Source organism: Heptranchias perlo, chromosome 26, assembly GCF_035084215.1.
Source record: "Heptranchias perlo isolate sHepPer1 chromosome 26, sHepPer1.hap1, whole genome shotgun sequence".
NCBI classification, from domain to species: Eukaryota; Metazoa; Chordata; class Chondrichthyes; order Hexanchiformes; family Hexanchidae; genus Heptranchias; species Heptranchias perlo.
The window spans coordinates 11,334,998-11,469,755 of NC_090350.1; the positions used below are offsets into that span (position 1 = coordinate 11,334,998).

At 45.9% G+C, this 134,758-nt stretch overlaps 1 protein-coding gene across 1 annotated transcript; it reads left to right on the top strand.

The window, feature by feature from the left end:
• The first annotated feature begins 382 nt into the window (after nt 1-382).
• On the top strand, nt 383-99,511 carry sh3d21 (SH3 domain containing 21). The gene is made up of 17 exons (XM_068006976.1): nt 383-426; nt 2,061-2,221; nt 8,022-8,082; nt 34,562-34,677; nt 36,723-36,840; nt 39,660-39,703; nt 43,558-43,627; nt 50,174-50,262; nt 52,277-52,372; nt 54,849-54,894; nt 76,888-76,956; nt 81,425-81,545; nt 84,547-84,617; nt 88,478-88,593; nt 90,183-90,433; nt 91,445-91,508; nt 98,226-99,511. The coding sequence occupies exons 1-17, from the start codon at nt 423-425 to the stop codon at nt 98,265-98,267; spliced, it is 1,539 nt and encodes a 512-aa protein (XP_067863077.1). The 5' UTR covers nt 383-422; the 3' UTR covers nt 98,268-99,511.
• Nucleotides 99,512-134,758: the final 35,247 nt, after the last annotated feature.

A 134,758-nucleotide genomic window follows, 5' to 3' on the forward strand; every position in this document is an offset into this window, starting at 1 on the left:
TGCACAAATTAGCTGCCTCGTTACCTATATTACAACAGTGACTATACTTCAAATTGGCTGTAAAGTGCTTTATGACATGCTGAGGCAGTGAAAGGTACTTTATAAATGTAAGTCTTTCTATTCAGTAATATTTTCTCTCTCTCAGCTCTCAGGTATTTGAAAGCAGTGTCCCACCAGGAAATGTTTTTTTTCTTTAGTTTAGGATTGTTTCCCCAAACCTGTCCCACTGGTTCGTGTAGCTGCCTGTCCTCCTCTAGGCACATCCTGCGTCACAGTCACTTTGTTTATCTTTAATCTACAGATCCCTCCGGAGCCCGTTTTGTAATCAGTGCATCTCATTTTTGAGTTGCCTATTTTTAAGCGTGGCCTTTTGAAATCGTGTCTCGGCTGGTGCGGTGGGAGTATTTCGCAGAGCAACGAGCATGGGTAAGAGGTGTTCAGTTTAACGGGCACTGCGAATGGGAATTAGATAGCGGTCAACGGGAAAACGCAGAGCACAGTGTGCAATTAACACCGAGGAAGGAATGAGAAACATTCAGACTATCAGAACGGTATGTTCAGCCTGCCCTGGGTGAGCTGTACGAGACAATGAGTAATCAGACTGCTCCAGAGGAAGGGGGCATTCAGACTGACTTGGGAGGGTAACCTGACTGACCTGGGGAGGTCAAGACATTTTTCAGGGGAACATTCAGACTGCCTTTAAATCAGGTATCAATCTAGTGACCAAATTGCACCAAACTGCATGAAGCTGCAACACACCAAAAATTGCTAGAAGAATTTTCAATTTTCCAACACAAGAGAAGTATATTTGTATAAATAACCCGTCGGCAACTGCAGAGGAGATCGACTAGTATATATTAATAACATGCCAGCAACGCACTGGATAAACTTGGTTGATAAGCAAGATACTATCAACTGCACCAGGGGAGACTCAGACTGTCGCAGAGAAGTATTTAGACTATCGAGGGGATGGGGGGGCGTATTTGTAGTAAAGAAATTCCTGGTCAATAGTATCTTGCTTGTTTTACCCAGTGCATTGCTGGCTCGTTAGCGAGCTACGACTTTTTACTCAAGAAAAGCGGAGATTTGTGAATGTGGTCTTTAAAAATAATGAAAGGATTAGACCCAATCCGTGTGGATAGACTATATGAGGTAGATAGGTTGGGGAGGACCAGGGGATATGAGTATGAGATACGTAAGAGTAAATTAGTTGATAGACGGTACTTACTTTCGCAGAGAGTCGTTGACCTCTTGGATAAGTTGTGGGCTTGTGCAGTGAGTGTGGATTCACTGCAAACATTCAAAAACGAGCTATACAGGTGACTGAGACTGGCCAACATACGTATGTAAGAAGGTAGGTTGGTACTGGGGGACGTGTCTGTTAATCACTGTGATCTCCTGGAACTTGTTTGGTCGCCATCGCAGGTTGGAGAGGAATTTCTCAGGATGTGATAGCAGTGTTCAAAATGATATAAATGGGTTTTGATAGAGTAAATAAGGAGAAACTGTTTCCACTGGCAGGAGGGTCGGTAACCAGAGGACACGGATTTAAGATAATTGGCAAAAGAACCAGGGGTGATAAGGAGAATTTTTTTTACGCAGCGAGTTGTTATAATCTGGAATGCACGGCCTGAGAGGGAGGTGGAAGCAGATTTAATAGCAACTTTCAAAAGGGAATTGGATTAATAAATCCCACCCCCAAGCAGATTGCAGGAAAGGGATGGGAAGGAGAACGAAAAGAAGGTCAGGGAGAGCAGCCCTGTGGACGGAGATCCGCCAGTGACTGGTTGGTGGGAGGTGCCACCGTGGGAAACAGTCTTTAATCACCTGGATATCGAGAACCAATATTACAATCAGGGAAAACTAACTAGGCAACTGGAGGGGTTGCTGTCTAAGATGAACAAGTGTGCCAGGGGCATTATTGGGAGTCATGGTGTGCAAACGTTACACCATGACTGTACTCAGCTGATCTTTCACTGTCCGTTTTTGTATGCTCCTTCACCAGATTTCTGTACTTGATTCTCTCTTGACAATCCTTGTTTCTCTTTTGTCCCCCTTAGTGGAATTTGTCGCTGTGAGCTGCTTTGAAACCCAGGTGGAAGATAAGCTCACTCTCCAGGTTGGGGATATCATAAAGAATGCAAGGTGCACAGGAGAGAAAGGCTGGTGGGAAGGAGAGATAAACGGGAAAAGGGGCTATTTCCCGAGAACGTTTGTCGAGGTAAGTGAAGCCCGAATGTAGTGGGCAAATGGAATAACGTCAGGTTGTGGGTAGAATCTGATGCAGCGTAACCAAACCAACCTAGAAACCATAATCTACCTCTCTGGTTGGATGATCAAGCTTTGAATTGGCCAATGAAATAGCCATAAAATGTAAAATGCAATAACCTGATTGGCTACAGACTGCCCAAGTTGCGGAAACTGGGAGAAAATTCCTTGTTAAACAAGCTCATTCCATCTCTGAAAGGAGCATTCTAATTAAAGATACGATTAATTAGACCTGAGGTCTTTTAATTGGAACTTCCATTGGAATTTCCTTCTGATTTCCTCCTTCCTCCATGATTGAAGGTGCTGACTCTTTCTGACTATTCCACAGTCCGTGGCCAATCAGCACTTCACCCAAGTGGTCATCCTTCATGTGTGACCCTGGATAGCCAGTGCTAGCCAGTTATTTGACTGTGGTTGTCACAGGCAATGTCCTTTCCTGAATTCCGCACAGACACATTCTTCCTGCAGGAGTCACTGGATAGCAATCCAGAGTGGGAACCAGGACCGATTATCTATTCCCAAACACATCAAGGCCCATTATATTGCCTCATCCACCACTCCGACTGATGTCAGGGGTCAGACCTGAGATATCTCTGGTCATGTAAGGCTCAGTGCCACATCCCATGGTACTTCCGCCTTATGACCCATGGAGTAAGGCGTCATTATTGGTGGCGCTCCAATAGAATGGGTTTGTAGGATCCAGATTCCCAAAATGGTGCCCTGATAATGTTGGAGGGACATCAGTTCAATAAAATCAACTCAGACAGGGACAAGCAATTAGATAACAGAAGATTTAATTATGGTATACAATGCCTGTAAGAACAGGGGAGTGTACTATTCAACCATTAAACATTATTCTTTGCCAGCTCTTGCGATGGCTCAGTGAGTTTATCCATGGAGTAACTCGACCATTGAACCTGTCCGTGTGCAGATGGGCTAATGTTAACCGCTCAGAGCTGAGCGGCAAAGGGAAGCAACTGAATCTTTGGTATAAGTAAGAGTCATCGAGTCCTGGAGAGGGCCAGCAGAAAATAATGTTTCATGGTTTAGACTGGAGACCTCATAACCCTACAGGAGGCTCTTTGACATAATCGAAACATTCTTGCAATGGGAAAGAAAGTAGGGACTTGTTTTTATTTAGTTCCTTATCCCGTTTCTCAGGAGCGTCTTGGTGTGTTTCACAGTGAATTCCTTTGAAGTGCATGTCATTGCTATTCTGTAAACATTTGGCAACAAGGTGCCACACACAGCAATGAGATGAATAAACTGTTAATTTGTTTTGGTGGTGGTGTTCGCCGTGGGATCTTTAACTTCCACCAGAGCGGGTAACGGGAACTTGGTTTAACACCTCATCAGAAGGGTGGAGTGAATTCAAACCCGCTTCACAGCCATCAAAGGACAATGCTCGGACTGACTGCATCAGATAGTTCTCTGTCCCTCCATAATGACTATCTTTCAGATCCCACAGGACAGTCCTTCTATAAGGATAGAGGTGAAACCTATCAAAGGGGACTTACTTCAGTAGAGCAGAGGGTGATATCAATGACAAGTCTGTTAAACTGTACGGGGCGAGGGAGAAACAAAAAGAGGATTGTTGCATCCTGGTCTTTGATGATGGTCTTTAGGGATATTTACAACTGCTGTTTGGATGAGAAAATAACAATTTTTGGAATATAGTATATGAGTAATTGGAGTCATGACATGTGGTAAGTATCACATGCTTGGGAGGAAAAGGGGGACTTTGAACCGATGGTTCCCAAAACTCTCCACCATTGGGGGTTTTCCTCATCTCATGTCTGGGTCTGTTGTAGACTAATTGATAGAGATTGATTGCCATGATTAGTCAACAACTCCATTATCATTGTATCATGCAACTACCGGGATGGTAGAAGGCGAACTAGATGGACCGTAGTCTTGTATCGTCTAGAAATTCCTATGTTCCTACGAGTGGCCTTTTCTGGTTCTCACATTGCCTGACTCGTGTGTCAGAGTCCTGGACAGAGATGTACAACATACTTTAGCTGCTGTGTGAGCCGCCCACGGCTTTATGCTGGGAGGGTGTCAGCCTGGAGTTCCCCTTTTACTTCTAAGGTCAAGAAACTTAAATATGGGAGGAGAGGGGGTGAAGGTTAACCAACCATTGAAACCTGCTGTACTTCTCTACAGTGAGTAGGAATTAACTTTCAGGAGTGCAGCAAGGAGGCCCAGCTGTGCACAGGGGCCGGTGATGTTGACTCTCCCTCTAATGTGGTTCAACCTCTAACCAACAGATTAAAGAGATTATCCAGTTCCCCAATGGCTTTGTGGGCAAATGCTGTATTCAGTGTTGTACTGAGCCCTCCACACCAGGAGGTCCTGGGTCCAATCCCTGGTCTGTGCTCAGTTAACTGATCAAAGCCAGGGAGCAGTTGGAGCACCACAATTGGTCGTTCTTGGCCAGTGCTCCTGCTGTAAAGTGGACCTCAGCTGAGGATAACATTGAGCTTGCCTGTGATACCACCCCCATTGATCAGTATTCTGTTGACATTCACTGTCCAGGCTGACAATGGCCACTTGGGCAAGGTGCTGAAGGATTTCTAGTGCTCACTGCACGCCAGCAGTTTCTGGAGTCGAGGGGTACGGCAGTGTAGTGATTCCGGTCCTAGACTAGCAACTTGAAAGTTGTGTGTTCAAATCCCACCCTGGAAAGTCGGTAACGTTGAATCAATATATCTGGTGATTTATAGGTATTAGAAAGGTTGACCATGAAAGATGGACTGGCAGGGAAGGAAGCCTGGCCTATACATCTGGATTATGTAGTTGGCTCTTAGTGCCCTCTGAAGTGGCCCAGCAAGCCATTCAGTTGTGAAGACAGTTAGGGATAATTGTGGCCTTGCCAGAGTCACCCACATCCTGAGAACAAATACCAAAAATCAATAGAATTACATAACTACAAAAACCTTCTTAGTTGGAAAGTATTTTCTGAATAAGGAGCTTCTATTCTTCTTAGGATATGGAGAGCTGCTAGAGAGATGACTCTGTGAGCTGGATCAGTCCTTGTGCTGTTAGCAACATGCACAACATTCCTGTTGAAACCCAGTCCCTGAAGACAGGGCTACTGTCAGGTTTGTATATGAATAGCTCTCTGCAATGGTTTGGCTTTGTTAAGGGGTTGACTGAATCTATGGCAGGCATGGGACTGCTTCTATAGCCTTATTACCTCTCAGAAGGCAAGAGAAAAGGAAGAAGCAATAAAGGACAGAATAGTCATAAGATACCTTTGGATGAAAAAGGCCCTTCAGCCCATTTGACCCCATCCTTCTACAATAACAACCCTACCATCTTCCCATTATATCATTTAGCTGTTTCTTTAATTAGTCATGTGCCTTTGACTCAACCATCCTTCCTGGCAGTCCATTCTAGTCCTTGATTACTCCCTGTGTAAATACTTCTTGATATCTGTTCTAGTTTTGTGCATCACAACCCTGATTGTTATAAATTGGATAGCCAGGTGGTGAAGGATAGAATACTAGAGCCTGGTCTTCAGTTGCTTCCAAGCCTTTATTCACAGAGCTCAACATTACCACCCCACACCCTAGATAAGCTCTCCTATAAATGGATACAAGAGAGTCCCCAATTAACATGCACCACCTGAATACAATTAACACTAATTGATATAAATCACATGGATACAATTAACACTGATCCCACACCCTCTTGTTCGGCTGCTCTGGCATACCTGAAAGTATTGTTTTGATTTTAGTTTATCCTGTTAAGTATCTTTTATCCCTCTACAAGGTTCCCTCTGAGACACCTCTTTGAAGCTGAAGAGTCCTAGCTTATACTGTTCGCTCCACAGCTCCTCCCGAGTGCCGCCGACAGCTGCGATCGGCCCCTCCCTCCCGCTCTCCTCTCCCCCTGGTGAGGCGGGCGGTCTGAAATTCGACCTGGCCGAAGGGAGCGCTGCCTGTGGGGGCGTGACAGGTGATGGCAGATCACCCACATTATTTAGATAAGGCCCGAGGCCCAACTTCAGGCCAGTCTTGGGCCTTCCGGTTCGGGTATGCGATGCCACCACATCACCGCCTTCCCACCCGAAACTGGGCACCGGCTAATTCCTACCCCGGTGTGAGTAGGCTATTCATTATTGCGGGCCATCACAGCTGGGCGTGACCCTGTCCTTACCCAACAACCACCCGTGTACATTGACCAAGAGTGCGAGCTCAGGCCGATTTTCTCTCTTTCACCCAGGGGCACTTAGGCCAATTGTAGAGTCCAACCACTGCCCCGACTCAGATCACCACAGACCGGGGACTTAATCTGGGTCTGTAGGCCTCAGTTTCACAGCAGGCGGTGCATGTACAGAGTAGGGGTCGCCAACCCTCCAGGATTGTCCTGGAGTCTCCAGGAATTAAAGATTAATCTCCTGGACATTGCTGCGAGCAAAACCCGGGAGAAAAATCACATTGAAAAATTGTGTGTTTTTATTTCATTTTCTTTAAATACTTTCATTTGTTCGTTATAATAATATTGGAGATGGGGGATAAAGGGTTGTTTGACTGGGCGGGGCGGTTGGAGGTGAGAGGTCATTAGATGAAACCTCCAGGAATACATCCAACAAGAGTTGGCAACCCGAGTACAGACTGGGTCATCAGGGCAGCTCATTGTGTTGGTCTTTGCTTTAACATCCTTCAGATGAGAGTGTGGTACCTACTGCAGGCACCGATTGTGTGCTGGCTGTCGCATGGGACACCGTGTTTCATGTAGAGTGAAATCAGTCGGCCTCGTAAATATCAAGGTGGGGGGGGTCGAGATTCTGCTTGTTTCTGCTCTAATATCTTCTCTGTCCGGGGGGGAATCGGCCGCACCAGCGCAAAACACCCGGGAATTTTAAACATAAGCAGAGTTACGCCCGAAACCACTTACGTTTGTGTTTTCCGCGATCTTTTACACTGGTTTAAGATTCAATTCGTCCAAATCAGGGCCCGCCCACAAAACTGACCACGCCCCCAGGTTGACATTGCGAGATTCCGCTGATTGGGCTGGCCTGGGAAGGCTCTTCAAACTGAGCTCATTTCCTTGGGAGCACTGGCACCAGTAGGCATGTTTTAAAAGTTTTTACATATTAAAAAATATTTCATTTACCGAGAAACTGACTAGCGTACATCATTTTCAGTGATTTAAAATCGGGTTACTCACAGGTGGAGGACTGGACGCCCTCATTAAAAATGCTTATCTTTGGTGATAAACCCAATTTTCAGCTGTACGAATAAAACTGCACCAGGTTACCACTCTTAAATACCTCAACAAATACTTTTTAATGGAAAGGAACTAAAATAAACGATTACGTTCCATTACGCTGCCCGATTGTGCTGGTTCTTGGAAGATTTTACGTTTGTGATTATGCAAATTAATTATATCGGAAAATTGAACTGTAACCAAACCAGCGCAATTTCGGGCACAATTTCCCGATTGCGCCTAAAGCAGAAACTGTAACCCCCCCCCCATTTACCCTCATAATATAAATATTCTGAAACTGAATTAGTTGTAATGATAACAGGAAGAAGAAGGTAGCAATATTTAAAATTAAGAAGACTCTTGTGTATGAAGCTGAAAGGGTTTCACACAGTGCCTCCTGGTTTGACATTCAACTACTGACTAATTACTGAGGGGAGTTTCACTAGAAACAGTTGCATTCACAAACACCCAACTGAACTATTCAGAGTGTCTGAGGTGAAGAGAGTTCAGTACAAACCAATGTGTGTGTTTTACAGGAAGTGCCATCTCACGCCGTTGCCGATGGAAACCGTATACAGCCTCGTTCTATTCGGAGAAGTAAGTGAAGGCTTCTATTCAGTATTTAGTGGAGAGAGCAAAAGCGCCAGCATTTATTAGCCAGGTGGAATGCTTTCCTGATCCTTCATGACCTAGCCTGTCCAGCTGAGGCCTGATGTTCTGAGCCAAGCAGCTGTGCCACATTTACCAGGAGCCACCACATGGCCCAGCCTCCATCGTGATACATGTGCAAAGAGCATCACCATACTGTGAGGCTGATGTGGCAGAACCAAGCAACCAGGCTATAACTCCCAGAATCTACTGCAGGCGTTCCATTTCCCCAAGATCACAAGATAACTATGGATGAGGAAGGCCGTTTGGATATATCTTCGTTCACCCATCCAGAAAGACGTGGAAGGGCACTCCTGCCCTTCCTGGCCCCACAAAGGAAAGAACAACACTTACCCCTTTTTTCAGCCTCATCTGGGGCTGCAGCGAGCTTCCCCGCTCAGGCCTGAGTTAAAATTGCAGTCATGTCCTGATGACATCATCGGGACCTGACACGCTTTTGTAAAGAAGGACCCCACTGGCAATGAAAGGGAGGGGGCAGGGGATGTCCTTGCTGCCTGCGAATGGTGGGATCTTGGCAGTTCCAGGGTGAGTAAGCAATTTGGGGCATTTTTATTTGCCACCCTACCCGGATTCCGCTGTGCAGGTTAGGTTACAATCGACCCCTCAGTCTTTGATGTAAAACAATCCTACATATATATATAAAAAGAAAGAGAAAGAAAGCCAGTCATTTTATGTTATTTTTTTTCTGAACTTAATAACCAGGCACAAGGAGAGGAGGCTAGGATTTACAAGCATCTGCCAATCTATAGCACCGTCTATCAGCCATTAGCCTGTAAATGAACTAATGTAAGGAATCTTACAACACCAGGTTATAGTCCAACAAATTTATTTTAAAATCACAAGCTTTCGGAGATTATCTCCTTCGTCAGATGAATGAATGAAAAGGTTCTCAAATCGCATATCTTATACTATGTTGGGACAGCATCACACCAATCAAAAGGTGTCGTTGTTATTCAAACAGGCCAATCACGGAGAACAGCACGTCCCAGTACACTCGATATACATTGTGTCTATTACACAGGCAGGCAGAAAGAAACTCAAAATGGCAGAGAGAGAGAGAGAGAGAATTTTAAAAAACATATAAATTTTTTCCCCCTTTTTTGCTGGTGGGGTTACGTGTAGCGTGACATGAACCCAAGATCCCGGTTGAGGCCGTCCTCATGGGTGCGGAACTTGGCTATCAACTTCTGCTCGACGATTTTGCGTTGTCGTGTGTCTCGAAGGCCGCCTTGGAGAACGCTTACCCGAAGATCGGTGGCTGAATGTCCTTGACTGCTAAAGTGTTCCCCGACTGGGAGGGAACCCTCCTGTTTGGCGATTGTTGCGCGGTGTCCGTTCATCCGTTGTCGCAGCGTCTGCATGGTCTCGCCAATGTACCATGCTCCGGGGCATCCTTTCCTGCAACGTATGAGGTAAACAACGTTGGCCGAGTCACAGGAGTATGAACCATGTACCTGGTGGGTGGTGTCCTCTCGTGTGATGGTGGTATCCGTGTCGATGATCTGGCATGTCTTGCAGAGGTTGCCGTGGCAGGGTTGTGTGGTGTCGTGGACGCTGTTCTCCTGAAAACTGGGTAATTTGCTGCGAACGATGGTCTGTTTGAGGTTGGGTGGCTGTTTAAAGGCGAGCAGTGGAGGCGTGGGGATGGCCTTAGCGAGGTGTTCGTCGTCATCGATGACAAGTTGAAGGCTGCGTAGAATGAACTGAATGTAAATGAACTGAGGATGTTTAAATTATGGGGGTAATTTTCTGAGTGTCTGTCTGGAGGGACAACCTCTTGTCCGTTGCCTGTGTGTACCCATAAATTTACTCGCTATGTCTTTCTAGGAATGCCCCAGTTGGGGCCTTAACAGGACAGGCCAGAATAAACACAGCTAAACATCACCATCATGCTCCAGATCCTAGACTTATTGTGAGCAATGGCAGGGGTTTGTGAACTAGTGCACATCTGCATTGCTTGGTCCAAAGATTTCCATCAGGGTTGCCAGCTGTTGCTAAGTATAACACTGGACAAAAGGGGATGGGTTGGGGCAGGGGAGAGGGGCAAGATCTGGGCTTGTTCTGATGTTCGTCTCGCTGCTGATGATAAAAATCCATAGACAATCTTAATAAGTAAAATCTCCACATCATGAGACACAGGGCTCACTGGAAATAATACATTTTTATTTCAAAAGCCAGATCTTTTGTGCCCACTTTACATTTTAGAAAATTTCAGTCAGCTTGCTGAAAAACTGGCCCTTCTCCTTCAAAACGAGACCTTTAAGTCTAGAGAAAGATGTGAATCAAAAGTCATTACAGACTGTTAAACTGTTATCCACATACCCCGCCCTGTGCTGTCTATACATTGAGTCAGGCTAAATTACAAGTTCTCTTCTAATTACTATTTACTTTTTGTATTTTGCTGATCAAGATCAGGGATATTAGCACTGGGAATTGGATAATTTACCCTTTATGACGATTAGATTTGGTACAGGGAAGTTTATAAGATATTAAGGGGAATGGATAGGGTGGATAGAGAGAAACTATTTCCGCTGGTTGGGGATTCTAGGAGTAGGGGGCACAGTCTAAAAATTAGAGCCAGACCTTTCAGGAATGAGATTAGAAAACATTTCTACACACAAAGGGTGGTAGAAGTTTGGAACTCTCTTCCGCAAACGGCAATTGATACTAGCTCAATTGCTAAATTTAAATGTGAGATAGATAGCTTTTTGGCAACCAAAGGTATTAAGGGATATGGGCCAAAGGCAGGTATATGGAGTTAGATCACAGATCGGCCATGATCTTATCAAATGGCGGAGCAGGCACGAGGGGCTGAATGGCCTACTCCTGTTCCTATGTTCCTATGTTTCCTATTTGCCCCTTTTTGGCGATTAGATTTGGCATCAAATAGACTCAAGTAAAGTATCGCACAGATAAAGCTCCCTCTATTACGTCCGGAAATAAAACTTAATGCCAACCTCAGAAGACCATCCCATATTGCATCAGTGTGAGTTGTGCCTCTGGTAATGGAATGCTGGGATCTATGATGACAGGATGTGGTGGTGTAGTGGTTATGTTACTGGACTAGTAATTCAGAGAGCAGGAGTGCAAATCCCACCAGGGCAATTTGAGAATTTGAATTCAGTTTAAAGAAATCTGGAATCAAAAGCCGGTATCAGTAAAAGTGACCATGAAGCTGTCGGGTTGTCATAAAAACCCAACTGGTTCACTAATACCCTTTAGGGAACAAAACCTTCCCCTCCTTACCCGGTCTGGCCTCCAGTTCCCACACCAACGTGGTTGACTCTTAACTGCCTAGCAAGCCACTCAGTTCAAGAAGAAGGCCCACCACCACCTTCTCAGGGCAACTAGGGATGGGCAAGAAATGCCAGCCTTGCCAACGATGCCCACATCCCAAGAATGAATATTAACAAAAGAGAGAGAGAGAGAGAGCACATTAACGTTTCAGAAACATCTTAAAGTATTTCACATAGAATGAACTACTTTGAAGTGAAGTGATTGTTGATACATGAGCAAATGCCACAGCCATTTGGTGCACAACAATATCCCACGAACAGCAATGAAGAACCAGTTTATCTGTTTCTGGTTAGTATTGGTTGAGGGAGGTATGTTGGGCAGGGCAACAGAAAACTCCCTGCTCTTCTTGAAACAACACTTTGGGATTTTTAATGTCAACCTGAACAGGCAGACTGGATCTTGGTCTAAAGTTTCATCGGTAAGATGAATACCCATTGCCAGTTCCTAGCACGCCAACAGATTTTGTGCATGATGTTTGGGCGTGGTGAACTTGACAGCAATGGTTGCTGCGTTGGCAATTTTCCGGATCAGAAGACAACTGAAGCATGAAAGGAGGGACCTGAATCTACACGTACATATCTGTCTGGTTTCCCTCAGGCTGGTTCACTGAGAATTCCTGTGAGGTAAGTGTTAGGATGCATAATAAGGGTTTAAAGGCACAGTATCCCAATCAGTCTGAAACTGTTAAGGTGCTTTTATATTGCCACTTGTTTACAACAACAGCAACTTGCATTTTTATCGCGCCTTAAATGTCCCAAGTCACTTCACAGAGGAGTAATCAAAAAAATCATGTTTCATTTGGATTGCAGGAGATTGGTGCCCACTCATCACCTCCTGTACTTATGCCGCTAAATCCAGCTTCCTTACCCTGGCAGCAGAATTATGGACCGCAAATAAACTGAGTGTATGATTCTGCAGGCAAGATTAGACTGCTCAATTAATGGTGTAAACACAAGGAGCTGGAGCACGCACCACAGGCTCCCATAACTTGAAGAACTCCTGCAGCAATGTCCTAAGGCTGAGATGATTGGCCTCCAACAACCACTACCATCTTCCTTTGTGCTAGGTATGACTCCAGCCACTGGAGAGTTTTCCCCCTGATTCCCATTGACTTCAATTTTACTAGGGCTCCTTGGTGCCACACTCGGTCAAATGCTGCCTTGATGTCAAGGGCAGTCACTCTCACCTCACCTCTGGAATTCAGCTCTTTTGTCCATGTTTGGACCAAGGCTGTAATGAGGTCTGGAGCCGAGTGGTCCTGGCAGAGCCCAAACTAGCATCGATGAGCAGATTATTGGTGAGTAAGTGCAGCTTGATAGCACTGTCGACGACACCTTCCATCACTGTGCTGATGATTGAGAGTAGACTGTTGGGGCGGTAATTGGCCGGATTGGATTTGTCCTGCTTTTTGTGGACAGGAAATATCTGGGCAATTTTCCACATTGTCGGGTAGATTGTCGGAGGTGTCGTCTTTTAGATGAGACCTTAAACTGAAGCCTTATTTACCCTCTCAAGTGGCTGTAGGAGATCCTGTGGCACTATTTGAAGAAGAGCAGGGGGAGTTCTCCCTGTGTCCTGGCAAACATTTATCTCTGGTCATTTATCTCATTGTTGTTTGTGGGACCTAGCTGTGTGCAATTTACTTCCACATTTCCTTGTATTCCAATAGTGACTACACTTCAAAACTACTTCATTAGCTGTAAAATGCTTTGAAGTGTCCTGAGGACATAAAAGGTGCAATATAAATACAAGTTCTTTCTCTCCCTGACGAGGCCTCATTGAGCTTTCTGCTTTCAATAAGAAGCAGCCTCACTGGACGGAATAATGGAGACAAAAACCTTGGGCCCTGTGGGATCTTCCTTCTGAACGAATGAGTTAAGTTAGAGAGAATGGCCTTTCCTCATCCGTGTTTATCTTGAGATCTCTATTAGTGTGTTGTGTATCTGATTGAGCCTTTCCTTTGAAACACTCTCACATACTTTAAATAGCATCTTTTTAAGTCCCAATTTTGGAGCTTTGTGTAGGACCTGAAATTCAGGTCCTGCCGCATTCCACAGTGTCATGCTGGCCAAACCGGCCGGGCAAATGTTAGGGCTGAGAGTTGAGGGTGGAACATCTGATCAGTGAAGCTCATATGTGAATGCTTCACACACTCGTTTTTTTTTTTTTATTCGTTCACGGGATGTGGGCGTCGCTGGCAAGGCCAGCATATATTGCCCATCCCTAATTGCCCTCGAGAAGGTGGTGGTGAGCCGCCTTCTTGAACCGCTGCAGTCCGTGTGGTGACGGTTCTCCCACAGTGCTGTTAGGAAGGGAGTTCCAGGATTTTGACCCAGCGACAATGAAGGAACGGCGATATATTTCCAAGTCGGGATGGTGTGTGACTTGGAGGGGAACGTGCAGGTGGTGTTGTTCCCATGCGCCTGCTGCCCTTGTCCTTCTAGGTGGTAGAGGTCGCGGGTTTGGGAGGTGCTGTCGAAGATGCCTTGGCGAGTTGCTGCAGTGCATCCTGTGGATGGTGCACACTGCAGCCACAGTGCGCCGGTGGTGAAGGGAGTGAATGTTTAGGGTGGTGGATGGGGTGCCAATCAAGCGGGCTGCTTTATCTTGGATGGTGTCGAGCTTCTTGAGTGTTGTTGGAGCTGCACTCATCCAGGCAAGTGGAGAGTATTCCATCACACTCCTGACTTGTGCCTTGTAGATGGTGGAAAGGCTTTGGGGAGTCAGGAGGTGAGTCACTCGCCGCAGAATACCCAGCCTCTGACCTGCTCTCGTAGCCACAGTATTTATATGGCTGGTCCAGTTAAGTTTCTGGTCAATGGTGACCCCCGGGATGTTGATGGTGGGGGATTCGGCGATGGTAATGCCGTTGAATGTCAAGGGGAGGTGGTTAGACTCTCTCTTGTTGGAGATGGTCATTGCCTGGCACTTATCTGGCGTGAATGTTACTTGCCACTTATCAGCCCAAGCCTGGATGTTGTCCAGGTCTTGTTGCATGCGGGCTCGGACTGCTTCATTATCTGAGGGGTTGCGAATGGAACTGAACACTGGCAGTAATCAGCGAACATCCCCATTTCTGACCTTATGATGGAGGGAAGGTCATTGATGAAGCAGCTGAAGATGGTTGGGCCTAGGACACTGCCCTGAGGAACTCCTGCAGCAATGCCCTGGGGCTGAGATGATTGGCCTCCAACAACCACTACCATCTTCCTTTGTGCTAGGTATGACTCCAGCCACTGGAGAGTTTTCCCCCTGATTCCCATTGACTTCAATTTTACTAAGGCTCCTTGGTGCCACACTCGGTCAAATGCTGCCTTGATGTCAAGGGCAGTCACTCTCACCTCACCTCGAATTCAGCTCTTTTGTCCATGTTTGGACCAAGGCTGTAATGAGGTCTGGAGCCGAGTGGTCCTGGCGGAACCCAAACGGAGCATCGGTGAGCAGGTTATTGGTGAGTAAGTGCCGCTTGATAGCACTGTCGACGACACCTTCCATCACTTTGCTGATGATTGAGAGTAGACTGATGGGGCGGTAATTGGCCGGATTTGATTTGTCCTGCTTTTTGTGGATAGGACATACCTGGGCAATTTTCCACATTGTCGGGTGGATGCCAGTGTTGTAGCTGTACTGGAACAGCTTGGCTAGAGGCGCAGCTAGTTCTGGAGCACAAGTCTTCAGCACTACAGCTGGGATGTTGTCAGGGCCCATAGACTTTGCTGTATCCAGTGCACTCAGCCGTTTCTTGATATCCCGTGGAGTGAATCGAATTGGCCGAAGACTGGCTTCCGTGATGGTGGGGATATCGGGAGGAGGCTGAGATGGATTATCCACTCGGCACTTCTGGCTGAAGATGGTTGCAAACGCTTCAGCCTTGTCTTTTGCACTCACGTGCTGGACTCCGCCATCATTGAGAATGGGGATGTTTGCAGAGCCTCCTCCTCCCGTTAGTTGTTTAATTGTCCACCACCATTCACGACTGGATGTGGCAGGACTGCAGAGCTTTGATCTGATCCGTTGGTTGTGGAATCGCTTAGCTCTGTCTATAGCATGTTGCTTCCGCTGTTTAGCATGCATGTAGTCCTGAGTTGTAGCTTCACCAGGTTGGCACCTCATTTTTAGGTACGCCTGGTGCTGCTCCTGGCATGCTCTTCTACACTCCTCATTGAACCAGGGTTGATCCCCTGGCTTGTTGGTAATGGTAGAGTGAGGAATATGCCGGGCCATGAGGTTACAGATTGTGCTGGAATACAATTCTGCTGCTGCTGATGGCCCACAGCGCCTCTTGGATGCCCAGTTTTGAGCTGCTAGATCTGTTCTGAATCTATCCCATTTCGCACGGTGGTAGTGCCACATTCCTGTGTAAAAATAACACATACAGACCAGGAATATGGCATGAGTAGCAGGTGTGGATTAACGTACACGCCTGTGGGGCTCAACCACAAATATAGGAACATTAGGAGCAGGAGGAGGCCAATCAGCCCCACTGCTCTGCCATTCAATTAGGTTAACCTCAACTCCATTTTCCTGCTTTTGTTCCATCCCCCTCAACACCCTTACCCAATAAAAATTTATCGATCTCAGCCTTGAACGCTCCAATTGACCCCCAGCATCCACAACCTTTTGGGGGATAGAGTTCCAGATTTCCACTAAACTTTGTGTGAAGAAACGCTTCCTGATTTTACTCCTGAATGGCCTGGCTCTAATTGTAAGGTCATGAACTCTTGTTCTGCGTTCTCCCACCAGAGGAAATAGTTTCTCCGTATCTACCCTATCGAATCCTTTTACCATATTAAACATCTCGATCAGATCACCCCTCAATCTTCTAAGCTCAAGGGAATACAAGCCAAGCTTACGTAATTTGTCCTTATAATTTAACCCTCTAAACCCCGGGGCCCCTGCCAGAGGCCCAGTGCAAATATGGGGCCCCTGTTAAAACACATTTGTGTTTTAATGGATCGGGACGGGGGCTGAGAGGGGGGTGGTGATATTGTGCAGAGGCTACTTTGGGGGAGGTGCGGAGGGGCCCTGAATGTGCTTGATGCCCAGGGCCCCAAAGGTTCTTAATCCATCTCTGACAGGTGGTGAGCTTCACTCTGCAAACAAACAGAATGAGACAGATCACAAACCCGTTTATTTTTAGGATCAAGATGTATCAAAATAGCATCACGTTTTAAAACCGAAAAGAGTGAGTCTCATTCCAAATTGCGTGAGAGTTGGCAAGCCAGGTCATACCGCCCAGTGCTGCAAACAGTGTCAGCCATGGCTCGGGGGGCAGCACTCTCAGCTCTGAGTCAGAAGGTCGTGGATCCCGTTCCAGAGAATTAAACATGAACTCCAGGCTGACACTCCAGTGCAGCACTGAAGGAGTGCAGCACTGTCAGTGGTGCCGTCTTTTGGATGAGACGTTAAACCGAGGCCCGATCTGCCCTTTCAGGTGGACGTAAAAGATCCCATGGCACTTTTTTAAAGAAGAGCAGGGGAGTTCTCCCCTGTGCCCTGACCAATATTTATCCCTCAACCAACATCACTAAAACAGATTATCAGATCATTACCACATTGCTGTTTGTGGGACCTTGTTATGCCCAAATTGACTGCTGCGTTTCCTACATTACTTTCTTTCTTTCTTTCCTTCTTTCTTTCTTTCTTCAATTTATTTCACGACTTTCACCCTGGTGATGATTGTCTCTTGTGCCCCTCAATCTGCTGCTTATTTATTGGATGACCATTAGATCTCTAAAAGGCATTTCTTTTGCCCCTCATATAGTGAACTCTAATCTGCAGAGCCTCCTCAGTAAATCCGCCCTTCCTGTGCCTTCCTCTCTCTATTGTGTTTCACATTTGTTCACTCCCCAGCTGTACATGCTCACTGTGCACTATTATAATCCTTTCACACCAGTTGTACTAGTTAAAGTGTGGTTAAACAACTTTACAGGAGGTGTGATCAGATGGGGTTGTGTTAGTACTAAGTTACCCTCAGTGCGCTGAGTAAATGAAACTCTGCAGTGTTCAAATAGCACAGAGATAATAGATGCATTGGTATTAATTTTCCAAAATTCCATAGATTCTGGAAGGGTCCCCTCAGATTGGAAAATAGCAAAAGTAACTACTCTATTCAAGAAAGGAGGGAGACAGAAAGCAGGAAACTACAGGCCATAGCATCTGTCATAGGGAAAATGCTAGAATCTATTATCAAGGAGGTTATAGCAGGGCACTTAGAAAATCTCAATGCAATCAGGCAGAGTCAACACGGCTTTGTGAAAGGGAAATCGTGTTTGACTAATTTATTAGAGTTCTTTGACAAAGTAACAAGCAACCTGGATAAAGGGGATCCTGGTGGATGTTGGATTTCCAGAAGGCTTTTGACAAGGTCACATCAAAGGCTACTGCATAAAATAAGAGCTCATGGTGTAGTGGGTAACATATTAGCATGGATAAAGGATTGGTTAGCTAACAGGAAACAAAGAGTAGGCAAAAATGGGTCATTTTCAGGTTGGCAGGATGTAACGAGTGGAGTGCCACAGGGATCAGTGCTGGGCTCTCAACTATTTACAATCTATATCAATGACTTGGATGAAGGGACCGAATGAATGGTTGCTAAATTTGCTGATATCACAAAGGTAGGTAGGAAAGTAAGTTGTGAAGAGGACATAAGGAGTCTGCAAAGGGATATAGATAGGTTAAGTGAGTGGGCAAAAATTTGGCAGATGGAGTATAATGTGGGAAAATGTGAACTTGTCCACTTTGGCAGGAGGAATAGAAAAGCAGTATATTGTTTAAATAGAGAGAGATCGCAGAACTCTGAGGTACAGAGGGATCTGGGTGTCCTAGTACATGAAACACAAAAAGTTAGTATGCAGGTACAGCAAGTGATTAGGAAGGCAAATGGAATATTGTCATTTATTGCAAGGGGAATGGAATATAAAAGTAGAGATGTTTTGCTACAGTTGTACAGGGCATTGGTGAGACCACATCTAGAATACTGTGTGCAGGTTTGGTCTCCTTATTTAAGAAAGGACATAATTGCTTTGGAGGCGGTTCAGAGAAGGTTCACTCGACTGATTCCTGGGATGAGGGGGTTATCTTATGAGGAAAGGTTGGACAAGTTGGGCCTGTATACACTGGAGTTTAGAAGAATGAGGGGTGATCTTATTGAAACATGTAAGATCCTGAGGGGACTAGAAGGGGTAGAAGCTGAGAGGATGTTTTCACTTGTGGGAGAGACTAGAACTAGGGGCCACAGTTTAAAAATAAGGGGTCTCCCATTTAAGACGGAGATGAGGAGAAATTTTATTTCTCAGAGGGTCGTGGGTCTGTCCCTTCCCCGGTGGAGGCAGGGTCATTGAATATTTTTAAGGCTGAGTTAGATAGATTCCTGATTAACAAGGGAGTCAAAGGTTATAGTAGACAGACGGGAAAGTAGGGTTGAGGTCACAATAAGATCAGCCATGATCTTATAAAATGGCAGAGCAGGCTTGAGGGGCCGAATGGTCTACTCCTGCTTTTAATTCGTATGTTCGTATGTAGCACATGGATCTTGTTATTCATCGGTCTGTGAGAGTGGACCTCGAGTAAATTGCTGGTCAGGGCTGAACAGAATTGTTACCCTTCAATAAAAACAAGTTCCCTTCATTTAAACATCTCAGTCGATCATCCCATGGTCTTGCATCTGCAATATTTTCTGTTTGTCTCAATCTTCTACATCACAGGCGGGCAGGAAGTGGTGTGAATTTCCCCTGCAAATGATTGAAAGGAAACATTGAGCCTAACAGATTCACAAACACATCCTGTGATGTTTCCATTTGCACTGACTGTGTTACTGCACCTCATATTTCATGGGGTAGTTTTCACAGCGCACTCCCCACCTGTATTCATTCACTCCGTGCTATTTATAATCCTTACACATCAATTGTGCTGGTTGAGGAGTGAGTAAACAGTGTTAGAACAGCTGTGATCAGATTGGCCGTGCTAGGTTACTATTACATTTCCCGCACCTGGCCCCACCTTATCTCCAATATCCTCCAGCCTTATAGCCCATTATATCCTCCCCACATCCTTTGTTCCTCTGACTCTGGTCGTTTGTGCATCCACCACCCCCACCCCCTCTCTTCGCCCCATCGTTGGTGACAGAGTCTTCAACCACCGTGGTCTCACTCCCTGCAACTCCCTTTCTAAATCCCACCACCTCTCGCCTTCTCTCTCCTGCTTTTAGAGCCTTCTCAAAACCCATCTTTCCAACCAGGGTTTTGGTCATCTCTCCTAACCTTTCCCTCTACGGTTTGGAATCTGCTTCCTTTTTTTAACATTGAAGGCCCTATATAAATGCAAGTTGTTGTTGTAGTAGTAATAATAATAGTAGTACTATTAATAGTAGTAATAGTAGTGGTATCAGATCCTCAAACATATTTAAATCAAACAGATTTAAGGTAATTGGCTAAAGAACCAGAGGCGAGATGAGAATTTCTTATATGCAGCAAGTTATTATGATCTGGAGTGCACTGCCTGATAGGGTGGTGGAAGCAGATTCAATAATAACTTTCAAAAGGGAATTGGATAAATACTTGAAGGGGAAAAAATTGCAGTGCCACAGGGAATGGGCTGGGGAGTGGGACTAATTGGATAGCTCTTTCGAAGAGGCACGAAGGGCCGTACGTCCTCCTTCTGTGCTGTATCACTCTCTGATTCTATGATTCAATAGGGTATTGAAAAGTTCAAGCTCACACTTCAATCCTTCCAGCAGCGCAATTTTCTGCCGCAGGGTTAAAATCGCCCCCTAAGTGTGTTTGGGCCTTCAGCACAGAACTGCAACCAAATGGCAATGTCACTCAGAGAGGCCTTGGGATGGCTGGTGTTGAAAAATGAATGAAGGGGGTGCAGTAGGAAATATAGAATCATAGAATCATTACAGCACAGAAGGAGGCCATTCAACCCATCGAGCCTGTGCCAGTTCTTTGTAAGAGCAATCCAGTTAGTCCCATTCCCCTGCTCTTTCCCCGTAGCCCTGCAAATTATTTCTCTTCATATATTTATCCAATTCCTTTTTGAAGGCCACGATTGAATTTGCATCCACCATCGTTTCAGGCAGCACATTCTAGATCATAACAACTCGCTGTGTAAAAAAGTTTTTCCTCATGTCACCTTTGGTTCTTTTGCCAATCACCTTAAACTTATATCCTCTGGTTCTCGACCATTCCGCCAATGGAAACAGTTTCTCTTTATTTACTTTATCTAAACCCATCATGATTTTGAACACTTCTATCAAATCTCCTCTCAACTTCTCTGCTCTAAGGAGAACAACCTCAGCTTCTCCAGCCTATCCACGTAATTGAAGTCCATCATCTCTGGAACCCTGGAACCATTCTAGTAAATCTTTTCTGAACCCTCTCTAAGACCTTCACATCCTTCCTAAAGTGCGGTGCCCAGAATTGGACACAATACTCCAACTGTGGCCGAAACAGTGTTTTATAAAGGTTCAACATAACTTCCTTGCTTTTGTACTCTATGCCTCTATTTATAAAGGCCAGGATCCCATATGCTATTTTAACCGCTTTCTCAACCTGTCCTGCCACCTTCAAAGATTTGTGCACAGATACCCCCAGGTCTCTCTGTTCCTGCACCCCCTTTTAGAATTATACCATTTAGTTTATATTGCTTCTCCTCATTCTTCCTGCCAAAATGTATCACTTCGCACTTCTCTGCATTAAGTTTCATCTGCCATGTGTCCGCCCATTTCACCAGCCTCTCTATGTCCTCTTGAAGTCTATCACTATCTTCCTCACTGTTTACTACATTTCCAAGTTTTGTGTCATCTGAAAATTTTGAAATTGTGCCCTGTACACATGTCCAAGTCATTAATATATATCAAAAAAAGCTGCGGTCCCAGCACTGACCCCTGGGGAACACCACGGTATACCTCCCTCCAGTCTGACAAGATAACTGTTCACCACTATTCTCTTAGCCAATTTCGTATCCATGCTGCCATTGCCCTTTTTATTCCATGGGCTTCCATTTTGCTGACAAGCCTATTATGTGGCAATTTATCAAACACGTTTTGAAAGTCCATATACACCACATCAACTGCATTGCCCTCATCAACCCTCTCTGTTACCTCATCAAAAAACTCAATCAAGTTAGTTAAACACGATTTGCTTTTAACAAATCTGTGCTGGCTTTCCTTTATTAATTCATATTTGTCCAAGTGACTATTCATTTTGTCCCAGATTATTGTTCCTAAAAGCTTCCACACCACTGAGATTAAACTGATTGGCCTGTAGTTGCTGGGTTTATCCTTACACACTTTTTTCAACAAGGGTGTAACTTTTGCAATTCTCCGGTCCTCAGGCACCACCCCTGTATCTAAGGAGGATTGGAAGATTATGGCCAGCACATCTGCAATTTCCACCCTTACTTCCCTCAGCAACCTAGGATGGATCCCATCCAACCGGGTGAATTATCTACTTTAAGTACAGCCAGCCTTTCTAGTACCTCCTCTTTATCAATTTTCACCCCATCCAGTAACTTAACTACCTCTTCTTCTACTGTGACTTTGGCAGCATCTTCTTACTTGGTAAAGACAGATGCAAAGTATTCATTTAGTACCTCAGCCATCCCCTCTGCCTCCATGCGAAGATCTCCTTTTTGGTCCCTGATCACCCCACCCCTCCTCTTACTACCTGTTTACTATTTATTTGCCTATAGACGACTTTTGGATCCCTTTTATGTTGGCCGCCAGTCTATTCCCATTCTCTTTCTCTGCCCCTCTTATTTCCTTTTTCACCTCTCCTCTGTACTTTCTATATTCAGCCTGGTTCTCACTAGTATTAAGAACCTGACATTTGTCCCCTTTTTCTGCTTCACCTTACTCTCCATCTCTTTTGTCATCCTGAGAGCTCTGGTTTTGGTTGCCCTACCTTTCCCCCTCATGGGAATGTACCTAGACTGTACCCGAAACATTTGCTCTTTAAAGGCCGCCCATTGATTGATTACAGTTTTGCCTGCCAATCTTTGATTCCAATTTACCCGGGTCAGATCCATTCTCAACCCATTGAAATTGGCCCTGCTCCAATTAAATATTTTCACTCTAGATTGCTCCTTGTCCTTTTCCACAACTAATCTAAACCTTATGATACTATGATCACTGTTCCCTAAATGTTCCCCCACTGACACTTGCTCCACTTGACCCACCTCATTCCCCAGAACCAGATCCACCAATGCCTCCTTCCTCGTTGGGCCGGAAACATACTGATCAAGAGAGTTCTCCTGAACTCACTTTAGAAATTCCTCCCCCTCTTTGCCCTTTACACTATTACTGTCCCAGTCTATATTAGGATAATTGAAGTCCCCCATTATCACTACTCTATAGTTCTTGCACCTCTCTGTAATTTCCTTGCAAATTTGCTCCTCTATATTCTTCCCACTAGGTGGTGGTCTGTAGAATACACCCAGTAGTGTAATGGCACCTCTATTGTTTCTTAACTCTAACCAAATAGATTCTGTCCTTGACCCCTCAAGGACATCCTCTCCCTACAGCACTGCCATATTCTCCTTAATAAATACTGCCACTCCCCTCTTTTTTTTTCCTTCCCTATCTTTCCTGAAGACCTTGTATCCAGGAATATTTAGAACCCAATCCTGCCCTTTTTTTGTGCCAGGACTCCATTTTCATCACTGCATCATATTCCCATGTGGCTATTTGCACCTGCAGCTCAATAACCATAATTACCATGCTTCGTGCGTTTACACACATGCACTCTAAACGTATCTTAGACCTTCTCATATTCTCTCTTAATCTGATCCCACCTAATACTGTACTATTTCTTACTCTAGTGCTATCTGTCTCTCCCAATCCTTTGTGTCCCTTGAGTCTCCTTTCTAATGCTACATCCTGGTGCCCATCCCCCTGCAAAATTAGTTTAAACCGTTCTCCACAGCACTAGTGAACCTCCCCGCGAGGACGTTGTCCCAGCTCTGTTGAGGTGCAACCCATCTGTCTTGAACAGGTCCCTCCTGCCTCAGAACTAGTCCCAATGCCCCAAGAATCTGAAGCCCTCCCTCTTGCACCATGTCTCTAGCAATACATCAACCTCCCTTATCTTCCGATTTCTGTACCCACTAGCGCGTGGCACTGGGAGTAATCCAGAGATTAATACCTTTGAGGTCCTGCTATTTAACTTCTTCCCTCACTCCTGAAACTCTAGCCGCAGGACCATATCCCTTTTCTTTCCTATGTCGTTGGTACCCACATGGACCACGATTTCTGGCTGTTCCCTTTCCCTCTGCAGAATGTTCTGCGCCCTCTCCGTGATGTCCTTTACCCTGGCACCAGGGAGGAAACACACAATGCGGGACTCAAGTCGACAGTTACAAAAACGTCTGTCTGTCCCCCTGACTATCGAGTCCCCTATGACTACTGCATTTCTAGACTTAACTGTGCTCCCCTGTGCAGTCCTTTGCCCCAGGAGGTCCTGTTTTAGGGTGAGGGATATTGTTGAACGGGCATAGATGGAGCTTTATTCCTAGTTACGTGCACCTAACCACACTGCACCTGATCTGTGAGTACCGAGTATCTGAAAAGAGAAGGAGTTCCATTCCACGACACAAGATTCACAATGACAAATATGAAAGCCACAGTGAAGACCTTTTGACTGCGGCCGATCCTGAATTTACCACAGAGTCAAACATGTTGTGCTAAGTAAGCACGATTTAACCTTGGGCAGGGCATGTGCATCACTAAAGTTGGCCTCAGCGCCTGTAGGTTCAGGAAGGGAACTCTCCCAGATTGTCCGGGAATCTTCAGGAGTTAAAGATTGATCTCTCGGATACTGCTGCGAGGAACGCCGGGCTGTTTCCTGCTAAGCCTCCGGTCGGGCTCCAGGCACCACGAGGCGACCCTATCGTCCTGAGGAATTACTTAGAACCTTATAAATAAGAACATCCATTCCCTAACAGGACGCGGAGTGACAATTCCTGATCCACGAGGGATAAAATCTCTGCCGACGGGGCTGAACACATCCCCCAGTTCCCCAAGTCCCAGATCCCCGTGTCCCTGATCCCTGTGTCCCAGATTCCCATGTCCCGGCTCCCTGTGTCCCAGATTCCCGTGTCCCAGATTCCCATGTCCCGGCTCCCTGTGTCCCAGATTCCCGTATCCCAGATTCCCGTGTCCCGCCTCCCTGTGTCCCAGATCCCCGTGTCCTAGATCCCCGTGTCCCAGATCCCTGTGTCCCAGATCCCCGTGTCCAGACTCCCTGTGTCCCAGATCCCCATGTCCCGGCTCCCTGTGTCCCGACTCCCCATGTCTCAGATCCCTGTGTCCCAACTCCCCGTGTCCTAGATCCCCATGTCCTAGATCCCCGTGTCCCGGCTCCCTGTGTCCCAGATCCCCGTGTCCCAGATCCCCCTGTCCCAGATCCCCGTGTCCCGACTCCCCGTGTCTCAGATCCATGTGGCCCAGATCCCCCTGTCCCAGATCCCCGTGTCCCGACTCCCCATGTCCCAACTTTCTGTGTCCCAGATCCCCGTGTCCTGGATCCCCATGTCCCAGATTCCCATGTCCCAGATCCCTGTGTTCCAGATCCCCATGTCCTGGATCCCCGTGTCCCAGATCCCTGTGTCCCAGATCCCCGTGTCCTGGATCCCCGTGTCCCAGATCCCTGTGTCCCAGATTCCCATGTCCCGGCTCCCTGTGTCCCAGATTCCCGTGTCCCAGATTCCCATGTCCCGGCTCCCTGTGTCCCAGATTCCCGTATCCCAGATTCCCGTGTCCCGCCTCCCTGTGTCCCAGATCCCCGTGTCCTAGATCCCCGTGTCCCAGATCCCTGTGTCCCAGATCCCCGTGTCCAGACTCCCTGTGTCCCAGATCCCCATGTCCCGGCTCCCTGTGTCCCGACTCCCCATGTCTCAGATCCCTGTGTCCCAACTCCCCGTGTCCTAGATCCCCATGTCCTAGATCCCCGTGTCCCGGCTCCCTGTGTCCCAGATCCCCGTGTCCCAGATCCCCCTGTCCCAGATCCCCGTGTCCCGACTCCCCGTGTCTCAGATCCATGTGGCCCAGATCCCCCTGTCCCAGATCCCCGTGTCCCGACTCCCCATGTCCCAACTTTCTGTGTCCCAGATCCCCGTGTCCTGGATCCCCATGTCCCAGATTCCCATGTCCCAGATCCCTGTGTTCCAGATCCCCGTGTCCTGGATCCCCGTGTCCCAGATCCCTGTGTCCCAGATCCCCGTGTCCTGGATCCCCGTGTCCCAGATCCCTGTGTCCCAGATCCCCGTGTCCTGGATCCCCGTGTCCCAGATCCTGGGGATTTTCTCCGGACTCGCTCGCTCCTGCTGGCTGGGGGAAGTCACGTGATGCAACCTCCGGGTTTTGCATCCAACCACAGTTGGCAACCCTAGAGGGAGAAATAATCACCCGGGGGTTTCTGCTGCTGATCACCAGCCAGTGACCCCTGCTGCAAGAGGGTGGATATTGAATGAGAACAGAATGGGGTTGAGCTGGGACGTCTCCCCAAATTCAAACAGTCACTGTCTAGACTCACACCTGAGGAATGACCATTTGATCAATGTACCAAGGGGAGGTGGGGTGGGCTACAAACACCAATGGAATTGTATCCCAGCCATGAGGCAGCACCTTGTGTTGGGGGGGGGGGAGCAGAGTGGGGGGGGGCGGTGGAGAGGGGTGGAAATTGAGAGAAAAGGAGAGAATCTCAAGGATATAACAGGGATGAAATTGATCTTTCCCAATAGTGGAAACGTGCGATAGCAATTCCATCGGAAAAGACAATTGGACGCGGTGTAAAACGAGCAGCTGATTCGCTATTGCCTCTTTCGCGCTGCCATCAAAAACAAATTTGAGCCCCCATCATTTTGTGGGGATTGCATGAAGCAATAGTACAAAGAGCAGAATAACAACGAGCCCTGAGATTAGAGTGGGCAGTGGCTTTGAGGAAGTGGCTTAATATCACTGTACTATAGTGAAACGAGTCTTATTGTGGTGTGAGAATGGAAACACCAGGCCACTGGGCCAGGCCAGCGGAGAAACAAACAACAGATAGGATCTGACCACCTCAGGAAGTGACACTTTCAAAGCTGCCTCATTCATTCTCAAATTATTTCAATTATTCTATTGCCCTGGCCACGGACACTGGCCCAGCTATATGTTGTACGTCTGATCAGAGGAACAGCTGGAATGTGTTGCTGTTTCAGGAGGAGGTCAGAAACCAGACTGTCACCCACCAATGGTACAGTGTCGAGCTTGTGTAGGGAATGTGCTTTGAATTCGCATGGGGGGTGGGGAGGTGGGGGAATAGAGCCACAGGGAATCAAAACGTCAATTGACCAGCCAAGATATGTAGAGCTGGCAACAATCGCTCAATACCCAGGAAGGCAAGGACAGCTTAGTTTCTTTCTTTTTTTTCTGGGGGTGGAGGGTGAGTTACGTATCTCTCACTGTCAACGATTGCAACAAATCCGCAGAATGATCTGCTCAGTTTCTGTTACATGTCAGGCATTTTCTAATTTGATTTTTTTTAGTATATACGGCTCTAGGTGTTGCTGAGCAGTCATTTCAGGTTCTTGTCCAATCAGTATTTGATAATCACTTTATTCTAGAAACTTCTTGGCAGTTTCTGTTGCAGTACGGCTGAAGTGTCGGGTAATGGGGGAAATTCAGGCTTAAAGGGAGCATTACAGTGATAGAATCCTCAGTAATGGGACCATGGGCGAGGGTCTGGGAATGATATTAACATACTGAGGTGTCTGACTGTAGATGGGATTAACCCAGTGAGGTGTCTCACTGTAAATCTGACTGTCTAATGAGGTGTCTCACTGTAGATGGGATTGTCCCAGTAAAGTGTCTCACTGTAAATCCGACTGTCCTAATGAGGTGTCTCACTGTAGATGGGATTGTCCCAGTAAAGTGTCTCACTGTAGACGGGAGTGTTCTAGTGAGGTGTGTTGCTGTAGACGGGATTGTCCCAGAGAGATGTCTCACTGTAGGTGGGATTGTTCCAGTAAAGTTTCTCACAGTGGATGGGAGTGTCCCAGTGAGGTGTCTCACAGTAATTGGGAATGTCCCAGTGAGGTGTCTCACTGTAGATGGGATTATCCCAGTGAGGTGTCTCACTATGGATGGGATTATCCCAGTGAGGTGTCTCACTGTAGATGGAATTATCCCAGTGAGGTGTCTCACTGTAGATGGGATTATCCCAGTGAGGTGTCTCACTGTAGATGGGATTATCCCAGTGAGGTGTCTCACTGTAGATGGAATTATCCCAGTGAGGTGTCTCACTGTAGATGGGATTATCCCAGTGAGGTGTCTCACTGTAGACAGGAGTGTTCCAGTGAGGTGTCTCACTGTAGATGGGATTATCCCAGTGAGGTATCTCACTGTAGACGGGAGTGTTCCAGTGAGGTGTCTCACTGTAGACGGGAGTGTTCCAGTGAGGTGTCTCACTGTAGATGGGATTATCCCAGTGAGGTGTCTCACTGTAGACGGGAGTGTTCCAGTGAGGTGTCTCACTGTAGACGGGAGTGTTCCAGTGAGGTGTCTCACTGTAGACGGGAGTGTTCCAGTAAGGTGTCTGACTGTAGATGGCAGTGTTCCAGTGAGGTGTCACACTGTAGACGGGAGTGTTCCAGTGAGGTGTCACACTGTAGATGGGAGTGTTCCAGTGAGTGTCTCACTGTAAACAGGGGTGTTCCAGTGAGGTGTCTCTCATTGTCAAATGTTGTTACAAATTAGCAGAATGTCCTGCTCAGTATCTGTTACGTGTCAGGCATTTTCTAATTTGATTTTTTTTTCAGCTTACATGATTCTAGGTTTCCGGCTGTTGCTGAGCAGTAATTTCAGGTTCTGATTCCAATCAGTATTTGATAGTCGCTTTATTCCAGAAATAGTGCCGGGTAATGGGGGAAATTCAGGCTTAAAGGGAGCATTACAGTGATAGAAACCTCAGTAATGGGACCATGGGCGAGAATCTGGGAATGATGTTAATCCAGTGAGGTGTCTCACTGTAGATGGGATTGTCCTAGTGAGGTGTCTCACTGTAGATGGGATTGTCCTAGTGAGGTGTCTCACTTTAGATGGGATTGTCCTAGTGAGGTGTCTCACTATGGATGGGATTATCTCAGTGAGGTGTCTCACTGTGGATGGGATTATCTCAGTGAGGTGTCTCACTGTGGATTGTCCCAGGAGGTGTCTTACTGTAGATGGGATTGTCCCAGGAGGTGTCTCACTCTAGAGTGGATTGTTCAAGTAAAGTGTCTCACTGTTACGTGATTTTTCCAGTAATGTGTCTCACTGTAGATGGGATTATCTCAGTGAGGTGTCTCACTGTGGATGGGATTGTACCACTGAGGTGTCTCACTCTAGATGAGATTGTTCCTTTGAGGTGTCTCATTGTAGACAGGATTTTCCCAGTGAGGTGTCCCACTGTAAATGGGATTGTCCCCAGAGATGTCTCATTGTAGATGGTGGGACATCTCCTGGGACAATATAAATTTACTGTAAATGTAAATATGGGAGGCAGATGTTAGTCTGTGTGTCTGGGTTCAGCTGATGTGGATGAACAGAATAACTTGCTCTAATTTTCAGTGCATTCTGTATTGGTTGGCTACATTTCTTGCTTTCTGCTTGTGGTTCAGGCTGATGTACCTTCACAGGTCAGTCCTGGGATTTGTTTGTAACAGTGACTAGGTGAAGCCCTGGTGAGTGCAAGAAGTTTCAAATTATAGTTTAACCTAATGCTTCTCTGTACCGGCACAGCCTGTCTATTTTCATATCATTTTAGCTTCTTGCCGTCTCTCTGCTTGTCGTATTTGACCTTAAGGAAGTGTGGGATCTTTTTATTCCCCCACACTTTAAGTTCTCTTCTCAGGCACTGGTTCCTTGCTTTGGTTTGATTTCCCAGACCCAAGTCACCGTGGGGTCATAGAGTCATAGAGTCATAGAGTTATACAGCACGGATAGAGGCCCTTCGGCCCATCGTGTCCGCGCCGGCCATCAAGCCCTGTCTACTCTAATCCCATATTCCAGCATTTGGTCCGTAGCCTTGTATGCTATGGCATTTCAAGTGCTCATCCAAATGCTTCTTGAATGTTGTGAGGGTTCCTGCCTCCACAACCCTTTCAGGCAGTGAGTTCCAGACTCCAACCACCCTCTGGGTGAAAAAGTTCTTTCTCAAATCCCCTCTAAACCTCCCGCCTTTTACCTTGAATCTATGTCCCCTTGTTATAGAACCCTCAACGAAGGGAAAGAGCTCCTTAGTATCCATCCTATCTGTGCCCCTCATAATTTTGTACACCTCAATCATGTCCCCCCTCAGCCTCCTCTGCTCCAAGGAAAACAAACCCAATCTTCCCAGTCTCTCTTCATAGCTGAAGCGCTCCAGCCCTGGTAACATCCTGGTGAATCTCCTCTGCACCCTCTCCAAAGCGATCACATCCTTCCTGTAGTGTGGCGACCAGAACTGCACACAGTACTCCAGCTGTGGCCTAACCAGTGTTTTATACAGCTCCATCATAACCTCCTTGTTCTTATATTCTATGCCTCGGCTAATAAAGGCAAGTATCCCATATGCCTTCTTTACCACCTTATCCACCTGTTCCGCCACCTTCAGGGATCTGTGAACTTGCACACCAAGATCCCTCTGACCCTCTGTCTTGCCTAGGGTCCTCCCATTCATTGTGTATTCCCTTGCCTTGTTAGTCCCTCCAAAGTGCATCAACTCGCACTTTTCCGGGTTAAATTCCATTTGCCACTGTTCCGCCCATCTGACCAACCCATCTATATCGTCCTGCAGACTGAGGCTATCCTCCTCGCTATTTACCACCCTACCAATTTTTGTATCATCAGCGAACTTACTGATCATACCTTTTACATTCATATCCAAGTCATTAATGTAGACCACAAACAGCAAGGGACCCAGCACCGATCCCTGTGGTACCCCACTGGCCACAGGCTTCCAGTCACAAAAACAACCTTCGACCATCACCCTCTGCCTTCTGCCACTAAGCCAGTTTTGTATCCAAAGTGCCAAGGCACCCTGGATTCCATGGGCTCGTACCTTCTTGACCAGTCTCCTGTGGGGGACTTTATCGAAGGCCTTACTGAAATCCATGTATACCACATCCACTGCGTTACCCTCATCCACACGCCTAGTCACCCCCTCAAAAAATTCAATCAAATTAGTCAGACATGATCTTCCCTTGACAAAGCCATGTTGACTATCCCTGATTAATCCTTGCTTCTCCAAGTGGAGACTAATTTTGTCCTTCAGAATTTTTTCCAATAATTTTCCTACCACTGATGTTAGGCTCACTGGCCTGTAGTTCCCCGGTTTTTCCCTATTCCCCTTCTTGAATAATGGTATTACATTAGCGGTTCTCCAGTCCTCTGGCACATCCCCTGTGGCCAGAGAGGTTCTGAATATATGTGTCAGAGCCCCCGCAATCTCCTCCTTTGCCTCACACAGTAGCCTGGGATACATTCCGTCCGGGCCTGGGGATTTATCCATTTTTAGGCCTGCTAAAACCGCCAATACCTCCTCCCGCTCGATGTTAATATGTTCGAGTATATCACAGTCCCCCTGCCGTATTTCTATGTCTACATCGTCCTTCTCCATAGTGAAAACAGATGCAAAAAATTCATTTAGAACCCCTCCTACATCTGCCGGCTCCACACACACATTGCCATTTTTGTCCCTAATGGGCCCTATTTTTTCCCTAGTCATCCTCTTACCCTTAATATACTTATAAAACATCTTAGGATTTTCCTTTATTTTGCTCACCAGTGTTATTTCATGGCCCCTCCTTGATCTCCTAATTTCTTTTTTAAGTATCCCCCTGCACTTTTTGTACTCCTCTAGGGCTTCCTCCGTCTTTAGCCTTTTGTATCTTCCAAAAGCCCTCCTTTTTTTCCTAATCCATTCTCGTATATCCCCTGACATCCAAGGTTCCCTGGAGTTCTTGGAACCACCCTTGACCTTTACGGGAACATGTTGCCATTGTATGGTCTCAATCTCCCTTCTGAAAGACTCCCATTGCTCCGATGCGGATTTTCCTACAAGCAGCTGATCCCAGTCCATTTTGGCCAGATCCTGCCTTATCCTATTAAAATCGGCCTTCCCCCAATTTAGAACCTTTATTTCCGGCCCCTCCCTGTCCTTTTCCATGACCACCTTAAATCTCACTGAATTATGGTCACTGTCACCAAAGTGCTCACCTACTAGCACTTCTTCCACTTGGCCGGCCACATTCCCTAGAATTAGGTCCAGTACCGCCCCCTCTCTTGTAGGACTTTCTACATGCTGGCTCAAAAAGCTCTCCTGGATGCACGTTAAGAATTTTGTACCCTCTAAGCCTTTTACACTCTGAGTATCCCAGTTAATATTGGGGAAGTTGAAATCCCCCACTATTATTACCCTATTATTTGCACAATTTTCTGAGATTTGCCTACATATCTGTTCCTCTATCTCCCCCTGACTGTTTGGGGGCCTATAGTACACTCCCATCAAAGTGCTTGCCCCCTTTTTGTTTTTAAGCTCCACCCATATGGCCTCATTAGAGGAACCTGCTAATATATCATCCCTCCTTATGGCAGTAATTGATTCTTTAATTAATATTGCGACCCCCCCCCTCCTCTTATACCTCCCCCTCTGTCTCGCCTGAAGATTCTGTACCCCGGAATATTGAGCTGCCAGTCTTGCCCCTCCCTCAACCATGTCTCTGTGACAGCAACAATATCATACTCCCATGTGTTTATCAACACCTTCAGTTCATCCACCTTATTCGCAAGACTCCTTGCATTAAAATAGATGCCATCCAGCCTTGCCCTCACATATTTGCCCTGTCTTCCAAGCTGACTTGTTTTTTTCTCTATATTTGGCTGCACATCACCCCCTATTGTAGCTCCACTCTGTATCCCATCCCCCTGCCAAGTTAGTTTAAACCCCCCCCAACAGTGCTAGCAAACCTCCCCTCCCCAAGGGGCCATTCTTCAAGGGTGGGGCAGGACGCCATGCCTTGTGGACCACAGTGCAGGGGGGATTATGCGGCCAGTGACTCTGGCCTGAATCCTATAGAATGGATGGTTAAAGGGTGGCTACCCGTGTTATGGATGGGCCCCTAATACCATTAATATTTAGCAGTGTGATGTATCTGAAAGGACTGCCCTTTCTGTGGACCTTGTGACCTCAACAATTTGATAATTGAATTATGTCAGTGTGCCCATTCCATTCGCTCTCTGTTGACATTTATAGAGGACAACCTCGCCAGATACCTTCTGGCCTTTAGCTTTCAACCAGAAATTTCACCAGACGCTTCTTAAAATGTCAAGGATCTCCATTCTGACCTATATTAGCAGAGCATTAGACCTGAAACAGACACGGATAAGCATGGTGATCACTATCGACCTATACAGACAGACACCAACTGATACAGACAGACACCAACTGATACAGACTGACAGACACCAACTGATACAGACTGACAGACACCAACTGATGCAGACAGACAGGCACCAACTGATACAGACAGACACCAACTGATATGGACAGACAGACACCAACTGATACAGACTGACAGACACCAACTGATAGCGACTGACAGACACCAACCGATACAGACAGACACCAACTGATACAGACAGACAGATACCAACTAATACAGACTGACAGACACCAACTGATACAAACTGACAGACACCAACTGATACAGACTGACAGACACCAACTGATACAAACTGACAGACACCAACTGATACAGACAGACACCAACTGATACAAACTGACAGACACCAACTGATACAGACAGATACTAACTAATACAGACTGACAGACACCAACTGATACAAACTGACAGACACCAACTGATACAGACAGATACCAACTAATACAGACTGACAGATACCAACTGATACAGACAGATACCAACTAATACAGACAGACAGACACCAACTGATGCAGACAGACAGACACCAACTGAAACAGACTGACAGACACCAACTGATACAGACAGATACCAACTAATACAGACTGACAGATACCAACTGATATAGACGGACACCAACTGATACAGACAGACAGACACCAACTGATGCAGACAGACAGACACCAACTGAAACAGACTGACAGACACCAACTGATACAGACAGACACCAATTGAAACAGACTGACAGATACCAACTGATATAGACGGACACCAACTGATACAGACAGACAGACACCAACTGAAACAGACAGACACCAACTGATGCAGACAGACAGACACCAACTGAAACAGACAGACAGACACCAACTGATGCAGACATACAGACACCAACTGAAACAGACTGACAAATACCAACTGATACAGACGGACACCAACTGATACAGACAGACACCAACTGAAACAGACTGACAGATACCAACTGATGTAGACTGACAGACACCAACTGATGCAGACAGACGGACACCAACTGATACAGACAAACAGACACCAACTGATGCAGACAGACAGACACCAACTGATAAATACTGACAGATATCAACTGATACAGACAGGCAGATACCAACTGATACAGACAGACAGACACCACCTGATACAGACAGACACCAATTGATAAATACTTGCAGATACCAACTGATACAGACAGACAGACATTAATTGATACAGACAGGCTGGGAGACAGACATCAACACCAAATTACCATTATTCACAATGGAGGTTTGGCTTTGAGTCAAACTTTGAATGAACCATGTGAACTATCCATTACTACAGCCAGTTTTTATAGTGAGGCACTTGGAGTGTCATTCAATTCTAAAATACTTTGCCCAATGTGGTACTGAACCAAGTGGAGCAGGAAAGTGCCAGGTTCAGTCCCTGGCTTGTGTTGGATTAGTTGATCTCCGGGATAGATATTACGGATCTAGGTTCACACATTAGAATGACCTGTTCGGCAGTAGACTGGAGGGTGGGTAGTATTGTTGGGGCTGTGTCCCAGCAAGGACAAAATTAGGGGGAAACCCACAGAGCTCCAAGTGTAGGAGGGATGTATAACAATGTGACTACTGACTGAAGCATGGGTATTAATCCCTGTAAACTGAGGGAGCACTGACTGTTGGATCTGTAATTACAGAGCATGCGGTGAGGAAGAAGAAGCAGAGATGGTGTGAGGTGGTAATTTCTTACAGCCCTGTGAAACCAGACAAGCTGGACCTCAACTTAGGGGACATCATTGAGGTCCTCGATGAGGTGAGATATCATTCCAAGTAAAATATTAAAAATGGATGAGTTCATCTTCATCACAGTCTATGGAGCTTCTATCTGTATTGTTGTTTCCATTAAGAGACCATAAAAATGGCCCACAGCCCATAATACAGGGTACCACCAGGGTGGAAAAGGAGAGAAGATGAGATAAGTCATGTAGTGGCTAAGTAAAGGACGAAGAAGGAACTTGCATTTCTATAGCGCCTTTCACGACCTCAGGACATCCCAATGCGATTTACAGCCAATTAAGTACTTTTTGAAATGCAGCCACTGTTGTGATGTAGGAAATGCAGCGACCAATTTGAGTACAGCAAGGTCCCACAAACAGCAATGAAATAAATGACCACTTCATCTGTTTTAGGTGTTGGTTGAGGAATAGATATTGGCCAGGACACTGGGAGAAACTCCCCTGCTCTTCTTCGAATAGTGCCATGGGATCTTTCATCTCCATCTGAAAGGGCAGACGGTTTAACGTCTCATGCGAAAGATGGCACCTTCAACAGTGCAGCACTCCCTCAGTACTGCACTGGAGTGTCAGCCTAGGCTTTGTGCTCACGTCTGGAGTGGGACTTGAACCCACAACTTTCTGACTCAGAGGTGAGAGTGGTACCCACTGAGGCAGAGCTGACACTGTAGCACCTAGCTTGGGTGTTAAAAAAACCTGTAGAATGTAGGAAGAAGAGAAAACTGAGGGAGATGTGGAGTTCCATAATTTTGAGATCCTGGGAAAGATTTAGTCAAGAATGGGAGACAGAGTAACAATCCTGATTTCAGCACAGCAAGATCCAGGGAGAGGAGGATTGGCTAGGACAGTCTATTTGCAGGTTAGCAATAACAAGAGAAGAAAATCCACGAGAAAACTGACCATAGACCTGCAGAAAAAATAGAGAGACAAGAAAGGCCGTGAAGGAGAGACTTGATTCATATTAAAAATGTAAATCTCTGACGTGAAATGTGTACATAGGGTTGGGCCTCTGCTCTGTAGGACTCACTAATTATCCCTGTGTGGGCTCTCTTTGCTGCATATTAGCATTGATAGAATTTGAAATTTTTAAAATCTATTTAACTGTATATTATATTCGTAAATTTACATTAAAGTTGTACGCTGGCTCACCCACAATTGCCCACAAGGGGTTTTGTGCCTTCAGAGGAGGTGTGACCAGATGGTAAACTGTTCCCCTTGTGAGAAAGAGACCGCAGAGAGTTGGGTCTCCACATCTGCCCCCTCTGCCATCCTTTTACCAGCTACTTCTTGGCAGCTGTCGGCAGAGGGGCTGGAGGAGTTCTTTAACTGGACCAGCCCATATTAACACCATAGCTACAAGAGTAGGGCAGAGGCTGTGATGAGTGGCTCATCGTCTGACCCCTCAAAGCTGCTCCACCTCCTCAAGGTTCAAGTTGGGAGTGTGATGGAATACTCTCCACTAGCCTGGAATGGGTGCAGCCACAACAACTCTTGAGAAACTCGACACCATCCAGGACAAAGCAGTTCACTTGATCAGTGTCCCTGCCACTGGACTCAGTATCCACTCCCTCCACCACCGGCGTACTGTGGCTGCGGTATGTACGATGGACAGGATGCATTGCATCAACTCACCAAGGTTATTTCAACAGCACCTCCCTCCTCTGCGATCTCTATCAACCAATAAGATCAAAAGCAGCAATATTGAGGGAACACCATCATTTCCAGGTTCCCCTCCAAGTCACACATCATCCTGAGATATATCGCCGTCCCTTCATTGTCACTGGGCCAATATCCTGGAATTCCCAACCTAATTTCCCCATGGGACCAGCATCACCACCAGGATTGCAGTGGTTCAAGGTGAAGGCCCACCACTACCTTCTCAGAGCAACTAGGGAAAGGCAATAAATGCAGCCTCACCTGTGCCACCCAGACCCCAAGAACAAATAAATAAAACATTGAATATTCCACTGGATGGTACAGATGATATGATGTCCATGTCTGAGACCCAATCATTACACTGTGCCAAACCTACTCTCATTTATTTTTAATTTTATTTGTCCTTTAGATTGAAGATGGTTGGTGGTTGGGAAGAAAGAATGGAAAAATTGGGGGTTTCCCATCTAATTTTGTCATAGAAATGGACAAAACTGAAGGAAAGGTCTCGGGCATAGATATCGACTCAAGTATGATTTTTGTTTTATTATGTTGGATCAACACATGTTAGAAATTTCAGTTGTGTAGTCGATATTCTCTCAGATGCAACATCACCGGTCACCGGTCACTCCTGTAAGTGGACCTTGCACTCCTTACAATGTGGAGAGCACCCTTACTGCATGACATCTAGTTAAACAATAGAGTGACCCGGGGGCCAAAACAATAAGACCCTTTGTTCAGTGTACTGGATACTGTGATCTTGTTTGGGTTGCCACATACATTGCCCCTAACCTTTGCAAGGCAGATTAATAAACACCTCAGTGAGGCAAGGCAAATTTTGAAACAAACTGGTTTATTTTATTTGAAGTATATGAATGAACAGAATGCAATCCTCCAGTGAAATATATCTATTTCTTATTGCTCCTTGTACCATGGAAAATAACCAAGTGCACTACTCTACCAGTGTTAATGGGCTAAACTAATTTTACAAATTACCAATCCCTAAACTAACCAGCACTAATCTTTCCTATTATGGGCCATATACGTTCCAGTCTCAATTTAGAGTCTTGGGCTGGAGAGAAGGTGTGACTACTCTGTCTCTCTCACTTTACATACACAAAACCTCTTGCAGACTATCTTTTCCAGCAAGAGAGAAAAGCAGAAGCTTAATGTCTGACCCTCCCTCGGCTCTCTGTGTTGACCATTTGTTTACCAAGCTGCTTACCACCTCAAATGAGAAACCTCCCTGCTTGGTGTGGAAGCTATGACAACCACTATGAACACAATCCATAGTCTGTTTAGCTAAGCCCCCTGCTGGGCACCCCGAATTAAAACTATTCCAACAATAAAGGTGCATACATGTTTAGGAAGACGCTGGACAACCCCCATCATCTCAAACTGATATGGAATGCAAGAATACTTATTTCTGAGATGGCTGGTGTTCCAATGAATTTCTCATAAACAATATCTCGGATAGTTTGTGCCTTGCTGGGAGTTAATACTTTGTGAACTGTGTCTAACTTCACAGTGACATCACAAAATAAATTAAACTACAACTGCTTCCAGACCAAATAGATTAAAAATCTCAAAATGTAATATGGCTTCTCCCACTGGGTCAAAGTCCTGGAACTCCCTCCTAACAGCACCATGGAAGTACCTTCACCATATGGACTGCAGTGGTTCAAGAAGAAGGCCCAACACCACCTCCTCAAGGGGCAACTAGGGAGGGGCAATAAATGCCGACCTTGCCAGCGACGCTCATAATAAAAAAAATAATACAGCATCGACAGAAAAGTTGTGGTGTGTGTAACCAGAAGAATCCTCCACATGAACCCAACTAGGGTTGAACAAGAGAGAACTGTATATCCACTAGGTGATGTGATTTGGGGGCAGTTCCCAAATCGAATCAGGCTCAACCAGAATAACTGTTATTCTCAACTAGAAGCAAAGAAAATATATTTTTTTAACGTTCATATAAAAGCTCGCCTGTTTCTGTGGTTACACTCTTGTCCGGAAGTTATGACTGTACCTGATTATCCTTGTGCTGAGGGTAATGAGGACTGAGTGGGGGTAATTTTAACTGGGGGTAATGGATCAGCCTCCCCTGATTTTAATTTCCATTGACTTCAATGGGATCGAGTATCATGAGAGATGTATAACGGGCGACCAATCTGATATCACTCGTTTTACACTATGGCTAAAATTCAAATTACTCCCAGTGAGTGAGTGGGCTGCAGAGATGGGTGGTGTCTGTAATCACAGGAAGTTAAAAAGGGCTGGGGAGTGGTGGTTCGTTGCTGGGTTGTGCATTGGAGTTGATATATTGGGTTCTTTTGTTACAATTTTCCGTTGTTTATACAATTGCACAAAATGCAGATGAAGATTCCAATTCGCTAACATTTACAGGTTTAAATTCTGAGCAAAATAGAGAGACGGAATGCTTCTACCCCTATCCTCAGGGAAGAGGAGCACACACCGCATGTGTAATTTAAACATGGGAGAAAGCTCCCCGACGGCTGATTTGGTAAATGCAGGATGTAACAGCCATAGATTTGCATCTTAGTCTATGCGGAGTTAATGATCTCAGCCAAGGGGGCAGTAGAGGAGCTACAAATGTGTTCAGTGCTCCTGTCCCAAAACATTTAAACGATCCCGAACCTGGGAATTCAGACAGGATCAGGGACGTTAGCAGTGAGCTGATGGGAGTTCAACTCTTCCTCAGATCTGTCTGGAGCTCTTCCTGATATCAGCTTTAAACTTACATTTCACTAATTTAAATCCACTAGACTTATTTTATTGGCTTAGTTTGATGTAATATCCAAGATTGACGTTAATTATAACATTTAACATGTATAAGGAGCATCAGGTACCCACAGAATCACGATTTAACATGATATTCAAAGGGCTGTAGCTCCAATGGTACAATATCGCACTAGGTGATCGGCCTAGATTACGTGCTGGAGGTGCAGACAACCTGCTGACATTGAGGCGAGAGTGCGACCAACTGAGCCAAGCTGACACAATTGTGCAATGAAGCTTGATTTCAAGAGAGTTCGGACGGCAGGGAGGAGGCAGAGGATGTGGAATGGTGTGTTTGGAGTTTAGAAGGAAGAAAGTTCAGAGGACCACTGACCAGATGAAAGGAGGGGTGTAAAGTAACATAAGCATGGTATGGATTCAGGATTCTGAATGTTGGGTTTCAATGAGGACATTTTACTACTAAGTCTTAGGGTGAAGGGGTTTCTGTAACATTTGACGGGATTCATTCGAATTCTGCTGGGAGCAGCGAATGGAAGAGGATCATCTTCCAGTGATGTGTCCATTCTCACTTTCATCTTTCCCTCATTAGGTCTAGGTGCCATGAATGAAGATGGACCAAGCTCAGTCCTCCAGGTAAAACATCCAACAAACCCAGAAATGGTCTCTGTGACAATGAGAGGCAACAAGTTTCTAGGTGCTAAGTTTCAGCGGGATTGTGGAGCTGTGCGCAGTCTGCTCTCGTCCCGAGTACTTGATAGATAGTATTTACGCAGGCATTATGTACTTACCACAAGACAACCAATCAGTCATTGGTTTATAGGAAAATGATGACTGGACCTGGCGATGTGCTTGGGCTGCCTCATGTCACACCGAAGCAGACCTAAGTGTGAGCCTGCAAAATATCCCATTGAGTTGAAGGAGCCTTTGGAGAGAGTGCTAGAGTGAGCCCATAGTCTGGGTGGCAATTAGAATGCAAATTATGAAGCAAGCCAGGCTGAAAATCTCATTGATCCAAGGATTTCGCCTGAGTAATTGAGAAGTCTCAATATCCACTCCCAACACAAAGCCCAGAGAAGTCAAGATTTTCCCTGTACTCGATGGCAAAGGCAACACACTGCATCCAGCCCCTGCTATACCTCAACCAGGAACGCTCGAGACTGACAGTGTGGCAAAAAGTCTGAAGCAGTAGTCCACTGACCAGCATTGATATCTGCCATTTTGCAACAGGACATGCACAGTAATATCATATAGAAACAAATTCACCAATCCCATGCTCCCATGTCTCACATAGAACGGAGCAGCTTCGGAGAATCGTCACCATAGTGTTGTAACTTTATTTTTGACCGATGCTCCCTTCAGGCAAGAATCCCCTAGGAGCACTGAATTTAAAGAACTTACATTTATATCATGCCTTTCACCACCTCAGGATGTCCCAAAGTGCTTTACAGTCAATGAAGTGTTTTTGATGTGTAGTCACTGTTGTAATGTAAGAAACGTGACAGCCAATATGCGCACAGCAAGATCCCACAAACAGCATTGTGACAATGACCGGATAATCTGTTTTTAGTGATGTTGGTTGAGGGATAAATATTATAGAATCATAGAATCATAGAAAGGTTACAGCACGGAAGGAGCCATTTGGCCCATCGAGTCCGTGCCAGCTCTATGCAAGAGCAATCCAGCTAGTCCCATTCCCCCGCCCTTTCCCGGTAGCCCTTCAATTTTTTTCCTTTCAAGTGCTTATCCAGTTCCCTTTTCAATCTGATTGACTCTGCCTCCACCACCCCCTCAGGCAGCACATTCCAGATCCTAACCACTCACTGTGTAAAAAAGCTTTTCCTCATGTCGCCTTTGGTTCTTTTGCCAATCACCTTAAATCTATGCCCTCATCTACCCTCTCTGATACTTCATCAAAAAAGTCTATCAGGTTAGTTAAACACGATTTGCCTTTAACAAATCCATGCTGGCTTTCTCTAATCAATCCACACTCATCCAAGTGACTGTTAATTCTGTCCTGGATTATCGTTTCTAAAAGTTTCCCCACCACTGAGGTTAAACTGACTGGCCTATAGTTGCTGGGTTTATCCTTACACCCTTTTTTGAACAAGGATGTAACATTTGCAATTCTCCAGTCTTCTGGCACCACTTCCCTATCTAAGGATGTTTGGAAGATTATGGCCAGTACCTCTGCAATTTCCACCCTTACTTCCCTCAGCAACCTAGGATGCATCCCATCCGGACCGGGTGACTTATCTACTTTAAGTACAGCTAGCCTTTCAAGTACCTCTTCTTTATCATTTTTTAGCCCATCCAGTATCTCAACTATATCTTCCTTTACTGAGATTCTGGCAGCATCTTCTTCCTTGGTAAAGACAGATGCAAAGTACTCATTTAGTATCTTGGCCGTGCCCTCTGCTTCCATGAGTAGATCTCCTTTATGGACCCTAATCGGTCCCACCCCTCCTCTTACTACCCGTTTACTGTTTACATGTTTGTAGAAGACTTTTGGATTGCCTTTTATGTTGGCCGCCAGTCTATTCTTATACTCTCTCTTTGCCCCTCTTATTTCCTTTTTCGCTTCCCCTCTGAACTTTCTATATCCTGCCTGGTTCTCACTTGTGTTATCAACCTGACATCTGTCATACGCCCCTTTTTTCTGTTTCATCTTACTCTCTATCTCTTTTGTCATCTGGGGAGCTCTGGCTTTAGTTGCCCTACCTTTCTGCCTCGTGGGAATGTGCCTAGACTGTACCTGAACCATCTTTTCCTTAAAGGCTGCCCACTGTTCAATTACAGTTTTGTTTGCCAATCTTTGATTCCAATTTACCCGGGCCAGATCTGTTCTCATCCCATTGAAATTGGCCCTCCTTCAATTGAGTATTTTTACTTTAGAGTGGGCCGTGTCCTTTTCCATAGCTATTCTAAACCATATGATACTATGATTACTGCTCCCTAAATGTTCTCCCACTGACACTTGCTCCACTTGGCCCACCTCATTCCCTAGAACCAAGTCCAGCAATGCCTCCTTCCTCATTGGGCCAGAAACATTCTGGTTAAGAAAGTTATCCTGAACACATTTCAAAAATTCCTCTCCCTCTTTGCCCCTTATATTATTATTGTTATCCTAGACTATATTAGGATAGTTGAAGTCCCCGGTTATCATTACTCTATAGCTTTTGCACCTCTCTGTAATTTCCCTGCAAATTTGCTCCTCTATCTCCTGCCCACAAGCCAGTGGCCAATAGAATACACCCAGTAGTGTAATGGCGCCTCTTTTATTTCTTAACTCTAACCAAATAGATTCTGTCCTTGACCCCTCCAAGATATCCTCTCTCTCCAGTACTGCAATATTCTTCTTAATCAATACTGCCACCCCGCCTCCTTTCTTTCCGTCCCTATCTTTGCTGATCACCTTGTATCCAGGAATATTTACTACCCAATCCTGCCCTTTTTTGAGTCAGGTCTCAGTTATCGCCACAACATTGTGTTCCCATGTGGCTATTTGCGCCTGCAGCTCATCAACCTTGTTTACCATGCTTCCTGCTTTTACACACATGCACTGCAAACCAGTCTTAGGCTTTCTTGTATTCTCTTAGTCTGACCCCACCTAATACTGTACTATTTCTTGCTCTAGTGCTATCTTTCTCCCCCGATCCTTTGTGCCCCTTGTTTCTCCTTTCCAATGCTACATCCTGGTGCCCATCTCCCTGCCAAATTAGTTTAAACCCCCCCTCCCCCCACAGCACGAGCGAACCTCCCCGCGAGGACATTGGTCCCAGCTCCGTTGAGGTGCAACCCGTTCGGCCTGTACAGGTCCCACCTTCCCCAGAACTGATCCCAATGCCCCAGGAATCTAAAGCCCTCTCTCCTGCACCAACTCTCCAGCCAGACATTCATCTGCTCTACCCTCCTATTTCTATACTCACTAGCCTGTGACACCGGGAGTAATCCGGAGATTACTACCTTTGAGGTCCTGCTTCTTAATCCCTTTCCTAACTCCTTAAAATCTGCCTGCAGGTCCTCATCCCTCTTTCTACCTCTATTGTTGGTACTGATATGGACCACGACCTCTGGCTGTTCACCCTCCCCCTCCACCCCCCCAAGAATGTTCTGCAGCTGCTCAGTGACTTTGAGATGTTTGGTATCTTTGATCTCTGATATTGTCCAGGACACCGGAGAGAACTCCTCTGCTCTTCTTCGAAATGGTGCCGTGGAATCTTTTCCATCCACCTTAGAGGGCAGACAGAGCCTCTGTTTAATGTCTCATCCGAAAGACAGCACCTCCGACAGTGCAGCACTGGAGTGCTCAAGTTTTTGAGCTCAAGTCTCTGGAGTGGAGCTTGAACCCACAACCTCTGACTCAGAGGCGAGAGTGCTGCCACCGAGCCAAGGCTGACACTGGACCATAAAAAATAATAATAGTGCTTTTCTAAGAAAGTGTCAGAATGCTTGATGTCTAAGCCAAAATGTCTCTGTTTTTTTTGTAGGACCCAATTTTTAGATCAGCACATCTCAAAGCAGACATCGGAAACCCTGGAGTTGGTAGACAACAGATGGGTTTGTATCCAGTGCATCCGATCTTGTGTGCAGATAATACTAACACACTGATAGCTGCTTTACGTGCTACTCTGGACGTTGGCAGGTGGCGGTGTAGCATGTTGGAAGCTTCAATGCACTGCAACGTAAAGTGGTGGGACACTGGTTTTTGTGTGTACCGTATCCCAGACACAGAATTCTGGACCTTGTGGGAAGAGTGAGTGGAGCCCAGGCACCTCCCTCAAGAGTGAGAGAGTCAGCCAGGGGCCACTCTGGAGTTGGTTTCAGAGTTGCATTAGGGGAGGTCCAGGGGCAGGTCACCTGAATTAGGGGAGGCCCAGGGACTGGTTACTTGGCACCAAGGGGAGGTCTGGGGACTGGTTACTTGGCACCAGGGGAGGCCCAGGGACTGGTTACTTGGCACCAGGGACTGGTTATTTGGTACCAGGGGAGGCCCAGGGACTGGTTACTTGGCACCAGGAGAGGCCCAGGGACTGGTTACTTGGCACCAGGGGAGGTCCAGGGACTGGTTACTTGGTACCAGGGGAAGCCCAGTGACTGGTTACTTGGCACCAGGGGAAGCCCAGGGACTGGTTACTTGGTGTCAGGGGAGGTCTAGGGACTGGTTACTTGGCACCAGGGGAGGCCCAAGTGAGCATCTAGCTCTTAATGCTGAGGGGAAACTGGAGGCTTCTCAGTGCTAGGGCAAGCTGACAGAGGCTCACCACGTCAAGCCAGACGAGAACCTTTGCTCTGAGGATTGCTGTATTAAGTCAGTATTAAGTGAATCAAGGTCTTGCTTTGGATCCTTGCTAACCAGAGGTATGAGAGGGATAGAGCAAGGTCGTCCAAAGCAGTGGAAAGGGGAGGTGAGGGGGAAGATTTGTTGTCTGCATTTAAACCGGACTCACAGGTTTAAAGAGGTATATGTCTGTTCCTCGGTGACTTGCAAGGAAACCACTAGAGTTGTGTGAACAGTGGGGAAAAAAATTCACATAGAATCATAGAATCGTACAGCATAGAAGGAGGCCATTCTGCCTGTCGTGCCTGTGCAGGCTCTTTGAAAGAGCTATCCAATTAGTCCCACTCCCCCGCTCTTTTCCCTTTAACCCTGCATTTCAGAAAAATCTAGCCAATCAATGTAATTTTGCTTCCGTCACCTCTGTTGAGGGCAGATAAGGAGATTGAAGGTAAGTTGGGGAGAGGGAGGATACACGGTGTGGATCAGAGGCTGGAGAGAGATTATAATAAGTCAATGCTACTGAGTGTATTTTCATAGAATTATAAAATCATGGAATGAAACAGCACAGTAGGAGGCCATTTGGCCCATCGTGTCTGTGCCAGCTCTTTGAAAGAGATATCCAATTAGTCCCACTCACCTGCTGTTTTCCCCATTGCCCTGCAAATTTCTCCTTTTCACGTATATATCCAATTCCTTTTGAAAGTTATTATTGAATGTGCTTCCACCGCCCTTTCAGGTAGTGCATTCCAGATCATAACAACTCGCTGCGTTAAAATAATTCTCCTAAATTCCCCACGTGATTTTTTGCCAATTATCTTCAATCTGTGTCCTTTGGTTATCGACCCTCCTGCCAGTTCTCCCTTTCTACCCTATCAAAACCCCTCATAATTTTGAACACCTCTCTCAAATCTCCCCTTCTCTGCTCTAAGGAGAACAATCCCAGTCTTTCCACATAACTGAAGCCCCTCATCCCTGTTATCATTCTAGTAAATCTCCTCTGTACCCTTTCTAAGGCTTTGACATCCTTCCTAAAGAATTTGATGCAATACTCTAGCTGAGGCCTAACCAGTGATTTATAAAGGTTTCCCATAACTTCCTTGCTTTTGTACTCTATGCCTCTATTAATAAACCCAAAGGTCCTGTCTGCTTTATTAACACCCTTCTCAACTTGTCCGGACACCTTCAAAGATTTGTGTATGTGCACCCCCAGGTCTCTCTGTTCCTGCACCCCCTTTAAAATTGTACTATTTAATTTATATTATCTCTCCTCATTCTTCCTTCCAAAATTCATCACTTCACACTTGTCTGCATTAAATTTAATCTGCCATGTTTCTGCCCATTCCACCAGTCTGTCTATGTCCTCCTGAAGTCTGCTTCTATCCTCCTCACTGCTTACTATATTTCCGAGTTTTGTGTCATCTGCAAACTTTGAAACTATGCCCTGTATACCCAAATCCAGGTCATTAATATATATTAAAAAGAGCAGTGGTCCTACGACCGACCCCTGGGGGACACCACTGTATACTTCCCTCCAGTCTCAAAAGCTTCTGATGGCGAATTCGGGATATGGGGACCACCAGACCCTGCAGGAATTTCCGCTGGGAGCACAAATTCATAAAATCCAACTTTATCTGTCGATTATTTCTGATTGACTTTCTGGAAAATAATTTTAAAAGTGATTTAAACATCAAGCCACAGCTGCTTGACTGGATCAATTATGAGGTCATCGTCGGCAGTGAGGTCATCATTTGGCAGGTCATGTGACAGCTTTAGCCACAAGGCGTCACAACTAGATTTGTGATGGCATTAAGACAGGAAATACGGTCACAACGGCCTTTTCACATAAAGTTGTTGGCTGCTTGAAAACACAGCAGTTAAACTTTGTGTTTGAGCACGAGGAGAGCTAGGGAGAGATTTTCAAAACTAAATCAACTAAATGCTTCAACGAAATAGTTCAAAAATCCGGTGAGGAAAAGTCAAGCGATTATTGAGAACTCTGCTGCGCTGGAGAGCAGAGAAATCGGGTGAAGAAGACTAGCAAATCGACACTAGAGGACAAGTTAACATCATGACTTTATCAACTCTTGTGAAGGTCAATGAGTAAAAGCTGAGAGCTCTGTGCTCTAGTAGAACGTGAGATTATCAATATCATAGAATCATAGGATGATGCAGCACAGAAGGAGGCCATTCGGCCCACCATGCCCGTGCCGGCTCTTTGAAAGAGCTATCCAATTAGTCCCTCTCCCCTGCCCTTTCCCAATAATCCTGCAAAATTTTCCCCTTCAAGTATTTATCCAATTCCCTTTGAAAGTTATTATTGAATCTGCCTCCACCACCCTTTCAGGCAGTGCATTCCAGATCATTATAACTTGCTGCGTAATTTTTTTTTTCCTCATGATGCCTCTAGTTCTTTTACCAATTACCTTAAATCTGTATCCTCTGGTTACCGACCCTTCTGCCACTGGAAACAGTTTGTCCTTATATACTCAATCAAAACCCTTCATGATTTTGAACACCTCTATCAAAACTCCCCTTTACCTTCTTTGCTCTAAGGAGAACAATCCCAGCTTCTCTAGTCTCTCCACATAACTGAAGTCCCTCATCCCTGGTACCATTCTAGTAAATCTCTTCTGCACCCTCTCTAAGGCCTTGACATCCTTCCTAAAGTGTGGTGCCCAGAATTGGACACAATACTCTAGGATATTGCCTGGAAAAAACAATTTGTTTAGAACAGATTTTATTGCACTGAGCTGAATAGGCAAGTCATTAAAGAACAAGTAAGTCAACTTTGTAATTTAAAAAAATTAAGTTTGTTGAGGTATTGAGTTGAAAAAAAGTAGAATTACAGTGAAAACGAATTGATGATTAAAGAACAAACTTCTGCTTTTGGAGAAATAAACATCACTGGCTTCTTAGGAAGCCAAAGAAGTGGAACAATTAAATTACTAACGAGAACTAGAGTGGAACGAGAGTGAAACTAGAGGGCTCGAGCACAGAGAGATTGAACTGCTAAACAGAATGAAGTGCAATCAGAGTGAAGTCTTTAAAATGGTAATTTGATGAGAGTAGGAATTCATTGGGAAGTAGTGGGTAAGCAGTACTGAAGTGTGTTTTTGTCAAACTGTAATTTAAGTTAGTTTTCTAACTTTAAAAGAAAACTGCAAGTCATTTGGCAGTTAAATATCAATCATTTATAAGTGGGTCACTGATTAGGTCTTAATTGTTAGGTATATATTAGAGGGTATATCTGCAAGATCACAGAGGGCTCAAGCACAGAGAGAATGAACTGTTAAATGGAGTGAAGAGCTAAACGGAGTGAAGACTTTAAAACGGGAATTTCGTGAGAGGGGGAAGGAGGTGCTACGTAATTTAAACCGGGAGCAGAAGCGGAAGAGGAAGATCAGATAACGCTAAGTAAATGGAACTTTAAGTAAATAGACAGTTAAGTTCAGTAAAATGACGGGACAGCTGAGACCCGTTGCCTGCAAATCCTGTGCCATGTGGGAACTCCAGGATGTTTTGTGTGCCCTGGATAGCCACATGTGCAGGAAGCGCCTCCAGCTGTTCGAGCTCAGAGTTTCTGCAGGGCAGATTGGAGGCTGAGAATTTCTTGGAGCGCACGTTCCAGGAGGTGCTCATCCCACAGCCACAGAGAGTTCAGGAGGATAGTGAGTGGGTGGCCATCCGGCAGGGTAGGAAGAGGCAGGCAGTGCAGGAATCCTCCGGGAATGTGGCACTGTCAAACTTCGTGGTTTTCAGTGCTGAGGGTGACAGCACCTCGGGAGAGTGCAGTGCAGAGCATGGCACCGTGGGGCAAAGGACTGCACAGGAGGGCACAGCAAAATGTGGGAATGCAGTTGTCATAGGGAAATAGACAGGAGTTTCTGTAACTGCATGGTGTGTTACCTCCCTGGTGCCAGGATAAAGGACATCATGGAGGGGGTGCAGGACATTTTGCAGGGGGAAGGAGAACAGCCAGAAGTTGTGGTCCATGTTGGAACCAATGATATAGGAAGGAAAAGGGTAGGATAAAGAGGAGGTACTTAAAAGGTTGGCAGTGCTCTAAGTAGTAAAGTCACCCGCTCCGGATAGGTTGCTGAGGGAAGTAAAGGTGAAAACTTTGGAGGCTCTGGCCACAATCTTCCAATCCTTAGATATGGGGGCAGTGCCAGAGGACCGGAGGATTGCAAATATTACACCCCTGTTCAAAAAACGAAAGCGAGATAAACCCAGTAACTATAGGCTAGTCAGCCCACCATCAGTGGTGGGGAAACTTTTAGAGACAATAAACCGGGATAAAATTAATTGCCACTTGGAAAATAATGGTTTAATAAATCAAAGCCAGCACAGATTTGTTAAAGGCAAATCATGTCTGACAAACTTGATTGAGTTCTTTGATGAAGTAACGAAGAGGAGTAATGTGGAGAGGGTCGATGGGGTGGTGCGGAGGGGGTCGATGGGGTGGTGCGGAGGGGGTCGATGGGGTGGTGCGGAGGGGGTCGATGGGGTGGTGCGGAGGGGGTCGATGGGGTGGTGCGGAGGGGGTCGATGGGGTGGTGCGGAGGGGGTCGATGGGGTGGTGCGGAGAGGGTCGATGGGGTGGTGCGGAGAGGGTCGATGGGGTAGTGTGGATGATGTTGTGTATCTGGACTTTCAAAAGGCTTTTGATAGAATACCACATAATAGAAAATGTAATGTTTAGAAGATAACAACTCTGAGTCCATAAACCTCTCTGATACCTCCTGAACGCCCCTTACCCTCTTTGATTCTCTGAGTTCCTTAACTTCTCTGATATGGTCTTTCCCTTACCTTCTTCGATAGCCTGAGAGTCCCTTACCCTATTTAATACCTCCTCAGGGCCCTTTACATTCTCACATACCCTCGGAGTGCCTTCCCCTCTCTGATACCTTCTGAGAGACCCAGGCACTCTTTGATACCCCCGTAGAGCCCTCATACCCCCTTGGTAGCCCCTCGGAAGCCCTTTGTTTCCGTGACAGCCTCTGGGATCCCCTTGCCCCACCAAGTGGCAGGAGGGGTCGAGGGTTTCAAAGTGGAGCCTGCATTGACGGGGCCTTAGCTGGAACTGAGTGATACTTTTTGGCAGCCCGAAAATGGAACCCATAGACTCACTGATACCTTCTCAGAAGCCAACAAACTAACATTCCAGTTCTCACATTCTACCTCCTAACATTGTGCCAACCACCACCTGTATACTCTGGGTGACGCTGTGATCAGAGTTTACACATGATTAGTTGTAAAAAAATTTAAAGTAGTCAATTGGTTGCCACTCATTAACAAAGGCAGGTGAGACAAGCATCACGGTTTGTATAATGTCTGCATTGATAAGTCCCATTATTTACACCATTGCTGGATATTAATCCACAAGCTACATTATATATTGTTTTTCCTTTATTTCCCTCTCCTTCCCCCAGTATGCTGACTTGCAGCTCTTTGGTACCTCACCCCATTTGACCACTCTTCAGCTGCGAATCCAGACAACGGAGTGTTGCAGCAACACACCCGAGCCCAGTCCTCCCCTCACCCGACACCCGCACCTTCCAGTAAGTTCAGTGGATAGTGATCAGGTGGAAAGCTTGGCCGATTTCCCCCTCCCCATCCTGGACACTGGGGTAAATTGTAACACCCCTTCTACCATCCTGGCCGAGATCATGTAGTTCAGCACAGTCCAGAACCTGTGACCCTCCTGGCCCCACGGCTCAGTGTCACACTGGGTGGTCATTACCTACCCAACCGACAGGGACCTCAGACACATTATTTTATGGGTTACTATGCTTTAATGGGGTAATCTTTCTTTTCAGGCAAAGAATACTATAAGGCGGTGTTTGACTATGTTGCAAGCACAGATGATGAACTCAGTCTGCTCAAAGGAGATGTCATCTTAGTGTTAGATAAGGTAAACATTCTTCTTTGTGTATGAGTCTGTATATCTATACATAAACTTCAATAAAAAGAAATCATATACAATCCTGAAATAAAAGACAGGCTCTGCATATCGGTGATCAGAAATAGTTGGATTTAACAGCTCCTCACTGCCCTTTTCTGGTTTATCCGATGCCAGGTTTTGGCAGGATGGGGTCTCCTTGGTCAGCTAGTAAGATGTTTCAAGTTAGGGATGGAGGGAGGTATCCCACATTAAATGAAGATTGTAAGGGGTCTCCCCATGTCAGATAGAAAGTCCAAGGTATTCCCCTTGTCAGCTGAAGGTTTTGAAGGAACTTTCCTGTGTCGTTTGCAAGAAAAAAGAAAATAAAGACTTGCATTTATATAGCGCCTTTCACGACCACAGAATGTCCCAAAGTGCTCTACAACCAATGAAATACTTTTGAAGTATAGTCACTGTTATAATGTAAGAAACACGGCTGTCAGCCTCTGCACAGCAAGGTCGCACAAACAGCAATGTGATAATGACCAGATAATCTGGTTTAGTGATGTTGGTTGAGGGATAAATATTGGCCAGGACACCAGGGAGCACTCCCCTGCTCTTCTTCGAAATAGTGATGGGGTCTCGATTTAATGTCTCATCCAAAAGACTGCATCTCCGACAGTGTAGCACTCATTCAGTACTGCACTGGGAGTGTTAGCCTGGATTATGTACTCAAGTCACTGGAGTGGGACTTGAGCCTACAAGCTTCTAACTCAGAGGCGAGAGCGCTAGCTTTCAGTCTCGGCTGACACCTTTAACAACAACAACTTGCACTTGGATGTGTTGAATATGTTAAGGGCAGAACTCAGAAGGCCAGCAAGATTTAAACAACAACTTACACTTATATAAGGTCTTTAATGTAATTAAATATCCCGAAGCACTTCACGGAGGTGAGATTGTAACTGGGCACCGAGCAATGGTTGGGGGTGTTGACCAAAAGCATGATCAAAGATGCGGGTTTTGAGGAGGGTTTTGAAGGAGGGTGGAAAGGGAGAAAAAAGAGAGGGAGTTCCAGAGAGTGGGAGCAAATTGGCTGATGGCTTTGTGATGAAAAGTGGGGGAAAGGAAAGGTGGGGCAGATATTGAAACAGTCCAGAAGACCAAAGGTTGCATACAAAAACATCGAGCTGGAGGAGGTTGCAGATGTAGGGAGGGATGAGGCCATGGAGGGATTTATAAATGAGGACAAGGGTTTTGATGCGTAGGGGAATAGGCAGCCAAAGAAGGTCGGCAAGCACAGGGATAATAGGAGGATGGGATTGAGAGTGGGATAAGATGTGAGCGGCAGAATTTTGGATGAGTTGAATATGTTAAGGACAGAACGGAGAAGGAGGGCAAAGAGTAATCGATTCTGGAGGTGATGAAGACCTGGCTAAACATCATCAAGGTTTTGAACAGCCTCTCCTATATCGTCAGGATATTTGGGGTGGAGGGCACCCTATGTTGAAAAGCAGGAGAACTGAAAGCTGCATTGCTGCTGTTGTGAGCCCAGTCTGCCTGTCCAACTCTTTCAATCAGTGTTTGTTTACGTCACACACCCATCCAGGAGAGGTGATGTGACGATACACTTCGATCTCACATTTCAACCTGATTCAAACAATAGCATCAACAACAACTTGCATTTCTAAGGTACCTTTAACATAGTAAAACGTCCCAAAGAGCTCCAAAGAGATATAATCAGACAAAAATTGAGACCGAGCCAAAGAAGGAGATATTAGTATGGGCGACTAAAAGCTTGGTCAAAGAGGTAGATTTTAATTTTAAAATTAGCTGTAAACAGAAGTATATCCTTGTAGTATAAATTAAATGGCTTACACTTTGAACTCAGGCTACAAGTATAATGCTGGGAATCAGTTCACAATATCTAGTAGAAACTTGCTTACTATGGGAGCCAACTGCAGCGATTGGTTTGGTGACAGTTGAATTGTCCATCATCATCCCATTACCATCAAAGCAGCAACTTTGGATTCTTGTCTGTTAACAGGAGACAGAAGACTATGGCTGGTGGGAAGGATATGTGAATGGAAACCAAGGGCTATTCCCAGACAACTATGTGGTCCCTTACCTCGAAGCTACAGAGGTGAGTGCCTTTCTTTGTGGGATACTCAGGGATCAAACATAGTGCAGGCTGAGCTCACCAAATGCCTGTTGGATAAAATCATTGCCGGATATAATACTGAGGTACACAGACCTAGAAATTCGGGTGCGATTTAAAAACTAAACACCGATCCAGCGAATAGAACAGTGATATAATACAATGATATAGTTACAGTAGAAAGATAGCTGTCTAACTTCTCGAGTGAAAGAAAGAAAGAACTTTTTTTTTTCATTCATGGGATGTGGGCATCGCTGGCGAGGCCAGCATTTATTGCCCACCCCTAATTGCCGTTGAGAAGGTGGTGATGAGCCGCCTTCTTGAACCGCTGCAGTCCGTGTGGTGAAGGTTCTCCCACAGTGCTGTTAGGAAGGGAGTTCCAGGATTTTGACCCAGCGATGATGAATGAACGGTGATATTTTTCCAAGTCGGGATGGTGTGTGACTTGGAGGGGAACGTGCAGGTGGTGTTGTTCCCATGTGCCTGCTGCCCTTGTCCTTTTAGGTGGTAGAGGTCGCGGGTTTGGGATGTGCTGTAGAAGAAGCCTTGGCGAGTTGCTGCAGTGCATCCTGTGGATGGTTAACACTGCAGTCACTGTGCGCCGGTGGTGAAGGGAGTGAATTTTTAGGGTGCCAATCAAACGGGTTGCTTTGTCCTGGATGGTGTCAAGCTTCTTGAATGTTGTTGGAGCTGCCCTCATCCAGGCAAGTGGAGAGTATTCCATCACACTCCTGGCTTGTGCCTTGTAGATGGTGGAAAGGCTTTGGGGAGTCAGGAGGTGAGTCACTCGCCACAGAATACCCAGCCTCTGACCTGCTCTTGCAGCCACAGTATTTATGTGGCTGGTCCAGTTAAGTTTCTGGTCAATGGTGACCCCCAGGATGTTGATTGTGGGGGATTCGGCGATGGTAATGCCGTTGAATGTTAAGGGGAGGTGGTTAGACTCTCTCTTGTTGGAGATGGTCATTGCCTGGCACTTGTCTGGCGCGAATGTTACTTGCCACTTATCAGCCCAAGCCTGGATGTTGTCCAGGTCTTGCTGCATGCTGCTTCATTATCTGAGGGGTTGCAAATGGAACTGAACACTGTGCAATCATCAGCAAACATCCCCATTTCTGTCATTATGATGGAGGGAAGGTCATTGATGAAGCAGCTGAAGATAGTTGGGACTAGGACACTGCATTTATATGGCACCTTTCACAAGATCGGGACATCCCAAAGCGCTTTACAGCCAATGAAGCATTTTTGAAGTGTAGTCACTGTTATAATGTTGAAAACTCGGCAGCCATTTTGCGCAAAGCAAGGTCCCACAAACAGCAATGTAATAATTACCAGATAATCTGTTTTTTTAGTAATGTTGATTGAAGGATAAATATTGCTCAGGACACTGGGGGGAATTCCCCTGCTTCTCTTCAAAACAATGCCATGGGATCTTTTATGTTCACCTGAAAGGGGCCTTAGTTTAACATTTTATCCAAAAGACGGCACCTCCGACTATGCAGCACTCCCTCAGTACAGCACTGGTGTGCCAGGCTAGATTATGTGCTCAACTCTCTGGAGTGAGAAAAACAATAAAAATCGCAATCTAATTCTAAACTATTCTTTTATTGTTACTTTTAAATACGTTGTCCTTTTCTTTCTTGTAATCTTTTCTGACTACAGGAGCTAGCTAGTCTGCCTCATCTTTCCTGTTAATTGGTTTGATAATCTTCTACAAACTCATCTTAATTTTTTTTTTATTTGTTCATGGGATTTGGGCATCGCTGGCAAGGCCAGCAGTGATTGCCCATCCCTAATTGCCCTTGAGAAGGTGGTGGTGAGCCGCCTTCTTGAACCGCTGCAGTCCGTGTGGTGAAGATTCTCCCACAGTGCAGTTAGGTAGAGAGTTCCAGGATTTTGGAACAGATTAATGGACAGATCCAGTCACTCAATACACCCTCGCATAGACTGCCTTGGCTAGTTTGGATTTTCATAACTGGATTCAAAAATAATTGACTGTCATATATTTAACTGAACAAGTTACACAGTCTGCATTTGTTCAGAGTAGCTTGGCTCCTCCCTCAAGCCTACAGTTTGATAAACGAGTTCGAACCAACCTCGCAACACATGTGGAATTAAAGGGACAGCCACCAAGCCTAAACTAGAACAAGCAAAAATACTACATTCTTGACACAGTTGACATGTGTGTGCGTGTTTAAGGAGGAGCAGGTGTCATCTCTGGAGGGCAGCAAGCCAGAGATGATTGGTGCAGATGTGAGGCTGGATGACTCTTCTAGAGTTTTGCTTCTGTGCTGGGGAGTATTTATACAGAACTTTCCCCCAGGGATTAAATGTGAGAGTGGAGTCCCTGAGAGCGTAGATTGTACCTGTTCTTTGGGGGGTGGGGGGAGTGGGCTTGATAGCTCTAATGCCATGTTCTTGTCCCACAGTTTATCTTATCTGTCTCTATTTCAAATTGCAGTTGAGAAAGGAGCTTCCTCCGAAAGTCAGAACAGATGTGGATATCTGTAAGTAAAGCCATCTTATTACCAATCATCCTTTTAATCCCAGGCAAAACACTGTCAATTAAACCACAGTGCACAAGGGTTTAACCAGCCTGACTTGTCCACTCAGTATCATCCTTGTGAATCTGTGCTGAGAAATGAAGGAATTCCACAGGACCGACTAGGAAAACCATGACTTATTCTACATGCACTGCATTGGAGCAAAAAAACAAGAGAAGCCCAAGTTTAATGGTTTGGAGGAATTTTGTGCTCATTAATGTGAGGGGTGTCAGAGATGGGGATTGCAATATTTTCCACCCGTTTGTATTCAAAATCAACAGTAACATTGTCTGATCAGATGCAACACGGCTAAGATGCAGAGTGAAGCTCCCTCTACACTGTCCCATCGAGCACTCCCAGCTCTGATGCAGCATGGGTTAGATACAGAGTGAAGCTCCAACTACACCATCCCATCAAACGCTCCCAGTATAAGCCAACCTAGAAAACTGGTGAAACGTCAGTAAATTTAACACATCCCCTGAAAAGCTGGTGACTGAAGAATGGCCCTGATTATAAGCCTATGACATGTCAAATCCAGTAGTTACCGGGAGTTTTGTAACTTAAGCTGTAGATCGACCCAACTCTCCATTGCTGGTATGAGAGAGAAGAACCAAAAAGTAGATGAAAGGCTGAAAGGGGAATATAAACATTGAAGGTACAAAATTGTTGGTGTATTTCTGGGGTGGGGGAGGTCTAAGGGATATGCTACCACTGGAAAATGTTGAATTTTTTCATTACAAGCTATACATTCTGGTTAATGTTAAAAAGGTTATTCTCTGCAATTAATAGATTTTTAATCTAAAAAACAGAAAAGCAAAGTGATATTTGGATTTTCAACAGTCCAGCCAAGCCATCACTTTCTCAAAAGTTACCTTCACAGTCACTCTCCCACGACCAACCCCCCCACAACTCCCCAGTTCACAGAGGTACTCTGCCCCTCTGCACCCACTGTATCTCAGCCAACTCCCCACCCTTCCACAGAGACATTCTCCGCCTCTTACCCTCCCAATTTATACGGCACTCTTCTTTTTCCCCCCCCCCCACCCCACCAAAGTTCAGGGGGCTGATGAGCCCACCATGTCTGAGCGTGTAGGATGAGTGGCCTGGGAAACCAGTTCAGATAATGTCCAGGGGCGCTCAGCCACATTTGGGAACTTTAGGATGGTATTCCCATCAGCGATCTCGAAACAGCTGCACCGATTGAAATGCCTTACGTTTTAGATTAAAATTGCAGTGTGATGGGCATGAAATCAAGCCTCTGGAATGTAGCAACATTAGGAACAGGAAAAGGCCATTCAGCCCCTAGAGCCTGTTCCGTCATTCAATTAGATCATGGCTGAACTACACCTCAACTCCATTCTCCGGCCTTTGCTCCATATCCCTTGATACCCTTACCTAACAAAAATCTATCAATCTCAGTCTTGAAAGCTCCAATTGTCCTAAACATCCACAGCCTTTTGGGGGAGAGAATTCCAGATTTCTACTACCCTTTGCGTGAACAAGTGCTTCATTAATTCACTCCTGAAATGGCCTAGCTCTAATTTTAAGATTATATACCCTCGTTCTTGATCCCTGCACTAGAGGAAATAGTTTCTCCATATCTACCTTATCAAACCCTTGTAAACATTTTAAACACCTCAATCAGATCACCCCTCAATCTCCTAAACTCAAGGGAATACAAGCAAAGTTTATGCAACAACTGCTATGTTAGTATTTGAACTCACATTCTCTGGATTATTAGTCCTTTAGGCCTTTGGATTACTAGTTCAGTAACATAACCAATACATAACCATACCCTGCATCTAGACAACCGTATCGTGCATCTACACGACCGTAGCCTGCGTCTACATGACCGTAGCTTGCGTCTAGACGACCCCACCCTGCGTCTAGACGACCCCACCCTGCGTCAACACAACCGCGCCCTGTGTCTACATGATCCTATCCTGCGTCTAGATGACCGTACCATCCATCTACACAACCTTGCATCTACACGACCATATCCTGCGTCTAGACAACTGTACCCTGCATCTGCATCTACACGGCCGTACCGTGCGTCCAGACAACTGTTGCCTGCATCTAGATGACAGTACCCCGCGTCTAGACGACCGTACCCTGCGTCTACACAACCATACCCTGCATTCTCTGATTCTCTGCGTGAAGTATCCACAGGCACTTTTCTGTATTTCAGAAGCATTTACGTGAGCCAACTCCCAGGTGCACAGTTTGCTTCCTCTTACAATTTTCCCCTCTCCCACTCCCAATCACCTCACCAGCTGCCAGCTGGCATCCTCTACCTCTAGCCAGTGTGCCTACAGCTAACATGACCCATCGTGCAAGGGACCATGCAGATGCTTCAAGACACTGTGCCTGTGGAACAGAATCTCTCACCGAGACTTTTGCAGACCTATTTTCTGTTCAGCTGATTCTGCCCACAGGCCGCTGCTTGTCTGTGTTGTGCCGGGAAAGATTTGCACTCGCACTCAGCCACTTCCTCTCTGACTCCAGCTGCACGATACCTCCGAGATCAGCACCCCACAGTAGTAGCAGTGGGCACCCTGATATCCTGTGCAGCAATCTCTCTGAAACTGCTCAAAGGGTGGTGACATACAGTGAAACACACAAAGCACAAACCACACGCAGGATCCAAAGAGAAACACGCTCCAACAAGGGCCTGACTGATGCAAGTTCTTGAAATAAGAACAGAAAATGCTAGAAGCTTGAGCGCAGAGGTTGGCAAAGGCAGAAAATGAGCCTCTAACAGAGTCAGGACTTTCAACTGGGAATTTGGTGAGTGTGGGAATTAGGTGCAGAGGGAGAAGGAGGTGTTTGATTTAAACCAAGGGACTGTAAACCAAGGAACTATAAACTAATCTATCAACTTTTAAACCTTAAATAAAAAAATACATAAAATTTTTTAAAAGTCTAAGACTAAGACTGAGTGACGCATAAAGGGAGTCGGGCGAGAAATCAAAAATCAAGAAAACACCAAAGGGTGACATCACAAGACGAGGAGGAGTGCTGAGGGTAAGTATTTAGTTCATTGCTTAGTGTTTTTAATGGTTATCGTTCCTAGTAGTGTTAGTGTCTTTAGTAGTTGGTTAGAGTTTATTAATGGTTAGTGTTTTAGTGTTAGATAAATAGTAAATTACCTTAAAGCTAAACAAACAGTTTAAATAGCTAGTTAACGTGGCAGGACAGCTGGGGCCCTTCGAATGTACATCCTGTGCCATGTGGGAACACCAAAGCCTGTGTCCTGGAAAACCACATGTGCAGGAAGTGCCGCCAACTGCTCGAGCTCGAGCTCAGAGTTTCTGAGGTTGAGGGGCGGCTGGCGTCACTACAGTGCATATGGGAAGCTGAGAGTTTTGTGTAAAGCACGTTGCAGGAGGTGGTCACCCCGCAGCTACGGAGAATTCAGACGGAGAGGGAGTGGGTGACCACCAGGCAGACTAGGAGGAACAAGCAGGCAGTGCCAGAATCCCCTGGGTGTGTGACACTCACAAACCAGTGTTCAGTGTTGAACACCAGTGAGGGTGTTGACTTCTCGGGGGAGTGCAAATCTACGGCAGCGTGGAAGACTTGGCTGCATAGGGGTGCAAAAGAAATGCAGTTGTTATAGGGGATTTAATAGTCAGGGGGATAGACTGGCGTTTCTGTAACCGTATGAGTCCCAAATGGTGTGTTTCCTCCCTGGTGCCAGGATAAAGGACATCACTGAGAGGGTGCAGAACATTTTGAGGGGGGAAGGGGACCAGCCAGAAGTCGTGGTCCGTGTGGAAACCAATGACATAGAAAGAAAAAGGGTCCAGGTCCTGCAGTCAGTTTAGGAGCTAGGAAGAAGTTAAAAAGCAGGACCTCAAAGGTAGTAATCTCTGGATTACTCCCAGTGCAACGCTCTAGTGAGTATAAGAATAGTAGGATAAGACAGGTTAATGCGTGGCTGGAGAAGTGGTGCAGGAGGGTTGGCTTCAGATTCCTGGGGCATTGGGACCAGTTCTGTGGCAGGAGGGACCTGTACAAGATGGACGGGTTGCACTTCAACAGAGCTGAGACCAATGTTCTCGCAGGGCGGTTAATCAGTGCTGTGGGAGAGGGTTTAAATTAATTTGGCTGGGGGGGTGGGCACCAGGATGAAACATTACAGAGGAGAAACAAGGTGCACAGAGGACTGGGAGGGACAAATAGTGCTAGAATGAAGAATAGTTCAGAAATAGGAGGGATCAGACAGGGGGCAAATGCTAAGATGACTTTAGAGTGCATGTGTGTAAATGCACATAGTGTGATAAGTAAGGTTGGTGAGCTGCAGACTCAAGTAGCCACATGGGACTATGATACATTGGCAATAACAAAGACCTGGCTCAAACAAGAGGAGGATTGAATACTTGGATACTTAATATTCTTGGCTACAAGGTATTCAGGAAAGATAGGGAAGGGAAGAAAGGAGGTGGGGAGGGGGGTTGGCAGTATTGATTTTTTTTTTTTTTTTAATTCGTTCACGGGATGTGGGCGTCGCTGGCAAGGCCGGCATTTATTGCCCATCCCTAATTGCCCTCGAGAAGGTGGTGGTGAGCCGTCTTCTTGAACCGCTGCAGTCCGTGTGGTGACGGTTCTCCCACAGTGCTGTTAGGAAGGGAGTTCCAGGATTTTGACCCAGCAACAATGAAGGAACGGCGATATATTTCCAAGTCGGGATGGTGTGTGACTTGGAGGGGAACGTGCAGGTGGTGTTGTTCCCATGTGCCTGCTGCCCTTGTCCTTCTAGGTGGTAGAGGTCGTGGGTTTGGGAGGTGCTGTCGAAGAAGCCTTGGCGAGTTGCTGCAGTGCATCCTGTGGATGGTGCACACTGCAGCCATAGTGCGCCGGTGGTGAAGGGAGTGAATCTTTAGGGTGGTGGATGGGGTGCCAATCAAGTGGGCTGCTTTATCTTGGATGGTGTCGAGCTTCTTGAGTGTTGTTGGAGCTGCACTCATCCAGGCAAGTGGAGAGTATTCCATCACACTCCTGACTTGTGCCTTGTAGATGGTGGAAAGGCTTTGGGGAGTCAGGAGGTGAGTCACTCGCCGCAGAATACCCAGCCTCTGACCTGCTCTCGTAGCCACAGTATTTATATGGCTGGTCCAGTTAAGTTTCTGGTCAATGGTGACCCCCAGGATGTTGATGGTGGGGGATTCGGCGATGGTAATGCCGTTGAATGTCAAGGGGAGGTGGTTAGACTCTCTCTTGTTGGAGATGGTCATTGCCTGGCACTTATCTGGTGCGAATGTTACTTCCCACTTATCAGCCCAAGCCTGGATGTTGTCCAGGTCTTGCTGCATGCAGGCTCGGACTGCTTCATTATCTGAGGGGTTGCGAATGGAACTGAACACTGTGCAGTCATCAGCGAACATCCCCATTTCTGACCTTATGATGGAGGGAAGGTCATTGATGAAGCAGCTGAAGATGGTTGGGCCTAGGACACTGCCCTGAGGAACTCCTGCAGCAATGCCCTGGGGCTGAGATGATTGGCCTCCAACAACCACTACCATCTTCCTTTGTGCTAGGTATGATTCCAGCCACTGGAGAGTTTTCCCCCTGATTCCCATTGACTTCAATTTTACGAGGGCTCCTTGGTGCCACACTCGGTCAAATGCTGCCTTGATGTCAAGGGCAGTCACTCTCACCTCACCTCTGGAATTCAGCTCTTTTGTCCATGTTTGGACCAAGGCTGTAATGAGGTCTGGAGCCGAGTGGTCCTGGCGGAACCCAAACTGAGCATCGGTGAGCAGGTTATTGGTGAGTAAGTGCCGCTTGATAGCACTGTCGACGACACCTTCCATCACTTTGCTGATGATTGAGAGTAGACTGATGGGGCGGTAATTGGCCGGATTGGATTTGTCCTGCTTTTTGTGGACAGGACATACCTGGGCAATTTTCCACATTGTCGGGTGGATGCCAGTGTTGTAGCTGTACTGGAACAGCTTGGCTAGAGGCGCAGCTAGTTCTGGAGCACAAGTCTTCAGCACTACAGCTGGGATGTTGTCAGGGCCCATAGCCTTTGCTGTATCCAGTGCACTCAGCCGTTTCTTGATATCACGTGGAGTGAATCGAATTGGCCGAAGACTGGCTTCCGTGATGGTGGGGATATCGGGAGGAGGTTGAGATGGATTATCCACTCGGCACTTCTGGCTGAAGATGGTTGCAAACGCTTCAGCCTTGTCTTTTGCACTCACGTGCTGGACTCCGCCATCATTGAGAATGGGGATATTTGCAGAGCCTCCTCCTCCCGTTAGTTGTTTAATTGTCCACCACCATTCACGACTGGATGTGGCAGGACTGCAGAGCTTTGATCTGATCCGTTGGTTGTGGAATCGCTTAGCTCTGTCCATAGCATGTTGCTTCCACTGTTTAGCATGCATGTAGTCCTGAGTTGTAGCTTCACCAGGTTGGCACCTCATTTTTAGGTACGCCTGGTGCTGCTCCTGGCATGCTCTTCTGCACTCCTCATTGAACCAGGGTTGATCCCCTGGCTTGTTGGTAATGGTAGAGTGAGGAATATGCCGGGCCATGAGGTTACAGATTGTGCTGGAATACAATTCTGCTGCTGCTGATGGCCCACAGCGCCTCATGGATGCCCAGTTTTGAGCTGCTAGATCTGTCCTGAATCTATCCCATTTAGCACGGTGGTAGTGCCACACAACACGTTGGATGGTGTCCTCAGTGCGAAGACGGGATTTCATCTCCACGAGGACTGTGCGGTGGTCACTCCTACCAATACTGTCATGGACAGATGCATTTGCGACAGGTAGATTGGTGAGGACGAGGTCAAGTAAGTTTTTCCCTCGTGTTGGTTCGCTCACCACCTGCCGCAGGCCCAGTCTAGCAGCTATGTCCTTCAGGACTCGGCCAGCTCGGTCAGTAGTGGTGCTACCGAGCCACTCTTGGTGATGGACATTGAAGTCCCCCACCCAGAGTACATTTTGTGCCCTTGCTACCCTCAGTGCTTCCTCCAAGTGGTGCTCAACATCAGCTGAGGGAGGACGGTCGGTGGTAATCAGCAGGAGGTTTCCTTGCCCATGTTTGACCTGATGCCATGAGATTTCATGGGGTCCAGAGTCAATGTTGAGGACTCCCAGGGCCACTCCCTCCTGACTGTATATCACTGTACCGCCAACCTCTGGTGGGTCTGTCCTGCCGGTGGGACAGGACATACCCAGGGATGGTGATGGAAGAGTCTGGGACGTTGGCTGAAAGATATGATTCTGTGAGTATGGCTATGTCAGGCTGTTGCTTGACTAGTCTGTGGGACAGCTCTCCCAATTTTGGCACAAGTCCCCAGATGTTGGTAAGGAGGACCTTGCAAGGTCGACTGGGCTTGGTGTTTTGCCGTTGTCGTGTCCGGTGCCTCGTGGTCCGATGCCGGGTGGTCCGTCCGGTTTTATTCTTATTATGACTTTTCGTAGTGAGATTTTACAACTGAGTGGCTTGCTAGGCCATTTCAGAGGGCAATTAAGAATCAACCACATTGCTGTGGGTCTGGAGTCACATATAGGCCAGACCGGGTAAGGGCGGCAGGCTTCCTTCCCTAAAGGACATTCGTGAACCAGATGGGTTTTTACGACAATCCGGTAGTTTCATGGCCATCATTACTGATACTAGTATTTTAATTCCAGACTTTTTAATTTAATTAATTTAATTCAATTAATTAATTGAATTTAAATTCGCCAGCTGCCGTGGCGGGATTTGAACTCATGACTCTGGATTTTAGTCCAGGCCTCTGGATTACTAGCCCAGTAACATAACCACTATGCTACCGTACCGATTAAAGAAACTATTACAGCACTGGAAAGGGATGATGTAGTTGAGGGGTCAAAGACAGAATCTATTTGGTTAGAATTAAGGAACAATAGAGGAACTATTACGCTACTGAGTGTATACTATAGGCCACCAAATAGTGGGAAGGAGATAGAGGAGAAAATTTGGAGGCAAGTTACAGAAAGATGCAAGAAGTATAGACTAGTGATAATGGGGGACTTCAATTATCCCAATATGGACCGGGACAGTAACAGTGTGAAAGGCAAAGAGAGGGAGGAATTCCTGAAATGTGTTCAAGAAAGCTTTCTGGAATAGTGTTTCTCCAACATAACCAGGAAGGAAACAGTGCTGGATCTAGTTCTGGGGAATTTAGTGGGGCAGCTGGAGCATGTTTCAGTGGGGGAGCATTTGGGGACCAGTGATCATAATATCATTAGGTCTAGAATAGTTATGGAAAAGGACAAGGGAACAATCAAATGTGAAAATGCTTAACTGGAAGAGAGCAAATTTCACGAGGTAGTAAGGGAACTTGCCCAGGTGGATTGGAATCAAAAATTGGTAGACAAAACAGTAATAGGAGGCCTTCAAAGAGGAGTTGGTTCAGGTAAGGAGTAGACACATTCCTATGAGATGGAAAGGAATGGCATCCAAGGTTGGAACTCCCTGCATGACTAAAGATATAGGGCAGGATTTTAAAAGGGAAAAACAGGTGGATGGGGGAATCAAAATCGCTGTTTTTGGGAGCGGGCAGACATCTCGGCTGGAACCCGCCCATTTTTGAATGAGACTCAGGCAAATCTGTGAGTCTCCAGGAAGTCCTGTCCCCCACTTAAATCCAGCGGGCCAATAATTAAAGGGACAATGTACCTCACTGAGGTACTTAAGGTACTTTATATTTTGTGTATTGGACACTTAAAATTATTTTAACGTTATCTGGGAGGCGTTCCCATGGCTTCCAATTCACACCTGATGAAAGCAGGCGGGAAGGGCCAGATCAAGGAAAAATACACAAAATAAAATTACATTTTCCATTGTAAAAAAAGTTAATAAACATACCTTAAAAACGATGTCGCCTGGAACCTCCCCAACCAATCTCCCCTCTGATCTCGATGTCCGATGTCTCCCCTCTGATCTCGATGTCTCCCCTCTAATCTCGATGTCCGATGTCTCCCCTCTGATCTCGATGTCCGATGTCTCCCCTCTGATCTCGATGTCCGATGTCTCCCCTCTGATCTCGATGTCCGATGTCTCCCCTCTGATCTCGATGTCCGATGTCTCCCCTCTGATCTCGATGTCCGATGCCTCCCCTCTGATCTCGATGTCCGATGTCTCCCCTCTGATCTCGATGTCCGATGTCTCCCCTCTGATCTCGATGTCCGATGTCTCCCCTCTGATCTCGATGTCCGATGTCTCCCCTCTGATCTCGATGTCCGATGTCTCCCCTCTGATCTCGATGTCCGATGTCTCCCCTCTGATCTCGATGTCCGATGTCTCCCCTCTGATCTCGATGTCCGATGTCTCCCCTCTGATCTCGATGTCCGATGTCTCCCCTCTGATCTCGATGTCCGATGTCTCCCCTCTGATCTCGATGTCCGATGCCTCCCCTCTGATCTCGATGTCCGATGCCTCCCCTCTGATCTCGATGTCCGATGTCTCCCCTCTGATCTCGATGTCCGATGTCTCCCCTCTGATCTCGATGTCCGATGTCTCCCCTCTGATCTCGATGTCCGATGTCTCCCCTCTGATCTCGATGTCCGATGTCTCCCCTCTGATCTCGATGTCCGATGTCTCCCCTCTGATCTCGATGTCCGATGTCTCCCCTCTGATCTCGATGTCCGATGTCTCCCCCCTGATCTCGATGTCCGATGCCTCCCCCCTGATCTCGATGTCCGATGTCTCCCCTCTGATCTCGATGTCCGATGTCTCCCCTCTGATCTCGATGTCCGATGTCTCCCCTCTGATCTCGATGTCCGATGTCTCCCCTCTGATCTCGATGTCTGATGCCTCCCCCCTGATCTCGATGTCCGATGCCTCCCCCCTGATCTCGATGTCTGATGCCTCCCCCCTGATCTCGATGTCCGATGTCTCCCCTCTGATCTCGATGTCCGATGTCTCCCCTCTGATCTCGATGTCCGATGTCTCCCCTCTGATCTCGATGTCCGATGTCTCCCCTCTGATCTCGATGTCCGATGTCTCCCCTCTGATCTCGATGTCCGATGTCTCCCCTCTGATCTCGATGTCCGAAGTCTCCCCCCTGATCTCGATGTCCGATGCCTCCCCCCTGATCTCGATGTCCGATGCCTCCCCCCTGATCTCGATGTCCGATGTCTCCCCTCTGATCTCGATGTCCGATGCCTCCCCTCTGATCTCGATGTCCGATGCCTCCCCTCTGATCTCGATGTCCGATGCCTCCCCCCTGATCTCGATGTCCGATGCCTCCCCCCTGATCTCGATGTCCGATGTCTCCCCTCTGATCTCGATGTCCGATGCCTCCCCCCTGATCTCGATGTCCGATGTCTCCCCTCTGATCTCGATGTCCGATGTCTCCCCTCTGATCTCGATGTCCGATGCCTCCCCCCTGATCTCGATGTCTGATGCCTCCCCCCTGATCTCGATGTCTGATGCCTCCCCCCTGATCTCGATGTCCGATGTCAATCAGGCTGGTTCCAGGCACAAAACCCAGAAGAGGCATTGATTGGCCTCATTAAGGTCGTGATCTGCCTACTTCCCTTCCGGATTTTGCACCTGCAAACTCCGCCCCCCCCCCCCCCGCACTCTTCCCGCCGGCAAATTATGCCCATAGAGATTAAAATGAAACAGGAAAAGGAGGCTTATGACAAATGTAAGGTTCATAATACAGTAGAGAACCAAGCTGAATACAGACAGTACTGAGGAGATCTAAAAAAGTGAAGAAAAGGGGCAAAGAGAGAATATGAGAATGGATTAGCAGCTAACATAAAAGGGAAGCCAAAAGTCTTTAATAAACATATAAATAGTAAAAGGGTAGTCAAAGAAAGAGTGGGATCAATTAGGGACAAAAAAGATCTTCTTGTGAAGGCAGAGGGCTTGGCTGAGGTACGAAATGAATAGTTCACATCCATCTTCACTGGAGAAGAGGAGGTAGTAGCGATATTGGATAGGATAAAAATAGATAAAGAGGAGGTACTTAAAAGATTACCAGTATTCAAAGTAGAAAAGTCACCCGGTCCAGATTACTGAGGGAAGTAAGAGTGGAAATTGTGGAGGTTCTGGCCACAATCTACCAATCCTCCATAGATATGGGGACTTTGCCAGTGGACTGGTGGATTGCAAATGTTACACCCCTGTTCAAAAAATGGGAGAGGGATAAATCCAGCAATTACAGGCCAGTCAGCCTAACGTCGGTGATGGGAATACTTTTAGAGACAATAATCCGGGACAAAATTAATTGGCACTGGAAAAGTGTGGCCAATAGAATCACAGAATCATAGAATAGTTACAGCATAAAAGGAGGTAATTTGGCCCATCGAGCCCATGCCGGCTCTTTGTAAGAGCAATCCAGTTAGTCCCATTCCCCGGCTCATTCCCCATAGCCCTGCAAATTTTTTCCCTTCAAGTATTTGTCCAATTCCTTTTTGAAAGCCACAATTGAATCTGCTTCCATCGCCCTTTCAAACAGCACATTCCAGATCATAACTACTCGCTATGTAAAAAAGTTTTTCCTCATGTTGCCTTTGGTTCTTTTGCCAATCACCTTAAATCTGTGTCCTCTGGTTCTCGACCCTTCTGCCAATGGGAACAGTTTCTCTTTATTTACTTTATCTAAACCCATCATGATTTTGAACACTTCTATCAAATCTCCTCGTAACCTTCTCTGTTCTAAGGAGAACAACTCCAGCTTCTGCAGTCTGTCCATGTAACTGAAGTCCCCAATCGCTGGAATCATTCTATTAAATCTTTTCTGAACCCTCTCTAAGGCCTTCACATCCTTCCTAAAGTGCGGTGCTCAGAATTGGACACAATACTCCAAATGTGACCGTAACAGTGTTTTATAAAGATGACTTCCTTGCTTTTGTCCTCTATGCCTCTATTTATAACTCCCAGGATCCTGTATGCTTTTTTAACCACTTTCTCAACTTGTCCTGCCACCTTCAAAGATTTGTGTACATATATCCCCAGGCCTCTGTGTTCCTGCACCCCCTTCAGAATTATACCATTTAGTTTATATTGCCTCGCCTCATTCTTCCTGCCAAAAAATATCATGTCGCACTTCTCTGCATTAAATTTAATCAGCTGTGTGTCTGCCCATTCCACCAGCCTGTCTATGTCCTCTTGAAGTGTACTACTTTCCTCCTCACTCTTTAATACACTGCCAAGTTTTTTATCATCTGGAAATTTTTGAAATTGTGCCCTGTACACCCAAGTCCAAGTCATTAATATATATCAAAAAAAGCAGTGGTCCTAGTACCGACTCTTGGGGAACACCACTGTATACCTTCCTCCAGTCCTCTACTCTCTGTTTCCTGTCACTTAGCCAATTTTGTATCCATGTTGCCACTGCCCCATGGCTTCAATTTTGCTGACAAGCCTATCATGTGGCACTTTATCAAACGTTTTTTGGAAGTCCATATGCACATCAACTGCATTACCCTCATCAACCATCTCTGTTACCTCATCAAAAAACTCAATCAAATTGATTAAACACGGTTTGCCTTTAACAAATCCATGCTGGCTTTACTATATTAATCCACAATTGCCCAAGTGACTATTAATAAATGAAAGTCAGTACGGATTTGTTAAAGGAAAATCGTGTTTGACTAGCTTGATTGAGTTCTTTGATAAAGTAACAGAAAGGGTTGATGAGGGTAGTGCGGTTGATGTTGTGTATATGGACTTTCAAAAGGCATTTGATACAATACCAAATAATAGACTAGTTAGCAAAATTAAAGCCCAAGGGATTAAACGGACAGTGGCAGCATGGATGCAAAATTGGCTAAAGGACAGAAAGCAGAGAGTAGTGGTGAACGCTTGTTTTTCAGACTGGAGGGAAGTATTGTATGGTGTTCCCCAGGAGTCAGTATTAGGACCACTGCTCTTTTTGATATATATTAATGATGTGGACTTGGGTATAGAGGGTATAATTTCAAAATTTGCAGATGACACGAAACTCGGAAACATGGTAAAAGATGTGGAAGATAGTAACAGACTTCAGGAGGACAGAGACAGACTGGTGAAATGGGTGGTAACATGGCAGATGAAATTTAATGCAGAAAAGTGTGAAGTGATGCATTTTGGTAGGAAGAGTTAGGAGAGGTAATATAAACTAAATGGTATAATTTTAAAGGGGGTGCAGGAACAGAGAGACCTGGGGGTGCACATACATAAATCTTTGAAGGTGGCAGGACAAGTTGAGAAGGCCGTTAAAAAGTATATGGGATCATGGGCTTTATTAATAGAGGCATAGAGTACAAAAGCAAGGAAGTTATGTTGAACCTTTCTAAAACACTGGTTTGGTCACAGTTGGAGTATTGTGTCCAATTCTGGACACCGCACTTTAGGAAGGATGTGAAGGTCTTAGAGAGGGTGCAGAAGAGATTTACTAGAATGATACCAGGGATGAAAGACTTCAGTTATGTGGAGAGACTGGAGAAGCTGGGGTTGTTCTCCTTAGAACAAAGAAGTTTAAGGGGAGATTTGATAGAAGTATTCAAGATCATAAAAGGTTTTGACAGAGTAAATAAGGAGAAACTGTTTCCGGTGGCAGAAGGGTCGGTAACCAGAGGTCACGGATTTAAGGTGATCGGCAAAAGAGCCAGAGGTGACATGAGGAAACGTTTTTTTACGCAGCGAGTTATAATGATCTGGGTTGCACTGCCTGAAAGGGTGGTGGAAGCAGATTCAATCGCAACTTTCAAAAGGGAATTAGATAAATAATTGAAGGGGAAAAATTTGCTGGGGCTATGTGGAAAGAGCAGGGGAATGGGACTAATTGGGTACTCTTTCAAAGAGCCAGCACAGGCACAATGGGCCGAATGGCCTTCTCCTGTGCTGTACCTAATACAATACTATAATACAATGAAGTGCACGGCAGGTCTGTCAGCATCTGAAAAGAGCAAAGTTTAACCTTTCGTGTGGCGACCCTTCATCGAACTGTAAATCCTTGTCTAGTCCCTTTTTTTACATTTGTATGAGGGTAAGGCTGCCCTCTCTTTTTTCCCCCTGCTATCTCTGGCCAGTAGACCAACTGTGGCTGTGGGGTTCACCTGAATGCAAACCTGACCAGTGCCCTTTGAGGAGTAGCGAGGGTGGATTGAGGGGGTCTCCCAATATACATGTCCACTCCCCTTCTTCACTTCATGTGGAGAAAGCACCAGGCTTCCAGAGTGACACAGCTGTAATTGGGAACCGTGTCTGTGGGTGAGGAGGGCACTCCTGTGCCACCTTGTGCCAGACGGTGAATGGTGTCAGCCGTGGCTCAGTGGGCATCACTCTCATCTCTGAGTCAGAAGGTTGTGGGTTCAAGTCCCACTCCAGAAACCTGAGCACATAATCCAGGCTAACACTCCAGTGCAGTATTGAGGGAGTGCTGCACTGCCATCCTTTGGATGAGATATTAAACCGAGGTCCCGTCTGCCTTCTCAGTTGGACGTAAAAGATCCCGTGGCACTATTTCGAAGAAGAGCAGGGGAGTTCTTACTGGTGTCCTGGTTAATATTTCCCCCTCAACCAACATCACTAAAACAGATGATCTGGTCATTATCTCATTGCTGATTGTGGGACCTTGCTGTGTGAATATTGGCTGCCGTGGTTTCTACATTACAACAGCGACTATATTTCAAAAATACTTAATTGGCTGCAAAGCGCTTTGGGACATCCAGAGGTCGTGAAAGGTGCTATATAAATGCAAATCCTTTTCCTTTTTCTTTTTCTAGAATTTAAACTTTAATCAAAGCAGGAGTTTATGAATCTGAGTGTCCAGTGCACATTGGTAAACCTGCCCACCTTCGTGGATTGGGTTGTACAGTCGATTAGGAATTGTGCTCTCACTGATGGCACCTGGATTTTGAACCCAGCCCAGAGTTCTCCCTTTGCTGCCCGTAAGGCGCTTGGAAGTGAATTGAGTTCAAAGGTAATTATTACCTCAAAGGCAATAATCTCCAGATTGCTACCTGAGCCACATGCAAATTGGCATAGGGACAAACAAGTCAGAGAGTTAAGTGCTTGGCTCAAAGAGTGGTGTGGGAGGAAGGGGTTTCAATTCATGGGGCACTGGCACCAGTACTGGGGAAAGAGGGAGCTGTTCTGAAGGGATGGGCTCCACTTAAACCGGGCTGGGACCAGTGTCCTGGCGAATCGAATAACTAGGGCTATAGATAGGGTTTTAAGCTAAAAAGGGGGAAGGGGGGGTCAGGTGAGGGGAAATTTAGAAATCTAATGAGAAAAGTTAAGACAATAGAACAGTGTAGTGACTTGGGTAAAGGTAAGCAGAGTGTGGCAGGAAGGTTCAGAGAGTTTACCAATAACAGTGCAACAACAAGTAATGTCAAAGCTGGAAAAAATGGTAAAAAGTCAAGATTAAAGGCTCTTTATCTGAATGCAAGGAGCATTCGTAACAAGATAAATGAATTAATTGCACAAATAGAGATAAATGGGTTTGACCTAATAGCCATTACAGAGACATGGTTGCAAAATGACCAAGGTTGAGAACTAAATATTCCAGGGTACATGATGTTTAGAAAGGACAGGCAGGATGGAAAAGGAGGGGGTGTAGCCCTGATAATAAAGGATGACATAAGGACAGTGGTGAGAAAGGATCTTGGCTCAGAAGATCAGGAAGTAGCATCAATATGGGTGGAAATTAGAAATAACAAGGGGCAGAAAACACTGTTGGGAGTAGTTTATAGGCCCCCTAATAGTAGCAATACCATTAAACAGAGTATTAATCATGAAATAATGGGAGCTTATATCAAAGGAAATGCAGTCATCATGGAGGACTTTAATCTGCATATAGACTGGGCAAATCCAATTGGCAAAGGCAGTTTGGAAGACGAGTTCATGGAATGTATTCGAGACAGTTTCCTAGAGCAATACGTCATGGAACCAACCAGGGAACAGGCTATTTTAGATCTTGTATTATGTAATGAGATAGGGTTAATTAGTAATCTCACAGTGAAAGAACCTCTGGGGAAAAGTGATCATAATATGATAGAATTTCACATTGAGTTTGAAAGTAATGTACTTACGTCAGAAACTAGAATCTTAAACTTATATAAAGCCAATTACATAGGTATGAGGGGCAAGTTGTCAAAGGTACATTGGGAAATTAAATTAAAGAGTTTGACAGTTGAGAAGCAATGGCAAACATTTAAAGAAATGTTTCACTATTCTCAACAAATATACATTCCATTGAGAAATAAAAACTCCACGGGAAAAGTGATCCACCCGTGGCTAACTAAAGAAGTTAAGGAGAGTATTAGACTGAAAGAAGAGGCCAATAATGTTGCCAAGAAGAGTAATAAGCTTGGAGATTGGGAGAGTTTTAGAAACCAACAAAGGACTATCAAAAATTGATAAAAAGGGAGAAAATAGAAAATGAAAGTAAACTTGCAAGAAATATAAAAACTGATTGTAAGAACTTCTACAAGTATGTAAAAAGGAAGAAAGTAGCAAAAGTAAACATTGGTCCCATGGAGGCTGAGACAGGAGAAATTATAATGGGGAATCAGGAAATGGCAGATGCCAACAAATATTTTGTATCTGTCTTCACAGTAGAAGACACAAAAAGCATACCAAAACTAGTGGGGAACCAAGAGGCAAATGAGATTGAGGAACTTAAAACAATTAATATCACTAGAGAAAAAGTACTGGACAAACTAATGGGACTAAAAGCCGACAAATTCCCTGGACCTGATGGCCTACATCCTAGGGCTCTAAAAGAGATAACAGATGCATTGGTTATGATCTTCCAAAATTCTGTAGATTCTGGAATGGTCCCAGTAGACTGGAAGATAGCAAATGTTACCCTGCTATTCAAGAAGGAAGGGAGAGAGAAAACAGGGAACTTCAGGCCAGTTAGCCTGACATCGGTCGCTGGGAAAATGCTGGAATCCATTATTAAGGAATTGGTAACAGGGCACTTAGAAAATCATAATATGATTAGGCAGAGTCAACATGGTTTTATGAAAGGGAAACCCTGTTTGAAAAATTTATTAGAGTTTTTTGAGGATGTAACTAGCAGGGTAGATAAAGGGGAACCAGTGGATGTAGTATATTTGGATTTTCAAAAGGCATTCGATAAGGTGCCACATAAAAGGTTGTTACACAAGGTAAGGGCTGATGCAGCTGGGGGTAATATATTAGCATGGATAGAGGATTGGTTAAAGGACAGAAAACAGAGAGTAGGGATAAACGGGTCATTTTCAGGTTGGCAGGCTGTAACTAGTGGGGTGCCGCAAGGATCAGTGCTTGGGCCTCAGCTATTTACAATCTATATTAATGACTTAAGTGAAGGGACTGAGTGTAATGTATCCAAGTTTGCTGACGATACAAAGCTAGGTGGGAAAGTAAGCTGTGAGGAGGACACAAAGAGTCTGCAAAGGGATATAGACAGGTTAAGTAAGTGGGCAAGAATGTGACAGATGGAGTATAATGTGGGGAAATGTGAGGTTATTCACTTTGATAGGAAGAATAGAAAAACAGAATATTTTTTAAATGGTGAGAAACTATTAAATGTTGGTGTTCAGAGAGACTTGGGTGTTCTCGTACAAGAAACACAAAAGTTAGTATGCAGGTACATCAGGCAATTTGGAAAGCAAATGGCATGTTGGCCTTTATTTCAAGGGGGTTGGAATACAAGAGTAAGGAGGTCTTATTACAGTTTATAGGACTTTAGTGAGACCTCACCTCGAGTACTGTACAGTTTTGGTCTCCTTATCTGAGGAAGGATACACTTGCCTTGGAGGCAGTGCAACGAAGATTCACTAGATTAATTCCTGGGATGAGAAGGTTGTCCTATCAGGAGAAGTTGAGTAGAATGGGCCTATACTCTCCGGAGTTAAGAAAAATGAGAGGTGATCTCATTGAAACATATAAGATTCTGAGGGGGTTTGACAGGGTAGATGCTGAAAGGTTGTTGCCCTGGTTGGAGAGTCTAGAACTAGGGGGCATAGTCACAGGATAAGGGGTTGGCCATTCAAGATTGAGATGAGGAGGAATTTCTTCATGCAGAGGGTTGTGAATCTTTGGAATTCTCTATCCCAGAGCACTGTGGATGCTGAGCCATCAAATATATTCAAGGCTGAGATCGATAGATTTTTGGACTCTAGGGGAATCAAGGGTTATGGGGATCAGGTGGGAAAGTGGAGTTGAGATGGAAGATCAGCCATGATCTGATTGAATGGCGGAGCAGGCTCAAGGGGCGGTATGGCCTACTCCTGTTCCTATTATGTTCTTATGAGTTGTGCCAATTGGTGTCCTAGAGGGTGAAGGTTCTCAGCCTAAAACTCTCCCTATTTTGGGAATATATCGACAATTTTACAGAGAGAAACCCCTTGATTGGTTGATATGGGAAAATGGAAAGGGGTAGGTAAAAGGAAATGACATGCCTTTACACAGGGCCTTTTATGACCTCAGAATATCCGAAGTGCTTTACAACCAATGAAGTACTTTTGAAGTGTAGTCAGTATTGTAATGTAGGAAACGCAGCAGCCAATTTGCGCACAGCAAGATCCCGCAAATAGCAATGAGATAAATGACCAGTTAACTTCCATTGACTAAATCAAGATTACCCCCAATGGTTTTTGTCCCTTTCAAGAATTTCATTCAAAACTATCATCCTTCAGAATAAAACTGCAATTAATATTCAGCTCAGAATTACTATTTTAATAATATCACTTTAGAGAAAGATATCCTTCTTTGATTGCAATGTCTGTTTGGGCTTATGTGTTATATGGTAGATTACAATTAGATACCCCTACCTTCAATATATATAATAGAATGGACTTTCATTTCTGCAAGCATGCAGAACTACATTAAAGATGTCAAACAGGGGCTTGGTAGCACTTGGCTCAGTCGGGGGCACTCTTTCCTCTAAGTTAAAAGGCTGTGGGATCAAGCCTCGCTCCAGTATTTAATCTCATAACCCAGACTGACAGTGCAGGGACTACTGTATTATGGGGTGTTGTTCTTAGAATGAAGCATGCACCTGCAGGGTGGTAAAGATCCCACAGTACTTTTTGAAGAAGAGCAAGGAATTCTCCCCAGTTTCCTGGACGACATCGACCCAACTCCGAAACGACTGGTCATTCACCTCATTGCTGTTTGTGGGATCGTGCTGCGTGGAAAATATCGACGGCGTTTGCCTACGTAACAACAGTCACTAAACTGTTGGGACTGCAGCGAATTGTGTGCCAGCTGAGCTGACATTCCGAGCGAATGCCAGGCCAACTCATTTAAATATTTTTGGGGTACTTTGACGTGTAGCGCTTGGCATGCTGGGAGGTCGGAATGTCAGGCATCAGCGGCCAATGAAGGGCTGCAATTGTGCTGTGAATTTTCTCCATGGGGAGATTAGTCCTCTTTCAGTCAGAGGCCAAAAAATAAAACCAGGGGAAGCATGAAAGAATGGCCCCAAAACAAGGAGAGGGCCAACTGAGGGGCAGAATTTAAATGATTTGGAGAGGCCTCTCCCGAACCCACATTATGGGGCTTTGGCCTAATTCATGTTGAAACTGGACATCTAATTAGCTCCAAGCTAGGGCAGTGGTTTAAACTAAGAGCTGGGAAACTATAACTTGCTATTACTTTATTAAATTAATAACTTAAACTAGATAAACTAATTAGTTAATAAAACTAAAAAAAAAACAATTGAATAAAAGCTTTAACTAACTATTTAAATATATGAAACAAGGTTAGATAGAGATGGCAGGGCAGGTGGTGTGTCGTAACTGCAGCATGTGGGAGTTCGTGGAGACCAGCGAGATCCCCAGTGACCACATCTGCAGTAAGTGTCTGCAATTCGAGAAACTTCGGCTCAGAGTTGTTGAGCTGGAGTCTGAGCTGCAAACATTGCGATGCATCAGGGAGGGGGAGAGTTATCTGGACACTTCGATCCAGGAGATAGTCACATTCCTTAGGTTAGGTAATAGTTTAGATTTGGTCAGCGGTCATGGGCAGGAGGGTGTGACTGCAAGTCAAGTGTAAATATACACACACACCAGACGCAGCTAGTGCACTAGAGATCACATACGGTCAGAGAACAACACACCAGACATAGTCGGAACTACACATCACACATAGCTACGGAACTACACACCAGAGACAGTCAGGGAACTAAACACCAAATCTTCCAAAATTCCTTAGATTCTAGAACGGTCCCAGTGGATTGGAAGGTAGCAAATGTAACCCCACTATTCAAGAAAGGAGGGAGAGAGAAAACAGGGAACTGCAGGCCAGTTAGCCTGACATCAGTAGTCGGGAAAATGCTGGAATCCATTATTAAGGAAGTGGTAACAGGGCACTTAGAAAATCATAATATGTTTAGGCAGAGTCAACATGATACAAAGCTAGGTGGGAAAGTAAGCTGTGAGGAGGACACAAAGAGTCTGCAAGAAGGTGGCAGATGGAGTATAATGTAAGGAAATGTGAGGTTATTCACTTTGGTAGGAAGGATAGAAAAACAGAATGTTTTTAAATGATGAGAAACTATTAAATGTTGGTGTTCAGAGAGATTTGGGTGCCCTCGTACAAGTAACACAAAAAGTTAGCATGCAGATACAGCAAGCAATTAGGAAGGCAAATGGCATGTTAGCCTTTATTGTAAGGGGGTTGGAGTACAAAAGTAAGGAAGTCTTACTATAGTTGTACAGGGCTTTGGTGAGACCTCACCTAGAGTACTGCATATAGTTTTGGTCTCCTTATCTAAGGAAGCATATACTTGCCTTGGAGGCGGTGCAATGAAGGTTCACTAGATTGATTCCTGGGATGAGAGGGTTGTCCTATGAGGAGAGATTGAGTAGAATGGGCCTATACTCTCTGGAGTTTAGAAGAATGAGAGGTGATCTCATTGAAACATAAAAGATTCTGAGGGGGCTTGACAGGGTAGATGCTGAAAGGTTGTTGCCCTGGTTGGAGAGTCTAGAACTAGGGGGCATAGTCTCAGGATAAGGGGTCAGCCATTAAGGACTGAGATGAGGAGGAATTTCTTCACGCAGAGGGTTGTGAATCTTTGGAATTCTCTACTCCAGAGGGCTGTGAATGCTGAGTCGTTGAGTATATTCAAGGCTGAGAGAGAGATTTTTGGAATCTAGGGGATTCAAGGGATATGGGGATCAGGCGGAAAAGTGGAGTTGGTGTTGAAGATCAGCCATGATCTGATCGAATGGCGAAGCAGGTTCGAGAGGCCGTATGGCCTATTCCTGCTCCTATTTCTTATGTTCTTATCTGTAGTCGCGGGATAATACGGATTGCAGAGAGCATCGGCCAAGAATGGGCCTTGGGACATGATAGTGGGGGACCCTGGTGCCCATAACATTGGGGGCATTCAGCCTGGCATCATCAGTTCCATTTTACGTGAAGCAGTTTGAGATGTTTCCGAGTGACATGGTATGGCGCTGTATGAACTCCAGTCTGACGTTTTATTTTACGTCGCGGGGTTTCACAGGGATCATTTTGGTTTTGTGGCCTGTTTCTCCTCACTGTGCTCAGGAAGCTGCATCCAAACCACACAACATGTGATTGGACCTGTGAGCTGTCGACCAGACTCTGCTAGGCTGCAGTTTTGCAAGTGTGCAAGGCACTTCGCTATGAGATGCACGCAGGGCTTTTTCGAATAATATCTTACGTTTGAGTTTGCATTGAGTGTGAGTGTGTGTGTGAGTGTGTGAGTGTGGGGAGGAGAGAACTTGGTTCTGAAACAGGAACTTGTGGGACCCAAGGAACCTATGCATTTTTCTCTTCTCTATATGTTTCCGAAGCATTAAGAAGCTAGAAATCTGCCAGCTCAGAAGTGTAAGGATATGGATACGATTTAACTTAAGATATGCATAGCTATGGCACTCAGAGCCCATCTGTGGCAGGTAGTTTGTACCTCGTTCAAATCAGCTTCTGATTACTCTGTATTTTCACAACTTTTTCTCATCTGTACTTGAAAAAAGTTTGACGCCTGTTGGGACTTTTATCTTGTTTTAGCTTCTAAATCCGACGCCATGGCAACAGCAAAGGCCCCGGAGCTGTCCCTTTGGAAAATCGACCACAGAGGTAAGAGTAGTAAATTCTACTGACTTGAAATGTGGCTGATAAGAGCAGGCCCTAGGCCTCATTCACTCTATATCCTTTGGGGGTAATTTTAACCCCCAAGAACAGGTGAGTTGGGGGCGGGTGGGAGATTAAAATAGCAGCTTTTTGAAGCAGGACCGCATCCCGGCTCCAACTCGCTCACTTCCGGATTTGACCCAGGCAGGTTTGTCTGCGTGAGCACAACAGACCTGGACGTCGTCCCCACTTAAAGCCGACGGGCCGATATTTAAAGGGACAATGTACCTGATTGCGACAGTTGATGTACTTAATTTTTTGTGTATTGCAAAAGTAAAATGAATTTACCTGTTCGGGTTTCCCGTCACTTCCGAATCACGTCAGGTGAAAGCAAGTGGGAAGGGCCTGATCCATGAGGTGAGGGCCTTTATTGCACTGCTTGTGGGCCCAGAGGAGCAGGAGTGCTTCATCCAGGCCCAACAAGCTCACCTGGCCGACAGGACCCCTGCAATTGGCTGCCCGCCACCCACCCCCCACCGATGCTGGACCCCTCCGATCCCAATACTGGACCCACTCCCTGAACCCAATACTGGACCCCCCGAACCCAACATTGGACACCCCCCGATCCCGATGCTGGACCTCCCCCAATGTCATCCATGTCCCCCAACACCCCCCCCCCCCCCCCCCCCACGATTTGTTCCACGGTCTATGATATCTCCCTGTCTCTCTCCCGCCTCCCTCTCTAATTCACGGCTCCTTTCCCTTCTGACAGGCACAGCCAGCCTGTCAATCTGGTTGCCTGGCACATGGAAAACCCGAAAGCTCAAATAATCACCTTCAGTTCAGTTGTGATCGCAGATTGCGACGCAGTCATTTGGCTTCAGGGTTCCCCACACGAATATTTACCAACACGCTGGGTTCCCGGCTCTCAGCTAAAATCATGCCCCTTGTGTCAGTCGATGCTCTGAGCGTGCAGACTTCTTTATAAAAAAGTCTTAAGTTGGAGATCTCCACAAAGAGTGCCTTATAAACGGCACTGTCCTCAGAACTTAAGAGGCAGAGGCCTTGAAATTCCGCTGTGTAAATATTAGCGCATGAACGCTGGTGGCTTTGTATAGAATGCTCCATCAGCTATTTTAACTGAAGGGCTAACCAGTTCATTTTAAAATAGCAGGCATCGAATACTAACTCACTGGGGTAGATTTTGACCTTGTGCAATCTTGTAAAACGGGTGATAGCGAGTCGGCAGCCTGTTTTATATTGAAGTCAAATGAAATAAAAATCGGGAGTGATGTAAAACGGGCTGCGGATCAGCCATCACCCGTTTTACACTGTCGCACAAAGTAACGTGTTCATACACCAATATTTGCAAGGCCAGTCTTTAGTCTTTGTTAGCCAATAGCGGCTTGTATCAAAAGTGGATTTTGCGTATCTTGCTCCAGAGAGGTTGCCCACTCTGTGGGAGATGTCTGTTGTTCATGTGGTTGCTGGGCCCATCAGGGACAAATGGATCCTGTCACTTTTGCAATCGACACAGCTGCTTCAGTTCTTCAACACCGGCTCCCCTGCTATAGTTGGGTTGCAGCTCACCCGATTACAGTGTACAGGAACTGACACTGAGACCCACACAGGCCCAGACGGGAGTGGATCATTCTCTTTTACCCGCTGTGTACTGTACATGTACAGGAGCTGACACTGAGACACACACGGGCCGTACAGTACCAAACGGAAGTGAATCGTTCTCTGTTAAGAGCGCTGTAGGAATGTAAGTTCTTTTTGTTGTTAAGTTTGCTTTCACCGCACTTTACTCAGAGCCCGTATACTTTACACTGGGTGACAGTCTGTACTCACAGAGCCCGTATACTTTACACTGGGTGACAGTCTGTACTCACAGAGCCCGTATACTTTACACTGGGTGACAGTGTGTACTCACAGAGCCCGTATACTTTACACTGGGTGACAGTCTGTACTCGCAGAGCCCGTATACTTTACACTGGGTGACAGTCTGTACTCACAGAGCCCGTATACTTTACACTGGGTGACAGTCTGTACTCGCAGAGCCCGTATACTTTACACTGGGTGACAGTCAATACCACAGAGCCCATAGACATTACACTGGGTGACTGTCTGTATTCACAGAGCCCGTATACTTTACACTGGGTGACAGTCTGTACTCGCAGAGCCCGTATACTTTACACTGGGCGACAGTCTGTACTCACAGAGCCCGTATACTTTACACTGGGCGACAGTCTGTACTCACAGAGCCCGTATACTTTACACTGGGTGACAGTCTGTACTCACAGAGCCCGTATACTTTACACTGGGCGACAGTGTGTACTCACAGAGCCCGTATACATTACACCGGGTGACTGTGTGTACCCACAGAGCCCGTATACTTTACACTGGGTGACAGTCAATACCACAGATTAGCAGTGCTAAGAGTGGAGTGTTGACTCCTACAGTTAATGCTTAGTTGCTCATTTACAATTGCAATTGTGTTGTTAATTGGTTAACAACACAATTATCAGCAACAATTAACTCTAATGTGTGAAATTTCTGTATACCATTATTCTAATGAAGTGCTGAGTGTGAGTTGCAAGCACTTCCTGCTGTGGCTTCACTGCTGCGTTTTTTAACAACGTATGAAAACATTAGCGAGTGGGATGTGAGAATGGCAGAAGGCCGAGGGCAGCAGGCAGAGGGTAATGGGCAGCGGGCAGTTCCATCTGGTGAGACTTCATTAGTAACGGTTATTCTAAAATCTGAACTTCTGTTTGGCCAGCCAGCAGATATTAGTTTGTGACGGAAATCTACAGAATAAAGAAGAAATTCTCAAACAAGCAGCTCACAGGAAGGAAACCAAAGGAACACTGCATAATGTGTGGGCAAATTCAAATTCTGTTAGTGAATGTGCGAATCAGTAATTTGTATCAAAAGTCCCCACTAATCTACAGAAAACAGCAACTGCTCCAATTTTGTGATACGAACCCTCTCTCCTCCCAGTCTGACCTGACAATTTGATATATTTTTTATTAACCATTGGTCATCTTTATGACTCTCTGATTTCTCTCTCTCTGTTATGCTCTGTCTCTATGTTCTCCTCACCAAGGTTGCCAACCTTTGTCCTGGAGACTTCAAGAATTAGAGATTAATCTCCTGGACACTGCTGCAAGCAACCCAGGAAAATAAATCATAGAGGCATTAAAAAAAACTTCAGTTTATTAGATAAAAAAAATTGGAAATGGGAAAAATGGCTGTTTGACCTACAGTCAAGAATCATCCAATCGGATAACGAAGAGTCTGTTCGCTTATCCGATTGGCGGAAGAAGGCAAGGCTGGACGTGTCAGGTGACCAATGGCAGGAGTGTGGGGGCGGGGCAGTTGGAGGTTGGAAGTCATGTGATAAAACCTTCTGGAACACGTCCAATCGGAGTTAGCGACCCTATCCCTCACTCTCGCTGTGTACAACTCACAGTCTGTCGCTCCCTCTTGACTCAGTACACCCAGCTCTCTGTCTCTTTGACTTCCTTTTGTCTGTTTCTTTCTACCATTATCTTGCTCTTTTTCAGTGCCTCTCTCACTTTCTGTTTCTCCTATCTCATTCTCAGCCTTTTCCTCTCTCTGACTCTGCGTGGATTTCACTTTCCTAGAAAACTGCAACAATATTAGAGGGCAAATGCTTAACCCATTCCTCTGTGTGCTATTTTAACTGAGGTGTTAACCCATTGATATTAAACGGGTTACCATGTGCATTACAACTGAGGACAGAAGAGTATCACATGAACGTGTTAAGAGATCATCCCTAATATCGCTGTCATTCATTTCTGAGTTTCTCAATTTCTGTGCAGGTCTTTTTCTATCTATAGTGTCAGCCGTGTCTCAGTGGGTAGCACCCTCGCCTGAGTAAAAGGTTGTGGGTTTAAGTAATCTAGGCTGCCATTCCAGTGCCGTACTGAGGGAGTGCAGCACTGTTGGAGGTCTTTCAGATGAGATGTTAAACCGAGGCCCTGTCTGCCTTCTCATGTGGACGTAAAAGATCCCATGGCCACTATTCGAAGAAGAGCAGGGGAGTTCTCCTGTTGTCCTGATCAACATTTATCCCCCACCAATACCTAAAAAACAGATGATCTAGTCATTATCACATTGCTGTTTGTGGGATCTTGCTGTGCGCAAATTGGCTGCCTGTTTCCTATATTTATAACAGTGACTGCACTTCAAAAGTACTTAATTGGTTGTAAAGCGCTTTGGGTTGTATTGAGATTGTGAAAAACATTATATAAATGCAAAACCTTCTTTCTTTATCTCTGCAACTGGGTGTTTCAATCATTTCCTGTCACCCTCATCTGCCACTGTTCCTCCCTCTCTCACTTTGCATCTACATCTGTCTGTTTGATGTTTTCTCTCTCTCCCTCTTTCTGTGCTCTTGCCTTTCTGTTTCTGTGTCTCTCACTCACTGCCTCCATCTCTCTTGCAGATGAGAAGAAAGAACTTAGGAACGAATGGTTAGAATCTGCAGTCAAACCCAACCCAATGACTCTCAAAAAGGTGCCACCTCCTGTAAAAGTGAAGCCAATGTTAGTGAATCTGCCGAATAAGTAAGTGGAACGATGTGATATTTGCACTCAAGGTAGCACTGTCTGCATCGCCTCTGTTTCCCCTAGAAATACTTACTGTCTCTCTCGGTTAATTTAAAGTCATATGTGTATAATGGATAAGATAACTTGAAAAAAGGTAAAAAAAGATAGTGGATTGTCAGATATAACCTGAGAAATGTGAGAGATTGTTCTATCCTCATTCTAATAAGTGCTACAACAGGGCATCGTAATCGGCAGCCTAGGACGAGCCAGCCATCTTTTTACCATTATTTATATATTTTTTGCTTTTCTCGTCCATTATCTACGGTTACATGACTCAGACCTCTCATTAGCAGTGGCTACTTTCCTCATTACATACCTTACTTTGGCTGCACTCCCTCATGTATCCCCATCTATCAGCATAATCTTGGTCAGGAATCTCCATTTGACCTGTGGTCACTCACCTCCCATAATTCTGTTGGCACACTGACCTGCTGCCTGAGATCCAAGGTGCTGATGTTGAGGCTGAAATGGAATCTAGGGCTCATAGTGACCAGAGGGTTGGGGGCATTTGCCGAGAATCCATAAGATAACTGGGTTCATTTGACACAAGCCTCCTTCCCAACACCCACAGCACCCCTCCAAGGGGAGAAGGCAGACCAACACAGGAAGGGAAACCAAACAGCAACAGTCACCTTTTCCATAAACAGAAAGGACGATGATTCCAACTAATAGGACCACTAGTTAGGTAGGATCACTTGTTGTCACCCTCTATAGATTGCTCCAACCCTTAACCACACAATGCTCCAGGAACCAGGGTACTCTCCCGCAAGCACCAGGTAAATTATACAGTGGCTTCACAAATATATATCTGAATATGTGCTTCTGGAAATTACTGTCTAGGGGTTGCTCATTTTCCAGCCAAATATGCTCCTGAGGTAGGGGTGATGCTCCTTCATCCTTTTCAGTGTAAAACCCATGCACCTCTAACATGTCCAGTGTCCTAGTTCTGTTGGAGAAATACAAGAAGGAACTAATTATAGATTTATCTTTTGCTTTGTTGTTATTGCTGCTCCTCAGCCAGCTGGTCACTCAGAATCCAGCACTTATAGGGAGATATTCTCCGGGGGCACTCTGGCTCATCAGGTGCTATTCTTGATAAGAGAAGTGGTTTGTGGTGACACCAGCCAGTCGTGATCTGGTCTATGAGGTGCTGACCGTAGTGCGCATTCTCTTGCAAGCCAAGTACCATCCAAACGAACAGTGGCTTTTCGGAGATTATGTATCGTGGTGTATATCTCGGTGTAAGTTGACCCATCACTGCTGGTCTGGCCCCTGAGGTGTGCCTATAGAAGGAGCAGAGGTTTGTGGTGACACTGGTCGGTGATAGTCTGAGCTGTTATGATCTGGAATGCACTGACTGAAAGGGTGGTGGAAGCAGATTCAATAGTATCTTTCAAAAGGGAACTGGATAAATACTTGAAGGGGAAAAATTTGCAGGCCTATGGGGAAAGAGCAGGGCAGTGGAACTAATTGGCTAGCTCTACCAAAGAGCCAGCACGAGCACGATGGGCCGAATAGCCGCCTCCTGTGCTGTATCATTCTATGATTCTATGAATGTAAAAAAAATTGAAATTGTATTTTTTACAAATAAATATAAGGAGAGGAAATACACCTTAAATGATAAAATTTGAAATGGAGTAGGGGAGAAGTAGGATCTCATGTGCTGATACACAGATCATTAAAGGTGGCAACATGATTAGATACGGCTAGACAAAGCAAACCAAATACTTGGTGTTGTATGTAGAGGCACTAAATACAAAATCAAGAATGCAATATTGAACTTCTACAAGACCTTAGTTAGGCTGCAGTGGAGTATTGTATAGAGTTTAGTGCACCCCATTATAGGAAGGGTATAAAACTAATATAGATTCAGCGTAGATTCACTGGGATATTACCAGGGTTGAGGATTTACAGTTATAACAAAGACTTGAGAAAGTGAGAGCTTTTTCACTAGTCCTGAGAAGGTTAAGGGGTGAACTAGTAGAGGTCTTCAACATTATGCAGGGTTCTGACCCTTGGTGATAGATTGTTTCCATTGGTTGGTGAGATGGTAATGAGAGGGCACCAATTTAAAATAATTACAACAAGGAATTAAGTGGGAGGTTACAAAAGAAATCTTTTCACTGATGGTATTACCCTGCTTCAGGCCAGGCTGAAGAGCCTCCTCTTGAGCAGTCATGTAGCAGTACAGACTAAGCTGAATGGAAACTGCAATCATTTACTCAAAGTACTGTACCTGATTGCTGCTTGCTAACAGAGAGAATTCCCATTCCATGGGATCAACGTGCAACTCAGGTCATTGCATGAAGAGAACCCAAGGAGGAAGAAACAGCTAAAAAAAAAAAGAGAGGCCAGGTTTGACTTCCGATCTGTGTTGCGTCAGCCCGTTTCAGCCCGGGTGGTGATAAGGGTGCTACAATCAGCCTTGGCAACCCTGAGTTCAGGAGGGGAACCGTCAGCCCGGGTTCCCATTCCTGATTACTGTCCAATGAAAATGCACTTGAGCAGATATTAGGTGAGGGCAGGATCAGGCCCAACTGTATTCCTTGCCTCTCCCACTGTAGCCCAATGCTCCATTGATGCTTGTTGTCAAGGTTCACAGTGAGTGTCAATAGAACCTTTAGTTATGGAGGGGTGGAGGAACTTGACTGAGGTGCCGCAGGGTGCCTGGTTCCAGGACTCTCACATCTCAGTAAAGCCAAGACCAGCCGCTGGGAAGACCTTGTGAAAAATTGGTCTCCCTTTGACTTGCAGCCGACTGCGTGAGATCCCTTCATCGGGAACTAGCAGTGTTAGTGTGGGTCTCACATAGTCAGACAGCAACATAAGGAGATGTGAGAGAAAGTCAGAGGGAAGTTAAAAGTAAGGAGCAGATTTACTTACTTATGTTTCGTTTAAAAAAAAGAGCATAGACAGTGAGACGTTGGCGAGACGATGATTACAAATATTTTCTTTACAGAGTTAATGGAGAGGACGCTCTCCCTCTGCGGGAACTCAACCAATCAGCCCGAGACAGGACCAGTGATTCAGGTAAGGGTTAGGGTGGCAGCATGATGGTTAAATATAATTGAAGCTGCAGCAGAGAGGATACACAGCCGTGTCCAACTGAGGGAGTGCAGGATGGGGACATTTATGCATCGTATACTTCAGTCCCCTGATTTATCTGCATGTTCAGCATATCATCAGGACTTGATTTATCTGCATGTTCTGCAGTTAAACATTGCCCACTTTGCATGTCTTCATACGTTGTGTGCCTTACTCAGCCCTGACCAGTGACATTTTGTACGTAACACCACCATGGCCCCATCAAGACTGTTTCTTTTATAGTGTTTGATGCATTTGTGCACTGATTGAGGAGAGATCAATGTTGTCAGCAATAAAATAGTCCCATGACTTTTTATATCCAATGTCAGCACTGAGCAGAATAAAACTCCTACACTTTCAATGCTTAATCAAACTGTCTGATCAAACGCTCCCAGGTCAGATACAGCACGTGTTAGATAAAGTATAAAGCTCCCTCTATGCTGTCCCATCAAATACTCCCAGCGCAAGTACTGCCCGGGTTAGATACAGAGTAAACCCCCTCTACACTGTCCCATCAAACACTCCCAGGGCAAGCACAGCCCTCTGAGTGCTTGATGGGACAGTGTACAGCGAGCTTTACTCTGTATCTAACCCATGCTGTATTTGACCTGTTGTGTTGTGTTTTGCTGTTCTGTGTTGTGCTGTGTTGTGTTGTCTTGTGTTTTGTCGTCGTGTGCTGTGCTGTGTAGACACAGAAGTCTAACTTGGTGATGTGGAATTGCACACTCCAAAACAAAGGCCAGTGCTGAGCTGGTACCTACGGTATGAAGAGGCCGTTTATATTGTGGTTTGACTTCTAATACATCCATCAAGTCCTCTTCACACACTTTTAGAACTGCTGGCCTTGACTGCCGCCTCTGTATACTGGAGGGGGAACACTCCCTGTTCAAAGATTTCTAACCCCACAACTGAAAAATTGCACTTTTGTGCACTTCAGTTTGCTTTTCTCCTATAGTACAATATTGGGAATAGTCACGGTCAGTTCATGTCCCACTGCACTCCCATTGTAATTATTTCTTTTCACATGTCATGCCTGAGGCTGTTGGGTTTCAGTTTTCACAGAAAAACAAACTTAAATGTGGAATGTGATCCCAAAACATTAATTAAAATCTTGAAATCCAATGTGAAAAAGCAGAATATAACTTATTCAGTCGCCCTGAAGCAGTGATCTTGGTCATAGGCATTTATTCAGGGCTGTTTTTCAGTTGTCTATTTCTTTTTGAATTGTCAGCTATTTTTAGGGCTGTGTCAGCTCTTTTAAAGCTGTTTGTCAGCTCTTTTGAGTCTTGAGGCATCAGCTGTGGCTCAGTGGGTAGCACTCTTATCTCCTGAGTCAGAAGTTTGTGGGTTCAAGTCCCACAGATGATATGTTCAGAGACTTGAACATATTATCTGTGCTGCCAGTGCAGTACTGACGGAATGCTGCACTGTCAGAGGAGCTGTTTATCAGATGAGACGGAAGTAAAAGATCCCCACGGCCACTGTTTTGAAGAAGAAAAGGGGAGTTCTCCCCTGTTTCCTGGCCAATATTTCTCCCTCAACCAATAACACTAAAATAAATTATTTGGTCATTATCACATTGCTGTTTGTGGGACCTTGCTGTCCGCAAATTGACTGCCACGTTTCTTATATTGCAACAGTGACTGTGTTTCCAAAGTATTTAATTGGCTGTAAAGCACTTTGGGATTTCCTGAGGTCGTGAAAGGTGCTATATAAATGCAAGCCTTTGTTGCTTTCTTATTGTAGGTTAGACTGTATAGTGTAGGGACAGGTTTGCAGTAAGCAGTGCTCCTGACACAGTGCTTAGGTTTATTTTATGGCAGCAAGTAGGAAGAGCAAGAGCAGCAGTAAAGAAGCAGCTTTTATACTCAGCGTTTCTCTGCTCTGGGCTCAGTCTAAAACTGCTTCTCTGTAGTGCTGTAAGTTGAGAATCAGCAAGCAGTCATGTGCTAGATGTGGCTCAATGCACTTGTGCCTCTTATGTCAGAAGGTCATGGATTCAAGTCCTAATTCAGAGACTTGAGCACATCATCTAGGCTAACACTTCAGTGCAGTGTTGAGGGAGTGCAGTACTGTCGGAGGTGCGTCTTTTGGGTGAGACGTTAAACCAAGGCACCATCTGCCTTCTCAGGTGGACGTGAAAGATCCCGTAGCATTATTGGAAGAAGTGCAGGAGATAACTCCTGGTAAACACCTCCCCTCAACCCTCGAAAGTAGACTAACTGGTCATTTATCTTATTTCCAGTTGTGGGATCTTGCAGTGCGCAAAATGGCTGCTGTGTTTGCCTACATTACAACAGTGACTACACTTCAAAAGTACCTCATTGGTTGTGAAGCACTTTGGGACGTCCTGAGGATGTGAAAGGCGCTATATAAATTCAAGTCCTTTCTTTCTCACTCACCACCCATGTAGAAATGTAATGGCAGAGAGGGAGCCGGAATGGTACAGAATACAATCATGCAGGTTTTGAAATTCCCGTCATATGGAAATCTCGTACTCTAACTCCCTCGAGACTTCTACAGTCCAGCGTCAGTTTAAGAATAAAGGACTTACGTCAAACTTCAAATTATTTGTGAAAATAAATGACAAGGTGCTCATCAGCTGCCAGCCTCTTCCAGCCAGCAGATGAATGAGATTGCCAGCCCCTCGGTCTGGGCTGAACTGGTCCCCCATCTCAGAGGTGCTGATAAGTGAGGAGTAAAGCTGATAGCAGTTTACACATTTTGCACACGTTATATATTTAAAAACATAAATTCTAGAACACGTTTTTCGCCCCTCCCCATCTCTGTAACCTCCGCCAGCCTTCCAACCCAATGAGATCTCTGCGCTCTTCTAGCCTCTTGCTCATCCCTGATCTCCCTCGCCCCATCATTGGTGGCCGTGCCTTCAGCAGCCTAGATCTAAAGCTCTGGAATTCCCTCCCTAAACCTCTCCACCTCTCTACCTCTCCTCCTTTAGAGATGCTCCTTAAAACCTACCAATTTAACCAAGCTTTTGGTCACCTGTCCTAATATCTCCTTATGTGGCTTGGTGGCAAATTGTGTCTGATTACGCTCCTGTGAAGCGCCTTGGAATGTTTTACTATGTTAAAGGCGCTATAAAAATGCAAGTTGTTGTTGAGTAGATTTGACAAAAAAGAAAGATCTTGCATTTATATAGCGCCTTTCACAACCTCAGGACGTCCCAAAGCGCTTTACAGCCAATGAAGTACTTATTGAAATGTAGTCACTGTTGCAATGTAGGATAGGTGGCAGCCAATTTGCGCACAGCAAGATCCCACAATCAGCAATGTGACAATGACCAGATAATTTGTTTTAGTGACGTTGGTTGAGGGACAAATATTGGCCAGGACACCGAGGAGAACTCCTCCGCTCTTCTTCGAAATAGTGGCCGTGGGACCTTTTACATCCACCTGAGAGGGCAGACAGGGCCTCGGTTTAAGGTCTCATCTGAAAGACAACGCCTCTGACAGTGCAGCACTCCCTCAGTACTGCACTGGAGAGTCAGCCCAGATTTTTAGATCCAAAGAATGCATTTCTATAGCTGTAAGTTGCAGTTAATGTTACTTCTAAGTCGGTGTATCTGAAGCATGTGCTTGGGTAGATAACAGTTTTTTTATGCAGCAGCTGACAAAGAAACCACATGACCACTTCAGCTATGTATTTCTTAAAGGGCCAGTGCTCAAAATTCCCACCAGGTGACGGCTAATATCTAACTGATCGTGGAGCAGGAATAAATAGGTGTGCAAAACTGTGATTTAAAAACATTTCTATGACTTGAATTTTCTTTTTATTTCCCCTCTCAGATTCGGTGACTTTTGGCATGCTCGCTGTATCCGCAGAGAAGCTGAGCCACCCGACTGTGGACAGACCCAAACCCCAGGGGCGCAGGCCACCCTCTCAGTTTGCTGCTTCACCAGCTGTAAGTTTCCCGTTTGCCTCTTGTTTCTGAGCAGCTCCCAACGCTTGCGGGGGAGCGAAGATTCTTAAACGTCAAGCAGATTCTAAAAGAAAAAGAAAACTGGGAATAGGCTGCATCCGAAAGGGAAAGATGGCTTAAAGATTCCCCCCCCACCAACCAAACCAGAAATATTCATCTCCTTCCAGTTTTCATCTAGTACTGGCAGATCTCCCGTGACATTGCTCATGATGAAGAGGGAGCAGTGGCACAAGATAGAGTGGAGCTACTGGCCGCAGCCTGCAACTACAGCTCCACCCAGCCTCTGTTACACAGGGAAATTCCGTTATAACTGATCAAAAGTGTGACCCAAAAGCTGTGACAACAGGAAGTGAAGTTTGTGATCAGGATAGCTGCATCTGCACAGATCTTTTACAAATATAATAGAAATGTAGAGATTTTGTAGGGTTTTTTCCCCTAAAAAGTTACTTACCTTCTTAAGCCCGCGACAACTTTCCATAAAGGGTTACAATCCCAGTATGTATCCACCTATTTCTCTCCCCTGACTCCAGCAAAACCCCACAGCTGATGGGTTTTGGACGGAGGCTCAGAGCGACTTAGCGCAGCAGGTCTGGTGAGGGTCACAGGTGAGCGGGAGGTGGGCTGCAAGAGGATTCTCAGTAACGTTGAACTTATGTGGAAAGGAGCTTTTAAAAATTTGCTTCTCTGTTCACTTTCTCATTCCCTTTAAGGTGTTCTTTCTTAAATTTTCCTCTCTGGAGGAGCTGGTGGAGTGTGCTGGTGTTCCCAGAGGTGTGAATTGGAGTGTGTGGCTGCAGTTCGCACGTGTGCAAATCCTCTCCCCACAGAAGCGTGTAAGGCATTAAGAATTTCACCTGAGAGAGAAACTCTCAGGACCAGTGACCACTCACTGCCTTCACGCTCCTGGCTACAGATTGCACTGGCAGAGACCTTGGTATGGGTCACCTACCCAATTGGGCTCCCTCAGTATGTGGCACCAACTAAAAACAGTCTCTGAGGCAATCGTAGAATGGTACAGCACGGAAGGAGGCCATTCGGCCTATCGTGTCTGTGCCAGCTCTTTGAAAGAGCTTTCCAATTAGTCCCACTCCCCTACTCGTTCCCCATAGCCCTGCAAATTTTACCTTTTCAGGTATTTTTCCAATTCCCTTTTGAAAGTTACTATTGAATCTGCTTCCACCGCCCTTTCAGGCAGTGAGTTCCGGATCATAACAACTCTCTACGTAAAATAATTTCTTCTCATCTCCTCTCTGCTTCTTTTGCCAATTACCTTAAATCTGTGTCCTCTGGTGATCGACCCTCCCACCAGTGGAAACAGTTTCTCCTTATTTACTCTATCAAAACCCCTCATAATTTTGAACACCTCTATTAAATCTCCCCTTAACCTTCTCCGCTCTAAAGAGAACAACCCCAGCTTCTCTAGTCTCTCTACATAACTGAGGTCCCTCATCTCTGGTATCATTCTCCTCTGCACCCGTTCTAAGGCAATCTTCAAATTTGCTCTAATTCTGCTTGTGGGTGAATGTTCCCTGAGGAGGTTTCATTCTCTCTTATTCTTAAACTGCCTATAGCAGGTCGCCAAGAGGTCAACATCACCGGCAGCGCCAGCTAAGGTAACAGCTCCGACCATCCAAGTTACCGAGCCCTCCCCCCATCAAACACACTGGTCGGCTGCTGTAAAACCAAGCACAGTCCTATGTGGTTCACTAAACAAACCGAAGAGAGAGGCGGAGAGCGAGGACAAGGACGCAGCCATTGCAGCGCTGAGAGCGGAAATGCGAAGCCTGCAGCTTAGCTTGGATCTGCTGAAGAATCAGCATTTGTAAGTAACATTCAATTTAGAAACTGTTCCCAGTCTTTGTTGCATCTGACAGTGGACAGACCAGCATAATCTAACTGGAGACAGAAGAGACCAGCAACATCTAACGGGGGAACAGGAGAGACCAGGAACATCTAACTGGGGAACAGGAGAGACCAGAAACATCTAACTGGGGAACAGGAGAGACCAGGAACATCTAACTGGGGAACAGGAGAGACCAGCAACATCTAACTGGGGAACAGGAGAGACCAGCATAATCTAACTGGGGAACAGGAGAGACCAGGAACATCTAACTGGGGAACAGGAGAGACCAGGAACATCTAACTGGGGAACAGGAGAGACCAGCAACATCTAACTGGGGAACAGGAGAGACCAAGAATGTCTAACTGGGGAACAGAAGATACCAGGAACATCTAACTGGGGTGGAGAGGATGGGGAATGGAGACACGTAGATGAAGACATTAGGAGAAAATTACTTACAAAACGGAGAGCAGAGCCCAATAAGTCAATGTGTAAATGAGTTGCCCGGTATGGTACTGACCAGCAGTCTGGGCTTCAATTCCTGATCTCGATTGAGTTGTTTGGTCTCCTCTGAGTCACAACAGCTATAATTGGCCTCAGTGCCCCTGGGTGCAGGACAGGAAAGATCAGCCAGGGTTCTTGCTCTTGATTGCTCTCCAGTGATCCCTGCTGGAAAGTGTGGACATTGGGCAAAGCCGGGATTGGGCTCGGCTGTGATGCCACCCAAGATCAAATAGCCACTGTAGAAATAGTATATATGGGGGGGTAGTACAGGACGGCTGCCTGTGGCCCTGGGGCTGTGCCCAGCCCAGCAACACCTTCAGGAGAGGAGAAGGAGAAAATTCACACAATAAAAAATATGAGACAACGTGACTGAAGGGAACTGTCTGTGGCTTTAAGTTGAAAGTTTACGTCACCTGTGTACGTGTGTAAGGTGGGATACACTTAACGAGACTTCATGTAATCGAGTGATGTTCTCTTCATCATTAACAGGATAGATATAACTGATTTAAAAGAAGAGATTTCAGAGGAGCGGACCAAACGGAACATACTGCAGGTAAACCCCTGGCAGGAGTCACTGTCTCTATGGGATCTGACACTCATTATTATTATAAAGATTTGATAGGGTAGATGGAGAGAAACTATTTCCTCTGGTGGGGGAGTCCAGAACAAGGGGGCATAACCTTAAAATTAGATCTAGCCATTCGGGGGTGATGTCAGGAAGCATTTCTTCACACAAAGGGGAGTGGAAATCTGGAACTCTCTCCCCCAAAAAAGCTGTTGAGGCTGGGGGTCAATTGAACATTTCAAAACTAAGATTGATAGATTTTTGTTGGGTGAGGTTATTGAGGGATATGGAGCAAAGGCGGGTAAATAGATTTGAGGTACAGATCAGCCATGATCTAATTGAATGGCAGAACCAGCTGGAGGGGCTGAATGGCCTCCTCCTGTTCCTATAAGACGCCCCTATCAATTCATAAAGTAATTTGTCATAATTTAATATTTCATTTTCCTTTGGAAGTTGTTCCCGATACTTGTTGCTCTGCCCAGCCCACCCCCAATCACGCTCCAAGGTGGGGTATAGAGACACCAGGTGGCACTGCCTGGCTGTGGCATTGCCCGGTGTGTCTGAGCAGTGCAGCATGGCATCTCACTTCTCAGGTGACCCCTCGGTCCTACTGGGAATATCGCGGTGAGCTGAGACGCTCTCCTCCCCTCTGCCCCCAGACACGGCCTGAAAGATTGATTGCGATGTTACAGGGGCAAAGCTAAGAACCAACCTCCTCCCTGGCAATTCACTGGGGAGCATCTGAGAGGCAGAAACTGGGCAGATCCAGGTTATGCTCCAAATTGCATCCCCGGATTGGGCCAAAGTTCCATCCCAACCCTAATCGGAATTTAACCCTGCCATCCACCCGAACAGGCTGACATCGTTTAACATCTCCTCTACAAGACAGCACCATCTGACACTGCAACACTCCCTCAGCGCTGCACTCAGGTATCAAGCTCGGATTATATGTTCCACCTGAGTGGGTATAGCAATGCAGTGGTTGTGTTACTGGACTAGTAATCCAGAGAACGTGAGTTCAAATCCCACCCTGGCAGTTTGAGAATTTCAATTAAAAGAAAATCTGGAAATAAAAAGCTGGTGTCAGTAAAAGTGACCATGACACTGTCGGATTCTCATAAAAACCCAACTGGTTCACTCATGTCCTTTAGGGAAGGAAACCTGCCGTCCTTACCCGGCCTGGCCAATATGTGACTCCAATCGCACACCAATGTGGTTGATGCTTAACTGCCCTCTGAAGTGGCCTAGCAAACTCCGTTGTATCAAACCACTGGGCAACTAAGGATGGGGAATAAATGCTGGCCTTGCCAGCGATACTCGTATCCTGAGAATGGATTAAAAAAATAACTCAACCTTCTGACTCAGTGCTATCAACTGAGCTGGATATGAACAGTTAAAGTGTTGAAGTGACATTTCTCTGTGCATTTAGTGGGGATGTTAACTCATTTAAACCAAACTTATTAACAGTCCTTCTGGTTCTGGTCATTCATGCAGTGTCACTGCATGGCCTGCTGGTGACACTGCTGAGCAGCGTAAGCCACCAGCAGCCTCTCTGTGGGCGTGCGAGTGAGGTGCTTGTTAAAGGAGGAGTTCATTATCACCAACGGGGGGGGGGGGGGGGGGGGGGGGGGAGGAGTCACTCTCAGGTGGTCCTATACAAGAAGACATCAATAAACTTGCAGCATAGGCAAGTGAATTTCAATATAGACAAGTGTGAGGTGGTGCATTTTGGTAGGAAGAATAAGGAGGCCACATACTGCTTGGAAAATAAGAGTCTAAATGGGGTAGAGGGGCAGAGGGATCTGGGGGTACAGATACACAAATCATTAAAAGTAGCGACGCAGGTTAATAAGGCCATTAAAAAAAGCACTGGGGTTAATTTCTAGAGGGATAGAATTGAAAAGCAGAGAAGTTATGTTAAAATTGTATAGAACCTTGGTTAGACCGCACTTGGAGTTCTGTGAACAGTTCTGGTCTCCATATTATTATTTTTTTTTTATTCGTTCACGGGGTGTGGGCGTCGCTGGCGAGGCCAGCATTTATTGCCCATCCCTAATTGCCCTCGAGAAGGTGGTGGTGAGCCGCCTTCTTGAACCGCTGCAGTCCGTGTGGTGACGGTTCTCCCACAGTGCTGTTAGGAAGGGAGTTCCAGGATTTTGACCCAGCGACAATGAAGGAACGGCGATATATTTCCAAGTCGGGATGGTGTGTGACTTGGAGGGGAACGTGCAGGTGGTGTTGTTCCCATACGCCTGCTGCTCTTGTCCTTCTAGGTGGTAGGGGTCGCGGGTTTGGGAGGTGCTGTCGAAGAAGCCTTGGCGAGTTGCTGCAGTGCATCCTGTGGATGGTGCACACTGCAGCCACAGTGCGCCGGTGGTGAAGGGAGTGAATGTTTAGGGTGGTGGATGGGGTGCCAATCAAGCGGGCTGCTTTATCTTGGATGGTGTCGAGCTTCTTGAGTGTTGTTGGAGCTGCACTCATCCAGGCAAGTGGAGAGTATTCCATCACACTCCTGACTTCTGCCTTGTAGATGGTGGAAAGGCTTTGGGGAGTCAGGAGGTGAGTCACTCGCCGCAGAATACCCAGCTTCTGACCTGCTCTTGTAGCCACAGTATTTATATGGCTGGTCCTGTTAAGTTTCTGGTCAATGGTGACCCCCAGGATGTTGATGGTGGGGGATTTGGCGATGGTAATGCCGTTGAATGTCAAGGGGAGGTGGTTAGACTCTCTCTTGTTGGAGATGGTCATTGCCTGGCACTTATCTGGCGCGAATGTTACTTGCCACTTATGAGCCCAAGCCTGGATGTTGTCCAGGTCTTGCTGCATGCGGGCTCGGACTGCTTCATTATCTGAGGGGTTGCGAATGGAACTGAACACTGTGCAGTCATCAGCGAACATCCCCATTTCTGACCTTATGATGGAGGGAAGGTCATTGATGAAGCAGCTGAAGATGGTTGGGCCTAGGACACTGCCCTGAGGAACTCCTGCAGCAATGCCCTGGGGCTGAGATGATTGGCCTCCAACAACCACTACCATCTTCCTTTGTGCTAGGTATGACTCCAGCCACTGGAGAGTTTTCCCCCTGATTCCCATTGACTTCAATTTTACTAGGGCTCCTTGGTGCCACACTCGGTCAAATGCTGCCTTGATGTCAAGGGCAGTCACTCTCACCTCACCTCTGGAATTCAGCTCTTTTGTCCATGTTTGGACCAAGGCTGTAATGAGGTCTGGAGCCGAGTGGTCCTGGCGGAACCCAAACTGAGCATCAGTGAGCAGAAGGATATAGAGGCACTGGAGAAGGTGCAAAGAAGATTTACAAGGATGATAGCAGAACTGAGAGGTTATACTTATCAGGAAAGATTGAGCAGGCTGGGGCTCTTTTCTCTAGAAAAAACTATGCAAGTATAATTGAACAGTGGACAGCCTTTAAAGAGATGATTTGGGTACAGACAAGATACATTCCAACGAGCGAGAAAGGTAGGGCAACTGAAGCCAGAGCTCCCTGGATGACAAAAGAGATAGAGAGTAAGATGAAGTGGAAAAAAGGGGCGTATGACAGATGTCACGTTGATAACACAAGTGAGAACCAGAGAGAATATAGAAAGTTCAGAGGGGAAGTGAAAAAGGAAATAAGAGGGGCAAAGAGAGAGTATAAGAATAGACGAGCGGACAACACAAAAAGGAATCAAAAGTCTTCTACAGACATGTAAACAGTAAACAGGTAGTAAGAGGAGGGGTGGGACCGATTAGGGACCATAAAGGAGATCTACTCATGGAAGCAGAGGGCACGGCCGAGGTACTAAATGAGTACTTTGCATCTGTCTTTACCAAGGAAGAAGATGCTGCCAGAGTCTCGGTAAAGGAAGATATAGTTGAGATACTGGATGGGCTAAAAATTGAGAAAGAAGAGGTACTAGAAAGGCTAGCTGTACTTAAAATAGATAAGTCACCTGATCCAGATGGGATGCATCCTAGGATGCTGAAGGAAATGAAGGGGGAAATTGTCGAGGTACTGGCCATAATCTTCCAAACATTCTTAGATACGGGTGTGGTGCCAGAGGACTGGGGAATTGCAAATATTACACCCTTGTTCAAAAGGATAAACACAGCAACTACAGGCCAGTCAGTTTAACCTCAGGGTGGTGGGGAAACTTTTGGAAACGATAATCCGGGACAGAATTAATAGTCACTTGGATGAGTGTGGATTGATTAGGGAAAGCCAGCACGGATTTGTTAAAGGCAAATCGTGTTTAACTAACTTGATAGAGTTTTTTGATGAGGTAACAGAGAGGGTAGATGAGGGCAATGCAGTTGATGTGGTGTATATGGACTTTCAAAAGGCGTTTGATAAAGTGCCACATGGTAGGCTTGCTATTAAGATTGCAGCCCATGGAATAAAGGGGGCAGTAGCAACATGGATACAGAATTGGCTAAATGACAGGAAACAGCGAGTAGTGGTGAACGGTTGTTTTTTGGAGTGGAGGGAGGTGTGCAGTGGTGTTCCTCAGGGGTCGGTGCTGGGACCACTGCTTTTCTTGATATATATTAATGACTTGGACTTGGGAATACAGGGCACAATTTCAAAATTTGCAGATGACACAAAACTTGGTGGGTTGTGAACAGTGAGGAAGATAGTGATAGACTTCAAGAGGATATAGACAGGCTGGTGGCATGGGCGGACACATGGCAGATGAAGTTTAACGCGGAAAAATGCAAGGTGATGCATTTCAGTAGGAAAAACGAGGAGAGGCAATATAAACTAGAGGGCACAATTCTAAAAGGGGTACAGGAACAGAGTGATCTGGGAGTATATGTGCACAAATCATTGAAGGTGGCAGGGTAGGTTGAGAAAGTGGTTAAAAAAGCATACGGGGTCCTGGGCTTTATAAATAGAGGCATAGAGTACAAAAGCAAGGAAGTCATAATGAATCGTTATAAAACACTGGTTCGACCACAACTAGAGTATTGTGTTCAGTTCTGGGCACTGCACTTTAGGAAGGATGTGAAGGCCCTAGAGAGGGTGCAGAGGAGATTTACTAGAATGATTCAAGGGATGAGGGACTTAAATTACGTGGATAGACTGGAGAAGCTGGGATTGTTTTCCTTGGAACAGAGAAGAACATAAGAACATAAGAAATTGGAGCAGGAGTAGGCCAATCGGCCCCTCGAGCCTGCTCCGCCATTCAATAAGATCATGGCTGATCTGATCCCAACCACAAATCTAAAGAACACAAGAAGTAGGAGCAGGACCCGGCCACACAGCCCCTGGGCCCTCTCCGCCACCCACAGGGCATTGACCGATCCGAACTCAGCTTCATGTCCAATTTCCAGCCCGCTCCCCATAACCCCTAATTCCCTTTACTTCTAGAAAACTGTCTATTTCTGTTTTAAATTTATCTAATGATGTAGCTTCCACAGCTTCCTGGGGCAGCAAATTCCACAGACCTACCACCCTCTGAGTGAAGAAGTTTCTCCTCATCTCAGTTTTGAAAGAGCAGCCCCTTATTCTAAGATTATGCCCCCTAGTTCTAGTTTCACCCATCTTTGGGAACATCCTTACTGCATCCACCCGATCAAGCCCCTTCACAATCTTATATGTTTCAATAAGATCGCCTCTCATTCTTCTGAACTCCAATGAGTAGAGTCCCAATCTACTCAACCTCTCCTCATATGTCCGCCCCCTCATCCCCGGGATTAACCGAGTGAACCTTCTTTGTACTGCCTCGAGAGCAAGTATGTCTTTTCTTAAGTATGGAGACCAAAACTGTAGAAGGTTGAGAGGAGATTTGATAGAGGTATTCAAAATCATGAAGAATCCAGTCGGAGTAGATAGAGAGAAACTGTTCCCATTGGTGGAAGGGTCAAGAACCAGAGGGCATAGATTTAAGGTGATTGGCAAAAGAACCAAAGATGATATGAGGAAAAAATTTTTTATGCTGCAAGTGGTTAGGATCTGGAATGCATTGCCCGAGGGAGAGGTGGAGGCGGATTCAATCATGGCCTTCAAAAAGGAACTGGATAAGTAGTTGAAACAAAAAAAAATTGCAGAGCTATGGGGATAGGGTGGGGGAGTGGGACTAGCTGGATTGCTCGTGCTTAGAGCTGGCGCGGACTCGATGGGCCAAATGGCCTCCTTCCGTGCTGTAACCTTCTATGATTCTATGATAAGAGAAGGCTGAGGGGTGACCTAATAGAGGTCTTTAAAATTATGAAAGGGTTTGATAGGATAGAGCAGATGTTTCCACTTGTGGGGGAAACCAAAACGAGGGGCCATAAATATAAGTTGTTACCAATAAATCCAATAGGGAATTCAGGAGAAACTTCTTTACTCAGCGAGTGGGTAGAATGTGGAACTCGCTACCACATGGAGTAGTTGAGGTGATCAGGATAGATGCATTAAAGAGGAAGCTCGATAAACATGAGGGAGAAAGGAATAGAAGGATATGTTGATAGGATTAAATGAAGAGGGGTGGGAGGAGGCTCCTGTGGAGTATAAACACCAGCACGGACCAGTTGGGCCGAATGGCCTGTTTCTATGCTGTACATTCTATGATATTCTATTGCCTTTTGACAGGCTGTTGTGGGGAGCAGAGTCTGTACCTGCCCTGTGAATAACAGAGAACTCCAAGGATCAGCAAATTCCAGCAAAAAAAATGGAAAGTATATATTTTTTTAAAACTTTATAATTTTGTATTTTTATTGCAGGTGGAAGTTGAAAAACTGAGAAAATTCGTAACATCTCTATGAAAGCACTAAGTCTGAACATTCTCCCCTACCCCGAGCTCCTGGCTGCAGCCTGTGGCCCACCCTCTGTGAACAGAAAATTCAAAGGGACACTGTCCTGGTTTCGGATCAGTTCCCTGTGTTTGGAATTGTAAGAATCTAAAGCCGATTCCCCGGTTCGGGGGATTGTTCTGGTGTTTGTTCAGTGCGTGTTGTACATGTTGACGGTGGAGGTGCAAGGATCCTCTGGGGTCTGAGATCACGACACGGAGCCAGAAACAGGGATCCATCGGCTTTGAAAAACGGACTTGGAAGGACTTGCATTTCTATAGCGCCTTTCACCACCTCAGGACATCCCAAACACTCGACACCCAATGAAGGACTTTGAGAAGTGTCGTCGCTGTTGTAATGTAAATCCAAGATGGCAGCTCGGTGAAAGACCTCGCACAGGTTTCCATCCGCAGTAAAGATGGCGGACTCCACTTTCTCACCCGGACAAATGCACGGTGCCAATCGCACCGCTCTCTTTTAGCGCTCAAAATTCCTAGAATTCCAGTTATCCGTCGGGACCGACCAGTGCATGGCAGAAGGTGGGTCGTGCTCAGGGATTGGGGAAGGTGCCTTGGCATCTCCAAGCGGCTAAACCTCGAAAAACCAGAAGGTGAGCCGTGCCAGGCAGGTACTCGTGGGCATTCACTTGGGTTGAGGAAGGGGAGATTTTGCGCCAGGCGAAAGTCTGCTGGCCAGCTGATGGGCTGTGTGTTTTCTTCAGTCTTTCAGTCAGTGCTTTTAATTGCCTGTGTTCTGTAATAAGTGTGGGAGCAGCTCAAAGCATTCCCAGCCAACGTCATGACGACTGTTGGGATGCCCTCGGAAATAAAGCTCCAACTTAACAACGGTACACGTAACTTTAAACAGAAGTCAGGTTTGCCAGTGAGGCAGATCCCTTTGAACAGAGCTGATGTTTACTAATGATGCGCAGAGTTCACGTTTACGAACAAATCCCACATCCCTTTAAACAGCTCATGTTTATTAATGATGTGCATCTCTTTAAAACGGAGCTCATATTTATTAACGATGCACATCCCTTTAAACAGAGCTCATATTTATTAACGATGCACATCCCTTTAAACAGAGCTCATGTTTATTAACTAGCCACATCCCTTTAAACAGACCTCATGTTTATTAACGATGCCCATCCATTTAAACAGAGCTCATGTTTATTAACGATGCACATTCCTTTAAACAGAGTTCATGTTTATTAACGATGCCCATCCCTTTAAACAGAGTTCATGTTTATTAATGATGCCCATCCCTTTAAACAGAGTTCATGTTTATTAACGATGCCCATCCCTTTAAACAGAGTTCATGTTTATTAACGATGCCCATCCCTTTCAACAGAGTTCATGTTTATTAACGATGCACATTCCTTTAAACAGAGTTCATGTTTATTAACGATGCCCATCCCTTTAAACAGAGCTCATGTTTATTAACGATGCTCATCCCTTTAAACAGAGTTCATGTTGACGAACGATGCACGTCCCTTTAAACAGAGTTCATGTTTATTAACGATGCACATCCCTTTAAACAGAGTTTATGATTATTAACGATGCTCATCCCTTTAAACAGAGTTCATGTTTATTAACGATGCCCAGCCCTTTAAACAGAGCTCATGTTTATTAACGATGCTCATCCCTTTAAACAGAGTTCATGTTGTCGAATGATGCACATCCCTTTAAACAGAGCTCATGTTTATTAACGATGGACATCCCTTTAAACAGGGCTCATGTTTATTAACGATGCACGTCCCTTTAAACAGGGCTCATGTTTAAAAATGCTGTTCATCCCTTTTAACAGACCTCATGTTTATTAACGATGCCCATCCCTTTAAACAGAGTTCACGTTTAAAAATGCTGTTCATCCCTTTTAACAGACCTCATGTTTATTAACGATGCCCATCCCTTTAAACAGAGCTCATGTTTATTAACGATGCCCATCCCTTTAAACAGAGTTCACGTTTAAAAATGCTGTTCATCCCTTTTAACGGACCTCATGATTATTAACGATGCCCATCCCTCTAAACAGAGCTCATGTTTGTTAACGATGCTCATCCCTTTAAACAGAGCTCATGAATATTAACGATACACATCCTTTTAAACAGAGCTCATGTTTATTAATGATGGACATCCCTTTAAACAGAGTTCATGTTTATTAACGATGCTCATCCCTTTAAACGGAGCTCATGTTTATTAACGATGGACATCCCTTTAAACAGAGTTCATGTTTATTAATGATGGACATCCCTTTAAAAAGAGCTCATGATTATTAACGATGCGCATCCCTTTAAACAGAGCTCATGTTTATTAACGATGCTCATCCCTTTAAACAGAGTTCATGTTTATTAACGATGCCCATCCCTTTAAACAGAGTTCATGTTTATTAACGATGCTCATCCCTTTAAACAGAGCTCATGTTGACGAACGATGCTCATCCCTTCAAACAGAGCTCATGATTATTAATGATGCGGATCCCTTTAAACAGAGTTCATGTTTATTAACGACGGACATCCCTTTAAACAGAGCTCATGTTGACGAACGATGCATGTCCCTTTAAACAGAGCTCATGTTTATTAACGATGCTCATCCCTTTAAACAGAGTTCATGTTTATTAACGATGCACGTCCCTTTAAACCGAGTTCATGTTGACAAACTATGCTCATCCCTTTAAACAGAGCTCATGTTTATTAATAATGCACATCCCTTTAAACAGAGCTCATGAATATTAACGATGCACATCCATTTAAACAGAGTTCATGTTTATTAACGATGGACATCCCTTTAAACAGATTTCATGTTTATTAACGATGGACATCCCTTTAAACAGAGTTCATGTTTATTAACGATGCACATCCCTTTAAACAGAGTTAATGTTTATTAACGATGCACATCACTTTAAACAGAGCTCATGATTATTAACGATGCGCATCCCTTTAAACAGAGCTCATGTTTATTAACGATGCTCATCCCTTTAAACAGAGTTCATGTTTATTAACGATGTCCATCCCTTTAAACAGAGTTCATGTTTATTAACGATGTCCATCCCTTTAAACAGAGTTCATGTTTATTAACGATGCTCATCCCTTTAAACAGAGTTCATGTTGACGAACGATGCTCATCCCTTTAAACAGAGCTCAAGTTTATTAACGATGCCCATCCCTTTAAACAGAGCTCATGTTTATTAACGATGCACGTCCCTTTAAACCGAGTTCCTGTTGACGAACTATGCTCATCCCTTTAAACAGAGCTCATGTTTATTAATGATGCACATCCCTTTAAACAGAGCTCATGATTATTAACGATGCTCATCCCTTTAAACAGAGTTCATGTTGACGAATGATGCACATCCCTTTAAACAGAGCTCATGTTTATTAACGATGGACATCCCTTTAAACAGGGCTCATGTTTATTAACGATGGACATCCCTTTAAACAGGGCTCATGTTTATTAACGATGGACATCCTTTAAACAGAGTTCATGTTTATTAACGATGCACGTCCCTTTAAACAGGGCTCATGTTTATTAACGATGGACATCCCTTTAAACAGAGTTCACGTTTAAAAATGCTGTTCATCCCTTTTAACAGAGCTCATGTTTATTAACGATGCTCATCCCTTTAAACAGAGCTCATGTTTATGAACGATGCACATCCCTTTAAACAGAGCTCATGATTATTAACGATGCGCATCCCTTTAAACAGAGTTCATGTTTATGAACGATGCACATCCCTTTAAACAGAGCTCATGATTATTAACGATGCGCATCCCTTTAAACAGAGTTCATGTTGACGAACTATGCTCATCCCTTGAAACAGAGCTCATGTTTATTAATGATGCACATCCCTTCAAACAGAGCTCATGAATATTAACGATGCTCATCCATTTAAACAGAGTTCATGTTTATTAACAATGGACATCCCTTTAAACAGAGTTCATGTTTATTAACGATGGACATCCCTTTAAACAGAGCTCATGTTTATTAACGATGGACATCCCTTTAAACCGGGCTCATGTTTATTAACGACGGATATCCCTTTAAACAGAGTTCATGTTTATTAATGATGCACGTCCCTTTAAACCGAGTTCATGTTGACGAACTATGCTCATCCCTTTAAACAGAGCTCATGTTTATTATTGATGCACATCCCTTTAAACAGGGCTCATGAATATTAACGATGCTCATCCATTTAAACAGAGTTCATGTTTATTAACGATCCACATCCCTTTAAACAGAGCTCATGTTTATTAACGATGTCCATCCCTTTAAACAGAGTTCATGTTTATTAACGATGCGCATCCCTTTAAACAGAGTTCATGTTGACGAACGATGCTCATCCATTTAAACAGAGTTCATGTTTATTAACGATCCACATCCCTTTAAACAGAGTTCATGTTTATTAATGATGGACATCCCTTTAAACACAGCTCATGTTTATTAATGATGGACATCCCTTTAAACAGAGCTCATGTTTATTAACGATGCTCATCCCTTTAAACAGAGTTCATGTTTATTAACGATGCACATTCCTTTAAACAGAGTTCATGTTTATTAACGATGCCCATCCCTTTAAACAGAGCTCATGTTTATTAACGATGCTCATCCCTTTAAACAGAGTTCATGTTGACGAACGATGCACGTCCCTTTAAACAGAGTTCATGTTTATTAACGATGCACATCCCTTTAAACAGAGCTCATGTTTATTAACGATGCTCATCCCTTTAAACAGAGTTCATGTTGACGAATGATGCACATCCCTTTAAACAGAGCTCATGTTTATTAACGATGGCCATCCCTTTAAACAGAGCTCATGTTTATTAACGATGGACATCCCTTTAAACAGGGCTCATGTTTATTAACGATGGACATCCTTTAAACAGAGTTCATGTTTATTAACGATGCACGTCCCTTTAAACAGGGCTCATGTTTATTAACGATGGACATCCCTTTAAACAGAGTTCACGTTTAAAAATGCTGTTCATCCCTTTTAACAGAGCTCATGTTTATTAACGATGCCCATCCCTTTAAACAGAGTTCACGTTTAAAAATGCTGTTCATCCCTTTTAACAGACCTCATGTTTATTAACGATGCCCATCCCTTTAAACAGAGCTCATGATTATTTACGATGCTCATCCCTTTAAACAGAGCTCATGTTTGTTAACGATGCTCATCCATTTAAACAGAGCTCATGAATATTAACGATGCTCATCCCTTTAAACAGAGCTCATGTTTATTAACGATGCGCATCCCTTTAAACAGAGCTCATGTTGACGAACGATGCTCATCCCTTTAAACAGAGCTCATGATTATTAATGACGCGGATCCCTTTAAACAGAGTTCATGTTTATTAACGACGGACATCCCTTTAAACAGAGTTCATGTTTATTAACGATGGACATCCCTTTAAACAGAGCTCATGTTTATTAACGATGCACATCCCTTTAAACAGAGTTCATGTTTATTAACGATGCACATCCCTTTAAACAAAGCTCATGTTTATTAACGATGCACATCCCTTTAAACAGAGCTCATGTTTATTAACGATGGACATCCCTTTAAACCGGGCTCATGTTTATTAACGACGGATATCCCTTTAAACAGAGTTCATGTTTATTAATGAAACACGTCCCTTTAAACCGAGTTCATGTTGACGAACTATGCTCATCCCTTTAAACAGAGCTCATGTTTATTATTGATGCACATCCCTTTAAACAGGGCTCATGAATATTAACGATGCTCATCCATTTAAACAGAGTTCATGTTTATTAACGATGGACATCCCTTTAAACAGAGTTCATGTTTACCAATGATGCTCATCCCTTTAAACAGAGCTCATGTTTATTAACGATGCTCATCCCTTTAAACAGAGTTCATGTTTACCAATGATGCACATCCCTTTAAACAGAGTTCATGTTTATTAACGATGCACATCCCTTTAAACAGAGCTCATGTTTATTATCGATGCTCATCCCTTTAAACAGAGTTCATGTTTATTAACGATGCTCATCCCTTTAAACAGAGTTCATGTTCACTAATGATGGTAATCCCTTTTAACAGACCTCATGTTTATTATCGATGCACATCCCTTTAAACAGACCTCATGTTTTTAACGATGCACATCCCTTTAAACAGAGCTCATGTTTATTATCGATGCACATCCCTTTAAACAGACCTCATGTTTTTAACGATGCACATCCCTTTAAACAGAGCTCATGTTTATTAACGATGGACATCCCTTTAAACAGACCTCATGTTTATTAACGATGCACATCCCTTTAAACAGAGTTCATGTTCACTAATGATGGTAATCCCTTTAAACAGAGTTCATGTTTATTAACGACGGACATCCCTTTAAACAGAGTTCATGTTTATTAACGATGGACATCCCTTTAAACAGAGCTCATGTTTATTAACGATGCACATCCCTTTAAACAGAGTTCATGTTCACTAATGATGGTAATCCCTTTAAACAGAGCTCATGTTTACCAACGATGCACATCCCTTTAAACAGAGCTCATGTTTATTAACGATGCACATCCCTTTAAACAGAGTTCATGTTTATTAACGATGGACATCCCTTTAAACCGGGCTCATGTTTATTAACGACGGATATCCCTTTAAACAGAGTTCATGTTTATTAACGATGCACGTCCCTTTAAACCGAGTTCATGTTGACGAACTATGCTCATCCCTTTAAACAGAGCTCATGTTTATTATTGATGCTCATCCCTTTAAACAGACCTCATTTTTATTAACGATGCACATCCCTTTAAACAGAGCTCATGTTTATTATTGATGCACATCCTTTAAACAGAGCTCATGTTTACCAACGATGCACATCCCTTTAAACAGAGCTCATGTTTATTAACGATGCTCATCCCTTTAAACAGGGCTCATTTTTATTAACGATGGACATTCCTTTAAACAGAGTTCATGTTTATTAACGATGCTCATCCCTTTAAACAGGGCTCATGTTTATTAACGATGGACATTCCTTTAAACAGAGTTCATGTTTATTAACGATGCACTTCCCTTTAAACAGGGTGCTGACTATTGCCCAGTTTCCATCAACCAACTGGTGATGTCCATCCTTTTAAATATACAGCATCATTGCTTATTCCTATAATTGAGGTGCTAGTCTTGTGCTCTCTGTGTATTTTAAAGGCACTGGTTATGTTGTGTATGCTAATAACTTGATTCATATTTCCATTTGTTGCATGTACAAATTAAAGAATGCTGTGCTCACTATCATAGGTACCAGTTAATAGAATTTTTAAAATGTCATTTCACTACACAGAGAGAGATATACCACACACAGAGAGACAGAGGGAAACAGTGAGAGATACACATACACAGAGAGACAGAGGGAAACAGCGAGAGATACACATACACAGAGAGAGACAGAGGGAAACAGCGAGAGATACACATACACAGAGAGAGACAGAGGGAAACAGTGAGAGATACACATACACAGAGAGAGACAGAGGGAAACAGCGAGAGATACACATACACAGAGCGACAGAGGGAAACAGCGAGAGATACACATACACAGAGAGAGACAGAGGGAAACAGCGAGAGATACACATACACAGAGAGAGACAGAGGGAAACAGCGAGAGATACACATACACAGAGAGACAGAGGGAAACAGCGAGAGATACACATACACAGAGAGACAGATGGAAACAGCGAGAGATGCACATACACAGAGAGACAGAGGGAAACAGCGAGAGATACACATACACAGAGAGAGACAGAGGGAAACAGCGAGAGATACACATACACAGAGCGACAGGGAAACAGCGAGAGATGCACATACACAGAGAGACAGAGGGAAACAGTGAGAGATACACATACACAGAGAGAGGCAGAGGGAAACAGCGAGAGATACACATACACAGAGAGAGACAGAGGGAAACAGTGAGAGATACACATACACAGAGAGAGACAGAGGGAAACAGCGAGAGATACACATACACAGAGCGACAGAGGGAAACAGCGAGAGATACACATACACAGAGAGAGACAGAGGGAAACAGCGAGAGATACACATACACAGAGCGACAGAGGGAAACAGTGAGAGATACACATACACAGAGAGAGACAGAGGGAAACAGTGAGAGATACACATACACAGAGAGAGGCAGAGGGAAACAGTGAGAGATACACATACACAGAGAGACGGAGGGAAACAGTGAGAGATACACATACACAGAGAGAGACAGAGGGAAACAGTGAGAGATACACATACACAGAGAGAGGCAGAGGGAAACAGCGAGAGATACACATACACAGAGAGAGACAGAGGGAAACAGTGAGAGATACACATACACAGAGAGAGACAGAGGGAAACAGCGAGAGATACACATACACAGAGCGACAGAGGGAAACAGCGAGAGATACACATACACAGAGAGAGACAGAGGGAAACAGCGAGAGATACACATACACAGAGCGACAGAGGGAAACAGTGAGAGATACACATACACAGAGAGAGACAGAGGGAAACAGCGAGAGATACACATACACAGAGAGAGACAGAGGGAAACAGTGAGAGATACACATACACAGAGAGAGGCAGAGGGAAACAGTGAGAGATACACATACACAGAGAGACGGAGGGAAACAGTGAGAGATACACATACACAGAGAGAGACAGAGGGAAACAGTGAGAGATACACATACACAGAGAGACAGCGGGAAAAAGTGAGAGATGCACATAAACAGGGAGAGACAGAGGGAAACAGCGAGAGATACACATACACAGAGAGACAGCGGGAAAAAGTGAGAGATGCACATAAACAGGGAGAGACAGAGGGAAACAGTGAGAGATACACATACACAGAGAGAGAGAGGGAAACAGTGAGAGATACACATAAACAGGGAGAGACAGAGGGAAACAGTGAGAGATACACATACACAGAGAGACAGAGGGAAAAAGTGAGAGATGCACATAGACAGAGAGACAGAGGGAAACAGTGAGAGATACACATACACAGAGAGAGACAGAGGGAAAAAGTGAGAGATGCACATACACAGAGAGACAGAGGGAAACAGTGAGAGATACACATACACAGAGAGACAGAGGGAAAAAGTGAGAGATGCACATACACAGAGAGACAGAGGGAAACAGTGAGAGATACACATACACAGAGAGACAGAGGGAAACAGTGCGAGATACACATACACAGAGAGAGACAGAGGGAAAAAGTGAGAGATGCACATAAACAGGGAGAGACAGAGGGAAATAGTGAGAGATACACATACACAGAGAGACAGGGAAAAAGTGAGAGATGCACATAAACAGAGAGAGACAGAGGGAAACAGCGAGAGATACACATACACAGAGAGAGACAGAGGGAAACAGCGAGAGATACACATACACAGAGAGAGACAGAGGGAAACAGTGAGAGATACACATACACAGAGAGACAGAGGGAAAAAGTGAGAGATACACATACACAGAGAGACAGAGGGAAACAGTGAGAGGTACACATACACAGAGAGAGACAGAGGGAAAAAGTGAGAGATACACAGAGAGAGACAGAGGGAAACAGCGAGAGATACACACACACAGAGAGACAGAGGGAAACAGTGAGAGATACACATACACAGAGAGACAGAGGGAAACAGTGAGAGATACACATACACAGAGAGACAGCGGGAAAAAGTGAGAGATGCACATAAACAGGGAGAGACAGAGGGAAACAGCGAGAGATACACATACACAGAGAGAGACAGAGGGAAACAGTGAGAGATACACATACACAGAGAGACAGAGGGAAACAGTGAGAGATGCACATACACAGGGAGAGACAGAGGGAAACAGCGAGAGATACACATACACAGAGAGAGACAGAGGGAAACAGTGAGAGCTACACATACACAGAGAGACAGAGGGAAAAAGTGAGAGATGCACATACACAGAGAGACAGAGGGAAACAGTGAGAGATACACATACACAGAGAGAGACAGAGGGAAAAAGTGAGAGATGCACATACACAGAGAGACAGAGGGAAACAGTGAGAGATACACATACACAGAGAGACAGAGGGAAAAAGTGAGAGATGCACATACACAGAGAGACAGAGGGAAACAGTGAGAGATACACATACACAGAGAGACAGAGGGAAACAGTGAGAGATACACATACACAGAGAGAGACAGAGGGAAAAAGTGAGAAATGCACATAAACAGGGAGAGACAGAGGGAAATAGTGAGAGATGCACATACACAGAGAGACAGAGGGAAAAAGTGAGAGATGCACATAAACAGGGAGAGACAGAGGGAAATAGTGAGAGATACACATACACAGAGAGACAGAGGGAAACAGTGAGAGATACACATACACAGAGAGAGACAGAGGGAAAAAGTGAGAGATGCACATAAACAGGGAGAGACAGAGGGAAACAGTGAGAGATGCACATACACAGAGAGACAGAGGGAAACAGTGAGAGATACACATACACAGAGAGACAGAGGGAAACAGTGAGAGATACACATACACAGAGAGAGACAGAGGGAAAAAGTGAGAGATGCACATACACAGAGAGACAGCGGGAAACAGTGAGAGATACACATACACAGAGAGACAGAGGGAAACAGTGAGAGATACACATACACAGAGAGACAGAGGGAAATAGTGAGAGATACACATACACAGAGAGACAGTGGGAAACAGCGAGAGATACACATACACAGAGAGACAGAGGGAAACACCGAGAGATACACATACATAGACACAGTGGGGCTGATTTTCGGGTGAAGGAGCGGATGCGTTGGGGGCGGGGTTCTCGTAAAATGGCAGAAATCTGGAGCGGGTTCAGAGCCTGGCTCCAACCCGCTGACTTCCGGGTTCCCCAGTGACGTGTTTGGGCGCGCACGCACCTCCAGAATGTGGGACTCCCACCGGCAATTAAAGCCGGCGGGATGCTGATTTACATGGTTAGTCAGATAGTTGAGGTACTTGACAGACCTCATTGAGTGGACATTTTGGAAGGGGTGCAATTTTGAAGGCTCCTCAGCGTGTTTCCCGTGCTGTGGGAAACGCTCCCTGTTGCAACAGACGTGTTTCAGCCAGCAGCCAGTGGGAGATGCAAATGCTTATTTGACAGGTGGGGGGAAACCTCATTTATTGCAGCAGGGCACTCTGTCACTTCAGAAGAAGTTTTGGCCGCAAGACCTTTGTCTTTTCACTCAAAATTCTTACTTTACACCCAAAACTCTGCTGTGCAAACACATTTACCTACTTTGCGGACCCCCTCAAACTCACACTGACAGGATGGGGGGGCGCCATGGCTGCATTCATCACTTCATCTGAGGACGAGCAACATCACCAGCCTCACCAGACACGCCGTCCACCTCTGCCACGTGGAGCTCCACAACACAGTGCTGCACCATAGCACCTGCACAAGAGCACGGAGGGCAACAACAGAGAGAGCGACGTCACAGGAGGCACTACCCTTGCAACAAGGTCTACAGACCAAGGCTCAGCTTCCTGGATCTTCTGAGGAGCAGTGCACACGGAGGCTCAGACTCAGTCGCCAGGTTGTTGCAGACATCTGCAGCCTCTTTCATGCCGAGCTGCTCACGGCTGGCCCGAGCAGCATCTTCTTACCTGTCGCTGTCAAAGTCACCACTGCCCTCAACTTCTTCGCCCCCGGATCATTCCAGGGTGCCGGGGACATCGCCGGGATCTCTCAGTCATCTGCACACAAGTGCATAAGGCAGGTCACTGACGGCTTGTTTCGCAGGGCCTCGCACTACATCAACTTCCCTACGGACAACTTCAGCCAGACGGAGAGGTCAGTGGCATTCCATGCTGTGGCTGGCTTCCCACGGATGCAGGGTGTAATCGATGGCACCCATATAGCAATACGAGCACCTCCACACGAGCCAGGACTGTTCATCAACAGGAAGGGCTATCACTCCATCAACACTCAGCTCATCTGTGACCACTGCAAGAGATTCCTTCACGTGTGAGCCAGATACCCTGGCAGCTGCCACGATTCCTTCATCCTCCGGGAGTCCAACATCCCGCCCCTCTTTCACGCACCGAACACCCACAAGGGCTGGCTCCTCGGGGACAAAGGTCACCCCCTGCACACGTGGCTCATGATATCTCTGAGGAACCCCAACACCGAGCAACAGCGTCGATATAATGACAGCCACATTACTACTAGATCTACAAGTGAGCATGCTATAGGGCTGCTCAAGATGCGCTTCAGGTGCCTTGATCGATCTGGAGGAGCGCTTCAATACGCACCAGACAGAGTGGGACACATTATAGTTAGTGTGGCACAACAGAGAGGGGTGCCGCTGGAGGAGGCCATATCCACATCTGCCACCCACATTGAGGAGGAGGAGGAGGAGGCAGAGGAGGAGGGTGAGGACGAGGCGGAGAAGGAGGCAGAAGAGGAGCAACCTGTGGGCAGAGCTGCAGCTCACCTGGCTGCTCATGAGGCCAGGGAGTCACTGATATGTGAACGGTTCTCCTAAAATGAGACCATGTGAAGAATCCAGTCCTCAGCACCTGGATAGAGCAGCGCCCACAACAGCACCACATCCCCCACCCCTCCCTGCACAAAACAGTCCTGCAACTACACAGACACCCACTGTAGAGTGACCCAATGGGTGGCATCAAGTGTCGCCGTTCATGATGAACCTCATGAAAGGGCCTTATTACAGAATCCAGTCAAGAATGGCCAAGACGTGGCAGTAGTGGTGACAATAATAATATTTAATTTGAGTTTAACAAAAAGCAAATATAAATAAAAAACATGACCAACCGTCAAAAACCCTTGTGCATATCCTTCGTGCTCACAAAACCTTCGCCTTTCGCTTCCGACTACTTCTACGTGGTGCATCCCCTGTGGCTGCAGCAGAGGTAGTGGCAGGTTGCTCTTGTTCATGCCCTGACCGATTAGATGCTTTGGGCCTACACCCTCTGGGTTTCGGTGCCCGTGAGGGCCCCTCCAAAGACTGCTCCACCTGCAACTGCAGGGGCAGACTCGGCCACCTGGAGAGGAGGCAGCATTGCAGGTACTGGTTGAGAGGGGGGAAACGGGAGAGACGTGGGAGTGCTTTGAATGGCGACCCCACTTCCATGTCCCCTTTCGCCATCATCCCTCCCCGGGACAGGCCCACACCACTCCTACCAATCTGCTGGACAACAGTTTGGAGGACATGTGTGAAGCCTTGTAAGGCCAGTGCTAGTGTATCTGTCTGCCTGTCTAAGACGGCAGAATGTTGTTCACCCTGAGTCGGAAGGGCCGTTGTCAGGGCCTGAATGGACTCATTTGTGAGCCGTGCTTGAAGCTCGATGGAGGCTAGCCTTCCCTCCATGGCAGACATTCCCGCACTTAGCCGCAACACTATCTCAGAGATGCCCTCATGTCCCTGTGACAATATCTCAGAGATTCCACCATTCCACTCATGCAGGAGTTGGACTCCTCCATCCTCTGCGCGATTGTGGAGAGTGGGCGTGGCACCTGTTCCAGCACCTCACAAATGTGCTGCTGCCCCTCGATCATTCTCCTTTTCATGGATGGCCCCCAGGTTTCAGCATCTGCGTCCAGCTGAGCAGAGCCTGGAGAAGAGTGCTCCCACCGACGTGGACTCTCCACAGCTGCCCCTGCCACCAGTGTCTGCTCATGCTCACGTGTGTGGTAACTCACCATGTGCAATCCCAACTAACTGAGGACTGGGACCCACCGAGGTGTGTGTATCTGCGCTGGTGGATGGCTCGCTCAGATGTGACGGTGCACCCTCAGAGACTAGCAGGTCCTCTGAGGAATCACCCTCCACCGTCATAGCAGTCGCTGAAGGCCCTGTAAGAGAACAGAAGGCAATATTAAGCATGATGACAGATGTTGAGGTGCTGAAGATGGCGGGGCATGTTAACATCAATTCATATTGTGTGCGCTGAATGTTATTCTGACACCAGATGTCTGGCGGGTGCCAGTCTCGATGTCCCCGACAGATAGGCACTCGAGGGTTCGGCTGAGCTCCAGCACCTCCTGCTCCACATCTGTGAGGACGACCAGATGTTGCAGCCCCCCTCCAGTCCTCGCCTTCTCCCGTGCATTCTGGGCTCTATTCTCTCATAAGGGGAGAAGGTAGAGAGGCGTGAATGAGTGATGGTGACGTGGCCAACCGCTGAATGCATTGGTTTGGGTGCAGCTGACCGTGAAAGAGATGCATCGGAGGGTGAGTATGTGACAGAGCCATGAGATTGTATGAGGATTGGGTTGAGTGGTAGTGATGGGGTGAGTGCTGGAGAGGTGAGGAACTGGTGAGTAAGTGCAGGTAAGTTGAGGATGAGCTTTGAGTGGGTGTGAGGAGTGATGTGATAGAGTAGTGTTGGCAGGGCAGAATGAGTTGTGGGGTGGGGGCGGTGATGTGGAAGACGGAGTGTAGGAGAATGAGTAAGTGTACTCACTTTGGCTGACCTAATTAGGTCATTGAAGTGCTTCCTGCACTGGATCCAGGTGCGGGAGATGTTGCTGCTGCTGGTGACCTCCTCTGCCACCTCGAGCCACACCTTCTTGGTGGCAGAGGCAGGCCACTTCCTCGTCCGCTGGATGGAAGACATCCCTCCTCCTCCTCACCCCATCCAGTAGCACCTGGAGTGAGGCATCGCTAAATCTAGGAGCAGCCTTTCCCCTGTGCTGCTCCATTGTGTAATTTGGGTGTTTGCTCCAGGAGCAGCCATTGGAGGACTGCCCCTTTAAATAGAGCTCCTCCAGCTGACAGCCTGTGATGCGCAGTTCGCCCACCGCGCAGGTTTACCCAGAAGCCACGTTAGATGACTCCAATTTACCCGCGATCGCGTGGGTAACGGACAGGTTTACTAGGCGGGTTACCCACGCGCCCAATCTCCTCCCCTCCCCCCACTGCCATCCCTCCTCCCCAGTAATATCGGGGCCAGAGAGACAACAACAATGGAGTACCACGTCCCAAGGCGCTTCACAGGAGTGTTATCAAACAACATTTGACACCGAGAAACATCAGGCGATATTAGGACAGGTGACTAAAAGCTTGGTCAAAGATGTACATAAGAATATAAGAAATAGAGGCAGGAGTAGGCCACATGGCCCCTCGAGCCTGCTCCGCCATTCAATAAGATCATGGCTGATCTTCAACCCCAACTCCACTTTCCTGCCCAATCCCCATATCCCTTGATGCCCCTAGAGTCCAGAAATCTATCTATCTCAGTCTTGAATGTACTCAACGACTCAGCAAGCACAGCCCTCCGAGGTAGAGAATTCCAAAGATTCACAACCCTCTGAGTGAAGAAATTCCTCCTCATCTCAGTCTTAAATGGCCAACCCCTTATCCTGCGACGATGCCCCCTAGTTTTAGACTCTTCAGCCATGGTAAACAACCTCTCAGCATCTACTCTGTCAAGCCCCCTTATAATCTTATTTGTTTCAATGAGATCACTTCTCATTCTTCTAAACTCCAGAGAGTATAGGCCCATTCTACTGAACCTCGCCTCATAGGACAACCCCCTCAACCCAGGAATTAATCTAGCGAACCTTCATTGCACTGCCTCTAAGGCAAGTATATCCTTCCTTAGATAAGGAGACCAAAACTGTACACAGTACTCCAGGTGAGGTCTCACCAAAGCCCTGTACAATTGTAGTAAGACTTCCTTACTTTTGTGCACCAACCTCCTTGCAATAAAGGCCAACATTCCATTTGCTTTCCTAATTACTTGCTGTACCTGCATGCTAACTTTTTGTGTTTCTTGTACGAGGACACCCAAGTCTCTCTGAACACAAACGTTTGATAGTTTCTCAGGTTTTAAGGAGCATCTTAAAGGAGGCAAAAGTGGTAGAGAGGCGGAGAAATTTAGGGAGGGAATTCCAGAGCTTAGGGCCTAGGCATCTGAAAGCATAGCCGCCAATGATGGAGTGAAGAAAATCGGGGATGCGCAGAAGGCCAGAATTGGAGGAGCCCAGAGATCTCGAAGGGTTGTAGGGCTGGAGGAGGTTGAAGAGAGATAGGGAGGGACAAGGCCATGGAAGGATTTGAAAACAAGGATGAGAATTTTAAAATTGAAGCGTTCCTGGACCGCGAGCCAATGTAGGTCAGTGAACGCAGGGTGATGGGTGAACGGGACTTGGTGCGAGTTAGGATATGGGCAGCAGAGTTTTGGATGAGGTCAAGTTTATGGAGGGTGCAAGGTGGGAGGCCGGGCAGGAGAGCATTGAAATAGTTAAGTCTAGATGTAACAAAGGCATGGATGAAGGTTTCAGGAGCAGATCAGCTGAGGCAGGGGCAGAGACAGGCGATGTCACAGAGGTGGAAGTAGACAGTCTTAGTGATGGAGAGGAAATGGGGTCAGAAACGCAGCTCAGGGTCAAATAGGATGCCAAGGTTACGAACAGCCTGGTTCAACCTCAAACAGTGGCCAGAGAGAGGGATGGAGTCAGTGGCTAAGGAACAGAGTTTGTGGCGGGGATCAAAGACAATGGCTTGGGTTTTTCCAATATTTAATTTAGAAAATTTTTGCTCACCCAATACTGGATGTCAGACAGGCAGTGTGACATATCAGTGACATTGGAGGGGTTGAGAGAGGTGGTGGTGAGGTAGAGCTGGGTGACTTCAGCGTACATGTGGAACCTGACATTGTGTTTTCGGATGATGTCGTCAAGCGGCAGCATATAGATGAAAAATAGGAGGGGCCAAGGATAGATCCTTGGTGGACTCCAGAGGTAATGGTGAGGGAACAGGAAGAGAAGCCATTGCAGGTGATTCTCTGGCTATGACTGGATAGATAAGAATGGAACCAGACAAGCGCAGTCCCACCCAGCTGGACAATAGAGGAGAGGTGTTGGAGGAGGATGGTGTGGTCAACCGTGACAAAGGCTGCGGACAGGTCGAGAAGGATGAGGAGGGATAGTTTACCACGGTCATTGTCACATGGGATGTAATTTGTGACTTTAATCAGAGCCGTTTCAGTACTGTGGCGGGGCAGAAACCTGATTGGAGGGGTTCAAACATGAAGTTGTGGGAAAGATGGGCACGGATTTGGGAGACGACAGCACGTTCAAGGACGGTAGTTTGGGGCGGTAGTTTGCAAGGACAGAGCCGTCAAGGGTGGGCTTTTTGAGGGGGGGAGATGGTGATGGCGTATATGAAGGGGAGGGAGACAGTACCTGAGGAGAGAGAACCATTAACAATATCAGCTAACATGGAGGCCAGAAAAGGAAGTTGGACGGTCAGCAGTTTGGTGGGAATAGGGCCGAGGGAGCAGGAGGTGGGTCTCATGGTCAAGATGAGCTCGGAGAGGGCATGAGGGAAGATAGGAGAGAAACGAGAGAAAGATGCAAGTTCAGGGCTCGGGCACGGGGGGAACCTTAGGGGAAGTTTGACTTGGTGGGCTAGGGGAAAGGAGGGAAATGGCAGAGGTAGTTGAACGAAAGGTCTCAATCTTAGTGACAAAGACGTCCATGGGCTCCTCGCACTTGTTGGAGGTGAAGGTGGAGGGGGCAGAGGAGAGGAGTTTAACAAGACGGTTTGCAGTGGAGAGAAGCTGGGGGTTATCTTTGCATTCCAGGATGATCCTGAAATAGTGAGCTGTATTGGCAGAGAGCAGGACCCAGTGTTGCTTTATGTGGTCCAGTAATCTTACCTGTTTGGGCCTCTTCTGGCCTGGTATCCTCTTCCTGCTGTCTTCATCTGACAGGAAAGCCACAGCGACTTCCCCATTCAGGCCACAGTTAAAAATTGACGTCATCCGACCCCAATCTGCATATTTAAAGAAGGACCCCGTTGGCTTCAGGTGGGTGTCTTTGCCGCCCGCTCAGAAGAGACTGTTTGACTGTGGCATGCAACACATCCAGCTGGCGATGAATGGCTAAACCAGTTGTCCGCCATAAATGTTCAAGTCTGAAACAGTGAGAAATATACATACACAGAGAGACAGAGGGAAACAGTGAGAGATACACATACACAGTCAGAGACAGAGGGAAATAGTGAGAGAGGAACATACAGTCAGAGACAGAGGGAAATAGTGAGAGAGAAACATGCACAGACAGAGACAGAGGGAAACAGTGTGAGAGAAACATGCACAGACAGAGACAGAGGGAAACAGTGAGAGAGGAACATACAGTCAGAGACAGAGGGAAACAGTGAGAGAGAAACATGCACAGACAGAGACAGAGGGAAACAGTGAGAGAGAAACATACACAGAGAGAGACAGAGGGAAACAGCGAGAGATACACATACACAGAGAGAGACACAGAGGGTAACAGTGAGATACACAGATACATACACAGACAGAGGGAAACACTGAGAGATACATAGAAACAGACACAGAGAGACAGAGGGAAACAGAAAATTAGAGATTCATGTACACACGGCAGACAGTCGGAACAAAGAGAATTAGCGAGACAATGACAAGAAACAAACTGAAACATAGAGAAACAGAGACCGGGCGAAAGAAAAATATCAAATAATAGAGACAGCAACAGAGAGAGCAAGAGAAACAGAATAGAGACTACAAGTATACACATAGATAGATTGTTATTCATTGCTGACTTATCAGTGATTTATTTTCTGTGCAGGGACTCTCATTTGGGTGGGAGTGGGTAAAAGCTCTTGGTTTCTGGAAGAGGTACCATGTCAGGGTCAGGAAAGTCCCGGGTTGGATCCCAGTCTGGATGAGATAGTTGACGCTAGGCATGGCAGTACTAGGACTGCCACAATTGGCTTCAACAACCCTAGGTTTGGGTTACAAAAAAATGATCCGGGATTCCTGTTTCTGCTTGTTGTCCAATGACTCTGGCTGGAATTGTCGGGTGAGGCAAGGGTTGTGCTCAGTTGTGTTGCATACCACAGTCAAACAGTCTCGTCTGAGCGGGCGGCAAAGACACCCACCTGAAACCAACGGGGTCCTTCTTTAAATATGCAGATTGGGGTCCGATGACATCAATTTTTAACTGTGGCCTGAGTGGGGAAGTCCTTGTGGCTTTCCTGTCAGATGAAGACAGTAGGAAGAGGCCAGAAGAGGCCCGAACAGCTAAGATTACTTTACTCACCTTGTGGACCCTCCCGGAAACCCGCTACCCCCAATTGACCTTCTTGCCGGCCACTGCGGCCTCCTGCCGCCTGAAATTACACCTCCGCCCTCTGGCCAGCTGCCACTTCCCGCCTGATGACCAGATAATCTGTTTTTAGCGATGTTGGTTGAGGGATAAATATTGGCCAAGAAACCAGAGAGAACTCCCCTGCTCTTTTTCGAAATAGTGCGTGGGATCTTTTACATCCACCTGAGAGGGCAGACGGGGCCTCGGTTTACCATCTCATCTGAAAGATGGCACCTCTGACAGTGCAGCACTCCCTCAGTACTGCACTGGAGTAACAGCCTACATTATGTGCTCAAGTCTCCGGAGTGGGACTTGGAACTTAAACAGATTATCTGATCGTTATCACATTGCTGTTTGTAGGAGTTTGCTGTGCACAAATTGGGTGCTGCATTTCCTACATTACAACAGTGACTACACTTCAAAAGTACTTCATTGGCTGTGCAGTGCTTTGGGACGTCCTGAGGTCATGAAATGCACTGTATAAAGGCAAGTTCTTTCTTTCTTTCTTGCACAGACCCTTCCAACCATCTATGCCAACACTATCAGCTGTTTTAATTACTTTGCCACATTATCTTGACATTGAATCCGATGAGAATGGGCTCTTGAGTGAGGTGTCAGCGAACGGCCTGAACCTGTAGAACTGTAATGTCTCCGGTTAAGGTGATTGGAAAAACAACCAAAGGCGACATGAGGAAAAAAATTTTAACGCAGTGAGTAGTTATGATCTGGAATGCACTGCCTGAAAGGGCGGTGGAAGCAGATTCAATCGTGGCTTTCAAAAAGGTATTGGATAAATACTTGAAGGGAAAAAATTTGCAGGGCTACAGGGAAAGAACGGGGGAATGGGACTAACTGGATTGCTCTTACAAAGAGCCGGCACAGGCTCGATGGGCCGAATGGTCTCCTTGTATGCAGTAACCACGCTATGATTCATTGGTTCCTCCAGTGCCAGCAGCCTCATTCAAGCATCGACTTTTCATTAAGCCGGGGGTGGATTGGGGAGGGGGGGGGCTCAAATAATTCCTTTTTAAAGCAACTCTGGGGGAAGATTGCCCCTATGCGCTGCGTGTAACAAAAATCACAGCTTTACGATTTTCCAACACACGAAGGGTAATTCCATGACCCCAGCAGGGGTCTGAGCTGACGGGGAGCGCGGGTAAGAGATAGCCCTGCCTCTGATCAGCACGACCGGAGAGCATGGTGCTCAGGCTGAAAGTGGGGGAATCGCATGACCGTGAAGCACCTCAGAAACACAGAGGAAATCTCTCCTGGATGTGACATAACTTTCAATACATTAGATACATTGATATCTAGGCCCTAACATTTTCAGGCCTGTTATTTTGAAATGAGGCGTTCAGTATATCATAATACGCAAAATTCATCACTGCAGTAAAAATATATTTTTATTTTTATTAAATATTGAATCATAGAATAACATCACAGAACCTTACAGCACAAAAGGAGGCCATTCGGCCCATCGTGCCTGTGGAAGGGCTATCCATTTAGCCCCACTCCCTCTGCTGTTTCCTGCAAATTTCTCCCCTTCAAGTAGGTGAGAAAATTGGTTGAAAAAGGGGCCTTAATACTGAAAAATCCTGAGCAGTCACATTTTGGCAATCCCTTCAGTTAAAAAAAAGGCCTTTATTTGGCCTAAACCACAACGTATAGCCCTTTTAAGAAAGTAATTACGGTGGATGTATTTTTTTAAAAAGTTTTAAATAGTTAGAGGGAGCAGGGCCCCTGCGAAAATAGGATGTGGGGATCAGAGGTGTCATTACTGAGGATCCTGGCCGATCTGCTGATGTGAACAGAGGCTGGAGCCTCAGGGGTCGCCAGGGGCAACGGCACGCTGGGAATAAAGCTAGGAGTGGGCCCGATTCCCACCCGGCTGCTTCCAATTATGGGAACGAGGAAGCTATGCATTTTTCATTCCAAGAATAGTTGCTTGCGGTTTATAAAAAAAAACCTAACAACTATGCAAAAACAGGAAATTCCCCACACTCCCTCCCTCAAGTGAAAGAATAAATATTCTGTGTTGTGTTGTCTCAAAACATGTCATTAACAGAATTTCTGGTAAACTTTGAAAAATTGGGATCAACCTAACTAGGGCAAATGGTCCCAGTTGCATTAGAACCCAGCACAGTGACCGCTGTTTTACCTGCTGCCACAGTAAGACCGGGTTTCGGGAGATCTGGAGTGTACCAGCTGGGGTTGCCAACTCTGTGTGGATGTATTCCTGGAGATTTCGTCACACGATCTCCGGCCTCCAACTGCCCCACCCCCACGTTCCCGCCATTGGTCGCCCGACATGTCCATTCTCATGGGGCTCCGCCTTCCCACGGCCAATCGGAAAAGCGAACAGACTCTTTGTTACCCGATTGGATGATTCTTGACTGTCAGTCAAACAGCCTTTTACCCATCTCCAATATTTTTATAACTAATAAACAAAAATGTTCAAAGATAATGAAAAAAACACACAATTATTTTCTAATTTTCCTGTGATTTTTCTCCCGCGTTGTTCGCAGCAGCGTCCTAGAGATTAATCCTTAATTCCTGGAGATTCCAGGACAATCCTGGAGGGTTGGCAACCCCAGTACCAACCTGCTGGCATGGATCCTCTGTCCTTTATTTTCTCGTGATGTGGAGATGCCGGTGATGGACTGGGGTGGACAAATGTAAGGAATCTTACAACACCAGGTTATAGTCCAACAAATTTATTTTAAAATCACAAGCTTTCGGAGATTATCTCCTTCGTCAGATGAATGACGAAGGAGATAATTTATTTTCTCACCAGCACTGTAAGATGCCATGCTGGGGAATCCCAACAACCTTTTCTGCGCATGTGTGCAGAATAATGGCACAAAAAGCAAAATACTGCAGGTGCTGGAAATCTGAAATAAAGGCCGATATTGCTGGAAGCTGTGTAATCACTGTTGTTATGTAGGCAAATGCGGCAGTCAATTTGCTCACAGCAAGATCCCGCAAACAACAAGCAAGATGAATGACCAATTAATTGTTCTTTTTATTGGTGTTTGGTTAGAGCATTAGAATAACTCCTCTGTGAAATAGTGCCATGCAATCTTTTACTTCCACCTGAGAGGGCAGACAGGACCTCAGATTAACATCTACATTCGAAAGGTAGCATCTCCAACAGTGCAGCACTCCCTCAGTGTACTGCTCTGGGAGTGTCAGCCTGAATTAAGTGCTGAAGTCCCTGGAGCGAGGTATATGAACCCACAACCTTCTGACTCAGAGGTGAGAGGGCTACCAACTGAGCCATGGCTGAGAGACAGACAGTGGACGTTAAAGGTGAGTGAAGTCACCTATCAGCTGGCTGTCATCTTCTGACACAGGAGTGTGGGAGAGATGCTGAGAGAGCCTCCTCACCTGTGGGGTGGCATTCAAATCTTGGACCATGGGGGGAGCCCAGGTCTGGAAATAATTTTTTTTCTTACAGATAGCTCTCTCAGAGAGAGATTAGTGCAGTTGATGCTATTAGCTGTGATGCATTTGTAATCTGGAGATCAGATGATATGATAAACTGTGAGAATGAAATCTGGCCTGTGCTTAATGGTTTTCCGCTACTTACGATGAAAGTAGGTCAGTGGTTGTTTCTCACTTCCTGGTACCTAATATTAATTTTTAGTTTGATGTCTGGCTCCTACCTGGCTCTGTGTCTGTCGCTGTGCGGAAGCTAAGGTTATCGATAAGCCCCATGCACTGGATGTTTGATGCAGGACTAACAATTGCCATATCCTCACTGCAATTTGCCGACCATACAATTTCCCAGTGTGTAGGGTTTACTTAAGTATAGAGAGATTTGTACACATGTAATGACCTCTCGTGATGGATTCAGCTTTGAGTGAGTGAGTAGGTGAGCCACACAGCCTTAGGAAGGTGCCTGTTTTCATTCCCGGTCTCTTCTGAGTTAACAAACCAGTCGGAGGCCCTACAATTCATTGCAACACCCCTGTATCCTTAAGTCAGAGAGGGGAAATTGAACAGGGTTCCTGCTCTGGATCACTGTCCACTCATTTCCTGCTAACAAGTGCATGTGTGTGGACATTGGATCAGGACAGGATCAGACTCATGGTTGAATAGCTTACCAACGCTCACAGCTGAGGCTCACTTGTGAAGAATGACCACTTGGGTGAGGAGTTGGATGGTGGGACACTACTTCAGAAAGCCATTTATGGATGCAGTAGTGTTATGGTTATGTTACGGGGCTAATAATCCAGAGGCCTAGCCTAATAAGAGACGGTGAGTTCAAATCCCACCATGGTAGTTTGAGAAATTGACTTCAGTTTAAAAAATTTAGAAATAAAAAGCTGGTATCAGTAAAAGGTCAGTAAGAGTGACCTTGTTGTAAAGACCCAACTGTTTCATTAATGTCCTTCAGGGAAGGAAATCTGCCGTCCTTCTCAGTCTGGTCAGGTATGTGACTCCTGTCCCACATCAACATAGTTGATTCTTAACTGCCCTCTGAAATCAGTTACCATCACCTTCTCAGGGCAACTAGGGACAGGCACGTGATGCCCACACATCCAGAATGAATCTAGTAAAAAGGAATCAATCCCTCCAAGGGAAAAGATCGGGGGGAGAAAAAGTTTCGACAAATTACAATTTAGAACTTACTCCTTCAAAGTAATGAAATGGCAATTTAGGTCCCTTAAAATACCATGCAACGATCACAGAAAGGGAGGCCGACGAGGCACTGGGTGAACACACTGTTGATCCAGCTCTGGAATCTCAGGCTGAATCGAGCTCAATGGGCTGACGGCCTTCGCTTTTCTCCGGGCTGTAGCGTCTGTATCGGGATGGAGCTTTGGGCAGCCTGAGCCCAATTGTGAATGCACATGGCTTCACAACTCAAACTACCTGTAGCTTGGCACTTGTTTGGCACAGGCCAAAGGAATGGTAATGTCACACTGGTGCAGTGGAGTCTGCTCTCTATCGGTAGGTAAGAGGGAGACAGCAGAGTGAGTTTGAATATTATATTTGTACAACAAACATGTCACCCAAATATGTAGATCTCTACTCTAAACTGTTTTTAAAAAGTATTGGTATAATTTGCAGGGCTATGGGGAAAGAGCAGGGAGAGTGGGACTAATTGGATAGCTCTTTCAAAGAGCTGGCACAGGCATGATGGGCCGAATGGCCTCCTTCTTTGCTGTATGATTCTATGTAGCGAGCTCTATGATAAGGAAGGTTTGCTGGATATCCGTCGGGATTGGGGATTCTGGCCGATATTTACCTGTCCCTAGTCCAGGGGTGACTGTAGAGGCCTATCGCTGCTCTCACTCAGATCAGCTAACTCCGCACAGACCAAAGATTTCCTGGTTATCTCAGTTCCCCCTCAGTCGATACATTTACCAACATGGGATCTTTTATGTCCACCTGAGAGGACAGATGGGGCCTGGGTTTAACGTTTCATCCGAAAGACGGCACTTCCGACAGTGCAGCACTCCCTCAGTACTGCACTAAGGTGTCAGCCTAGATCAGCTACCACGTTTAACTCAGAGTGGCCCCTGGAATTCGAGCGTGGCTGGGCAGGTGTGAAAATGCATCAGCCAATATCCGGATGGGCTTATGACTGATCGGAAAATCCAGGCTAACAGCTCGGTAAATGCTGCCGTACGGTATACACCGCCAAATAATGCAGTGCAAAAACTTCATGCCACAGATACTCTTACTGTCACTGGTAACTCTTCCTGCTTAACCCCACCCAGACCACAAGAATATGGAGGCACTGTTGGACATGGGCCTTTGGAGTGATGGTTTTCAGGAACTGAGTCTGCCAGGAGGCTCCTCCGATTAACACCAACCCTTTAAATGGTAGGATGAGAAATTATGATTGACCACACAGGAATGTAAATGCTAGTTTTGAGGTCGGCCTATCCCAAACATAGTTTCTGGAGAATGCTGGTCAAAGTTCAGCCCCAGCAACTGTTATCGAGAGAATCACAAATTTAACTAGAGACTCAATGTGAGTTGTTATGATCTGGAATGCACTGCCTGAAAGGGTGGTGGAAACAGATGCAAAATTAACTTTGAAAAGGGAACTGGATATGCACTTGAAGGGGAAAAATTTGCAGGCCTATGGGGAAAGGGCAGAAGAGTGAGAATAATTGGATAGCTCTTTCAAAGAGCTGGCACAGGCACGATGGGCCAAATGGCCTCCTTCTATGCTGCAAGATTCTATGATTCTATGAAGAGCTGGTATCAGTAAAAGTGACCATGAAACTGTCGTATTGTCATAAAAACCCAACTGCTTCACTGATGTTATTTAGGGAAGGAAACCTGCCGTCCTTACCCGGTCTGGGCCTATACGTGTCTCCAGTACCACACCGACATGATTGGCTTTTAACTGCCCTCTGAAATGGCCTAGCAAGTCACTCAGTTGTATCAATAGAGATGGGCAATAAATGCCAGCGGTGCCCACATCTCGAGAATGAATAAAATAAAAAGATGCCTATTCTATTATTAGAAATATAAAAGTGTTGGTTTTCCCTGATGCCCAGTGGGGAATGGTGCTGCCTGGCAGGGCACACAGCTGCCAGGGTCAATCCCTGCGCTGCACTGAGGTGCCAATCCCAGGAGAGGGGGGCACCAGTTGAGCTACCCACAGTTGGCCTCAGTATCCTTGGTATAGGCAGGGGAGGTGATCAACATCCATTGGTTCCTGCTGGAAAGAAAAAAGAAAGACGTGCATTTATATAGCGCCTTTCACAACCTCAGGACATCCCAAAGCACTTTACAGCCAATGAAGTACATTTTGAAGTGTAGTCACTGTTGTAATGTAGGAAACACGGCAGCCAATTTGCGCACAGTAAGGTCCCACAAACAGCAATGTGATAATGACCAGATAATCTGTTCTTAGTGATGTTGGTTAAGGGAGAACTCCCCTGCTCTTCTTTGAATAGTGTCGTGGGATCTTTTACATCCACCTGAGAGGGCCTCGGTTTAACGTCTCATCTGATAAAACGGCACCTCCGACTGTGCAGCACTCCCTCAGTACTGCACTGGAGCGTCAGCCTGGGTTTTGTGCTCAAGTCTCCGGAAATGGGACTTGAACCCACGATCTTGTAATAAATAGTGAAATGATCACTATCTGCTGATTCCTGCTGGGAAGTGTGGAGGCCAGGTTAGGATAGGGTGGTGCTGGGCTGCTCCCTGCATTTGAAAAACCTGCCACGGTCTAGACTCACACGTGAAGAGTGAGGTGCTGCAGAGTTGCCAGTATGTGTGGAACTGGACGTCAGAGAGAGTCAGACAGTTTGGTGGGAGGGGAGAAATTGGCAAAATAAAAAATGAGCTTTAAAAACCTGAATTCATTTTTTTTTTAAAGTGCTGGCAGCGATCTGAAGTTCCAGTGATGTGAGAGAGCCTTGGAACATGAGATAGCCATCAGTACCAAACCTCCGGGGACTGGACTTTGGTGTGTTGGGAGAGATAGAGCCCCGGGGACTGCAGATATGGAGCTGTGAATGAGGTGCAAGCATGCTGTAAAATCCTACAGTTTCAAACTCTTACACAACTGTGGCCGTCAGCACCGCAAGTGTTAACGGTGTAAAACAATTTCTTTTCAAATTGGCATGTGGAGGCATTTGGCACAGATCCCGTCTCCAGTTTAAAAGTGAAGGCCTCAGAGTTATGGATAGTTCAAGCTTTATATGTGGATGTAACCTTCTGAATCTGAACTGACACACAGAGGAATGTTCTCACACACTGTGTGTATGTGTGTGTGTGTGTGTGTATGTGCGCCTGTGTGTGTCCGTGTGTGTATCTGTCTATCTGTGAGTGTGTGTGGGTGTGTGAAACGGCCCTTATCGAAGTCACAAATGACATTATATGTGACTGTGACCGCGGTAAACTATCCCTCCTCATCCTTCTCGACCAGTCTTCAGCCTTTGTCACGGTTGACCGCACCATCCTCCTCCAATGCCTCTCCTCCGTCGTCCAGCTGGGTGGGACTGCACTCGCCTGGTTCCATTCTTATTTATCCAGTCATGGGCAGAGAATCGGCTGCAATGGCTCCTCTTCCCGCTCCCATACCGTTACTTCTGGTGTCCCCCAAGGATCTATCCTTGGCCCCCTCCTATTTCTCATCTATATGCTGCCCCTCGGCAACATCATCCCAAAACACAACATCAGGTTCCACATGTACGCTGACGGCACCCAGCTCTACCTCACCACCACCTCCCTCGATCCCTCCACTGTCTCTGATTTGTCACACTGCTTGTCCGACATCCAGTATTGGATGAGCAAAAATTTCCTCCAACTAAATATTGGGAAGATCGAAGCCATTGTCTTCGGTCCCCGCCACAAACTCCGTTGCCCAGCCACCAACTCCATCCCACTCTCAGGTCACTGTCTGAGGCTGAACCAGACCGTTCGCAACCTTGGCGTCCTACTTGACCCTGAGATGAGCTTCTGACACCATATCCTCTCCATCACCAAGACCACGTACTTCCACCTCCGTAACATCGCTCGTCTCCGCCCCTCCTCAGCCCATCTGCTGCTGAAACCCTCATCCATGCCTTTGTTACCTCTAGACTTGACTTTCCTGGTCAGCCTCCCACCTTGTACCCTCCGTAAACTTCAGCTCATCCAAAACTCTGCTGCCCGTATCCTAACTTGCACCAAGTCCCGTTCACCCATCACCCCTGTGCTCGCTGACCTACAATGGCTCCTGGTCTGGCAATGCTTCAATTTTAAAATTCTCATCCTTGTTTTCAAATCCCTCCATGGCCTCGCCCCTCCCTATCTCTGTAACCTCCTCCAGCCCTACATCCCTCCGAGATCTGTGCGCTCCTTCAATTCTGACCTCTTGCGCATCCCCGATTTTAATCACTCCACCATTGGCGGCCGTGTCTTCAGCTGCCTAGGCCCTAAGCTCTGGAATTCCCTCCCTAAACCTCTTTGCCTCTCTACCTCTCTTTTCTCCTTTAAGACGCTTCTTAACATCTATCCCTTTGACCAAGCTTTTAGTCACCTGTCTTAATATCTCCTTTTGTGGCTTGGTGTCAAATTTTGTTTGATAGTCGCTCCTGTGAAGCGTCTTGGGATGTTTTACTACATTAAAGGCGCTGTATAAATGTAAGTTGTTGTGTGTGTGTGTGTCTGTGTGTGTGGGTGTGTATCTGTGTGTGTGTCTGTTTGTGTATGTGTCTGTGTGTGAGTGTGTTGTGTGCGTCTGTGTGTATGTCTGCTTGTGTGTGTCTATGCCTATGTGTGTATATGTGTCTGTGTGTCTGTGTGTGTGCCTGTGTATGTGTCTGTGTGTGTGTGTCTGTGTGTGTATGTCTGTGCGTGTGTCTCTGTGTCTGTGTGTGTTTCTGTGTCTGTCTGTGCCTGTCTGTGTCTATGTGTGGAATTGTTGCCATATTTGGAGTGTCTTCAATTTTAATCCAAGTATCCCACCCCCATCCAGGGTTTTGTACTCAATCTAATCCCCAATAGAAATGAAAGATTGCCTTTTCTCCATCTCCTTCATGAGGCATATCTCTCACTAGTATACTCGAGCTGTAACTATCAGGTGTATACGTTATGTGTAAATCATGTACACGTTTTAACCCCTTGAGGGTGAGTCAGTGAGCTCATGGTGCAACAGTCGATTTGCTACCCCAAAGAACCTGATGGGGGAATCACTGCTGGACCTCTCTGCTCTCCTTCTCACCACGACTCCTGCTGTGGATCAGACTCGGTGCTGAGCTTTTGTTCTGAGGATCGATTGAGCGCTGTGGGCTCCTAGTTGGAATTCCTGGTCTGAGGAAAGATCTCTGCAGCCAGGAGGTCATTCCCAGAGCAACGCAGGAACAATGAGAGCGGCAGTGAGAAGTTCATTTGACAGGGATAGTGTGGGAAACCCACGGGATTGGGTGGAAGGCCGGTTTTACACCCTGCCTGATGTTACTCTGCACTGACATCAGTGGAGAGTAAAATCGGGCGAGGTACAAAACCAGCATTGCATCCAATCCCGTCAGTGTCCCGACGGGCGGGTTAGGTTAAAATTACCCCCAGTGTCTCTGAACTTTGGGGTAGGTTGGGGGGTGAGATTGTCGCTGTGAACTGGGGGAGGCGTTGAAAGGAGAGAGTATCTCTGTGAACTGGGGGAAGGGGAGGGTCGTGAGTGCCTCTGTGAATTCGGGAAGGAAAGAGTGCCTTTGTCGACTGGGGGGGAGATTAGGAGAGCAGAATCTCAAGTGAAATGGGTGGGGTAGAGGGGAAAGGTACCTCTGGGAGAGGGCAGAATGGCTCAATGAGAGGTGAGGGGACTGTCTCTGTGAACTAGAGGGGTGAGAGGGTCTCTATGAAGGAAGGGAAGGGTTGTTCTGGAAGCTTTTATGGAGTTATAAGGTTTGGTTGGTCAGTTTCATCTGGACAAACCCAAATGTCACTTATTGTTTTATGTTAACATTCTACCAATTGTGAAGTAAATGGTATTTAAAGTTAATAGGAGGAGTATAACTCCAGGACCCCCCCACTGTAAATATACCACCAGTAGATATGTGGCTAGGGGCAGCATTTGGTGGAAGTGTGTACAGGTCTAAATTTGCTGGTTACAGCCCCGGTGACAAGTGAAACAGAGTGAGATTCATGTACCTTTCTGTTAGAAACCTGACACTAATTGTAAGTGGAGTTGGTGCTGTTTAAGTAGAAGGTCACCTACGAGCAAGGGTGGCTGGTGCCATCTTTCAAAGAGCCCGCACAGGCACGATGGGCCGAATGGCCTCCTTCGGTGCTGTAAGGTTCCATGAGCAGCTGCCCTTCTAGCAGCAGACTCTGGGTGGCTTTCCAAACTGTAATGAAGTGTGTCCAAATGTTCTCAGAGCTTTCCCACTCCATCCATCTCGTACAAGGACTGAGGCGTTCCCTCGGAAGCTTCATTGTGTGTTAATTCTCATAAAATAGCCCCTATAAACTCTTGCCAGTAGTGACAGCCATCTTTGATTTTGGTTGTTGTGGCTGAGAGGATGAACCATTCATGGTTCCCCCCACTTTCATAGAATCATACAGCACACAAGGAAGCCATTCAACCCATTGTGCCGGTGCTGGCTCTTTGAAACAGATGTCCAATTAGTCCCACTCCTCCGCTCATTCCCTGTGACAGTGCAAATTTTTCCTTTTCAAGTATTTATCCAATTCCCTTTTGAAAGTTATTAATGAATCTGCTTTCACCGCTCTTTCAGGCAGTGCATTCCAGATCACAACAACTCACTGCGTAAAGAAAATTTCTCCTCACCTCCCCTCTGGTTCTTTTGCTTATTATCTTATCTGTGGCCTTTGGTTACCGACCCTCCTGTTAGTGGAGACACTTTCTCCTTAGTCACTCTATCAAAACACCTCATAATTTTGAACACTTCTATTAAATCTCCCCTTAACCTTCTCTGCTGTAAAGAGAACAACCCCAGCTTCTCCAGTCTCTCCATGGTATAGGCTTGATATATATTAATGACTTGGGTGTACAGGGCACAGTTTCCAAATTTGCAGTTGGCACAAAACTTGGAAGCATAGTGAACAGTGAGGAGGATAGTGAATGACTCCAAGAGGATATAGACAGGCTGGTGGCATGGGCGGGCATGTGGCAGATGAAATTTAACGCAGAAAAATGCGAAGTGATACAGTTCAGTAGGAAGAACGAGGAGAGACAATATAAACTAGAGGGCACAATTCTAAAAGGGGTACAGGAACAGAGAGATCTGGAAGTTTATGTACACAAATCGTTGAAAGTAGCACAGCAGGTTGAGAAAGTGGTTAAAAAAGCATACGGAACCCTGGGCTTTATAAATAGAGGCATAGAGTACAAAAGCAAGGAAGTTATGATGAACCTTTATAAAACACTGGTTCAACCACAACTGGAGTATTGTGTCCAGTTCTGGGCATCGCGCTTTAGGAAAGATGTGAAGGCCTTAGAGAGGTTGCAGAAGAGATTTACTAGAATGATTCCCGGGATGAGGGATTTTAGTTACATGGATAGACTGGAGAAGCTGGGGTTGTTCTCCTTGGAACAGAGAAGATAGAGAGGAGATTTGATAGAGGTATTTAAAATCATGAAGGGTCTAGACAGAGTAGATAGAGAGAAACTGTTCCCATTGGCGGAAGGGTCAAGAACTAGAGGATGCAGATTTAAGGTGATTGGCAAAAGAACCAAAGGTGACATGAGGAAAAACTTTTTTACACAGCAAGTGGCTAGGATCTGGAATGCCCTGCCCGAGGGGGTGGTGGAGGCAGATTCAATCATGGCCTTCAAAAGGGAACTGGATAAGTACTTGAAAGGAAAAAATTTGCAGGGCTACAGGGATGGGGTAGGGGAGTGGGACTAGCTGAATTGCTCTTGCAAAGAGCCGGCACGCAATCGATGGGCTGAATGGCCTCCTTCCGTGCTGTAACCTTTCTATGATTTTACGAAAGGGATTTAGATCCCAGTGACTTGGACAGATTATCCCCAGTAATCGGGGAAAGTAACAGCCCCTTTAGGTAAAACAATTACACACCCGCTGTTTAAATATCACTCCGGCACTATAGGGGACAGTCTCTACATCTGCGCGCTCCCCAGATGTGCCTCTTGTTGAGGAACTGCTTCTGTGGGTGTAGCTCAGGTTTCGGGGAAGGGAGAGTCAATTGGGCGAATCACCCAGGTCCAGCTGTGGGCCAACGAGCAGCCAGACCAGAACAGGCATTCACCCGTCAACGGGTTGCTGTGCTCCAAATGTTATAGGCCGGAGGCTGTGGGAATTCTGGGGACGTTGCAGGATTGTTGGCTGCTTAATGATAAAAGTCTTGTAGTTTTTTCTTTTGTTGGCTTAGGCCAACTAAATCAATTTTCTCACAATGTGAGACTCATGTAGGAGGCAATAATGGGTCTTAATGCGACTTCTCTCATGTTGTTTGCTGAATCCGTGTTAACAAATGAGCTTTCTTTTTCATGCAGAGCAGGGTTCTTTAAAGAAATATAATAGTTTGGTTATCTGCTGCCAGCCTTGGTGATTTCCATCAGGAGGATGGGAAGGTCCTGTGGGAATTTCTATATGTTATGATTTGGCAGATCCTGTTTCTTTTCCTTTCACAGAGTTTGTTTCAGTGGTGAGATGTTAAATCATTAGCTGTCAGCCTTGATTTAGTGGTAGCACACTCGCCTCTGAGTCACAAGATTGTGGGTTCAGTTCCCAACTCCGGAGACTTGAGCACACAATCTAGTCTGATATTCCAGTGCAGTACTGAGGGAGTGCTGCACTATCGGAGGTGCCGTGTTAAAGTTGCTGTACATGGCGCAGGTCTGGCCCATACCTCGCTCCTGTGCCGCGACAGTCACCCGAGCCATCTTCCGCTTTGTCTGGAGATCAAAAATGGACCGTGTCCGCAGGGTCACGATGTACAAATCTCCAGAGAGAGGGGGGAAAGGCGTGCCCAACGTGGCCCTCATCCTGATGGCCACCTTTGTGTGCGGCTGCATCAAGCTGTGCATAGACCCTCGGTTCGCAAACACAAAGTGTCACTACGTGCTGAGGTTCTACCTGTCCCCGGTGTTGAGAAGGATGGGCCTGGCCACGCTGCCACGGAACGCTCCGTCCAGTTGGACCGTTCCGCCCCACCTGTCCTTCGTGGAAAAGTTTGTGCAGAAAAACACCTTTGACCACAAGGCGATCAGCAAGTGGTCCGCACGTAACGTCCTCGAGACCCTGCGGGAAAAGGAGATTGTGGATCCTGTCTGTTGGTTCCCCGAGCAGACTGTCAATGTCATTTGGCAGAACGCCTCATCGCCAGAGCTTTCAAACAAGCACCAAGACCTAGCTTGGCTGGTGGTGAGAAGGGCCCTTCCTGTCAGATCCTTCTTGCACTCCCGGAGTCTCAGCGCCACCGCGCGCTGTCCCAGAGGAGGCTGCGGTGGAGACGAGACCATCACCCATCTCCTTCTGGAATGTGCCTTTGCAAAGAAGGTCTGGAGAGAGATGCAGTGGTATCTGTCCGGGTTCGTCCCGAGCAGTTCCGTAACACAGGATTCTGTGCTCTACGGGCTGTTCCCGGGGACGCACACTGAGACGGACATCAACTGCTGCTGGAAGACCATCAACTCGGTGAAAGACGCCCTTTGGTCTGCCCGAAACTTGCTGGTCTTCCAGTACAAGGAGCTGTCCTCGACCGAGTGTTGCAGACTGGCACATTCCAAGGTCCAGGACTACGTGCTCAGGGGCGCACTGAGGACGGGTGCGACCGCCGCAAAGGGTCTGTGGGGAAAGGCAACCGTTTAGAGCCTTCCCGCCATTGTATACCGAGGGGCTGCAATCAGGGAAAAACCCCCTCGGGCAGAATGTAAAACTCAAATTGATGTAATGTACCCGTAATAAATCTGTAATGCAGCTGTAATGAATCACCTGTATTGATTGTGATGCAATGAGGCACCCTGGAGTGTCATGAACTGTAATTATGTCCAATGTGTTCATTGAACTGTACTTGATGTAACCTGCAAATTGCATAATCTATATTGTGTACGTTTGGAATGTGATATGACAACTGTATTGTATGTACTGCTGCAAATTTTATGAATAAAGTATATTTTTTGAAAAAAAAAATCGGAGGTGCCATGTTAAACTGTCTACCTGTTCAGGTGGATTTAAAAGATCTTATGGCACTATTCGAAGAAGAGCAGAGAGGTTGCTGGAATCCTGCTCAACATTTAACCCTCAACCAACACCACCAAAGACAGAGTAACTGGTCATTTATCTCATCGCATTTTTTGGGATCTTGCTTTGTGTAAATTGGCTACCCTGTTTCCCTATAGTGACTACTTCAAAAGTTGGCTATGATAGGTGATAGGTGCAATATAAATGCAGGTTCTTTCTTGCGATAAGGGGATGCAATTTGACCACATTAGCGTCACAGATGAGATATCAGAAGCAGCGAGGTTGTGCAGGAATCAAAAGAGGCTGTACTGTTGCTATGTAAGGTGATGCTCACATTCCATCTGGAGTACGGTCACAGGAAGGAGATTATTGCTCTTGTGGGGGTACATTGGCAAACAGAGGTGAAAGGGTAGGGAGATTGGGCTGTTTGTTAAAAGGGGAAACTTTGAGATGCCCCTTGATTTTTTGAAGGTTATGAATAAATTGTTCACTGTGTCCACAGATTAAAACAGCAGCAGACACACGTTAAACATGAGAAAGTTAGAAGCAGGAAGGGAAGTCGGTGGAACTGGTTTACAGAAAGGGTAATCGAGCTATGGAATAAGGAGGCCATTGCAGAAAATGGGTTCAAGACTCAATTGGAGGCATTTTTGGAGAGAAGGCGTTTGAGGGATATAATAAGAAAGCAGATAGGTCGGTTGATTTGTCAAAGTGGAACAGGTTTGCTTGGGCCTAATGACTTATCATAGTAGGTTCAGCACATTCGGCCCAGTGTTCCTGTGCTGGTTCTTTGAAAGAGCTAAGCAATTAGTCCCATTCTCCTGCCCTTTCCCCATAGCCCTGTCATTTTTTTTCCTCCAAGTATTTATCCAATTCCCTTTTGAAAGTTACGATTGAATCTGCTTCCACCGCCCTTTCAGGCAGAGCATTCCAGATCATTACAACCCACTGCATTAAAAAATGTTTCCTTGTGTCGTCTCGGGCTCTTTTGCCGATCACCTTAAATCTGTGTATTCTGGTTACCGACCCTTCTGCCAACGGAAACAGTATTTCCTTATTTACTCTGTCAAAACAGTTCATGGTTTTGAACACCTCTATCAAATCTCCCCTTAACCTTCTCTGTTCTAAGGAGAAAAACCCCAGCTTCTCCAGTCTCTCCACATAACTGAAGTCCTTCATCTCTGACACCATTCTAGTAAACGTTTTCTAAACAGAAGCCATCGTTTTTTTTTATCACCAACTCCCCTCTCTCTTCTTGCTGAGGTATAGTTCCACAGACCACCAGGCAGCCTCCAGTATCTTACTCATCTGTGGATCTTGACAGATGCCGGCAGAGTGTCGGCAGACGATTTGATCGCAGAAACGTCTCAGTCGAACTCAATCCCCTCCTCGCGCATACACTTTTCAGTCGTTGTCATTGGATCGCAATCAGGAGTTGAACCGAACCCTGGCCGATTTCCAGCCTCCTGTAGTATCCCCGCCCCCAACCCCGCCCCCACCCCCACCCCCCATTGCCTCGGCTGAGGCCAACTAACGGCAAGGACCCGGGATCGACTTTCCAAGTTGCACGGCCCACCGACTCACTGAAGCCAGTGGGGGAGCTTTATGGAAACCAGGTAAGGATGTTTCATAATCTGACCCCAGTAGGTGTTTCTTGGGATTCCATGGGGGCTTCTGCCGTATGCTGTAAGAGGATTCTCATAAATTAAATTATGAGGACAGGTTGCATAGACTAGGCTTGTATTCCCTCGAGTATAGAAGATTAAGGGGTGATCTAATTGAGATGTTTAAGACGATTAAAGGATTTGATAGGGTAGATAGAGAGAAACTATTTCACCTGGTGGGAGAGCCCAGAATGAGGGTGCATAACCTTAAAATTAGAGCTAGGCCGTTCAGAGGTGATGTCAGGAAGCACTTTACACAAAGGAGGGTAGTGGAAATCTGGAACTCTCTCTCCCAAAAAGCTGTTGAGGCTGGGGGTCAATAGAAAATTTCAAAACTGAGATTGATAGATTTTTGTTAGGTAAGGGTATTAAGGGTTATGGAGCAAAGGCAGGTAAATGGAGGTGTGGTACAGATCAGCCATGATCTGATTGAATGGCAGAACAGGCTCGAGGGGCTGAATGGCCTATTCCTGTTCCTATGCTCTTGGCCTCGTTGACTGGGCATGAAGCTTGGGATGCATAATTGTATTGCAGACCTACAGACTCCACAACAAAGAGATTTCTGTTAAATAATCGAACTGTAGCTAATTTTAACAGCGTGGGAGGAATTGTAAATGCTTTGGTTTTGAACTACATCTTGGACAATCAAATCCTGGAGGCAGAAAAGCCAAGTGATCTTTCCCCAGCGTCAGAGAACTGAGTTATGAGGCAAGACTGGAGAAACCTTGTCTTCTCAGCCTAAAAGAAGGTGCCTGAGTGGGGACTGTTTAGTTTATTTAAGATACTAAACAGAATAGAAAAGCGTATCAGGAACAAGACTTCAGATTAAGCTATGAGAGTTTTTTTTTATTTGTTCATGGGATGTGGGCGTCGCTGGCAAGGCCAGCATTTATTGCCCATCCCTAATTACCCTCGAGAAGGTGGTGGTGAGCTGCCTTCTTGAACCGCTGCAGTCCGTGTGGTGAAGGTTCTCCCACAGTGCTGTTAGGAAGGGAGTTCCAGGATTTTGACCCAGCGACGATGCAGGAACAGCGATATATTTCCAAGTCAGGATGGTGTGTGACTTGGAGGGGAACG

What these genes read in the sequence shown, in the direction of transcription:
- sh3d21 (XM_068006976.1), top strand. An exon ending in TCCCGAGAACGTTTGTCGAG is followed by an intron (nt 2,222 to 8,021) that starts GTAAGTGAAGCC and finishes TGTGTTTTACAG; the next exon opens with GAAGTGCCATCTCACGCCGT. An exon ending in TCATTGAGGTCCTCGATGAG is followed by an intron (nt 34,678 to 36,722) that starts GTGAGATATCAT and finishes TTTGTCCTTTAG; the next exon opens with ATTGAAGATGGTTGGTGGTT.